A 144,179-nucleotide genomic window follows, 5' to 3' on the forward strand; every position below is an offset into this window, starting at 1 on the left:
ACATTGAAATTACCAGGACACACAGAAAGCAGGAGAACCATGGACAGAGTTTAGATGCAGATTTGAGAGTGTATTTAGGGTCCACAGTGGCATATTGCCAGGAACACCTGTGTATGAAAACAAATTGAAAAACGTTTCACCTGTGAAGCTGACAATGACCGATTTGATTCATGATGGCAACTCAACAGCTGTCATAACAGTGACAGGTGCCACTGAAGATGTTTTAAAATTGAGATTCACAGGTATGCCATTACATGTGTCACTTTGTAAGCCATATTTGACAGAATGGCAAGAATTGGGACTGACAGTCATAACAGCTTTGTCAGCCACTGATTGGAGCAGAGTTGGACCACGAACGGAGTTCAGTCCATCAACTAAATTGTATAAAGTGCCAGTTAATGTCTCATTGGTGCTGACAGCTGGAACACATATTGATGTGTCCACTTCACAATCCTGAGTGTTTCAGTTGAGTCCTGACGAAGATGATCTTCTCTCTTCGGTACCATCAGGATTGTGGACAACAGGTCCTTCAGACGTAGGACTGATAAAAAATGCACAACCTGTAGTTATACGACCAAAAACAGAATACAGACCATGTGTAAGACAGTATCCATTGAAACCTGATGCAATTGAAGGAATCAGGCCAGTAATAGAGGATTTATTAGCAGCAGGAGTAATAGTGCCATGTCCAGATTCACCATGTAACACACCCATATTTCCTGTGAAAAAGGCTCCGCCCTCAGTGGGATGGAGAATGATTCAAGATCTGCAGGCAGTAAATGCTGCTGTGATTAAAAGAGCACCATGTGTCCCAGATCCACACACCTTGTTAAATTCGCTGAGACCAAATTCTAATAGTTTCTCAGTAATTGACATAAGTAATGCATTTTTCTCTGTGCCAGTACATCCAGATAGTCAATTCTGGTTTGGTTTTTACCTTTAAGGGACAACGATATACATTTACCAGATTACCGCAGGGTTACGCAGAGAGTCCAACTATTTATTCTCAAGTCATGTCAGCATGTTTAGCCAATTTCGTTCCACCGGCAGATAGCCAACTATTAGTGTATGTTGATGACATTTTGATTGCCTCTGACACCCGAGAAAACTGCATAACTGACACAGTAGCATTATTATGTTTCTTATTTGATAATGGCCACAAAGTGAGTAAAACAAAGTTCAGTTGTGTAGGGATAAAGTAAAATATTTAGGACATGAATTATCAGCCACAGGGCGTACTATCCTGTCTGACAGGGAAGGAAGCAATTTTGCACGCTCCAAAACCACAGACCAAAAAGCAGATGATGTCATTTCTTGGACTGACTAATTACTGCAGGGCATGGATTCCCTGTTATGCAGAACTGACTAGTCCACTTTCTGATTTGATGTACAAGGATGATATTTCAATGTCAACCGTGTTGGAATGGAACAAAGAAGCTGAGGAAGCTTTTGTAAAAGTCAAACAAACATTAGTGTCATCCACAGTTTTGGCACTACCAGATTATAGTAACCATTCATTCAAACAGTGATTGTAATAATAAGTTCATGACTAGTGTTTTGGTTCAAGTGTATGGCTCAAAATTGAGGCCAGTTGCCTACTACTCATCTAAATTGGATGCAGTGGCAAGTGCTCTACCACCATGCGTACAAGCTGTTATTGCAGCCTCTATGGCTGTTCAAAGTAGCAGTAATGTTGTTCTATTCCATCAGTTGACCTGAAAGTTCCACATGCAGTTTCTGCACTTCTGTTGCAGACGAACATGAGCCTCTTGTCCCAGCAAGACATCTTTCGTGCATGTCCTTGCTATTATCACAACCCACACCTTACGGTAGAGCGCTGTACAACATTGAATCCCTCCACATTGATACCTTTACCTGAGGATGGTGAGCCGCACAATTGTCTTGATGTAGCAACAGTCTGTACGAAAGCACGCCCGGACCTCCGGGACACACCCATCCCAAACAGTACAATTGTGTATGTGGATGGTTCTTCCACTAAAAATGCTTATGGACAAACACAATCTGGATATGCTGTTGTCACAAATTCAGAAGTATTGGACTCTGCTTCATTGCCATCGTCATTTTCAGCACAAGCAGCTGAATTAGTTGCTTTAATTGCAGCTTGCTATCTGTTTAAAGGTACGGCTGTATCAATTTATACAGACAGCCAGTACGCTTTCAGCACAGTGCATGTGTTTGCAAAACTGTGGGAAGAGCGTGGAATGGTGACTCATCTGGAAAGCCGGTGACTCATGCCACTCTCCTAACTGCACTACTGCAAGCTGTGAAATTGCCTCAACAAATTGCTATATGCAAATGTGCGGCTCCACCAAAGGCTCTGACAGTGTTTCAAAAGGAAATGATTTTGCTGACAGAGCAGCAAAGAGGCAGCAGCAGCTTCTTCTATTTTTGTTGCATACAGGAAACCACTCCAGATTTGCATTTAGGTCGTACACTGCTTGCTGACATGCAACCAGCAGGCAACTAACAGAGAAAAACAAATGTGGATAACTAAAGGAGCTACATATGCAAATGAGTTGTACGTGTGACCACAAAGGAAACCCATATTGCCAAAAAATATGTTTAAATGGGCGGCTATTATGAGCCATGGCGTGACGCATGTCTCATCAGGGGGTATGATTTCGCAATTGCAATCTATTTTTTGTCTTTATGGGTTCGATGCATATGCCAAAACAGCATTGTAGAGCATGCATGACATGTGCAAAACACAATTCACAAGGCAATTTGAGACCCCAAAGAGGCAAATTTCAACACCACAATATCCCTTTCAAGTGATTCATATGGATTATATACAGCTGAGTAAACATGAAGGGAAGGAATTTTGTTTTAGTCATAATTGATGCCTTCCTTCTCAAATGGGTAGAATTGTTCCCTACAAAACATGCAGATGCACTTACAGTGGCTAAGGCATTGTGCAAAGACATCATTCCACGAGTTGGAAATACCAGAAACAGTTTATTCAGATAATGGAGCGCATTTTGTTAATACAATAGTGCAATACGTAGGAGAAGCGCTACATGTCAATCTCAAAATCATTGTGCTTATCATCCACAAAGTGCCGGATTGGGTGGAAAGGATGAATGGAACAGTAAAAAAAACAGACTTAGAAAGACAATGGAGGAAACAGGCAGACCATGGACACATTGTGTAGATTTGGTAAAAATGTATATAAACATAACTAGTACCATGGGGTTGACACCGTATGAAACATTGTTTGGCAGAAAATATCGATTGCCATATATGGGCAAATTTGGGATGTACCTGAGGAAGCCAATTTGGCGGATTACATGAGAAAAATGTTAGGAAGGACAACGAGGGAGAGTTCCAAACACTGATGATCCCATTTCTCCACAGGAGGACCCTAAAGTGGTACCTGGAGACTGGGTGTTGATAAGAAGCATCAAGAGGAAAACACTGGCATTCACCTAAATGGGAAGGGGCCCCATCAAGTACTACTCACAACACCCACAGCCTTGAAAATTGGGGAAAGAAGTACATGGATTCATTTAACTCACTGTAAGAAAGTCATTTCTGCAGACACAGACAAACAGTAAGAACAGTAGGACAAGACTAGTAATAGTGTGTGAGCTTGGTGTTAAGATCCAGGTTAGACACGAAAGCTAGCAGAAGACATTAAGAAGCCACTGTTCTGAACATAGGTGTGCTGTAGTGTGCAGAAATGGCGAAAGAAAAAAAAAAAGAACGAGGGTTTCTGGACCCCATGGACAGTCCTTGTTATGCTACTTTTCTTTTTTGGATTGGGCTTATTATTAAAAGCCATAAGCACGGGACATGATAAGGATCACCTCCGCAGATTGCAGAGACCAAAAAGAAGTAACGAAGACCCCAGTCCGATAATAAATGCCACAGTACATAGCTGTGATAGGAACAATGCGTACCGATTTGGTATACAAGCCTGCATTCCTAGAAATGCTTCTGTGGTCATCTCTGTACCATATAGTGCTCTTACCCATGGAATATGGGATGGTGGTGGTGTGGTGATAACAGAATCTTTGACAGACTGCCACGAAATGTGTCAGGTTATTGTGCATTAATATCATTATTGTTACCAGTTAAAGCTATACCCATGACCCCTGAAGACGTTACGACATATGCAGCCTCTCTTATTCCTGAAGATTGGCAGAAAGGCATAGCCAGACATAGAGTAAAAAGAGATTGGAAAGGAGTGGGAAATCCAACATATATTGATGCAATAGGAGCCCCCGGAGGAGTGCCTGACGAGTATAAACTGGTTGATCAAATAGCAGCTGGATTCGAATCTTCCATCTGTTGGTGGTGTTCAATTAATAAAAACGTGGACAGAATAAACTACATCCACTACAATGTACAGAAATTAGGAAATTGGACTGAGGAAGGATTTAAGGCTGTCCATTCACAGTTAGAAGCCACGTCCCTTATGGCCTTCCAGAACCGTATTGCTCTGGATATGTTGTTGGCAGAGAAAGGAGGTGTTTGTGCCATGTTCGGAGAACAATGCTGCACATTCATTCCCACCAACACGGCTGCAGACGGCAGTCTCACTCAAGCCATCGACGGGCTGAGGACGTTGAACAGGAAGATGAAAGAGCACAGTGGAGTAAACACCGAAGGCTGGGATTGGTGGCTGGAAGGGATGGGAAGATGGAGGTCTTTGATTTCTTCACTATTAGTGTCTATAGCAGTATTTGCTGCAATTCTAACATTGTGTGGATGTTGTTGTATTCCATGTCTCCGAGGCCTTGTAAATAGAATGATAACCACAGCAATAAGTCCAGGACCAGGAGGGGGACCAGCATCATATCCATTCCTGGGGCAAGACGACACCGAGGAGGACGATGACTCCCATGACCTGTACCCAGACCAATGGAAGTATGATGACCCAGACACCGATGATGGTGACAATGATGACATCACCTCTGGGGTTAAGCCTATAGAACATACCATGATGAACCTCTTAGTGAAAATCTCAAAAAAGAAGTGCTAAGCTGGGTGATGCCTACTGTATGTTTAACAGGCGATAAACAGGAGGGGAATGTTAAAGATTTTGTATATATGTTATCACTGTTAAACATTTGTACCTTTGTCTTCTTTCTCATGAACGGTGTTGTGCTGTTTTGCACCTAACCCTGAGACTGTACGTGTTATTCAACCTTGTTTTAGCATGCTGGGGTCAATCTGAACTGGGAATGAAGAGCTGGATGTACTTATTATTATTATACAACTTGTTTTGTAGCCGCTAACGACTGGGAGTGAAGCATGATGGGTCAGGCTGAACTGGGAGTAAAAGAACTGAAGGTTGTTTTGACTGTTGTGATGTGATGCTTAGTGTTCCAGGCAGATGCAGAACAGCTGATAACTGCAACAGACGAACGAGATGTGCTGACCTTCGACGATAAGAGTAAAAGAAAGAAACTGTTTTTCCTTACAGCTGCACTTATTGACGTATGTGTTTATGTTACAGGAAGAAACTTGTCTCGCGTTGTCCCCCCCCCTTAGGACAAGTTTTATGATGTAATGAGGGCTTCTCTAATAAAAAGAGCGGGAGCACAGGCCAGACTTTAGTGTAGCCTTGGTGTACAGCCTGGCCGCACTCCGCGCGTGATTAATTTGACTTTCTGTCTCACTGGTGTTTCTTGACTCTGTTTGTCTTATCAAGGTTTTAAGAATGTTTGGAGGAGAAAATACCCAACAAGAAGAGTTGAACTTAATGCATGCCAAGTTTTATTGAAATGGCATTTCTCCTTCTTGGTGAGTCTTAGAACCTGTCAGCCTACCCTCGTATTATTATGTTCATTCATTCATGAATGAATGAATGAATTTATTTGGGACACACAGATTCAAATTAACAAAACATACAAAGAAAGAGAGAAAATAATCCATTTGTATCCAATTAGATTATTCAATCTAAATAATCTAGATTTATCCAATTATTCAGGGGAGTCCAGCGCAACCCTGGTCTCTGCTCTCCATGCCAGGAAGTGTTCAAAGTGAATCAAAGTGAACATTTGACATTTCCTGTTGCACTGTGGACTCAAAATTTAACACTTCCTGTTTCAGTCTCAACTTGCAACCAAATTCCTGTGAGATCCCATGTTATCTCGTCTCGTGGGATCCAGGAAGTGTTCAACATTTGACGTTTCCTGTTTCACTGTGGACTTAAAATTTGGCACTTCCTGTTTCAGTCTCAACTTGCCACTGAATATTGTTGCTAAAATCCTTCACTGAGAATCACAGACTGACGCATGCCACAGCACACAGAGGCAGTGATGTGAGTGACAGATTGATCATCTCAAGGCAGGATTGATACTACTACTAAGAAGTTGTAGTTTCAGCAAGTGGTGGAATGAAGCCTCTGTGACATTTTCTTACTGATTTAATAGTGAGGAGTTGCTCTGGAAAAAGTCAGCCCCTTTGCACACTCAGATTTTATACCCTGTAAACAGCAATGGTGAGTTGGACACACCCCAAACATATTTGCACTATATGCTTTGTGTGTCCTCACCTGTCAACATAAGGCCCATTATCTCTGCTTTCAGACAAAGAAAAGTGCAATGACATAATAATGACAGGAAGTAATAACTTTATTTAGCACTCCAAAAGGTAATATTGCACTGTTTTAATACTACAAAGTCATTTTCTGTACAATACTCAAATATTGTGGAAATCATCAATCCCCACCCCCCACCCTGACCAATAGTACCTGCCTGAGCCTAAGGATTCTGCTTTTTTTAAGAAATACTTTAAATAAATTTTTAAATGTAATGTAATGTTTTTGCTCTTGTTTGTTTTGTTTGTTTGTGAACAGCCTGGAACACACAATTTTTGACATTTCATGATGATTTTTTGACTGAAGTGTTGGGAAAGTGTAGTGACACGGACCCACAACAGGAGGCGTAAATGAACGGACAATAGAGGGAGTTAAATTAGAACACTTTACTGTTGTGAATGTCACAACCACACACAGCAGATTACAGAATGAATACAAGTCAATTAATGAAGGTGTCGTGTGGGCAGGCTCGACGATAGGACGCCTGTCTGGAGATGAACCGGAACCACACGATTTCCACCGCCACCGAACCAGAGGGATACTGGAGCCGCCAAGTCCCGAAGTCCCCAGGTGGCCACCGTCTCAGCGTGTCGGATCTGGTACTGCTGGCGGAGAACAAAAACAGTCAAGTGTGGGTGTGTACACCCAGTAACAATAATGGTGGGAATTCCACCTCCGAAAATATGAACACAGTCTTTTACAGAACCTGAACAGTCACTTGTCTCACTGATCGTGAAGGGTGCGATCCGTCACCCTCTCGTTACCGACCAGCTCAGCTTCCCGCTGACACAAATGACTGAAACCTCCTGTACAAAGATCAGAAACACACAGTGCAGTATGGCACAGATTAAGGCTGAGAATATTACCTCTCGCAGAAGTCGATATCTCGGCGATGTGGTGGAGGTGTCATCCTGCTTTTATCCCAGGTGAGATGCAGATGATCGGTGACAGCTGTCATGGTTGATGAGTGACAGCTGTCACCTCGGCTGTTCCTGTAGGCGGCAGCGCCCTCTCGTGCCTGAAGCCAGCACTTCAGGCAGGGCGCCCTCTGGTGGTGGGCCAGCAGTACCTCCTCTTCTGGCGGCCCACACAACATGAAGATTCATATCCTCATAGGCAAGAACTGATTGAATTTTCAAGGTCACTGGCCAAGGGTAAAAGTCAGGAAAAATCTTGGAAAATTGGAAAAATCTCTATCTTTAACATTAAACTGTCACAAAAGATCAAACGTCTTTCATATTTGACAGCATTATGTAGGGTGGTATCCTTTATCGACTGACAAAGTTTGATCTGGATCTGATCCAGGTTACAGATTTTGTGGCCGTTGAAATTTAACATTGAAAACCCAATTTAATGTATATTTCATATTATATCTTAATCAAATATGCTCCAATCTCTCTCATATGTGAAAGTGATGTGCAGACAGACACTCACTATCATCTGACAAAGTTTGATCTTGATCTGGATTGTGGATTTTATGGACTTTTGAATTTAATATTGAAAAGCCCATTTGATGTACATTTTGCATTATATCTCAATCAAAAGTGCTTCAATCACTCTCACTTGTGACACTGACTACGTTTACATGCAGCCAATAACCCTTTCATAACCGGAATATTAGCAATAACTCGGTTGTGCATGGCCATGTAAACACCTGCAAAAACCTGAATATGCTCATATTACGGTTTTTAAAAACCCGAATAAGACCCCTTGGTTATTTCTTTTCTAACCCGAATATCAGGTCATATAAACGCGCATCAGGATATCCCCATAGAAAGGAACATTATTTTGTGTTCTGCGCATGTCCTACCTGCAAGGAATCTTGGTCTTTTGAGTACGGCAACTACTTGTATGCGGCGCACGCGACCCACCGGACACCACAGAAGTAGAGATAAACAGCGCAAGCGCATTGTGTTCTGCAGCCTCATCATGCAGGCCAGGCGCGGCACCGGTCGGCATATCACCGCGATTGCTCTGCCTCCGACGTGCTTACCGTGTCTGCGGGCTTGGTAAACGCCGCAGCGGACCACTCACACTGCCCCCCTCTCTTCTGTGCGTAGCCGCGCCAAATCTGGCAACAGGTCCAGAGACTACGCTCGCTGTTTTGATGCGGAGGCAGCCCACAGGAGAGAAAAATGAGAAAATGCTAATGCCTGTTTGAGAAAAGTGTGAAGTGAGGGGTTTTACACGAAGCAGGATTTGCACAAACGCCAGACCAAATCAAGCACCGGTGGAAGACGTGCATCGCTGTTTAGATGGGGATATTCTAAATGATACCAATGACCATGTATACACAAGTAACTCTGTCTGCTTAAGCATGTAAATGGGTTATTCCTAATGATTCAGAAACCGGAATATTGACCTTAATAATAATATAATAATAAATAACGGCATGTAAACGTAGTCACTGAGGTTCAAACTGGCACTGTCAATGAATAGACTAAGTTTGATCCGCACCTGATCTATATTGCAGATTTAGCGGACACAAACATTTGAGTTTAACATTGAAAAGCCCTTTTGATCTATATTTTTATTATATTTTAGAGTATGAAAAGTCACTTCTAACAGGGCTTTAAACCTTGAAAATTTTTCCAAGGTAAAAATTTGTGGAATTGAAAACTAGTGTTGGCGGAGGTTTGCACTCTACGAACACGGCGGTCTAGTTCAAACAGTCATTGCTGTCAATGTAGGCGTCATTCCTTAAGTTCCAAATACAGGATCTGTTTTGTAATTATACCTTCCTATGCACTTTCTTCAAACACCATGTTAAGTTTGCGTGCACTGTGATTATTACCCACTGTGCAATTAGTTTGCATCCTGCTTTGTATCTAATGAACAATGTAAACTTTGCTGCCGGCTGCTCTGTGTTTCCTGCACCAAACACGTGGCAATCCTTCCACACAGATCATAAAGGGAACCAGCGGTTAGCGGAAAACAAAATGAGCTCCGGCCCCCGGCAGTGAGCTAATTACGTGCAGAGGACAGCTTAACCAATGCTTCTGCATAAGTGATTTTTTTTTCTTCTACAGATAGATACAATAACATACACACACACACACACTTAAAATGTGACAACATCAAACAGCCCAAAGGATGAGTTGAAGCCTAATTTTAATCTTGACATCAAAGCAAAGAGGAGGGCAGATTTATGAAATGCAAAATTTACTTTTATCAGAAAAGGGGACTTTGGAGCTGTCAGCTGTCATTATTCATTCATTCACCCAATTTCGTTTGTTTATGTCTTTCCAGGTCATGGTGGCAGTAGCCCAAGCATCTAATCCCATACTTCCCTAGCGCCACCCATACTTCCGTATCCTCGACTAAGTCCTCTAACTTTTCTGGAGGAGAGGATCCCAAGCCGGCTGGGAAACATAATCCCTGCAGCATGTCCTGGGTCTTCCCTGAGACCTTCTCCCAGTTGGACCTGCCTGAAAGACCTCCCTAGGGAGAGGACCAGGGGCATCCTCCCCAGATGCCTGAACCAACTCAGATGGCTCTTTTTGATGTGAATCAGCAGCAGCTCTACTCTGAGTCCCTCTCGCATATTGGAGCATCTCATCCTGTCCCTGAGTGTAAGCCTCGATACATCATTTCTGCCACTTGTATTGTACCTGCATCCTTGCTTTTTGGTCTTTAGACACTGGTGAGGAGAGGAGCGTGAATCACCTGATAAATTGAAAGTCTGGCCTTTCAGCTTAACCACAATGGCCCAGTATTCAGTTTGTGAAGCTTATTGTGGTCTGGGTCACAGGGGCAGTAGGCCAATCAGCTCATCCCATACTTCCCCACACTAGGCCAAGTAAATGGTAAATGGACTGCATTTATATGCATCAGACGCTCAAAGCGCTTTACAGTTATGCCTCACATTCACCCCGATGTCAGGGTGCTGCCATACAAGGCGCTCACTACACACCAGGAGCAATAGGGGATTAAAGACCTTGCCCAAGGGCCCTTAGTGATTTTCCAGTCAGGCAGGGATTTGAACCCAGGATCTTCTGGTCTCAAGCCCAACACCTTAACCACTAGACCATCACCTCCAAGTCCTCTATTTCTTCCTGGGGTATCCTGAGGCATTCTCAAACCAGTTGGGAAATGTAATCCCTCCAGCGTGCGTTTTTTTTTTTTTTTCCAGGGCCTCCTCCCACTTTAATTATCCAAATTAAAATGAAAAAAAAAATGTTCAAAAGATTTTAGTTTATATGTCATGAGTCATGAATATATAAAATTTTCACTTTCTGCAAGAACTGAAAAAAATATTTTCCCCCTACAATTGTAATTTTTGATATGCATTTGTATATTTCAAAGTGCTGAACATTACTTATAAAAGTCATAAATATCTTCATAGAACCAAATCCTGAAGTTAATTTAAATCTTGGAACAATACAGGAACGTGCTCCATGAGCTAAAACACGAGTGCAACAAAATAATAACATCACCAAGATTAAAAAAAATACATAAATGTGAGCAAAATATACTTACAGACATGTTAATGTACATGAACACACACACACACACACACACACACACACACAGAAAACCTGAAGACAATTGTGTGTGATGCGTTAACAGATGTCTTTCCAAGAAAAGGGCGAGTAATTAGCAGTGGTTAGCATTCAGCTGCCGCCGTTCGCTTATCGCACCGAAACACTGATTCATCACAACAGCAGAAGCAGCGAGGACGCACACATGCCTGATCACACCGAAACAAAAGTGGAACAGCTTCACTGAAATCCTGGAACATCACAGTGAGACACACTTCCACGCCACAACTGCTGACGCTGCCGCGTGACACCAGACGCAGTGAGACAAACGTGCAGCCACTGTATTTCTGTAAGGAGTTCCTGCTCATAATGTTTCTCTTCTGTTTCCATTTGCACATTTCTACTGCAGTCAAGCTGCAGGTAAATTGTTTGAACAACACTCTGTCATTTTTCTGGAAGGTTTCATTAAACATACGTCCAAGGTCCATTTTTCAGAAGGCCCTGGGTCAAGGCTAGGTTCAGGTTTAGGGTCAGGATCAGGGTTAGCTTTAGCATTCGGGCTAGGGTTTTGTTCTGGTACAGGTTTATGGTTAGAGTCAGTATTAGTTTTTATTATTATTATTATTATTATTATTATCTTAGCTTTAGAATCACATTTAGAGGAAACGATAGGTTTATGGTCAGGTGTAAGGACGCTCGGCGCGCCGCGCTCCGTGCCGCCATCGAGAGCCACAAACCACCGGATCATTTCTAAACAGATGGCTCTGTGGATCCGAGACCGTCGTGGGCACGTCGTGGGCATGTCGTGTGCACGAGCGTCCTTAAAGCCGTCCTTAAAGCTGTAGTAACAGTCCTTATTCTCTGTGAAGCCAGTAAAATTTTCACCGAAAGCCAGATAAATTTTTCTAATGGTTTCCAGCTGCCAGTCTCTAACAGTTTCTGAAAAGATTCTGATGGAAAAAAAAGCCCAAATCATTCCACCATTTCCTGACAATGAAAATCTGCCGAGGGGGTGGACCACTCCTCACTCAAAGCCTGCTCACAGGCGAATGACGCAACCGACAGGCATGGAAAAACTCACGCATGCGCACGAGGGTTCAAGCTTGTCTGACGCAATCACACGTGATTCAAATCCATATGGTTTTTGAAAAAAATAACAAGGTCGGTTTCTTTTCTAATAGACCTCGTACTTATCAGTTCAAGAAAATAAGGAACGCATGTGGATGCTGTGACAGTAGCAATGTTTTCTAGTTGCAGTTTCCCTGTTCTTCCACTAGATACTATGTGTACCATGGTCACAGCTATGTGTATATTTACACACATTTCTAAGTACAAGTACAAATTTCGTATGCATGGTATGAGCACGAATCTGTGGTGGGTCACTTTGACCAAAGTCAAAGTCATCACCAAACACCTCTGTCCAATGATGTCATGACTCCATGAGGTCTTCCCTGACATCTCTTGATCTGAAAGGACCCAGAGGCATGAATGTCACTGCCGAGATAAGCAGTGTTGCCACAGTTACTTTGAAAAAGTAATCCAATTACTGATTACTGATTACTCCTTGAAAAAGTAACTTATTTACTTTACTGATTACTCAATTGTAAAAGTAACTAAGTTAGATTACTAGTTACTTTTTTAGTTACTTTCCCCAGCTGCCGACAACAACCCATGTCAACATGACAATGATACCTGTTTTGCCAAAACTCACTTTATAGTCACCCTTTCTTGACTTCAATGAAAACAAATACTTGTTTTATAAAAAGTAAAATAAAGACCTCTTTCTTGACCTCATATTTAACTGTTGACAGCACTGTAACAGTAAAACTTGCAATTTCAAACCTACATTGTTTATAAATGTAACTATTAAATTCTAACATTTTTCTAACATTTAAATTCTCTAAACATTTTACTTGTCGAAATTATTATTATTTTAGCAGTATTAGTAGTTGTAGTACAAAACGGCTTCAAAACTGGACCTTTAATCTAGGGGTGTTGTGGGGGAGGGGGGGGCACATCCCTGCCCCACGCCCCCATTCCATCTGGATTCGCCCCTGCTTTGGCGTTTGAGCTCAAAGAATGGATAACATTTATTTATGCAGAAAACAGGACCAGATTTACAGGTAAGAAAGTTTTATTGCGTTTTCACATCATGTGGTCCTCAGAAAGAGAGTTTAGGTGCATTTGAGTGGAAAACAGTGTTAGTTGTTGACACGTCGCGGAGGATCAGCTGTTTTTAACGAGACGATACGGAGCAGCTCAGCTCAGAATTCTAAATAAAGGAGGGGAAAAAGTATAAAATGTCTTTGTAAAGCTCAGTGCAGGTGTGCTGATCACCGCGCTTTAAGAGGTGAGGACGAGTCGAGCAGCTGCAAAAAAACGCGGATGAAAAGCTCACAGCTCGCTTAAAGTGGGCAGTTCAGTCGAACCCCGACCTCCTGCCCACAGACCAAGTTTAATGCTGCTGTCGACCCACAATGAAAAATAATAATAACGCACAGTGACATGGAGAAGTAACTTTAATCTGATTACTGATTTGGAAAGATTAACGCGTTAGATTACTCGTTACTAAAAAAAGTGATCAGATTAGAGTAACGCGTTACCGGCATCACTGGAGATAAGTGATTGTCTCTACAGGTTTGCTACCACTGCATACAGATGACTGAGTCCAGGAAGTCACTGAAAGCCTGCTGCCTGTATTGATTCTGGACAATTACAAATCAAGACACTGATTCCTCATGTAGGTCCTACTGTGATCACAGCATCGCCTATGAAGACAAGGTCAGTAAACCTTCCTTTGCCAACAAAGGCACCCAAGCTGCTGGTTTCCACAACCTCGCCCAATACTCAGTCCATGCAAGCATGTGTGAATATCCAGAACAATATTCAGTGGGAAGAATTTACGGATTCAGTACTCAGCCCACACTGTACTCACAGGACCAGTGTATAGGTTCACTATGATGTCCACAGTCTTGTAGGGAATGGCACAAATTTTTGGATGTCCCAGAGATAAAAAAAAAAAAAAAAACTAACAGAGGCTACAAAGAGGCATTGCACACACTTGTGCTCAGTGATCACTTGCTGTGTAAGAACACGGTCAATGGTTGAATTCTTGGGTGTGAAACTAGAGTACTGTGGTTGCTCAGAGACAAGTGACTGGAACTGGACCCATCCATCCATCCATCCATCCATTTTCTACACCCGCTTACTCCAGTCAAGGGTCACCGGGGGCTGGAGCCTATCCCAGCAGTCACAGGGAGTAAGGCGGGGTACACCCTGGACAAGACGCCACATGTAGACAAACACATTCACACCCGCATGCCCACCTACGGTCAATTTAAAATTTCCAATACACCTAACATGCATGTCTTTGGACCTGGCCCCATTATGAAAAATCCTTTTATACACAGTGAATGAGAACAAAGACACAAACTTTGCAAGGTGGAACAAGCCAAAGTTCATCACTCGTTTTTGTTTTCTACTGTGGACCAGGTGACCCTCTGGATGCAGTAAGCCAGACAGGTTAAGGTGAAACAGACTGCATTTAAGGAACCTTTTCTAGCTCCCTCACTGTTCAGGGTGAGCAGAGTGGACCATGAATCAGGCTGTACAGTCAAGGACCCAGCTGATGAAAAACACTTTTGCTTCTTTCAATGGTCTGACGACTGAATTATACATCTGCTAGTTCCATGCTGGGTCAGAACAAAAGGCTTCCAGATTCACAATCCTGCACCTGTCAGCCTTTGCTGATTGCCAAACAATCTACATCCAGGGTAGATCAAGAGATGCCTGTGCTTAGGTTTGTTTAACATGGGAATGTCGCTGCACATACACAAATACACGGTCCTTGACAGGTCCTTTAGCCTGGTTTGATGCGTGGGAAATCCCACACGATTTGGGTCGAGGGAAACAGAGAGAGGATTATCAAACTTTAAAAGAGAGTAAATGGTTGTTCACAGCAGCTGTGTCTAAACTCAGGACCAAATACAAAAAACATGGGAAGGTTGTTAAAGGCAAACATACTGGTAGACCAAGGAAGACATCAAAGCGTCAAGACAGAAAACTTAAAGCAATATGTCTCAAAAATCCAAAAATGCACAACAAAACAAATGAGAAATGAATGGGAGGAAACTGGAGTCAACGTCTATGACTGAACTGTAAGAAACCGCCTAAAGGAAATGGGATTTACATACAGAAAAGGTAAACGAAAGCCATCATTAACACCTAAACAGAATAAACAAGGATACAATGGGCTAAGGAAAAGCAATTGTGGACTGTGGATGACTGGATGAAAGTCATATTCAGTGATGAATCTCAAATCTGCATTGGGCAAGGTGATGATGCTGGAACTTTTGTTTGGTGCCGTTCCAATGAGATTTATAAAGATGATTGCCTGAAGAGAACATCTAAATTTCCACAGTCATTGATGATATGGGGCTGCATGTCAGGTAAAGGCACTGGGGAGATGGCTGTCATTACATCATCATAAATGCACAAGTTTACGTTGATATTTTGGACAATTGAAAGGATGTTTGGGGATGATGAAATAATTTTTCAAGATGATAATGCATCTTGCCATAGAGCAAAAACTGTGAAAACGTTCCTTGCAAAAAGACACATAGGATCAATGTCATGGCATAGGGTCAATGTCAACGAGTAGATCTGATTTGATGCAGGTTTTAGTTTGGGGGATGGAAATTTACAGGGTGATTCCATAATTTATTCCTCAGAATTGAGTGATTCCGTATTTTTTTCCTCTGCTTGGTCTAAAAAAGTAACTGTTACTGACTGTCACAATCTTTTTTCTTGATTTCTTATAGTGTTTCTTAAAGCCAGAAAGTTGCCATTTGAAATGACTTTAGTTTTGTGTCATGTCTGTGATCTGCTTTTTTCCACAAAATTAAACAACTGAATGAACATCCTCCGAGGCCGGTGATTCCATAATTTTTGCCAGGGGTTGTAGAATACCAAATAAATGTTTTGTTTTTGTGACCGAGCCCCGTTGTGGTTCTGTGACGTGGTGGACCAGCCTGCGCTTGGCAGTAGTGCAGACTTGACTGACTGAACAACAAATGTTGGGTTGAGTTTACTGATCTATAAAATTCTATAAAAAATAAATACACTACTCTTGCTAGGGCTGCAAAGAAGAAATACTTCAGTGACAATTTAAAAAAAAACAATAAACAACATTAAAGGGACCTGGAAAATAATCAGTGAACTACTTAAAAAGAAAACATGTTTATCAAAATATCTGTCAACTTTTTCAGATGGATCTCGAAGTTTCTCTGATCCTTTTGATATTGCTTGCAAGTTTAATAATTTCTTTTCAAATGTTGGTGCTTCTCTTGCAAAGAAAATTGACTCCACAAATATAATCCTGTTGATTACATTAAAGGTTCATTTCCTTCTATGGTTGAATTTGAATGCACAAATTCCAATGAGGTTTGTGAAATCATTGCTGGTCTGCATCCATCTGCAGCTGGCCATGATGGAATAAGTACATCAGTTGTTAAATCTGTTATACGTGAAATTTCTGAACCACTTACACACATTTTTCTTTGTCTTTGAAAACGGGCATAGTACCTTTTGATTTAAAGATCGCTAAAATCATACCTCTGTTTAAAAAAAGGTGATTCTGCATCTTTTTCAAATTACCATCCTATCTCAGTCTTGCCATGTTTTTCAAAGATCTTGGAGAAACGTGTTTATAAAAGATTAAATAATCATGTGTTTAAGAACTCAATTTTACGTTTCTCTAAACCTGGACTCAGATATCAATTGTATAGAGTGTGGAGTACCTCAAGGTTCAATTCTGGGACCGTTATTGTTTATAATCTATATTAATGATTTTGCATCTGTTTCCACAACTACATTCCCTTTGTTGTTTGCTGATGATACTACTCTTTTTTATTTCCAGCAAAGATATTGATAGTTTTGTCAGTACTTTAAATGATGATCTTTGTAATTATTCAACTTGGTTCAAAGCCAATATATTATCATTAAATATAAAAAGTCTAATTTTATGTTATTTGCTGGCAATAAAAAATGTAATCATGGTGTAATGAAAATTTGCATTGATAATGAAATAATATAAAGGGTCTCATCTATATGTTTTTTGCGTGTGTGGATAGATGTGAAACAGTCTTGGAGAGGACATACTGATCATCTCATTCACATATTGGCTCATTGGCGCCAGAAAGTCAGTGTCAGACCTGGTCTCTCTATTTCTCAATAGAATCTTTCTGTCTGCATTCCGTCGCAGTTATATCTGGACTCTGTTTGGCTATCTGCTGGTTTTTGATACCTGTGCTATTTGGGACTGAGCAATTGTAAACTGCCACCCTCATACAGTTTCTCCTCCTCTGTAGTGACACCGCTCTCCATCAGCTCCACTGGGGGCTACCTGGACCACGGACCATGCAGAACTCCACACCTTGGAACTCCACCTGCACACCGGATCCATGTGGGCTGCGACCACCGGTTGACACCACAACACGGGCCGGGTCTCCACTCTGCAAACCTCCAAAGCAGTATTCACCATTCACATAGCATTTGTTCTTGTACCATCCTTGTACAATAAATCTGGTTTTCTTTATCCATTCAGCCTCCCTGCATTGGAGTCTAACCCAGGTGTTTGGGTATCAAATGCATAACAGAAGTTTCTGGCCAACATCATGGACTCCGCAGGGTCAGACAAACTACAACAGGCACTTTCCACCCAGGGCGCCTTCCTGGGTCAGCAACAACAACAACTCGCTGCACTGTCAGATCATATTCGGGATCTCTCCCAACAGGTTACACACACACACACACACACACACACACCATACTGTCCTCATTTGCCGCTACCATTGAGAAGCTTACCTCGGTTCTGCCTCCTGCTCCGGTTTCCGCTTCAGTTCAACTCTTACAGGCCTCCGCATCCCCCAGTTTAGTCCCCGAACTGTTTATCTGTCATCCAGAACCATATTCCGGTGCGGTGATGTTGATACATGCTCTTCCTTTCTCATGCAGTGTTCCTTTGTTTTCTCCCAGCGTCCATCTCAGTATTCCACCAACCTCAGTAAAATTATTACGTCATCAACTTGCTCCAGGGGGAGGCCCTCAAGTGGGCTACCGCCCTCTGGAGCACAGAATCCCCTCTGCTGCACTCCTTTTCACTTTTTTCCAGGGTTTCGGTTCATTTTCGATCACCCCCAACGTAGTCACTCAGTTTCCCAGCAGTTATTGTCCCTGAGGCAGGAACAGCGGAGTGCTGCGGAGTATGCAGTTGACTTCCGGGTTCTCACTGCGGAAGCCGGCTGGGACTCCGCTGTGCTGCAAAGCGTATTTGTTAACGGTCTATCGGAGGCATTAAAGGACGAACTGGCAGTCCGTGATTCGCCAGAATCACTGGACCAATTAATCTCATTAGCCATCCATATAGATAACTGGCTGAGGGAGCGTCGGCGAGAGAAAAGCCGGAAGGCTGACCGGAGTGCTGCCGCTTGGATCCCTCCGCGGTCTGGACCGGGCCCTTCTTTCCCGAGCTCCACTGCTGTGTCTATTCCCAGACCTCCAGCTCCTCCTGCAGCTCGGCAGGGCCAAATTATCACCACAGGAGTGCCAGCGGAGACTGGAGGCTGGAGAATGTTTATATTGTGCTGCCACTGGCCACATCCGCAGTTCTTGTCCCGTGTAGCCAAAAACCAACGCTCATCCTTAGACTCCGGGCTAAGGATGAGCCAGATAACATTTACGGGTGTTCAATCCGGACGCACCCAAATCCCAGGTACTCTTTTGTTTAATGACGGTTCTTTATCTATTCCTGCACTAAATGACACTGGGGTAGAAGGGAATTTTTGGATCGCAAGGGTTGTAATCAATTCTTGCATCCCAGTGGTGGCACTGGACCGCCCCTTTCAGTGCATGCTTTAGACGGCACTCCCCTTCCTGCCATAACACATCAAACTGAACAGGTCACTCTACTGGTATCTGGGAACCACTGGGAGACAATCCAGTTCTTTGTATTTTCTTCCACATCCCCCTGGTTTTAGGTCATCCCTGGGTTATCAAACACAATCCCCGGATTGATTGGCCGACCAGGTTTGTCACACAGTGGAGCGAGGCCTGCCACTGTGAGTGTCTTCAGTCATCCATTCCGTCCAGTGTTGAGGTCAGAGAGGAGGTCACTTCACCTCCTGATTTGTCTGTAGTCCCCATAGAGTATCACGATCTTGCTGAGGTGTTCAGCAAGGATTGTGCTCTGTCACTCCCCCCCCGCACCGTCCTTATGACTGTGCCATTGACTTACTTCCGGGCGCCAAGTATCCGGTCAGTCGGCAATGGAGACCTATATCCGGGACTCCTTGTCTGCTGGGCTGATACATCACTCGTCGTCCCCACTGGGAGCAGGCTTCTTCTTTGTCGGGAAGAAGGAATGCCATAACGGTCCGCAATCGGTACCCACTCCCCCTATTAGATTCTGCGTTCAGTCCCCTGCAAGGGGCCTTAATTTTTTCCAAATTAGACCTCAGAAAACACCTATCACCTGGTCCGGGTCAGGGAGGGTGATGAGTGGAAGACTGCCTTCAACACTCCTCTTGGACATTTTGAATATCTGGTCATGCCTTTCGGTCTCTCAAATGCTCCCGCCACCTTCCAAGCTCTAGTCAACGATGTCTTTCGGGACTTCCTCAACCAGTTTGTTTTTGTCTATCTTGACGAATCCTCATTTTTTCTCCTACTCTCTGTGAACACATCAAGCACATGCACTTAGTACTCCAGCGGTTGTTGGAGAACTGGTTGTTTGTGAAGGCCCAGAAATGTGAATTCCATCAGTCTACTATTCCTTCCTTGGCTTCATTATTTCTCACAACTCAGTCAAGCCAGATCCCGGTAAAGTCACAGCTCTAAAGTCTCAGACAGAACAGAGAGAAAGAGTCTACACAAATACCGGCATCACTGAAAGCAGCCAAGAGAATGATATGTCTTTGGGATGGTTATGAGTAATTTTTTTCTCTAATAGTTTAAAATTTTATTAGCAAAGAAAGTCATGAAGTCATTACTAGTTAAAGTTAAAGGAATACTCGGCTCAATAGAGCTCTGACTCTTTGTCAGCCTTGCTACAGTGCTGAAAAGAAACCTGGGGTTGTTCTTATTTTTCTTCAATTAGTGATGAGTAGTAAGATGTCCTAGCTTTACGGAGGGCTTTTTATAGAGCAACAGACTCTTTTTCCAGGCTAAGTGAAGATCTTCTAAATTAGTGAGACGCCATTTCCTCTCCAACTTACGGGTTATCTGTTTTAAGCTGCGAGTTTGTGAGTTATACCACGGAGTCAGGCACTTCTGATTTAAGGCTCTCTTTTTCAGAGGAGCTACAGCATCCAAAGTTGTCCTCAATGAGGATATAAACTACTGACGAGATAATCTATCTCACTCACAGAGTTTAGGTAGCTACTCTGCCCTGTGTTGGTATATGGCATTAGAGAACATAAAGAAGGAATCATATCCTTAAACCTAGTTACAGTGCTTTCTGAAAGACTTCTACTGTAATGAAACTTATTCCCCACTTGTGGGTATCCATCAGAGTAAATGTAAATGTTATTAAGAAATGATCAGCCAGAAGGGGGTTTTCAGGGAATACTGTTAAGTCTTCAATTTCCATACCATAAGTCAGAACAAGATCTAAGATATGATTAAAGTGGTGGGTGGACTCATTTACATTTGAGCAAAGTCAATTGAGTCTAACAATAGATTAAATGCAGTGTTGAGGCTGTCATTCTCAGCATCTGTGTGGATGTTAAAATCGCCCACTATAATTATCTTATCTGAGCTAAGCACTAAGTCAGACAAAAGGTCCGAAAATTCACAGAGAAACTCACAGTAACGACCAGGTGGACGATAGATAACAAAAAATAAAACTGGTTTTTGGGACTTCCAATTTGGATGGACAAGACTAAGAGACAAGCTTTCAAATGAATTAAAGCTCTGTCTGGGTTTTTGATTAATTAATAAGCTGGAGTGGAAGATTGCTGCTAATGCTCCACCTCGGCCCATGCTACGAGCGTTCTGGCAGCTAGTGTGACTCGGGGGTGTTGACTCATTTAAACTAACATATTCATCCTGCTGTAACCAGGTTTCTGTAAGGCAGAATAAATCAATATGTTGATCAATTATTATATCATTTACTAACAGGGACTTAGAAGAGAGAAATCTAATGTTTAATAGACCACATTTAACTGTTTTAGTCTGTGGTGCAGTTGAAGGTGCTATATTATTTTTTCTTTTTGAATTTTTATGCTTAAATAGATTTTTGCTGGTTATTGGTGGTCTGGGAGCAGGCACCGTCTCTACGGGGATGGGGTAATGAGGGGATAGCAGGGGGAGAGAAGCTGCAGAGAGGTGTGTAAGACTACAACTCTGCTTCCTGGTCCCAACCCTGGATAGTCACGGTTTGGAAGATTTAAGAAAATTGGCCAGATTTCTAGAAATGAGAGCTGCTCCATCCAAAGTGGGATGGATGCTGTCTCTCCTAACAAGACCAGGTTTTCCCCAGAAGCTTTGCCAATTATCTTTGAAGCCCACCTCATTTTTTGGACACCACTCAGCCAGCAATTCAGGGAGAACATGCGGCTAAACATGTCACTCCCGGTCCGATTGGGGAGGGGCCCAGAGAAAACTACAGAGTCCGACATTGTTTTTGCAAAGTTACACACCGATTCAATGTTAATTTTAGTGACCTCCGACTGGCGTAACCGGGTGTCATTACTGCCGACGTGAATTACAAGCCAGCAGTTTCAAATTTCCTTCAGTGTCACCTGCTCTGGCCCCCGGAAGACAATTGACTATGGTTGCTGGTGTCGCTAACTTCACATTTCTCAAAACAGAGTCGCCAATAACCAGAGTTTGTTCCTCGGCGGGTGTGTTGCCGAGTGGGGAAAAATGGTTAGAGATGTGAACGGGTTGGCGGTGTACACGGGGCTTCTGTTTAGGACTACACTTCCTCCTCACAGTCACCCAGTCGGCCTGCTTTCCTGGCTGCTCGGGATCTGCCGGAGGGGAACTAACGGCGGCTAAGCTACCTTGGTCCGCACCGACTACAGGGGCCTGGCTAGCTGTAGGATTTTCCAAGGTGCGGAGCCGAGTCTCCAATTCGCCCAGCCTGGCCTCCAAAGCTACAAATAAGCTACACTTATTACAAGTACCATTACTGCTAAAGGAGGCCGAGGAATAACTAAACATTCACACCCAGAGCAGAAAAGTGTGGGAGAGACAGGAGAAGCCGCCTTGCTAAACCGGCTAAGAGCTAGTAGCTGCGCTAAGCTAGCAGATTCCTAAAAACACACAAAGTGAATAATGTGTTAATAATTTAGAGGTGATTCAGCAGAGGGAGTGCTTTAGTTAAGGCACGTGAAGATTACACTGTGAAACAAATCGTTATCTAATTAACTAGATCAATCTAACTGCGCAGATTAAACAGCTAACAGATACAGCAAAACACCGCTGTGCTCCGGAACAGGAAGTGATACAATACCGCAGTGAGAGCCAACCACCAGTAGAGGCAGAAAAGATAATTCTTCTTCTGCAGCTTTGAACTCTAGTGGTGTTGCTGAAGAGGAGAGATGTTTTCTTTCGACTGGACTTCGTGGTGTTCAGCTCATCAATGGACGTTTGGTTGCCTGCACAGCAAATGTTCTTGATTAGGACAAATAAAATATTTATTTAAATATAAGAAACACTAAACAGTTTATATATATAAGAAAAAAAAAAAGATTAAAAAATGCCCCCCCCCCCACCCCAAAAAAAAAATATATGTTTAAAGTTGAGCTTTTGTGGTCTCTGAAAAAAGCTGTAGCTTTTATTTGGTAAAAATAAAAAAGACTGAACCATTTACAAATTAAAGCGTTCACTCAGCTCAACTGTGCTAAAAGGCTAAGCTAATGTTAGCCGATCATTAACCCCCAATCTCAATTCTATTTTGTACCCCTTCCCCTTCCCCTTGGCCCTACCCCTACCCCTACGCCTACCCCTTTAAAACAAGGGGTAAGGCGAAGGGGTATGCCTCTACCCTATGAATTGAGACACCGTTCCGCCTTAGGAGAAAAAAAAAACCCGTGTCAATCTGCCGTCTTCACTGTTTGTTAACATGGCAATTGAAATGCAACTTGTTGCAGTAGCCTGTTTGCTCTTTTTATTTTCTCCCTTTCTGCATAAATGCAAAGAAATAGAAGTAGTTGCAGATTTCTTTGATGCATCGCAATCATGTCATGTTAATTATTTAATTAATTTGTAATTTATAATAATAATAATTAATAGTATTAATAATCAATTAGTAATTTATTAATGTTAATAATACTAATATAATCAATCAATAGTAATTAATATTTGATTAATCATTAATGATTGATTAGTAATTAATTAGTAATTAAAATACTTTGTATTAATTTATTAATTTATATAGCACCAAACCACAACTAATCGCCTCAAGGTGCTTCACAAACATCATTTAAAAGCAGAATAAAATGAAATAAGATTAAAACACAATAAAAAAGTTTAAAACATAAATAAGTAAAATAAGTAAAATAATAAAAAGAATAAAAAGACACAATCATATAAAATACTAATGATAAAACAGGAAAACAGTTGATTTATTTAAAATAAACATGAAATATATCAGTCTGTGTGCAGTGAATGTATACATTATACAAGTTTCACATTTGAATGGAATTACTGAAATAAATCAACTTTTTCTTGACATTCTAATTATATGATCAGCACCTGTATGTACGTATGCTTTGGGCTGCATTTAGTTCTGTTAACCTTATATTTGCCTGCTCCCAGACCACCAATAACCAGCAAAAATCTATTTAAGCATAAAAATTCAAAAAGAAAAATAATATAGCAGCTTCAACTGCACCACAGACTAAACCAGTTAAATGTGGTCTATTAAACATTAGGTCTCTCTCTTCTAAGTCCCTGTTAGTAAATGATATAATAATTGATCAACATATTGATTTATTCTGCCTTACAGAAACCTGGTTACAGCAGGATGAATATGTTAGTTTAAATGAGTCAACACCCCCGAGTCACACTAACTGCCAGAACGCTCGTAGCACGGGCCGAGGCGGAGGATTAGCAGCAATCTTCCATTCCAGCTTATTAATTAATCAAAAACCCAGACAGAGCTTTAATTCATTTGAAAGCTTGACTCTTAGTCTTGTCCATCCAAATTGGAAGTCCCAAAAAACAGTTTTATTTGTTGTTATCTATCATCCTCCTGGTCGTTACTGTGAGTTTCCCTGTGAATTTTCAGAACTTTTGTCTGACTTAGTGCTTAGCTCAGATAAGATAATTATAGTGGGCGATATTAACATCCACACAGATGCTGAGAATGACAGCCTCAACACTGCATTTAATCTATTGTTAGACTCAATTGGCTTTGCTCAAAATGTAAATGAGTCCACCCACCACTTTAATCATATCTTAGATCTTGTTCTGACTTATGGTATGGAAATTGAAGACTTAACAGTATTCCCTGAAAACTCCCTTCTGTCTGATCATTTCTTAATAACATTTACATTTACTCTGATGGACTACCCAGCAGTGGGGAATAAGTTTCATTACACTAGAAGTCTTTCAGAAAGCGCTGTAACTAGGTTTAAGGATATGTTTCCTTCTTTATGTTCCCTAATGCCATATACCAACACAGTGCAGAGTAGCTACCTAAACTCTGTAAGTGAGATAGAGTATCTCGTCAATAGTTTTACATCCTCATTGAAGACAACTTTGGATGCTGTAGCTCCTCTGAAAAGAGAGCTTTAAATCAGAAGTGCCTGACTCCGTGGTATAACTCACAAACTCGCAGCTTAAAGCAGATAACCCATAAGTTGGAGAGGAAATGGCGTCTCACTAATTTAGAAGATCTTCACTTAGCCTGGAAAAAGAGTCTGTTGCTCTATAAAAAAGCCCTCCGTAAAGCTAGGACATCTTACTACTCCTCACTAATTGAAGAAAATAAGAACAACCCCAGGTTTCTTTTCAGCACTGTAGCCAGGCTGACAAAGAGTCAGAGCTCTATTGAGCCGAGTATTCCTTTAACTAGTAATGACTTCATGACTTTCTTTGCTAATAAAATTTTAACTATTAGAGAAAAAATTACTCATAACCATCCCAAAGACGTATCGTTATCTTTGGCTGCTTTCAGTGATGCCGGTATTTGGTTAGACTCTTTCTCTCAGATTGTTCTGTCTGAGTTATTTTCATTAGTTACTTCATCCAAACCATCAACATGTCTATTGGACCCCATTCCTACCAGGCTGCTCAAGGAAGCCCTACCATTATTTAATGCTTCGATCTTAAATATGATCAATCTATCTTTATTAGTTGGCTATGTACCACAGGCTTTTAAGGTGGCAGTAATTAAACCATTAATTAAAAAGCCATCACTTGACCCAGCTATCTTAGCTAATTATAGGCCAATCTCCAACCTTCCTTTTCTCTCAAAAATTCTTGAAAGGGTAGTTGTAAAACAGCTAACTGATCATCTGCAGAGGAATGGTCTATTTGAAGAGTTTCAGTCAGGTTTTAGAATTCATCATAGTACAGAAACAGTATTAGTGAAGGTTACAAATGATCTTCTTATGGCCTCAGACAGTGGACTCATCTCTGTGCTTGTTCTGTTAGACCTCAGTGCTGCTTTTGATACTGTTGACCATAAACTTTTATTACAGAGATTAGAGCATGCCATAGGTATTAAAGGCACTGCGCTGCGGTGGTTTGAATCATATTTATCTAATAGATTACAATTTGTTCATGTAAATGGGGAATCTTCTTCACAGACTAAAGTTAATTATGGAGTTCCACAAGGTTCTGTGCTAGGACCAATTTTATTCACTTTATACATGCTTCCCTTAGGCAGTATTATTAGACGGCATTGCTTAAATTTTCATTGTTACGCAGATGATACCCAGCTTTATCTATCCATGAAGCCAGAGGACACACACCAATTAGCTAAACTGCGTGATTGTCTTACAGACATAAGGACATGGATGACCTCTAATTTCCTGCTTTTAAACTCAGATAAAACTGAAGTTATTGTACTTGGCCCCACAAATCTTAGAAACATGGTGTCTAACCAGATCCTTACTCTGGATGGCATTACCCTGACCTCTAGTAATACTGTGAGAAATCTTGGAGTCATTTTGATCAGGATATGTCATTCAAAGCGCATATTAAACAAATATGTAAGACTGCTTTTTTGCATTTACGCAATATCTCTAAAATTAGAAAGGTCTTGTCTCAGAGTGATGCTGAAAAACTAATTCATGCATTTATTTCCTCTAGGCTGGACTATTGTAATTCATTATTATCAGGTTGTCCTAAAAGTTCCCTGAAAAGCCTTCAGTTAATTCAAAATGCTGCAGCTAGAGTACTGACGGGGACTAGAAGGAGAGAGCATATCTCACCCATATTGGCCTCTATTCATTGGCTTCCTGTTAATTCTAGAATAGAATTTAAAATTCTTCTTCTTACTTAAGGTTTTGAATAATCAGGTCCCTTCTTATCTTTAGGACCTCATAGTACCATATCACCCAAATAGAGCGCTTCGCTCTCAGACTGCAGGCTTACTTGTAGTTCCTAGGGTTGTAAGAGTAGGGGAGGCAGAGCCTTCAGCTTTCAGGCTCTCTCCTGTGGAACCAGTTCCCAATTCGGATCAGGGAGACAGACACCCTCTCTACTTTTAAGATTAGGCTTAAAACTCTTTCCTTTTTGTAAAGCTTATAGTTAGGGCTGGATCAGGTGACCCTGAACCATCCCTTAGTTATGCTGCTATAGACTTAGACTGCTGGGGGGTTCCCATAATGCACTGAGTGTTTCTTTCTCTTTTTGCTCTGTATGCACCACTCTGCATTTAATCATTAGTGATTGATCTCTGCTCCCCTCCACAGCATGTCTTTTTCCTGGTTCTCTCCTTCAGCCCCAACCAGTCCCAGCAGAAGACTGCCCCTCCCTGAGCCTGGTTCTGCTGGAGGTTTCTTCCTGTTATAAGGGAGTTTTTCCTTCCCACTGTCGCCAAGTGCTTGCTCACAGGGGGTCGTTTTGACCTTTGGGGTTTTTACGTAATTATTGTATGGCCTTGCCTTACAATATAAAGCGCCTTGGGGCAACTGTTTGTTGTGATTTGGCGCTATATAAATAAAATTGAATTGAAATTGAGTTGAATAATTTATTTTTCACATTCCCCCATTTTTTGCATCCAGCTCTATTTTCTTTAGAAAGTCCTTGACAAATAATATCAGTCTATTAGGAAGTCAGGTTATGTGTTACACTATACATGTGTGTGTAGATATTTTCCAACATTGATGAAACTTCTCATTTTCTGCCTCATTTTCTTATTAGGAGTCGAGGTGTTCAGGTGCTCCCTGTTTGTTTACTAAATACACACATGTTACAGACCTTGAAATCCAACAGCAGGGATTGATATTATCCAAATATTTATGAACATACAAATTAAGGTGCTTATCCTTTATCATGAGTTTCTCACATTGTGAGATATAAAAGTGTCTTATCGTATCGTTCATGTGTATGCGGCATTATAACGCCTCAGCGCACGAGCGACGACGTTCTGATATTCTTCAGAACGACAATATACACAACATGCATCCAGCAGCAGACACGTTACGGTCATAGACAACTGCCTGTAAAGTTTTAACTTGCTAAACAGCGTAATTTGTAATGAAAGCCACTCATTTGTGCAGCTCTTTTGGCGCCATGTTTATTTTTTTGGAGACAGCAGTAAGCTCCTCCTACCCCTCCAAACGGAGTGTGCATCCAGATTCACTCCCTTGGAGGGGTTTGTAGACCTTCGCAGACCTTCGCCTTCCCCTCCGCCTCGCTCCAAAAAAGAGAATGGACACCCATCCGTGTCTCGTGCCTGCGCAAACGGAGGGGAAGGGGTAAGGGGAAGGGCCAAGGGTAGAATTGAGATTCAGCCTAACCTTCACAGCAGTTCAGTAAATGTCACGGTTATTTTTTACATTATTCTCACCTCGATAAAGCTGCAGAACTAACTCCGTTGGGCAAACTGGGACGTTCGCATATATCCTAAAAGAGGAGATTTCGGACTGAGTGGATTTGCTTCATCACCCTGGCTGACTGCCTCGGTCTGCCCAGTGATGATCCTGAAGGCCGGCTTCTTCCTGCAGGTCGGCCCGCTATCGCGGTTCGATCGATATCCCACCAAGTCGTCAGTCCTCCCTCGGTCGGCGTCACCTCCGAAAAGTAGCTGAAAAAAAGCTTCTCCCAGCAGGGTGATGGGAGAATCGTTCTACTGCTGTTTTTTAAGCTTTTTTGTGGTTCAGGCGACCCAAATTCAAGATGGCAAATCACTGAACTTTTTTCAGGTTGTGGAAACAGCCAGAGTGTGACGTATCAATCTCCGCCCCCTTGCCACTTCGAAGCGAAGTGTCTGACATCACGATGCGTTGGAAACGCATGTATCACATTGGAAAGCATTGACACATCGGCCTGACGTGTTCAATGTGAAAGCCCTTTAGACGTTTATAATGGCAATTTAATAAAAGCAACGTCTATGAACCCAGAGAATATATTCACGAGAGTTGTAGGCACTAGAGTTTAATGCTGTTATCAGTGGAGCATGATCAGAGTGTCTGAAATGCATTTCTCCTGTCATGAACTTACTGAGATTACCCTATCCTACCCATAATGCACTGCTGGGCACAGCATGCCCACACTAAACCTTAACAATTAGCGCATTACTTTAAAACTAAAACATATATCTGATATTTTCACTTTATAAAAACTTCAGAAGTGACGTTAATTAAATAACTTGTGCGAAATAAATCTAGTTAAAATTTGAACCATAAATAAGTTAAAAATGTATGTCTCTGGATGACTTGGGTGATATTGCCCATGTATCAGTATGGAGTTAAAAGAAATGAGGGTTTTTTGTGACCAGTTCTCCTTTGCCTGCAGAGGATAGAGTGGTTTGTTCTAGAGGCAGCGTAGAACTACGCATCTGTTCACCTTTGTTTACCACGTTACTGGTCTAAAAATTATTTGACAAAAATTTATCAGAAGATAATTAGTCCGATAATAGTTTTCAAAGTTATCTGAAAAGATAATCCGATAAAGAAAACTTTATCTTTGATAATTATCGGTAATCGGATTATCGGAAGTGTGCCCACTCTGGCAGCACTGCATTAAAAAACAACATCATTGTGTAAAGGATCTTACCGCGTGGGCTCAGGAACACTTCAGAAAACCATTGTCAGTTAACACAGTTTGTCGTTACATCTACAAGTGCAAATTAAAGCTCTACCATGAAAAGAGAAAGCCATACATCAACATCTGGAAATGCTGCCACCTTCTCTGGGCCTGAGTTCATTTAAAATGGACAGACGCAAAGTGGAAAAGTGTGCAGTGGTCTGATGAGTCCACATTTCAAATTTTTTGAAAATCACGGACATCGTGTCCTCCGGACAAAAGAGGAAAAAGACCATCCAGATTGTTACCAGCACAAAGTTCAAAAGCCAGCATCTGTGATGGATTGGGGGTGTGTAGTGCCCATGGCATGGACAACTTACACATCTGTGATGGCACCATCAATGCTGAAATGTACATCCAGGTTTTTGAGCAACACATGCTGCCATCCAAGCAACATCTTTTTCCTGGACGCCCCTGCTTATTTCAGCAAGACAATGCCAAGCCACATTCTGCACGTGTTACAGCAGCGTGGCTTCGTAGTAAAAGAGTGCAGGTACTAGACTGGCCTGCCTGCAGTCCAGACCTGTTGCCCATTGAAAATGTGTGGCACATTATGAGGCGCAAAATATGACAACGGAGACCCCGGACTATTGAACAATTGAAGTCATACATCACGCAAGAATGGGAAAGAATTCCACCTACAAGGCTTCAACAATTAGTGTCCTCAGTTCCCAAACACTTATTGAGTGTTGTTAGAACGAAAGGTGATGTAACACAGTGGTAAACATACCACTGTCCCGGCTTTTTTGAAATGTGTTGCAGGCATCCATTTCAAAATGAGCAAATATTTGCACAAAAACAATAAAGTTTATCAGTTTGAACATTAAATATCTTGTCTTTGTGGTGTATTCAATTGAATATAGGTTGAAGAGTATTTGAAAATTACTGTATTCCGTTTTTATTTACATTTTACACAACGTCCCAACTTCACTGCAATTGGCGTTGTAGCTGTGTTTCTTTCAGCCTGAATTTCTTCATGTTATATTACGAGGGTAGGCTGAAAAGTTCTAAAGCTGACTATGATGCAGTTGTCGAATTGAACAAATTCAGGGTTATTTTTCTACATAGTCTCCCTGTAACTCCACACACTTCTTCCAGCGGTGCTTGAGTGCTTCGATTCCCTTGGCATAGAAGCTTTCATCTTGAGTCAAAATAGTCCTCAACAGCAGCCATCACCTCATCATTGCTCTGATAGTGCTTCCCAGCCAAGTTTTTTTTTCAGGTTTGGGAACAGATGAAAGTCTGAGGGTGCCAAGTCAGGGGAGTATGGTGGGTGATCTACCAATTCGAATCCACACTCGTGGATAGTGGCCATGGCCACTGTTGACGTGTGAGCTGGGGCATTGTCTTGATGGAACAGCACCCCTTTTGTCAGCTTTCCTGGTTGCTTCTTTTTGATAGCCTCACGTAACTGTCTCAGTAGGTTAGAATAGTACTGTCCATTTATGGTTTGTCCCTTTTCAAGATAGTCCACGAACACAATGCCCTTGGCATCCCAGAAAACTGAAACCATGACCTTCCCCGCAGACGAAACAACCTTGGCCTTCTTTGGAGGTGGTGACCTTGGGTGTTTCCACTGCATTGATTGTTTTTTTGTCTCTGGTTCAAAGTGGTGAACCCAACACTCATCCTGGGTAAGAAAATGTTCCATGTAATTGGCTGGATCCTCTTCAAATTGCGCCAAGTTTGCCTTCGACATGACTAGCCTGGTGCGTTTCTGATTGGGCGTCAGAAGACGTGGCACCCACTGACACCTTTGACATTCCAAGTTCTTCATGCAGAATGTGTTCAATTCTCTCACGGGATATTGCCACAGCATCTGCTAGCTGATTAATCATTGATCGTCTGTCGTCCATCACCATTTCATGAACAATGTTTTTCTGGGTTGTGGCTGTTGCAGGCCGTCCAGACCTTGGGTCGTCTTCAAGGCTCTCTGTGCCCCTCTTAAATTCAGCTGCCCACTTCTGCACTGTAGATATGGAGGGAGCTTCATCCCCTAATGTAGCAACCATATCCGCATGAATGTCCTTGGGCTTTAACCCCTTCTTATGCAGGTACTTAATCACACCGCGATGCCAGATTTTGTCCTCACAACCTGGAAGAAAATAACACAGTTAGTCATCAGAAGTGTTAAAGATTTTGTATATATGTTATCACTGTTAAACATTTGTACCTTTGTCTTCTTTCTCATGAGAACGGTGTTGTGCTGTTTTGCACCTAACCCTGAGACTGTACGTGTTATTCAACCTTGTTTTAGCATGCTGGGGTCAATCTGAACTGGGAATGAAGAGCTGGATGTACTTATTATTATTATACAACTTGTTTTTGTAGCCGCTAACGACTGGGAGTGAAGCATGACGGGGTCAGGCTGAACTGGGAGTAAAAGAACTGAAGGTTGTTTTGACTGTTGTGATGTGATGCTTAGTGTTCCAGGCAGATGCAGAACAGCTGATAACTGCAACAGACGAACGAGATGTGCTGACCTTCGACGATAAGAGTAAAAGAAAGAAACTGTTTTTCCTTACAGCTGCACTTATTGACGTATGTGTTTATGTTACGGGAAGAAACTTGTCTCGCGTTGTCCCCCCCCCCCCCCTTAGGACAAGTTTTATGATGTAATGAGGGCTTCTCTAATAAAAAGAGCGGGAGCACAGGCCAGACTTTAGTGTAGCCTTGGTGTACAGCCTGGCCGCACTCCGCGCGTGATTAATTTGACTTTCTGTCTCACTGGTGTTTCTTGACTCTGTTTGTCTTATCAAGGTTTTAAGAATGTTTGGAGGAGAAAATACCCAACATTGACTGGGGGCTCGTCCGGGATCTCAACAACACCGGAGGTGTCCGGCGGAGGTCGTCAAGTCCAGACGTAAATCCTTGGCCAAGGTCCGATCGATTGATCGTGTCTGCAATTGTCGACCACCGTTGGCATCGTCTGGTTGACGAGATTTTCCCGAAGGAGACAGACAGGAGGTCGAGTCAGTGAGTAGAATTTCTTTGTAACAGTACTGAGTGAGTGGTGATCAGATCACATAAAACAGTTAAACTCCGTAAGCGATGATACAGAATCGTCTGTTAATGAAACACAGTTAAACTCTGTAAGGAGGGCGGACTCCTCTACGGTTGCGAGGGACGCACGTAGTTAAATTCCGGAAGGAGGGTACGGACTCCTCTGTTTTAATATGTAAAGGAAATCCCGGGTAGAAATACGTGCACTGTAAAAAGGCAGTTAAATCTAGCAGGGACGGCGGAGTCCCCTAATGCAGGACATTAGTTAAATTTCACGGGAGGGCGAGCTCCCCTGGCCTAAGAATACGCGTACGGTTATTAAAGGTGTTTCTATGTGTAAATAGTGTTTTGTGTAAGTGTAAATAGAATAACTGTGTGAAAGTGTAATACTTTGGACAACGTTAGTGACAACCGTGTGGATGCGGAGGCAAGTGATTCCGCTTCCTACGGGGAGGTGAAAGGAATCAACCACACGACGGCAAATTAATTGTCACGTCCAAAGAAAGTGTGAAAACTTCAGATTTAGAACACCCTAGGTGTGCCCCCGTCTGAAGTCCAAATTATAACAAGGGATAATAAAAATGGGGGGTAAGACGTCTAAAAATAAGGAAAATTTATCAACTGACGACTGGAAATTTATGGAAGCAAAAAATCCAAAAGCAACAAAGAAATTGGAGACCTGGATAAATAAACATGACTTTGACGGACGACTGAACCTGATCAGCATACAGAAGCTAAAGAAGGAGTTAGAACAGGAACATAAAGGTGATGAGAAAAAGATGCAGAAAGTAGGGGCAGATTTAGTGGCATTTTGGGAGGAGGAAGCAGAGAACAGACGGAAGGGAGCAGAGAAGCGACGATTAGAGAAAGCAAGGAAAAAGAAAGCTGTAGGTAAGGCAGAAGAAGATGTGATAATTCAGCACAGAGAATCAGAACAGCCTCAACAACCACCGCCGGCTGGATCGTCGGTGACAACAACACCTTTATCTCCTCTACCAGAGGATGACGATGTACCGCCACCACAGTATGATTTGGCAGTAAAACCTAAGGTAAAAAGTGAAAAACCAGAAAAAACAGAAAAACCACAAACACGCAGTCAAGCGAGAGTGCCTACAGCCCCTCCCATGGTGGAACACAGTGACCAGGGAGGTGCCTATCCTATGATAGAAGTACCAAATCCACGTGCAGGAACAGCAGGACATCGATCAACCATGCTCGTATATCGAACATGGAATGCTGATGATATCAAAGCAGCAGTCGACATGATACCATCGCCACATGTCGATATTGAGGGATTTATGCAGGATATAGAAAACATTAGAAGTTCTTACCACCTTAGTGGACCTGAAGTCCAACAGGTGTGGATGAAAGCATGTGGCCCTAAATGGAGTCAGGTACGCGGAGACTGGAATCCTGCAGACCAGGATGGCGTACCGTTGCCACATGATGATCCAGTCTTGCAAATACGAGTGAAGGCTATGATTACACGAGCAAAAGGTGTGTTAGGACCAAAAATAAATTACATTGAAATTACCAGGACAACACAGAAAGCAGGAGAACCATGGACAGAGTTTAGATGCAGATTTGAGAGTGTATTTAGGGTCCACAGTGGCATATTGCCAGGAACACCTGTGTATGAAAACAAATTGAAAAACGTTTCACCTGTGAAGCTGACAATGACCGATTTGATTCATGATGGCAACTCAACAGCTGTCATAACAGTGACAGGTGCCACTGAAGATGTTTTAAAATTGAGATTCACAGGTATGCCATTACATGTGTCACTTTGTAAGCCATATTTGACAGAATGGCAAGAATTGGGACTGACAGTCATAACAGCTTTGTCAGCCACTGATTGGAGCAGAGTTGGACCACGAACGGAGTTCAGTCCATCAACTAAATTGTATAAAGTGCCAGTTAATGTCTCATTGGTGCTGACAGCTGGAACACATATTGATGTGTCCACTTCACAATCCTGAGTGTTTCAGTTGAGTCCTGACGAAGATGATCTTCTCTCTTCGGTACCATCAGGATTGTGGACAACAGGTCCTTCAGACGTAGGACTGATAAAAAATGCACAACCTGTAGTTATACGACCAAAAACAGAATACAGACCATGTGTAAGACAGTATCCATTGAAACCTGATGCAATTGAAGGAATCAGGCCAGTAATAGAGGATTTATTAGCAGCAGGAGTAATAGTGCCATGTCCAGATTCACCATGTAACACACCCATATTTCCTGTGAAAAAGGCTCCGCCCTCAGTGGGATGGAGAATGATTCAAGATCTGCAGGCAGTAAATGCTGCTGTGATTAAAAGAGCACCATGTGTCCCAGATCCACACACCTTGTTAAATTCGCTGAGACCAAATTCTAATAGTTTCTCAGTAATTGACATAAGTAATGCATTTTTCTCTGTGCCAGTACATCCAGATAGTCAATTCTGGTTTGGTTTTACCTTTAAGGGACAACGATATACATTTACCAGATTACCGCAGGGTTACGCAGAGAGTCCAACTATTTATTCTCAAGTCATGTCAGCATGTTTAGCCAATTTCGTTCCACCGGCAGATAGCCAACTATTAGTGTATGTTGATGACATTTTGATTGCCTCTGACACACGAGAAAACTGCATAACTGACACAGTAGCATTATTATGTTTCTTATTTGATAATGGCCACAAAGTGAGTAAAAACAAAGTTCAGTTGTGTAGGGATAAAGTAAAATATTTAGGACATGAATTATCAGCCACAGGGCGTACTATCCTGTCTGACAGGAAGGAAGCAATTTTGCACGCTCCAAAACCACAGACCAAAAAGCAGATGATGTCATTTCTTGGACTGACTAATTACTGCAGGGCATGGATTCCCTGTTATGCAGAACTGACTAGTCCACTTTCTGATTTGATGTACAAGGATGATATTTCAATGTCAACCGTGTTGGAATGGAACAAAGAAGCTGAGGAAGCTTTTGTAAAAGTCAAACAAACATTAGTGTCATCCACAGTTTTGGCACTACCAGATTATAGTAAACCATTCATTCAAACAGTTGATTGTAATAATAAGTTCATGACTAGTGTTTTGGTTCAAGTGTATGGCTCAAAATTGAGGCCAGTTGCCTACTACTCATCTAAATTGGATGCAGTGGCAAGTGCTCTACCACCATGCGTACAAGCTGTTATTGCAGCCTCTATGGCTGTTCAAAGTAGCAGTAATGTTGTTCTATTCCATCAGTTGACACTGAAAGTTCCACATGCAGTTTCTGCACTTCTGTTGCAGACGAACATGAGCCTCTTGTCCCCAGCAAGACATCTTTCGTGCATGTCCTTGCTATTATCACAACCACACCTTACGGTAGAGCGCTGTACAACATTGAATCCCTCCACATTGATACCTTTACCTGAGGATGGTGAGCCGCACAATTGTCTTGATGTAGCAACAGTCTGTACGAAAGCACGCCCGGACCTCCGGGACACACCCATCCCAAACAGTACAATTGTGTATGTGGATGGTTCTTCCACTAAAAATGCTTATGGACAAACACAATCTGGATATGCTGTTGTCACAAATTCAGAAGTATTGGACTCTGCTTCATTGCCATCGTCATTTTCAGCACAAGCAGCTGAATTAGTTGCTTTAATTGCAGCTTGCTATCTGTTTAAAGGTACGGCTGTATCAATTTATACAGACAGCCAGTACGCTTTCAGCACAGTGCATGTGTTTGCAAAACTGTGGGAAGAGCGTGGAATGGTGACATCATCTGGAAAGCCGGTGACTCATGCCACTCTCCTAACTGCACTACTGCAAGCTGTGAAATTGCCTCAACAAATTGCTATATGCAAATGTGCGGCTCACACCAAAGGCTCTGACAGTGTTTCAAAAGGAAATGATTTTGCTGACAGAGCAGCAAAAGAGGCAGCAGCAGCTTCTTCTATTTTTGTTGTACAGGAAACCACTCCAGATTTGCATTTAGGTCGTACACTGCTTGCTGACATGCAACAGCAGGCAACTAACAGAGAAAAACAAATGTGGATAACTAAAGGAGCTACATATGCAAATGATTTGTACGTGTGACCACAAAGGAAACCCATATTGCCAAAAAATATGTTTAAATGGGCGGCTATTATGAGCCATGGCGTGACGCATGTCTCATCAGGGGGTATGATATCGCAATTGCAATCTATTTTTTGTCTTTATGGGTTCGATGCATATGCAAAACAGCATTGTAGAGCATGCATGACATGTGCAAAACACAATTCACAAGGCAATTTGAGACCCCAAAGAGGCAAATTTCCAACACCACAATATCCCTTTCAAGTGATTCATATGGATTATATACAGCTGAGTAAACATGAAGGGAAGGAATTTTGTTTAGTCATAATTGATGCCTTCCTTCTCAAAATGGGTAGAATTGTTCCCTACAAAACATGCAGATGCACTTACAGTGGCTAAGGCATTGTGCAAAGACATCATTCCACGATTTGGAATACCAGAAACAGTTTATTCAGATAATGGAGCGCATTTTGTTAATACAATAGTGCAATACGTAGGAGAAGCGCTACATGTCAATCTCAAAATCATTGTGCTTATCATCCACAAAGTGCCGGATTGGTGGAAAGGATGAATGGAACAGTAAAAAACAGACTTAGAAAGACAATGGAGGAAACAGGCAGACCATGGACACATTGTGTAGATTTGGTAAAAATGTATATAAACATAACTAGTACCATGGGGTTGACACCGTATGAAACATTGTTTGGCAGAAAATATCGATTGCCATATTATGGGCAAATTTGGGATGTACCTGAGGAAGCCAATTTGGCGGATTACATGAGAAAAATGTTAGAAGGACAACGAGGGAGAGTTCCAAACACTGATGATCCCATTTCTCCACAGGAGGACCCTAAAGTGGTACCTGGAGACTGGGTGTTGATAAGAAGCATCAAGAGAAAACACTGGCATTCACCTAAATGGGAAGGGCCCCATCAAGTACTACTCACAACACCCACAGCCTTGAAAATTGGGGAAAGAAGTACATGGATTCATTTAACTCACTGTAAGAAAGTCATTTCTGCAGACACAGACAAACAGTAAGAACAGTAGGACAAGACTAGTAATAGTGTGTGAGCTTGGTGTTAAGATCCAGGTTAGACACGAAAGCTAGCAGAAGACATTAAGAAGCCACTGTTCTGAACATAGGTGTGCTGTAGTGTGCAGAAATGGCGAAAGAAAAAAACAAAAAGAACGAGGGTTTCTGGACCCCATGGACAGTCCTTGTTATGCTACTTTTCTTTTTTGGATTGGGCTTATTATTAAAAGCCATAAGCACGGGACATGATAATAAGGATCACCTCCGCAGATTGCAGAGACCAAAAAGAAGTAACGAAGACCCCAGTCCGATAATAAATGCCACAGTACATAGCTGTGATAGGAACAATGCGTACCGATTTGGTATACAAGCCTGCATTCCTAGAAATGCTTCTGTGGTCATCTCTGTACCATATAGTGCTCTTACCCATGGAATATGGGATGGTGGTGGTGTGGTGATAACAGAATCTTTGACAGACTGCCACGAAATGTGTCAGGTTATTGTGCATTAATATCATTATTGTTACCAGTTAAAGCTATACCCATGACCCCTGAAGACGTTACGACATATGCAGCCTCTCTTATTCCTGAAGATTGGCAGAAAGGCATAGCCAGACATAGAGTAAAAAGAGATTGGAAAGGAGTGGGAAATCCAACATATATTGATGCAATAGGAGCCCCCGGAGGAGTGCCTGACGAGTATAAACTGGTTGATCAAATAGCAGCTGGATTCGAATCTTCCATCTGTTGGTGGTGTTCAATTAATAAAAACGTGGACAGAATAAACTACATCCACTACAATGTACAGAAATTAGGAAATTGGACTGAGGAAGGATTTAAGGCTGTCCATTCACAGTTAGAAGCCACGTCCCTTATGGCCTTCCAGAACCGTATTGCTCTGGATATGTTGTTGGCAGAGAAAGGAGGTGTTTGTGCCATGTTCGGAGAACAATGCTGCACATTCATTCCCAACAACACGGCTGCAGACGGCAGTCTCACTCAAGCCATCGACGGGCTGAGGACGTTGAACAGGAAGATGAAAGAGCACAGTGGAGTAAACACCGAAGGCTGGGATTGGTGGCTGGAAGGGATGGGAAGATGGAGGTCTTTGATTTCTTCACTATTAGTGTCTATAGCAGTATTTGCTGCAATTCTAACATTGTGTGGATGTTGTTGTATTCCATGTCTCCGAGGCCTTGTAAATAGAATGATAACCACAGCAATAAGTCCAGGACCAGGAGGGGGACCAGCATCATATCCATTCCTGGGGCAAGACGACACCGAGGAGGACGATGACTCCCATGACCTGTACCCAGACCAATGGAAGTATGATGACCCAGACACCGATGATGGTGACAATGATGACATCACCTCTGGGGTGTAAGCCTATAGAACATACCATGATGAACCTCTTAGTGAAAATCTCAAAAAAGAAGTGCTAAGCTGGGTGATGCCTACTGTATGTTTAACAGGCGATAAACAGGAGGGGAATGTTAAAGATTTTGTATATATGTTATCACTGTTAAACATTTGTACCTTTGTCTTCTTTCTCATGAGAACGGTGTTGTGCTGTTTTGCACCTAACCCTGAGACTGTACGTGTTATTCAACCTTGTTTTAGCATGCTGGGGTCAATCTGAACTGGGAATGAAGAGCTGGATGTACTTATTATTATTATACAACTTGTTTTTGTAGCCGCTAACGACTGGGAGTGAAGCATGATGGGGTCAGGCTGAACTGGGAGTAAAAGAACTGAAGGTTGTTTTGACTGTTGTGATGTGATGCTTAGTGTTCCAGGCAGATGCAGAACAGCTGATAACTGCAACAGACGAACGAGATGTGCTGACCTTCGACGATAAGAGTAAAAGAAAGAAACTGTTTTTCCTTACAGCTGCACTTATTGACGTATGTGTTTATGTTACAGGAAGAAACTTGTCTCGCGTTGTCCCCCCCCCCTTAGGACAAGTTTTATGATGTAATGAGGGCTTCTCTAATAAAAAGAGCGGGAGCACAGGCCAGACTTTAGTGTAGCCTTGGTGTACAGCCTGGCCGCACTCCGCGCGTGATTAATTTGACTTTCTGTCTCACTGGTGTTTCTTGACTCTGTTTGTCTTATCAAGGTTTTAAGAATGTTTGGAGGAGAAAATACCCAACAAGAAGAGTTGAACTTAATGCATGCCAAGTTTTATTGAAATGGCATTTCTCCTTCTTGGTGAGTCTTAGAACCTGTCAGCCTACCCTCGTATTATTATGTTCATTCATTCATGAATGAATGAATGAATTTATTTGGGACACACAGATTCAAATTAACAAAACATACAAAGAAAGAGAGAAAATAATCCATTTGTATCCAATTAGATTATTCAATCTAAATAATCTAGATTTATCCAATTATTCAGGGGAGTCCAGCGCAACCCTGGTCTCTGCTCTCCATGCCAGGAAGTGTTCAAAGTGAATCAAAGTGAACATTTGACATTTCCTGTTGCACTGTGGACTCAAAATTTAACACTTCCTGTTTCAGTCTCAACTTGCAACCAAATTCCTGTGAGATCCCATGTTATCTCGTCTCGTGGGATCCAGGAAGTGTTCAACATTTGACGTTTCCTGTTTCACTGTGGACTTAAAATTTGGCACTTCCTGTTTCAGTCTCAACTTGCCACTGAATATATGTTGCTAAAATCCTTCACTGAGAATCACAGACTGACGCATGCCACAGCACACAGAGGCAGTGATGTGAGTGACAGATTGATCATCTCAAGGCAGGATTGATACTACTACTAAGAAGTTGTAGTTTCAGCAAGTGGTGGAATGAAGCCTCTGTGACATTTTCTTACTGATTTAATAGTGAGGAGTTGCTCTGGAAAAAGTCAGCCCCTTTGCACACTCAGATTTTATACCCTGTAAACAGCAATGGTGAGTTGGACACACCCCAAACATATTTGCACTATATGCTTTGTGTGTCCTCACCTGTCAACATAAGGCCCATTATCTCTGCTTTCAGACAAAGAAAAGTGCAATGACATAATAATGACAGGAAGTAATAACTTTATTTAGCACTCCAAAAGGTAATATTGCACTGTTTTAATACTACAAAGTCATTTTCTGTACAATACTCAAATATTGTGGAAATCATCAATCCCCACCCCCCACCCTGACCAATAGTACCTGCCTGAGCCTAAGGATTCTGCTTTTTTTTAAGAAATACTTTAAATAAATTTTTAAATGTAATGTAATGTTTTTGCTCTTGTTTGTTTTGTTTGTTTGTGAACAGCCTGGAACACACAATTTTTGACATTTCATGATGATTTTTTGACTGAAGTGTTGGGAAAGTGTAGTGACACGGACCCACAACAGGAGGCGTAAATGAACGGACAATAGAGGGAGTTAAATTAGAACACTTTACTGTTGTGAATGTCACAACCACACACAGCAGATTACAGAATGAATACAAGTCAATTAATGAAGGTGTCGTGTGGGCAGGCTCGACGATAGGAGACGCCTGTCTGGAGATGAACCGGAACCACACGATTTCCACCGCCACCGAACCAGAGGGATACTGGAGCCGCCAAGTCCCGAAGTCCCCAGGTGGCCACCGTCTCAGCGTGTCGGATCTGGTACTGCTGGCGGAGAACAAAAACAGTCAAGTGTGGGTGTGTGTACACCCAGTAACAATAATGGTGGGAATTCCACCTCCGAAAATATGAACACAGTCTTTTACAGAACCTGAACAGTCACTTGTCTCACTGATCGTGAAGGGTGCGATCCGTCACCCTCTCGTTACCGACCAGCTCAGCTTCCCGCTGACACAAATGACTGAAACCTCCTGTACAAAGATCAGAAACACACAGTGCAGTATGGCACAGATTAAGGCTGAGAATATTACCTCTCGCAGAAGTCGATATCTCGGCGATGTGGTGGAGGTGTCATCCTGCTTTTATCCCAGGTGAGATGCAGATGATCGGTGACAGCTGTCATGGTTGATGAGTGACAGCTGTCACCTCGGCTGTTCCTGTAGGCGGCAGCGCCCTCTCGTGCCTGAAGCCAGCACTTCAGGCAGGGCGCCCTCTGGTGGTGGGCCAGCAGTACCTCCTCTTCTGGCGGCCCACACAACATGAAGATTCATATCCTCATAGGCAAGAACTGATTGAATTTTCAAGGTCACTGGCCAAGGGTAAAAGTCAGGAAAAATCTTGGAAAATTGGAAAAATCTCTATCTTTAACATTAAACTGTCACAAAAGATCAAACGTCTTTCATATTTGACAGCATTATGTAGGGTGGTATCCTTTATCGACTGACAAAGTTTGATCTGGATCTGATCCAGGTTACAGATTTTGTGGCCGTTGAAATTTAACATTGAAAACCCAATTTAATGTATATTTCATATTATATCTTAATCAAATATGCTCCAATCTCTCTCATATGTGAAAGTGATGTGCAGACAGACACTCACTATCATCTGACAAAGTTTGATCTTGATCTGGATTGTGGATTTTATGGACTTTTGAATTTAATATTGAAAAGCCCATTTGATGTACATTTTGCATTATATCTCAATCAAAAGTGCTTCAATCACTCTCACTTGTGACACTGACTACGTTTACATGCAGCCAATAACCCTTTCATAACCGGAATATTAGCAATAACTCGGTTGTGCATGGCCATGTAAACACCTGCAAAAACCTGAATATGCTCATATTACGGTTTTTAAAAACCCGAATAAGACCCCTTGGTTATTTCTTTTCTAACCCGAATATCAGGTCATATAAACGCGCATCAGGATATCCCCATAGAAAGGAACATTATTTTGTGTTCTGCGCATGTCCTACCTGCAAGGAATCTTGGTCTTTTGAGTACGGCAACTACTTGTATGCGGCGCACGCGACCCACCGGACACCACAGAAGTAGAGATAAACAGCGCAAGCGCATTGTGTTCTGCAGCCTCATCATGCAGGCCAGGCGCGGCACCGGTCGGCATATCACCGCGATTGCTCTGCCTCCGACGTGCTTACCGTGTCTGCGGGCTTGGTAAACGCCGCAGCGGACCACTCACACTGCCCCCCTCTCTTCTGTGCGTAGCCGCGCCAAATCTGGCAACAGGTCCAGAGACTACGCTCGCTGTTTTGATGCGGAGGCAGCCCACAGGAGAGAAAAATGAGAAAATGCTAATGCCTGTTTGAGAAAAGTGTGAAGTGAGGGGTTTTACACGAAGCAGGATTTGCACAAACGCCAGACCAAATCAAGCACCGGTGGAAGACGTGCATCGCTGTTTAGATGGGGATATTCTAAATGATACCAATGACCATGTATACACAAGTAACTCTGTCTGCTTAAGCATGTAAATGGGTTATTCCTAATGATTCAGAAACCGGAATATTGACCTTAATAATAATATAATAATAATAATATTAACGGCATGTAAACGTAGTCACTGAGGTTCAAACTGGCACTGTCAATGAATAGACTAAGTTTGATCCGCACCTGATCTATATTGCAGATTTAGCGGACACAAACATTTGAGTTTAACATTGAAAAGCCCTTTTGATCTATATTTTTATTATATTTTAGAGTATGAAAAGTCACTTCTAACAGGGCTTTAAACCTTGAAAATTTTTCCAAGGTAAAAATTTGTGGAATTGAAAACTAGTGTTGGCGGAGGTTTGCACTCTACGAACACGGCGGTCTAGTTCAAACAGTCATTGCTGTCAATGTAGGCGTCATTCCTTAAGTTCCAAATACAGGATCTGTTTTTGTAATTATACCTTCCTATGCACTTTCTTCAAACACCATGTTAAGTTTGCGTGCACTGTGATTATTACCCACTGTGCAATTAGTTTGCATCCTGCTTTGTATCTAATGAACAATGTAAACTTTGCTGCCGGCTGCTCTGTGTTTCCTGCACCAAACACGTGGCAATCCTTCCACACAGATCATAAAGGGAACCAGCGGTTAGCGGAAAACAAAATGAGCTCCGGCCCCCGGCAGTGAGCTAATTACGTGCAGAGGACAGCTTAACCAATGCTTCTGCATAAGTGATTTTTTTTTCTTCTACAGATAGATACAATAACATATACACACACACACACACTTAAAATGTGACAACATCAAACAGCCCAAAGGATGAGTTGAAGCCTAATTTTAATCTTGACATCAAAGCAAAGAGGAGGGCAGATTTATGAAATGCAAAATTTACTTTTATCAGAAAAGGGGACTTTGGAGCTGTCAGCTGTCATTATTCATTCATTCACCCAATTTCGTTTGTTTATGTCTTTCCAGGTCATGGTGGCAGTAGCCCAAGCATCTAATCCCATACTTCCCTAGCGCCACCCATACTTCCGTATCCTCGACTAAGTCCTCTAACTTTTCTGGAGGAGAGGATCCCAAGCCGGCTGGGAAACATAATCCCTGCAGCATGTCCTGGGTCTTCCCTGAGACCTTCTCCCAGTTGGACCTGCCTGAAAGACCTCCCTAGGGAGAGGACCAGGGGCATCCTCCCCAGATGCCTGAACCAACTCAGATGGCTCTTTTTGATGTGAATCAGCAGCAGCTCTACTCTGAGTCCCTCTCGCATATTGGAGCATCTCATCCTGTCCCTGAGTGTAAGCCTCGATACATCATTTCTGCCACTTGTATTGTACCTGCATCCTTGCTTTTTGGTCTTTAGACACTGGTGAGGAGAGGAGCGTGAATCACCTGATAAATTGAAAGTCTGGCCTTTCAGCTTAACCACAATGGCCCAGTATTCAGTTTGTGAAGCTTATTGTGGTCTGGGTCACAGGGGCAGTAGGCCAATCAGCTCATCCCATACTTCCCCACACTAGGCCAAGTAAATGGTAAATGGACTGCATTTATATGCATCAGACGCTCAAAGCGCTTTACAGTTATGCCTCACATTCACCCCGATGTCAGGGTGCTGCCATACAAGGCGCTCACTACACACCAGGAGCAATAGGGGATTAAAGACCTTGCCCAAGGGCCCTTAGTGATTTTCCAGTCAGGCAGGGATTTGAACCCAGGATCTTCTGGTCTCAAGCCCAACACCTTAACCACTAGACCATCACCTCCAAGTCCTCTATTTCTTCCTGGGGTATCCTGAGGCATTCTCAAACCAGTTGGGAAATGTAATCCCTCCAGCGTGCGTTTTTTTTTTTTTTTTCCAGGGCCTCCTCCCACTTTAATTATCCAAATTAAAATGAAAAAAAAAAATGTTCAAAAGATTTTAGTTTATATGTCATGAGTCATGAATATATAAAATTTTCACTTTCTGCAAGAACTGAAAAAAATATTTTTCCCCCTACAATATTGTAATTTTTGATATGCATTTGTATATTTCAAAGTGCTGAACATTACTTATAAAAGTCATAAATATCTTCATAGAACCAAATCCTGAAGTTAATTTAAATCTTGGAACAATACAGGAACGTGCTCCATGAGCTAAAACACGAGTGCAACAAAATAATAACATCACCAAGATTAAAAAAAATACATAAATGTGAGCAAAATATACTTACAGACATGTTAATGTACATGAACACACACACACACACACACACACACACACAGAAAACCTGAAGACAATTGTGTGTGATGCGTTAACAGATGTCTTTCCAAGAAAAGGGCGAGTAATTAGCAGTGGTTAGCATTCAGCTGCCGCCGTTCGCTTATCGCACCGAAACACTGATTCATCACAACAGCAGAAGCAGCGAGGACGCACACATGCCTGATCACACCGAAACAAAAGTGGAACAGCTTCACTGAAATCCTGGAACATCACAGTGAGACACACTTCCACGCCACAACTGCTGACGCTGCCGCGTGACACCAGACGCAGTGAGACAAACGTGCAGCCACTGTATTTCTGTAAGGAGTTCCTGCTCATAATGTTTCTCTTCTGTTTCCATTTGCACATTTCTACTGCAGTCAAGCTGCAGGTAAATTGTTTGAACAACACTCTGTCATTTTTCTGGAAGGTTTCATTAAACATACGTCCAAGGTCCATTTTTCAGAAGGCCCTGGGTCAAGGCTAGGTTCAGGTTTAGGGTCAGGATCAGGGTTAGCTTTAGCATTCGGGCTAGGGTTTTGTTCTGGTACAGGTTTATGGTTAGAGTCAGTATTAGTTTTTATTATTATTATTATTATTATTATCTTAGCTTTAGAATCACATTTAGAGGAAACGATAGGTTTATGGTCAGGTGTAAGGACGCTCGGCGCGCCGCGCTCCGTGCCGCCATCGAGAGCCACAAACCACCGGATCATTTCTAAACAGATGGCTCTGTGGATCCGAGACCGTCGTGGGCACGTCGTGGGCATGTCGTGTGCACGAGCGTCCTTAAAGCCGTCCTTAAAGCTGTAGTAACAGTCCTTATTCTCTGTGAAGCCAGTAAAATTTTCACCGAAAGCCAGATAAATTTTTCTAATGGTTTCCAGCTGCCAGTCTCTAACAGTTTCTGAAAAGATTCTGATGGAAAAAAAAGCCCAAATCATTCCACCATTTCCTGACAATGAAAATCTGCCGAGGGGGTGGACCACTCCTCACTCAAAGCCTGCTCACAGGCCAATGACGCAACCGACAGGCATGGAAAAACTCACGCATGCGCACGAGGGTTCAAGCTTGTCTGACGCAATCACACGTGATTCAAATCCATATGGTTTTTGAAAAAAATAACAAGGTCGGTTTCTTTTCTAATAGACCTCGTACTTATCAGTTCAAGAAAATAAGGAACGCATGTGGATGCTGTGACAGTAGCAATGTTTTCTAGTTGCAGTTTCCCTGTTCTTCCACTAGATACTATGTGTACCATGGTCACAGCTATGTGTATATTTACACACATTTCTAAGTACAAGTACAAATTTCGTATGCATGGTATGAGCACGAATCTGTGGTGGGTCACTTTGACCAAAGTCAAAGTCATCACCAAACACCTCTGTCCAATGATGTCATGACTCCATGAGGTCTTCCCTGACATCTCTTGATCTGAAAGGACCCAGAGGCATGAATGTCACTGCCGAGATAAGCAGTGTTGCCACAGTTACTTTGAAAAAGTAATCCAATTACTGATTACTGATTACTCCTTGAAAAAGTAACTTATTTACTTTACTGATTACTCAATTGTAAAAGTAACTAAGTTAGATTACTAGTTACTTTTTTAGTTACTTTCCCCAGCTGCCGACAACAACCCATGTCAACATGACAATGATACCTGTTTTGCCAAAACTCACTTTATAGTCACCCTTTCTTGACTTCAATGAAAACAAATACTTGTTTTATAAAAAGTAAAATAAAGACCTCTTTCTTGACCTCATATTTAACTGTTGACAGCACTGTAACAGTAAAACTTGCAATTTCAAACCTACATTGTTTATAAATGTAACTATTAAATTCTAACATTTTTCTAACATTTAAATTCTCTAAACATTTTACTTGTCGAAATTATTATTATTTTAGCAGTATTAGTAGTTGTAGTACAAAACGGCTTCAAAACTGGACCTTTAATCTAGGGGTGTTGTGGGGGAGGGGGGGCACATCCCTGCCCCACGCCCCCATTCCATCTGGATTCGCCCCTGCTTTGGCGTTTGAGCTCAAAGAATGGATAACATTTATTTATGCAGAAAACAGGACCAGATTTACAGGTAAGAAAGTTTTATTGCGTTTTCACATCATGTGGTCCTCAGAAAGAGAGTTTAGGTGCATTTGAGTGGAAAACAGTGTTAGTTGTTGACACGTCGCGGAGGATCAGCTGTTTTTAACGAGACGATACGGAGCAGCTCAGCTCAGAATTCTAAATAAAGGAGGGGAAAAAGTATAAAAATGTCTTTGTAAAGCTCAGTGCAGGTGTGCTGATCACCGCGCTTTAAGAGGTGAGGACGAGTCGAGCAGCTGCAAAAAAACGCGGATGAAAAGCTCACAGCTCGCTGAAAGTGGGACGTTCAGTCGAACCCCGACCTCCTGCCCACAGACCAAGTTTAATGCTGCTATCGACCCACAATGAAAAATAATAGTAACGCACAGTGACATGGAGAAGTAACTTTAATCTGATTACTGATTTGGAAAGATTAACGCGTTAGATTACTCGTTACTAAAAAAAGTGATCAGATTAGAGTAACGCGTTACCGGCATCACTGGAGATAAGTGATTGTCTCTACAGGTTTGCTACCACTGCATACAGATGACTGAGTCCAGGAAGTCACTGAAAGCCTGCTGCCTGTATTGATTCTGGACAATTACAAATCAAGACACTGATTCCTCATGTAGGTCCTACTGTGATCACAGCATCGCCTATGAAGACAAGGTCAGTAAACCTTCCTTTGCCAACAAAGGCACCCAAGCTGCTGGTTTCCACAACCTCGCCCAATACTCAGTCCATGCAAGCATGTGTGAATATCCAGAACAATATTCAGTGGGAAGAATTTACGGATTCAGTACTCAGCCCACACTGTACTCACAGGACCAGTGTATAGGTTCACTATGATGTCCACAGTCTTGTAGGGAATGGCACAAATTTTTGGATGTCCCAGAGATAAAAAAAAAAAAAAAAAACTAACAGAGGCTACAAAGAGGCATTGCACACACTTGTGCTCAGTGATCACTTGCTGTGTAAGAACACGGTCAATGGTTGAATTCTTGGGTGTGAAACTAGAGTACTGTGGTTGCTCAGAGACAAGTGACTGGAACTGGACCCATCCATCCATCCATCCATCCATTTTCTACACCCGCTTACTCCAGTCAAGGGTCACCGGGGGCTGGAGCCTATCCCAGCAGTCACAGGGAGTAAGGCGGGGTACACCCTGGACAAGACGCCACATGTAGACAAACACATTCACACCCGCATGCCCACCTACGGTCAATTTAAAATTTCCAATACACCTAACATGCATGTCTTTGGACCTGGCCCCATTATGAAAAATCCTTTTATACACAGTGAATGAGAACAAAGACACAAACTTTGCAAGGTGGAACAAGCCAAAGTTCATCACTCGTTTTTGTTTTTCTACTGTGGACCAGGTGACCCTCTGGATGCAGTAAGCCAGACAGGTTAAGGTGAAACAGACTGCATTTAAGGAACCTTTTCTAGCTCCCTCACTGTTCAGGGTGAGCAGAGTGGACCATGAATCAGGCTGTACAGTCAAGGACCCAGCTGATGAAAAACACTTTTGCTTCTTTCAATGGTCTGACGACTGAATTATACATCTGCTAGTTCCATGCTGGGTCAGAACAAAAGGCTTCCAGATTCACAATCCTGCACCTGTCAGCCTTTGCTGATTGCCAAACAATCTACATCCAGGGTAGATCAAGAGATGCCTGTGCTTAGGTTTGTTTAACATGGGAATGTCGCTGCACATACACAAATACACGGTCCTTGACAGGTCCTTTAGCCTGGTTTGATGCGTGGGAAATCCCACACGATTTGGGTCGAGGACCTGCCTTCATCCAACTTCACAGCCGTTGGGTTACAAGCCATCACTTCCTCTGCCTGATGTACCGTTGAGGACTTCTTGTTTCACCAGATTGCCGCTAGCTGTTCGTATTCATGGTTCCTGTTGGGCCTTTATGGCTACCGTAGCAACCACGTGGCACAAAGGTCCCCACCATATTTCACAGCCAACAGTCAGTCCCCGACTTGAACTGTGACCCAGGTGTCACAAAGTGGACAAAGGGTTGGATTTTGACACCCTACCTTCTGGATACCAAGTGCAATAACAACTCACAAACATCATTCATTTACACAGTAAATTTCTTCCTTAAGAATTAAAGTCATGCAATATTTCCAGGAAAACCCAAACTCTCTACAAGTCTCACCTACATGTACACACTTGTACGTCTTTTCGCTGCTAATTTCTAACCATTTGTTTGCCAGTATAAAGCCCCGGCTGCTTCATTATTGAAATAAGTGGTGATAAAGATCAGCAATTGTTGTTTTTCTACGCCCAGGAGCCTCGTGCTAATCAGCCCGTCACAGACTAATGAGGTTAAGATGTTCGGGATACAACATTGTCAGTGGAAGTTGTGAAAAAGAGAGATAATAGTTTGATAATTGGCTTCTAAAGATGAACTTACCACCTGGTTGGTGATGACAGATTTTAACTCTACTTCATGTGCATCATTACGACTCGTGTCTGTATTTTGTCCTGCAGATGTTGAAATGAAACTTTTTATAATATGAATTATCCTTCAACCGATGTATCCATTGATCCCACAAAGATTCTGTATTGATTCTGCAACATTAAAAAAAAAAATCATACGTCAACATCACTTCTGTAATTTTCTAAACTTATTTATTTAGTTACGGAGTAAAAAAAGTCACATTTACACAGTAACACTGGGGTGGGAATTTTGTAGCACACTCTAAGTCAGAAGTAATGTTTCATTCAGAGATGTCAGAATTAAAAATGTACATTTTTCCCTCTCAAAAAATAATCCACTGTGACATCTTTTTCTGACATAATTTATTGTAATTATTTTCAATACACATACTGCAGAAACGCGTTAAAATGACTCTTGCAGTGATTTGTTACATATCAGGAGCTGGTTTCAACAACCACCATCTGTGGTGGACTTATTTTATACAAGTTTAAGAGAATTTATTACAAATATATCTGCAACTTTTTCTAGAAAAACTGAAGCAAATTCATTCACTAATCTTTAGCTGTAAAATTAAAGTTCTTCCTGATTATAAATTTCAGGTAGAAGTTGAATTTACTGTTGGAAAAAAGTAATGAAATGAAACATTAACGGAGGCTGCTGATGAATTCATCTTTGTACTCATGCAAGTGTACGTGACACACAGGTCTGTGTGTGTGTGTGTGTGTGTGTGTGTGTGTGTGTGTGTGTGTGTGTGTGTGTGTGTGTGTGTGTGTGTGTGTGTGTGTGTGTGTGTGTGTGTGTGTGTGTGAGAGAGAGAGAGAGAGAGAGAGCGGGAGAGACATAGGGGTGTGTGTATTGTGACGTGTGTTTAAGTATCTGTATTGTGATACAAGTATGTGTGTGCCTGTGTGTCTGTGTTCTAACACACGTGTGTGTAGGTCTCTCTGTGTTGTGACACAGGTGTGTGTAGGTGTCTGTGTGTTGTAGAGATGTACCGAATCCTGATTTTTAAGGTTCTGCTGAATACGAATAAGATTATCATCATCACGATTGTCGGGGCGTCCTTAAGATTGTCAGAAGGGGAAGATTGGGTCCGATATCGGCCTAATTATCCTGCTGTGTGAACCTGGCCTTAAACATTAACGACGTAATCACGTGCTTACGCGCGGTAGGATTCAGTTCGGTTGGCGCTGTAGGGTTCGGCCGAAACCGAACCCCGTCAACAAGGCAAATGTTCGGCCGAATCCGAAACTGAATCTTGGATTTGGTACATCTCTAGTGTGTTGTGACACAGGTGTGTGTGTGATGTGACACACGTGTGTGTAGGTGTGTGTGTTGTGACACAGATGTGCGTAGGTGTGTGTGTGTTGGGACACAGGTGTGTGTAGGTGTGTGTGTGTTGGGACACAGGTGTGTGTGTGTAAGGACACAGGTGTGTGAAGATGTATGTTGAGAGAGAAGTGTGTGTGGGTGGAGATGTGTGCCTGTGTCACAACACAAAACTTGTGGGTGTGTGTGTGTTTAAAGGCACTATCTGGTCCCTGCAGCTGGATGGAGCACAGATTGGACTGCAGCTATAAATACTGTGTGTGAGACACAAACACACACTAACCATAAATACACCTCCATGCTGAGCTCCGTCCGTGCTGCCAAACCCGATTAAAGGGGAAATAAATCACGACACACACTCTGCTGTGCAGCGTGGACACACTAACACACGTGGTTGCTTTCCAGCGTTACTGTTTGAACTCAGCAGTAACAGAAAACCACGTCTGATGTAAGGGTGATTCTTAGACTATGGGCACTTATGTCCTTTGATCATATTGTATGAAAAACAGAAAAAAGGGGAAATTTCACACTTTTATAGTTATCCTTAAAATGAAAGTGTGTTAAGAAATTTGTTCTAGTAGTCTATGATGACTTTTTCACCTTTTTTCAGCATCATTATATGTAAATATTGCCATTTTGCGCTTGTCCCACACCCAGACTTTTGATCTTCAATGATAAAAATGAATGGTAAAGAAACATTTTTTCTAATGTTTTAAAATATATCTGAATAAAATATCAGTAAAATAATCAAAACATAATTGGGGTATTCAATGTCATACAACTGTTGTGATTTTTTTTAAACAAAATGTAGTTGTCCCACACTTTTGCCGTAATTTCCACCACAACACTGTAATGTCCCTAAACAGTTTGTATGAAAGATTGTTTGGGTAGTTTCTATGGAGATAAACAGTCACATCAGAGCACATGTATATAGCGCCAAATCACAACAAACAGTTGCCCCAAGGCGCTTTATATTGTAAGGCAATGGTGTTGTGGAAATTACATTTACAAGGCCAGTAGTGCCCGTAGTTAAAGAATCACCCGTAAATGTCTGTGTTCCTTTAAAAACTCAACCATCAGGGAGCCTGAATGTTCATGTCTGTCCATGTCAGCGTGAGAATCTAAAATCTATTCTACTTTGACATTTTCATGTTAAATTCTATTGATGCTGAAGTCTTTACAGTGTTATTACAGTGTTTCTCAAAAGTATTCACAGCCCTTAATGTTTTCCACATTTTGTTACATTTCAGCCTTATTCCAAAATGGATGAAATTCATTTTTTTTCTCAAAATTCTACACACAATACCCCCCTTTTTTCTTTGCAAATTTATTAAAAATTATATATATACAAAACCCTCACGTTCATAAGTATTCACATCTTTTGGCGTAGCCTACGTGCCCAGCAGTCCAGCGGCCCCCAACACCAGCGGAGCTAACAGGAGAGTTAGCACCACTAGCAACCAACACCGGAGAGGCGGCCCTCGACGAGGATGCACCTAAGGCTATGTGCCCACTAGTCTACCAGTCTTTTCAATTACTACAGTGGCCCGGAGCTTACAGCGACGGATGACGGGTTGCACTCGGACTAACCTCTTCTCACCCGGCAGTATCCCTTTCTGCACTCACTATTCTATTCCAGCAGTGGGTGACTGACTTTAAACATAGTAAGTCATATAAATCTAAGCATATCTCATAGTCGCTGGTAAGCAATACAACTGCTTCTAGACTACTGTTATTTATCTTGTTATTTATTGGAAATGTTGAAATTAACCCAGGTCCTGACTCAAATGCATTTATCCCACGTTTTATGTACTTTTTAAGTTATGTCAACTTTTTTACACTCACTAGTTCTGGAATGTACACATCTGTTACAGAATGTTCACCCCAAAATTTATCATTCTCTACTCTCACTCTGTTGCACCATTGTGCCCCCCTTATAAAAATGGACTCTACTCCTGTACTTCCCCTTTCTCGTAGTACAGAACCAGGTCCCAAACCAAAAAAGGGTAAACAAGCCTGTCCAAAAACTTTATATCAGCTTAGCAGAAGCAAAGGTCTTAAAATCTGTCATCTAAATATATGCAGCCTTGCACCAAAAATAGATGAACTGAAAATCATACTAGCACAAACCAAAGCCCATGTAATGGCAATCAGTGAATCCTGGTTAACACCAGAAATTCCTGATTCTTTTCTCTCCATTGAAAATTATAGTTTATATAGGAAAGACCGTATTGGTAAATGTGGAGGTGGAGTAACACTTTATGTGACAAGGTTGGATAAATTCACTGAGAAACATCATATTTTAAATAATGCTCAGTATGGATTCAGAACAAAACAAACTATGGCAATTATGTAATTAACAGAGAAAATATTAACAGCAATAGATAATAAGGATTATTTTGTAAGTGTTTTTATTGACCTGAAAAAAGCTTTTGATGTTATCGATCATTCAAGATTGCTTCACAAGTTACAACAATATGGAATAAGAGGGATTGCACCAATAAGAGGGATTTGACCAAGAAACTGCAACAAAAACTGTATGTCTACAATAAAATCAGACCATATTTGACAACCACTGTTTCTCACACGTACCTCCATGCTGTAGTCCTCTCCTCTCTCTCCTACTGTCTGCCTATATGGTCTCTCACCACAAATGATGTTCTTGATCCTGTGGCTCGACTGTACAACAGAGCTTTCAAAATACACTGTCAACTTCCAGGCTGGACCCACCATTGTATAGCTCTGTCCAGATCAAATGCTCTGACTTTCAACAACTATATAAGCAGTACTGCTATTAGATTTTATTTTCAGTTAAAAAACTTCAACCTCCCACCAGCTCTGTTGGCTCTAGTAACGACTACAAACTCTCAAAGGAGCACCAGATCAACATCGGCGGAACAGCTCCAAGTCCCTTCTTTTAAAAACACTTATGGACAAAGATCATTCTTCTACATCTACACTAAGGTGTGGAATGATATCCCTCTGGGCACTAGATCTATCAGCTCAGAGATACTATTTAAAAAACTTAGAGACGATTTAATGAATAGTTACTCGTGTAACCACTGACCTACCTCTCTTACTTGACTGATCACTTTATGATTGTGTGCTATACATGTTAGGTCTATTTTCCAAATGATTGAATGAAATGTTTGTGTGTAGGTTTGTATGTTAAACAGGAACCTGCTGTAAAACAGTGTTATTGAGTCAGGCTTGGGGTAATGTGCAATTGTGCTTTTTAAGCTTTTCCTGTATAAATAAATGAAATGAAATCTTTTGCCATGAAGCTCAAACTGATCCCAGGTGCCTCCTGTTTCCACTGATCATCTTTGAGATGTTTCTACAAATTAACTGGAGTCCACCTAGGGCAGAGGTGTCAAACTGATTGTAGAAAAGTCAAAGTGGGTGCAGGTTTTCTTTGCAACCTCCCACTGCACCAGATGATTTCAAGTGATTAACATGACTTTGAGCAGATGAAATCAGTTAATCAGTGGATTGTTCACCAACAGAGGATGTTCGGGCATCTGGCAAGAATGCCTCCTGGGTGCCTCCCTCGGGAGGTGTTCCAGAGATTATATCTCCACACTGACCTGGGAACATCTCAGGATGTGGTCAATTTGGCCTGGTTAATCGAAGTCTGGGGTCCCCTGCTGGAGCTGTTGCCTCCAAGACGCGATCTCGGATAAGTGGTTGAAGATAAATGCGTGAGTGATGAGTGAATCATGAACAAAGTGAGTCAGTCAGGCGTTCCCTTTTTTCTTTTCTTAATATTTTAAGAAGTAGCCTTATGACATCACAGGGGTTGGTGATGCTTAGAATCCAGCTGTGATGTCACAAAGACCAATAGATCTTTATATCAAACCCTTTCCATGTGGCCTGATGTAGGGTGCAGTGCATCTTTAAATAAGATTTATAGAACAATACGAGGTCTGTCAATAAAGTATAGGTCCTTTTTATTTTTTTCAAAAACTATATGGATTTCGTATGTTTTTACGTCAGACATGCTTGAACCCTCGTGCGCATGCGTGAGTTTTTCCACGCTTGTCGGTGACGTCATTCGCCTGTGAGCACTCCTTGTGGGAGGAGTCGTCCAGCCCCTCGTCGGAATTCCTTTGTCTGAGAAGTTGCTGAGAGACTGGCGCTTTGTTTGATCAAAATTTTTTCTAAACCTGTGAGACACATCGAAGTGGACACGGTTCGAAAAATTAAGCTGGTTTTCAGTGAAAATTTTAACAGCTGATGAGAGATTTTGAGGTGATACTGTCGCTTTAAGGACTTCCCACGGTGCGAGACGTCGCGCAGTGCTCTCAGGCGCCGTCGTCAGCCTGTTTCAAGCTGAAAACCTCCACATTTCAGGCTCTATTGATCCAGGACATCGTGAGAGAACAGAGAAGTTTCAGAAGAAGTCGGTTTCAGCATTTTATCTGGATATTCCACTGTTAAAGGAGATTTTTTTAATGAAAGACGTGCGGGCAGATTGCAGCGTCGGCTCGCAGCCGCCGCGACGCTCCGCCACAGGAAAAACACCTCTGTTGGAAGCCTTAAGGACAAGTTGGAACATGTCCAGCTGTTAAACAATTTCTCATATACTCACTCCACTGAAAGCTATCAAAAGCCGCCTGGATTTTACAAATGGTTATCAACATGGAGGTGTTTTTCCTGTGCCGCCGCACCGCGCCGGCTGCGTCCCGACGCGCGGACCCGTCCGCACGTCTTTCATTAAAAAAATCTCCTTTAACAGTGGAATATCCGGATAAAATGCTGAAACCGACTTCTTCTGAAACTTCTCTGTTCTCTCACGATGTCCTGGATCAATAGAGCCTGAAATGTGGAGGTTTTCAGCTTGAAACAGGCTGACGACGGCGCCTGAGAGCACTGCGCGACGTCTCGCACCGTGGGAAGTCCTTAAAGTGACAGTATCACCTCAAAATCTCTCATCAGCCGTTAAAATTTTCACTGAAAACCAGCTTAATTTTTCGAACCATGTCCACTTCGATGTGTCTCAAAGGTTTAGAAAAAAGTTTGATCAAACAAAGCGCCAGTCTCTCAGCAACTTCTCAGACAAAGGAATTCCGACGAGGGGTTGGACGACTCCTCCCACAAGGAGTGTTCACAGGCCAATGACTTCACCGACAGGCGTGGAAAAACTCACGCATGCGCACGAGGGTTCAAGCATGTCTGACGTAAAAACATATGAATGAAATCCATATAGTTTTTGAAAAAAATAAAAAGGACCTATACTTTACGGACAGACCTCGTATCTTGTAAAATTCACTAATATTAGCATGTGCTGTATTTACAGACACACACACATACAGAAAAACACACAGTTTGCTTTCTCAAACATGCCATATTCAAAAAACAAAAAACCTGCTAATAACTGCCCCTGTTCATCATTGTCGTAAGATATTTCAAAGTAAATTGCACATGATACACATCCACATCAGTGGCTCAGGCAGCGTCTCCTGTCCATCTGCAGCCGGTGTTTGGGCTCCGCCCCATTCACTCTGTTAATCTGACACATTCTTCCATCACTTCCATTCAAACACAGCCATGCCCACTGTGCCACCCTCACTGACGACAACCAACCCAACCAAAAAAAACAAAACAATAATCACAGCAAACCTGACATGATGCACATGCGTGCACAATCCAGGTCACCGTACAAGTGCGTATGCAATGTTCATTCCTGATGAGCAGATGTCGTTACACTACAAGGCGTTTCCCTCATTCGCTGGCACCACATTGGGGTTCGTGTGTGCTCCTTTAATTTATACGTGCTGTATGTACATTAGTTAACTAGCTAATTTGATGTGAAGCCTGCAAGGCCTGTGGAATCTGCACATTCATTACAAGAGTCCTCGTGGATTTGAAAATGAAGGGTGGGGGGGGATCAGAGTGGGTGGAAGTAAAAAGTCAGATACAGTAGCAGGGGAGGAGTAAAGGAGAAGATGACAGAAAGAGCAGAAAGGAAAATAAGGAAGACAAAGATGACAAAGATATTAACAGGATGCGATCCACATTTGACAAACGATAATGTTGTGCAGCCGCACTGACACAAATCCAAAAATATATGCATCTGTGCTAAGATGTATGAAATTCTTCTTCACCATCTATAGCACAGATTAAGCTAAAACAATGTTGATCGGTGCCATCGTGTGGCAACAGGTATGGACACATCCTCACAGACAGTCTACAACAATCCCATGCTGTATTATGTTCAACTTGACATTGGTCTCGAAAACATCAACCAGACAAACCTGTCAATGGTCTTGAAATCTGTTACCAGAAATATTCCAGACCTGGAAACAGACACTAAGCTAAGAGGGACTGTTTGTATGTCAATAACCGACTGTTTTTGTTGTTCTGTTTTTTTTTGTTTTTTTTTATCTGTTTCTGTTTTCTGTTTCTTCTGCCTCCCATGTTTTGTTTCTTCCTCAAAAACACCAGAGGGAGTTTTTCTTTGCCACTGTTTCCTGTGTGATTGCTCGGGGGGGGGGGGGGGGGGGGGGTGTTAAGGTTAAATTATTGATTTGGTGCTGTATAAATAAGACAAATTGAAATTGACGACGCTCACTGAGACCCTCCCCAAGAATGGCCATTGCTGAAAAGGCTGGCTGCTCACAGAGTGCAGCATCAAAGTATATTCATGGAAAGCTGACTGGGAGTTAAAATTATGGTCGGAAAATATGCAAAAGCAACAGGGATGACTACAGCCTTGAGAAGATTGTCAAGGAAAGCTGATTCAATCAATTAATCACTTGGGGCAGCTTCACAAGGAGTGGACTGACATGATCCACCATGCCTAGACACATCCAGTAAATGGGCTGCAAGTGTCGCACTCCTACTGTCAAACAACTCCGGAACCAGAGACAATGTCAGAAGCATCTTACCTGGGCTAAGGAGAAAAAGAACTGGACCTTTGCTTTGTGGTCGAGTGTAGAGGCACAGAATCCAAGCTGCTTGAAGTTCAGTGTGAGGTTTACACAGTCAGTGATTATTTAGGGAGTCATGTCATCTCCTGGTGTTGGTCCACTGTGTTTTATCAAGTCCAAAATCCATGCAGCCATCTACCAGGAGATTTTAGAGCACTTCATGTTTTCATCCACTGGCAAGCTTCATGGAAATGCTGATTTCCTTTTTTCGGGGTGGGATCCGGGGTGGTGGGTGGGATGGGAGGTGGGGGGAGTTGGGGGGCCCTGCTGGCTGCGCTAGGGGGGCCTGGCTGTCGGGGGGCCTGGCTGTCGGGGGGCCTTGTGCTCTTCCTGGCCCGGGGTTGGGCCTCGCCTCTTGTCTGGGGGCCGGACCCCGCCCTCGTATGGCTCGGTGGTCCCTACCTTGTGCTTTGGATCTGCTTGCAGTGGCTCCTTTGCCCCCCGTCCTTGCCGCCGCTTGCGCCCGCCCTCTGGGTCCATGGCCCTGTGGTGTGGTTCTGGGACTGTCCCTATTGGTGGGTCCATGCCGGCGCCCTGTGCACTTCCGTTGTGTATGGGGCTGCTCCCTGTGCCTCCGTGGGGAGGGGTGGTGTTGGGGGTGCGTTCCGGCGTCGTCGGGCCGCTACCCTGTTGGTTCGCTGTGCTGCCCGGTGGCTCTGGGGGCTGCCTTTCCTGGCCCCTGTGCCCTTCCATTGCCCCTTTTCTCCTGGTTCCCCCGGGATGTTGTAGGTTGATCGGGTAGGGCGGATGGGGGTCACACACACACCACATTCACTCATGCACTACATACCTTTTGTCTTGCAAGAATAATTTGCATATATGGGTATTAATGTTCATAAATGGTTCTGCCAGTGTGGCATTTACCGTTACTATATATGCAGACGGGAAAAAAAAGAGATAAAAATTGTGAGTTATTATACACAAATGGTGTGTGCTGCTGTGTGTGATGCACGTGTCCTATGTGACCGTTTGCACTGTGTTCCAGCCATAAAGGAGAAGGAGGTGGATGAGGAAATATAGAAGCTGAGGGAGGATTTTTGCACAGGCAGAAACACATGAAAGGAGAGAAGGAAGGCAACTGTGAGGGGTAATGAGTGGCGTACGAGGGCGAGGAAGACAGTGATGAGGGAGATTTGCTCTGTGACTCCTTTCTCTCGTCTCCATTTGTTGTTACCTTTAATATCAGAGTTTACACTTCTTAAAAAATCTTGGATTTAATGATGAAACTTGAGGACTCATGTTCATTTAGATTCATCAGCCTCTCATGGCAAACAGCAGGATGGGAAAAGTAAATCTCAAATTTTCCCCAATGCCCCCTCCCCCCCACTCCCCACACACACTCATCCTCTGATCAGTTCTCCTTTTCTCTTAATATTCTCAATTTCCTCTCCTTGTATGCTGAGCGTCATTACTGCCTTTCATAGCGACTTCTTCCTGCAGGAGACATGCTGTCATTATTATTGGGAATGTTTCACCATCACAGCAGCCAAATGACTTTATTTCTGCAAGACACCAAAAGCAGGAGGTACTCAAAGATTCTTTCATTTGCCAATTCTCAAACCAGCTTTTTTGTTGTTTTTTTTTTTAACAGTCCTTTCACGTTTTCTGTATGCACCAATAGGCAGGAAACTGGTCCATCTCCACCTCTCAAAAGTAACATCTAACTGCTACTGTCAGGTGAAGTGTGGGTATGTCCTTGACCTTCCCCAGCTTCTGGGGTCCTCCACACCAAGCCACCTATGTGCTGGATAATGACCTAAAATGTGGTACCTGATGTTTGATACAAAGTCATTCCAGCAGTACCCAAGTATCCAATTGTCATCTCAGATTACTGGCTAGTGTTCAAGTGTCACAACTGTAAATTCAAATAGGAAGCAGGAGGATCCTGAAAACTTGGACCATCATTCTCCTGTAAAGATATCGGCATGGCCAAATTTCTGTCCAGCTACCTCATCAATTCAATTCATTTTATTTATATAGTACCAAATCGCAACATAAGTCATCCCAAGGCACTTCCCAATGGTAAGGGCTAACCTTACCAACACCTTGAGTAAGGACATCGGCATTAGTAGTAACAGACTGGTGCCAAAATTGGAAATGTTGACACCTACAGGCAAATGTGAGAAAAAGTTGGCAAATGGTCTTACTTTGTCAGTTTGGTTGTGCTGATTCCAAATCTGCCATTTGCCAAACTGTATCTGTCCTCTGGCGATGTTGGGAGGTCATCAAACTTTGTACTGGTTGACGCCACTAGAAAAACCACTTTGAGCATGAATTATCAATCTGAGTTCAAAATCCACAAAATGCCTACAAAATTGTCCAGTTTTCTAGAGTTGAAAATTTGAATTGTAATTACCAACTTTCCAGGATGTACTTGACCTATGGTGACCTTGCGAGGTCATTGACCTTTCAGATTGCTGCATTAAAGTTTAATATGTGGTTGCAACAGTATTTTTTTTTTTTTAGCAAAATGTTTAAATGTTACACAATTTTAGTGTCATGTATTTCAAACACACAATCTAAATATCATTTCATCATTTTGGAACCCTATTTGACCCATGGTGACCTAAGAGGTCATCCAACTGAAGCTCATGTACTAGTTGACTATGTTACATTTACTCCGCCTTGTTTGTACACACAGATACATGGCAACTACATGCAGCGGTGCATTGAAGCTTATTTTTCTTGCATGTACAATTACCAAATGAGTTGTACATTGACATGTAACCAAACTGACAAGCCTTTGTAGTACAGAAGGTATTGAGGTCAGTACTGGCACCAGTGCACCACTCTCAATTTTCCATCCCATGGTCTGTAGCAGAGGCAGCACAGGTTGCACTCCTTGAATGTTTTAAAGCAGGATTTCTTGCTGTGACCAGCTAGAAATGATGTGGTGTCACAACCTGTGATAGCATGAAATGCTGGAAGTACACTGAGTACATCATCTCCAAGACTTGCTGCTAGTGTGTGAATAGGGATGTACGAGGTCTATTAGAAAAGTATCCGACCTTATTATTTTTTTTCAAAAACCATATGGATTTGAATCACGTGTGATTGCGTCAGACAAGCTTGAACCCTCGTGCGCATGCGTGAGTTTTTCCACGCCTGTCAGTTGCGTCATTCGCCTGTGAGCAGGCTTTGAGTGATGAGTGGAGTGAATTCCTCCGCACGTCTGTCTCAATGTGCCGAAAAAGTGCTGATGTCCACGTCTTTTCACAATTCCTGTGCTAGTCAGACAACGTCCCGGATAAAACACAGCATCCAGTTTGGAAATGAACGGCACATTCCACTGTTACAGGAGTTTCTGTCATGGAAAGAGGAGCGGAGGCTTCGCGCGTCACGGCGGTGCTGCATGGCACAAAGCAACGTCGTGATGAAGCCTCACGGGACATGTTCTGGCATGTCCAGGCACATCCACAATTTCTCGGATAATCACTCTATGGAAAAACCACCGACAGCTGTCTGAACGCCATCTCAAAGCCGTCCTGTGAGACCAAAACGGAGGTGGTTTTGTCACGCTCCAGTAGCGAATCCATCGTGACGCACGAAGCCTCCGCTCGGCTTTCCATGACAAAATCTCTTGTTAAAAGTGAAATCTGCCGGAAAATGGTTGATGTCCAGCTCTTGTGATAACCAGAGAAATGGCACACGATGGTCACGGATCCAGACAGCCATCCGTTTAGAATGAAATGGTCGTTTAGCTTGTCGATGGCGGCTTCGGAGCGCGGCGCGCCACACAGCCGCTGGGGGCCGTCCTTAAAGCGACAGTAACACTCCTTATTCTCTACCAAGTCCGTAACATTTTCACCAAAAGCCAGATAAATTGTTCTAATGGTTTCCAGCTGCCTGTCTCTAACAGTATCTGAAAAGATTCTGATGGTAAAAAAGCCCAAAACATTTCCTGGCAATGAAACAACGACGAGAGGGGTGGACCACTCCTCACTCAAAGCCTGCTCACAGGCGAATGACGCAACCGACAGGCGTGGAAAAACTCACGCATGCGCACGAGGGTTCAAGCTTGTCTGACGCAGTCACACGTGATTCAAATCCATATGGTTTTTGAAAAAAATAATAAGGTCGGATACTTTTCTAATAGACCTCGTACTTCAGTTTCTTCGCAGTTCCCGTTTTCATCCAACCCTTCTTGCAGGACATCTTGTTGAAGTGAGTGAGCAAGTGAGTGAGTGATGCCACAACAATTTGAATATGAAATATACAATAATATATATTATAACCACCAGCTATTCACTGTATGAAGTACATATAAACAAAACCTAACTATCAGTATATGTATTTACATATGTACAGTACTGGACAGAATACCCACACTACTACAGCAGAATGAAAATCACAGACTCATTTTGATCTGGCCATTTCTCATTTCTACTACTGTGAAAGACTTATGTATATATACATACAATGACATACATCACACACACCAGCTATTTACTGCACAAACTAATACGCAGCAAAGTTTTAATACTAGTATACTTATTTACATATGAAGAGTACTGGAGGGAAATATCCACAGTACTATAGCAGAATGAAAGTCATAGACCCATATTGACTAGGCCAGTTCTCTTTCGACTACTGTGAAAGATGTTAGTGTAACTATGAAGTGATAATCAAAAGCCCTTCTGAACTAGGCTATTTCTTAGCTACTCAGTGAAAGCAGTTACCACACATTACCATGTACATTTTGGAAAATGTTCAGAGCAGTTGATCCCTCATGGTGTGTCTATAATAGCAGCAGAGTCCATGGGGATTTTCCAGAAGTGAAATTGGGTCACAAATGGGAAGGTCACTATGGTGCACAATGTGTGTGATTATTTTGCAGCTTACTACAAAGTCCCTGCATTGACAAACAGACAAATATTACAATTTAGGACAGGACAAAACATTTTTAATGTTCCGTTTATGAGTTTATTGTTCCAAAGCAGTGCAGTCACGAAAGGTGATTGACCTCTTCCTAAAAGATCATGTGCAGAATGACTTTTCAGTGATTGGTTTGCAAAATAACTAAGTATGTAAATAAGATAAAGTTCTAGAAAAGTCCATTGCACAAGGATTCACATTGAAACACATTGAAAAAATATGGTCAAGGCTGGATTAACAGTCATACATGCAAAATTAATTTCGTAATCATTCAAGGTCACAAAAGGTCAGGTATTTTTCAAAGTCACGATATTTAAAACAAGATATTATCTAAACTTGAGACACATTTTGAAAAATGATTAGGAACTCAAAGCAATCTGAAAGGTAAATGACCTCTCAAGGTCAATAGAGGTCAAGCACATTGGGAATGTTGGTGATTAGAATTCAAAATATTCAAATCTAGAAAACTAGACAATTATGTAAGAATTTTATGGATTTTGAATGAGCTCAGATTGATAATTCATGCTCAAAGTGTGATTTTTAGTCAGGTCAACAGGTACAAAATTCAATGACCTCTCAAGGTCACCAGAGGACAGATACAGTTTGGCAAATGGCCAATTTGGAATCAGCACACCCAAACTGACAAGGTAAGATCATTTGCCAACTTTTTCTCACATTTGCCTGTATTTCTTTAAATAAAGCCCTTTCCTCATTTTGACGCCAGTCTATAAGGAAAATCACCCTTCAGAGTGCTTTGAGGAAGAAACCTCAAGCAGGCCAGATTCTGAGTTGTGACTCATTGCTTTGGCAATACTAACAGTAACAGAGATTAAATAAACAAAGGACAAGAAATAATTATCAAACACGCAAAAGAGGGAAGAAAGAAAGTCCAATTTTAGATCATTGCTATTGCCCATGTCTTCATCCAGGATAAAGCAGTTTCGGGTGTAGCTCATCCAATCCAATCCAATCCAGTTTATTTGTAGAGCACATTTAAAAACAACAAGGTTGACCAAAGTGCTGTACAACAAAGACATAAATAAATAAATAAATGAATAAATAAATACATGGTAAATAACAGTGACAACAACATAAGTCTTTAAAACAGTAAAATCATCAACCCTCTAGTCAAAAGCCAAAGAAAACAAATATGTTTTTAATGCGATATTTAAAAACTAGAGGTGAATCCACCTGCCTGATACAGAGAGGCAGGTCATTCCACAATCTGGGACCAACAACAGAAAAAGCTCTATCACCTCTAAGTTTGAGCTTGGTCTGAGGAACTACAAGCAGAGCTTGATCTCTTGACCTAAGAGAATGTGATGGGGAATAAGACACGAGCAGGTCAGACAGATACCGTGGGGCAAGATCATTGAGACATTTAAAAACAAACAATACAATTTTAAACTCATTTCAATAACAAACTGGCAGCCAGTGAAGGGAAGAAAGAACAGGTGAAATAGAGGCCTGGCTCATACTACAATAGTCCAGTCGAGTCATGACAAAAGCATGGATAAAAATCTCCAAGTGATGCCTTGAAAGTGAGGGCTTTATCTTAGCTAGCTGCCTCAAGTGAAAGAAACTTGCCTTCACAACAGCACTGATTTGTTTATCAAGTTTAAAATCTTCATCCATTCTTATACAAAGGTTACAAATAGTAGATTTAATACACTGTGTCAATGGTCCAAGGTTTATTGAACCACAACTGCCTGATTTACTTGGCCTGACCAGAAGAACTTAAGTTTACTTTTCATTAAAGAGTAGAAAGTTTGCAGATATCCAGTCTTTAATGTTCTCAGTGCACTCTAAAAGTTAACTGGCACCGAAAGCATTCGCATGCTTTAGGGGCACATAGATTTGACTGTCATCAGCATAGAGGTAAAATGACATCTGCATCATCAAATGGGATCAGTGTACAGGATCCTGTTTTGTGGCGCCTCAAACAAAGAAAGAGAGACCCTGTGACTCCATATGCTTCCAAGTTCAAAGGGAGAGAACCAAGACATATCATGATCACTTACAAGATAAATGAAGGTTTCAACAAGTGTGACTCTTTCAGCACACACAGATACACTTCAGATGGCTGTCTAGGAAGTCAATGAAAGCCTGATTTCTAGTCTTGATCCAGGCTAATCACATTCCTTCTCAGCTGGTGCAATCAGTGTATCTATTGATTCTGCAAAGATCACAGCACTGTCCATGAAGTCAGGGTCCGTAAACATTTCCTCACCAATCAAGGCAAATAACCACTAGTTTCTAAAGACCAACCCAACATTCAGTCCATGGAACCATTGGACAGGAAGCGTTTTTCAAGTATACCTGGCTGTAAAATGGGTACTGGGTTTGGCTGCGGAAGTAACATGCAGTGGACTGGTGTCTACACCAGGAGGACTCGTAGATGCTCATTGCTTCATACTACAGTATCATACTACACCACCAGCACCAATGGCCATCATGGTCTGTATAGGATTGCATATGTGTTACAGCCCAACAGCAGTCAACCACAGTCTGTCAACATAACAATGTTTGGCATTTCTCATGCAAAGAAATCTGGTCATTCCAGGCAAACTTTCATCACTGAATTATATTTATTTTGTAGTCTTATACACACAGCTTGGCAGATGGATTATGGCTGCATTTGATATTCTGAAGATGCTGTACCGAAGCATCATGGTGAAGAAAGAGCTGAGCCAGAAGGTGAAGCTCTGGATTTAACACTCAGTTCTGAGTAATGACCAAAAGAACAAGATCATGGATACACGTGGTGGAAATGAGATTCTTCTGTAGAGTATGTGGGAGTACACTCCGAATAACTGGGAGGGACACAGAATAGAGCAGATACTTCTTGGCATTGAGAGGAACCAGCTGAGATGCTCTGGGCATCTGGTCATCTCTCTAGGGACATTTTCTAAGCAAGTCCAGCTGGGAGTAGGCCCAGGATCCCTGGAGGGAGGATATTTCCAAGATGGCTTGGGAGTGCTCCCCAGGAAGAGTTAGAAGACTTAGCCAAGGATAGGGAAGTGTGGGAGGAGCTGCTTACTCTGCTACCTACAAGATTGGGACCTGGAGAAGCGACAGAAAATGGATGAATGCAAGTTGTGTTTTACTTAGGGTCCCTGCAACAGATCCGAGGTAGACTAGCACGTTGATTTGGCACGTTTTATGCCGGATGCCTTTCCTGATGCAACTCCACATGACATGGAAAACAGGCAGGGGTGGAATTGAACTGATAATCTTCTGTAATGGAAATGTGCGCTAACTGCTTGGCCACCAAGATGCCCCCTCATCTTGATCTAATCCATAACATTAATGTAGCCCAGATACATAATCTGTGTATCAAAAGGAGGTTCATAAAGATATAAATATGTTAAAAAGAGTGAGTTCATTTATTTTTGTTAAATGTTCATCTTTAAAATGCAGTTCAAGACTTGTCTTAAAATAGTTATTCTATATTTAGATTGTTTAATTTGTGGTACCTGAAGAATGTGTTATTTCCGACACTCAGACTGTCTTTGAACGTGACGTGAAAAAAAAAGGAGAGAGAGAGAGAGAGAGAGAGAGAGAGAGAGAGAGAGAGAGAGATTCAGCCCGGACGGCCAAGGAGGTCGGCAGCTGCGGAATGAGTTTGTTTGTCTTGTGAAAGTAACAGCTATCATCGCTGTGAGATCGTCCCTAAGACAATCTGCTTTAAGTATTTATGCTAGAGTTGTGGTGGAGGACTTTTGAGCTCCTACTCGAAGCTCTTTGAACTTTCTGCCGCTAGCTTCTAGCATAGCCGGTGGGCGATGCTAATTAGCACGCTAAAGAGCTGCTAAGCTGCCTTTTTGCTAAATCAGCAGGACCGGGGAGCTGGTAGTGCATCGTTACCGAACTGGTCAACGAGGAACTGGATCCAGAGAGTACTCTGCAACACCTGCAACTATCCGAGTGTCTCTGTGAACGGTGAGAGACAAGCAGGAGGCGTTCGTGACTGGGTGTGGGCCACGCACCCTTCTACCACGGAAGCTGCTACTGGTAATGCCGAGCTGGGGTTTCGCTTGGACCGAGAACGACACAACAGGTTGGGTCAGATGGGACTAACACCGACACCAGGTACCATAAGTTTATTTTGTTTGCTCTTTGAGTGAAGTGATCAATATGTTTGGGGTCTCCACGAATGCCAGCATCAATACAGGCCTGCAACGTAGTATTATTGTATGGTGTGCCGGCCTTATTATGGGTTAAGAGACTGGTTAAAATAGGTTGACTATTAACTTGGAGTACCATACTGTGTTGGGGTTTTTCTGTGTTGAGAGGGAGGCGCTTGTTATTTTATTTATTTTATATTTTATTTTCCACACAAGAACACTTTTAATTTACTCTTAACTGTTTAATAAAAGGTTAGGTTGTTCATACGTTATCCCTTGAGTCAGGAGTGCTTATTATGTTCAGTTATGGTGTGTAGTCCTTAATTTGGTACCGTGCAGAGATCCAAGATATTACTTAATCTTTAAGTATATATAGAGTAGGACAAATAGAACCCAGAGCCCACTTGTTCAATTGGCGAGTATTAAAAGGGCTACATTAACCATAATTTATTCTTGAATCTGTGTTGTGAAATGGAGAGAAGAGGGTGGTGGAAGAAAAAAGTTAAAATCCAACATGAACATGTAAATGTAAACGCTTGGTCACCACCCAAACTATTCTCTGAAAAAGGTATCATAAGGAAACAGAATCAAACATGTATCCACATCTGCTTTGAAGGCCAAATTTGCATCATAATCTATGTCAACCCTGAAGTCCAGCATGTGTCTACTTTTGGGAAGATGATTGTGATCCTTTAGGACTACTTCACATTTTGACTTCTACACTGAACAAAAAGTAATAAATCGGTTTCACAAGCAGAAGCTTCCACTGGAAAAGCAAACAGAACCAGCCGTGTTACCCAAAGACTCAGCGTAGCGACTAAGGCGATGTTTAGCACTCTGTGTTTATCATTATATACTTCCAACACAAATGCTTGTTACAGTAAATCAGACATACAAACACAACTGTTCGGTTCATAAACTGATTTTCTGAGGTTAAATAAGACAGCCGACAAGTGTCTTTAAGCGGCGGGGTTTTGTCTTCCCTGAGGGGGTCACTTTGAACACAGCTCACATGAAATGAGCGAGCTTATGGTCTCATTAAAATAACTGGAAGAAGAGTCGACTCACTTGTTCGCTCGCTGCTCGACAAGTGATTTTATCTTCAGGCTGTCGCCCCAACTGAGGAGGAGGAGAGTCTGCAGGGACTGGAGCGTCTGTGTGTGGTTTTCTGCACACGGCTCTACGTGGTTGTGTAGGTGTTGTTTTCTGCAGATACTGTGCAGTTTGCATGTGCTTTGTGAGCACATCATTACTGCTGTTTAAATCAGCAATTGTTTGGCTTATCTGGTTTGTTTTTCCCTTTCTTCTGTCATTTCTTTGGCTGTTCTGACAAGACCAGCTGCTGCACTCAAATTTGTGCTTCTACGATGCAGTTTAATAGAGAAATCGTTTTGTCGGTGCGTCTGCTCGATGACATCGATCAGGAGATATGACAAGAAACAGGTCAGCTATGATGATGATGACAAGGTTGTGAAGTGGAAAATACAGTTTGAAATCACAGAAAGGTTCACTTAGTGTGTTTGAGAGTGAATGTGTTGGAGATGAATTTTCCACCATAAATAAATAAATTAAAAAAATACTTCAGTTTGTCCAAAAAGTCTCAATCTCCTGATGGCATCAAGTAACACAAATTTAAGCAAACTCCATGAATTCTATGCAAGGTAAAACTTCTTTTTCTCCAAACATGCCAAGACTTGGACGAGATCAAACTCTCCTTGAATTTCATGTCGGAGGAACTCAGGGGAGTGGTGAAAAAACACACTGAGCTGTTTGGTTTATTGAAGGAGGTTTGGGATCTTGAAAGACTTTTACAGGAGAAAGACATTAAAATTAGATCACTGGAAAAACCGTGTTGCCGAATTGGAGCAACACATGAGGATGGAGGAGGTGATTGTGTCTGGACTAAACATTAAGCATTGGACATATGCCAGGGCAGCGGCTGTGGGCAGCGGTGCCGGTGACATAGAGGACATGCAGGAAGAAACTCACTCCCTGGAGCAACAGGTTATTCTTTTTTTTTTTCCTCCAAGGACATCCTCATTAACAGTACTGACATTGCAGACTGCCATTCAGTCTCAAGAAAAGACAAAAAGTCAAAATCTTATCTGGTTTGCGAACAGGAGGTTTAAGAATGATTTGTGACGAAAACAAAAAAGCTGAGAGGAACCGAGGTGTACGTAAATGAACATCTGACAAAGAAAAATGCAGAAATTGCAGGACAAGCCAGAGTTCTTCAAAAACAGAAAAAAATACAAGCGACCTGGACCAGAAATTGTAAAGTGTGGATTAAACTAAATGGCACGCCGGAGGAAGCAAAAGTCCTAATGATACGAGAGCTTTCAGATTTGGACAATTTTAAGTGACTGCTCCTCAAGGATGAAAATGTCTTTACTGGTTCTTTATTTCTTATTTGGAGTTTTTCATTTTGATTTTTGTTTTGTTCTCCCTTTGTTATGAGTCAACTTTTGAGAAAACATATATCAGGTATATAAAAACATACTAATTAACATTATGCGATCATGTAAAAGGCAGTACTATAGTGAATTGTTGGAAAAAAATAAAACAAATATAAAGAGTACTTGGAAGTTTTTAAATGAAATTCTAAAACATCATACAATGTGATTTACTGGATTTTTTTTTTTTAGATTCTTTCTCTCACAGTTGAAGTGTACCTACGATGAAAATTACACACCTCTCCATTCTTTGTAGGTGGGAAAACCTGCAAAACTGACAGGGGGTCAAAGTGAAATCCTGAACCAGAACCTGAATCTGGATCACCTTCAGTGGAGTCTTCCATGGCCTAATATCAATCTGTGGTGCAAATTTGGTGAGAATCCATGCAGTAGTTCTGACGTAATCCTGCTAACAGACAGACACACAGATTCATATGAGCGCAGCGGCACGAAGCTCGCTCATGGTACGGGGAGTCCCATACAGGAAGTGCCAAAACAGGAAATATCAAATGTCAAACACGTCCTGCATCAACACTTCCTGGATTGACAAACAAGATCTCATGGAATCTCACGGGAGTACAATGGCAAGTTCACATTGAAACAGGTTTGTGTGTGTCACCTGGAATTTGGCCGACACCTGCCGCAAGAGGGATCGATGGGCTCGCACAGCGCACACTGTCTTTCAGCCGCTGGTGTGCGCAAATAGTTGTAGCAACAGGTGTACGAGGCAGCTACGAGTTTATACATTTTGCACACAATTCCTGCTTCATGCGCACTTTATGCATAAATCGACCAAATTCACACTATGTGGCCCTTATATTGGTGATTAAGCAAACATACTTTATGCCCGAAATGAGGTCCAGGTTGTTAAAAGCGGCATTTCTCCTTTCATTTGAGTTGCCTACGTGTTTCTGCAGTGATTTTATAAACAAGCAGGTAGCTGTTGAATCATGAGATAAGATGCTCAGGCTGAAAGATATACAAGTAATTTCCTCCTCCTCTGTTCTGTATAAAACCTGTGTAACCTCTTAATTTTGCTCTCTGAAGGACTTATTTTTAAATAACCTCAATTTTGGTGTCTGAGTGACACACCAGTGACACAACTTTAGATGAATAAATCTAAAGTTGTCTTCCTTCAACTCAAACTGAAAGCAAATCTCTACAACTTGATATAAATTAATTCAAAATATAACATTCAGCTTCCTGATGAAGTGGTGTAGAGGAGGATTTTCTTAAAAAGACCTGATAGTTCAGCTACAATTTGCCAGAAAGTACATTTCAGATGAAAGCCTAGATTAGATATTTTGGTGAAAGAAACTTTTGTATTTCTTCATAACTGATGTAAATAAAGTCCAAGACATATTCATTGACTTGGAAATGTTTATGTTTCCATCCCCTGACTTGTCTGAAGCATGGGCGCAATTTGGTGGGGGATAGGGGGGACATGTACCCCCACCTTTTCAACCAGGGGGGACAGAATATGGTATGTCCCCCCCACCTTCTGACATATATGTGTGTACTTGAAACATGCTATGTCAGTCTTATGTGCAAATCTATGTCAGAATAGTATCTTTGTTTCTGCAAGTTTGTATTTTTAGCAGCATTGACTTGTTTACAACACCTGTTTCTTGTTTGTCACATTCGCAATTTTTCTGAGACTGCATTTGCCCAGATTTGTAACCAAAAATAGTTGCCTCTAGGGACTAGTGTCTACAAATAAGTATCAATGGACCATATGCTAATTTACTCAATTCTGAAAGTTAGAAAAGAAAATCAGAAAAGCTATCTGGGACCTCAGAAAGCCCATCTGCAATTACTGCTTGATCTCCAAAATCAGTCTATGCAAGCGAAATTATGTTCAGTATGAGTGTTATTAGTGCCACTTATGATCTGTTGTTTTTTCAAACTTATGCAAAAACAAATCTTGAGAAAAAAATACAGTATGCAATAGTTAATAATTATTAAGAGCCTGTTCTTTCATATTTATGAATACATTTTTACCACATTGCAGTTGTTTTTTAATGAAAACTCAACCTATCCTTCTTTTTGAGTTCTACACATGTGGTGATACCTTATTTACACCAGGATGTTAATAAAATCAACGCTGGCTATTCTCAGAATGAAGTATTATATCCACAGTTTCAAATTGCATAAGTCAAATGGTGTCCACTTTATGGTCTTCTCAAAACATTAAAATTACTGTTCTGGATGCTCAGAATGCATCTGAGCTTATCTAGAAACTGGTGGCTTCTGGGGGCCTAAAGCGGCCCCCGGACCCCTGGCCTATGGGTTTCCACCCTGCGGGCCTCACACTTTGTCCCCCACAATTTCTAGTTCTAAATTGCACCCTTGGTCTGAAGAAAACTGGCAATAAAACTGATTATTATTTACAAGTATTAACAAGATTTATAGATTTTCTTTCAGTTTGAGGAAGATCATTTTAGAAATTTTTATTCTTTATATTTTATTTTGTATTTCTTATATTTAAAATGGCATAAACAAATTAAAATGTGTGAAAAACCAAAGGTCCCAATACTTTTGGAGGGCACAGTATCCTAACCTTACGATGAGTGCAAAATGAGTGTGGTATTATTACTGTTTTGTTTAAGAATGTTTCATTTTCACTGTTGCTGCACTTTGTGTCAAATCATAGTCATATTGTATATCATACTGATATGACAGTATTGACATATGATAATTTGGCCATATTGTACAGCCCAACTGTCAACTAGTTGAACATTTTGAATATTAATTTAAATCTACTTAAAAAAAAAATGCTTAAAGTGGCAGGGGGTTAAGAGGGCTGTAATTAGGGGGGTCTGCGGGATGGAGCCCCTCCAGAAGTTGAAAGGCAAAAAATAGAAAAATGAAAAAGAGACAAATGCTTAAAATGGCAGGGGGTCTGGGGAGGGGGGTCCCCCAGAAGCTGAAAGGTTTTAGCCATGCTAATGCTCCCCTGAAGCATTTGCTCCAAAAAAAAGTCTGAAGGACCTAAATGACATGGTGAGATGCTGAAGAGCTTCGCTCGGTCATGTCTCAATCAATCAATCAATCAATTTTATTTATATAGCGCCAAATCACAACAAACAGTTGCCCCAAGGCGCTTTATATTGTAAGGCAAGGCCATACAATAATTACGTAAAAACCCCAACGGTCAAAACGACCCCCTGTGAGCAAGCACTTGGCGACAGTGGGAAGGAAAAACTCCCTTTTAACAGGAAGAAACCTCCAGCAGAACCAGGCTCAGGGAAGGGCAGTCTTCTGCTGGGACTGGTTGGGGCTGAGGGAGAGAACCAGGAAAAAGACATGCTGTGGACGGAAGCAGAGATCAATCACTAATGATTAAATGCAGAGTGGTGCATAGAGAGCAAAAAGAGAAAGAAACACTCAGTGCATCATGGGAACCCCCCAGCAGTCTACGTCTATAGCAGCATAACTAAGGGATGGTTCAGGGTCACCTGATCCAGCCCTAACTATAAGCTTTAGCAAAAAGGAAAGTTTTAAGCCTAATCTTAAAAGTAGAGAGGGTGTCTGTCTCCCTGATCTGAATTGGGAGCTGGTTCCACAGGAGAGGAGCCTGAAAGCTGAAGGCTCTGCCTCCCATTCTACTCTTACAAACCCTAGGAACTACAAGTAAGCCTGCAGTCTGAGAGCGAAGCGCTCTATTGGGGTGATATGGTACTATGAGGTCCCTAAGATAAGATGGGACCTGATTATTCAAAACCTTATAAGTAAGAAGAAGAATTTTAAATTCTATTCTAGAATTAACAGGAAGCCAATGAAGAGAGGCCAATATGGGTGAAATATGCTCTCCCCTTCTAGTCCCCGTTAGTACTCTAGCTGCAGCATTTTGAATTAACTGAAGGCTTTTCAGGGAACTTTTAGGACAACCTGATAATAATGAATTACAATAGTCCAGCCTAGAGGAAATAAATGCATGAATTAGTTTTTCAGCATCACTCTGAGACAAGACCTTTCTAATTTTAGAGATATTGCGTAAATGCAAAAAAGCAGTCCTACATATTTGTTTAATATGCGCTTTGAATGACATATCCTGATCAAAAATGACTCCAAGATTTCTCACAGTATTACTAGAGGTCAGGGTAATGCCATCCAGAGTAAGGATCTGGTTAGACACCATGTTTCTAAGATTTGTGGGACCAAGTACAATAACTTCAGTTTTATCTGAGTTGTCTATGTCTTTATGTCTGTAAGACAATCCTGCAGTTTAGCTAATTGGTGTGTGTCCTCTGGCTTCATGGATAGATAAAGCTGGGTATCATCTGCATAACAATGAAAATTTAAGCAATGCCGTCTAATAATACTGCCTAAGGGAAGCATGTATAAAGTGAATAAAATTGGTCCTAGCACAGAACCTTGTGGAACTCCATAATTAACCTTAGTCTGTGAAGAAGATTCCCCATTTACATGAACAAATTGTAATCTATTAGATAAATATGATTCAAACCACCGCAGCGCAGTGCCTTTAATACCTATGGCATGCTCTAATCTCTGTAATAAAATTTTATGGTCAACAGTATCAAAAGCAGCACTGAGGTCTAACAGAACAAGCACAGAGATGAGTCCACTGTCTGAGGCCATAAGAAGATCATTTGTAACCTTCACTAATGCTGTTTCTGTACTGTGATGAATTCTAAAACCTGACTGAAACTCTTCAGATAGACCATTCCTCTGCAGATGATCAGTTAGCTGTTTTACAACTACCCTTTCAAGAATTTTTGAGCGAAAAAGAAGCTTGGAGATTGGCCTATAATTAGCTAAGATAGCTGGGTCAAGTGATGGCTTTTTAAGTAATGGTTTAATTACTGCCACCTTAAAAGCCTGTGGTACATAGCCAACTAATAAAGATAAACTGATCATATTTCAGATTGAAGCATTAATTAATGGTAGGGCTTCCTTGAGCAGCCTGGTAGGAATGGGGTCTAATAGACATGTTGATGGTTTGGATGAAGTAACTAATGAAAATAACTCAGACAGAACAATCTGAGAGAAAGAGTCTAACCAAATACCGGCATCACTGAAAGCAGCCAAAGATAACGATACATCTTTGGGATGGTTATGAGTAATTTTTTCTCTAATAGTTAAAATTTTATTAGCAAAGAAAGTCATGAAGTCATTACTAGTTAAAGTTAAAGGAATACTCGGCTCAATAGAGCTCTGAATCTTTGTCAGCCTGGCTACAGTGCTGAAAAGAAACCTGCGACATATACATATTAAGTAAACTGATGATTTTATTACATCCTTGGCGGACATAATTAGTGAATGCAGGAAGTTGTAAGTAACACATCCTTTAGTATGAATGGTTCTTGTATGAGGCTCAAAGTTCAGGATGTATATACTGTATATACGTATATACTGTAGGTCTGTTGGTGCCAGTGCTCATCTCTGGATTCCCTAGAATCAAGTTGATGAGAGTCTACCACTCAGCCTGAACGGGACACCAGTACAACCCAGGTTAATTCCCCAGCTGAGACCAGTACCTACACTGAAAAAAAATGCTCCTTTGGATCAACTTAAAAAAATTGATGGAATTTGTTACAGCTATTTTTTTTTAGCTTCTCACAATGTATATTTATGATTTTGTAAAGTGATTCCAGCAGATTTAAACTGGAAACCACAATTTTCCATTAGACCAATGTAAATAAGTACTTTGAATGAAGTGCACTGTGTTTCACTTTTTTCAGTGTATTTACAGCTCAGATGGACTGAGACAATGTATATTAAGTGTCTTTTCCAAGAACACAGACAGGTAGCATGAGCAGGATTCAAATCCAGGTCTACAAATTGACAGACCAGTTCCTTGTCCACGCCACTACTGTTCTTTGTGGTAAAAGTAAATTATGATGAATTCATAGTATATGACCTATAAATTGTATGTGGACTATATTTATATTGTGCTTTCATGGTCCAAGTGCTTTACACTTTACACTCAAATTCACCCACACACCCACACACACACACACACACACACACCCTTACTGTACTCACCAATGTCAGGGTGCCACCACACAAGGCACTCACTCCGCACTGGGAGCAAATGTGGGGATTATGGACCTTTAACGTCTTGACCGTCACCTCCCCTGTGCATGACTACATACGTTGCTATCTCATGAAGCATCAAGATCTCATGGATAAATTACACATTAGATAAAGTGTTAACTAAAGTGAGAACACCGCCTTGAGTTTCAATTTATTAACCTTCACAAAATGCTGTCTTTACTATCAATGTGGGTAAATCCATGGTTGTTGCACATGAAATGAATGCATGATGTAATGCACAGGTCATGCATGAATTCACAGTAATTCATGTAAAGTGTTACTGATATTATTCCATCTTTTTAATATTGTGTAAGTCTTCTGTTGTGTACCTGTATGAGGAACTCTGACAGTAACGCAACTGTCAGGTTTTGCCCCGGCCGGGTTGGCTTTATGACTTCGCCTCCTGGTTTTATCTGTCTCCCCGCGCTCCTCTTTAGGCTCACTGGGTTTGATGGTTGGTGTTATGTTATTCTCTGGTTTTGTTTATCTTGAATTATTATCTGGTTACGTTCCTGTTGTGTGAGTATGGCCTTTTATTTATTTAATTTATAATTAATATTGCATGTTGATGGTTTGTTTAGTTTGCTGTGCTTTATACTTTTTTGTATGTATTTTATTTTTGCTGTGTTTTGGGAGTGTTGAGTTGTGTCTAGGCCACGCCCACTCTTCCACGGACTGAGAAGCAAGTACACCTGCTGCTAATCAGGAAATAAGTGGCAAGAGTGTAAAAGACAATGAGCAGGAGACGAGGAGAGGGGAAGGAAGAGGATGGAAAGGAAAAGCGGAGGAAGGACGGTGAGCAGAGGGGACGTGTGTGGTAGTGATGGCAATTTCGAGGCCTCATGAACCAATGAACCACTTCAACACAACTGGCTGAAAATCGACACACTGCTTCGAGGCGTTTGATAGAGTTTGAAGGGTGACATCTGCTCAATTGTTTTGAGAATTACCCTGAGTGAGTGCTGTGACAAATGTTTGCAGTAATTCATGACTGATGTGGTTTGTCCTTGAAAAATACTAATAAAAAATGTCATCTTCATTATTGTGTCTTTCTTAATGTAATAAATAGTCCCTACAGATGCACACATACTGGTTATGAAAGCCTTTATTGTAGACTATATGTAGATTTATCAGTCCTCAAACAATATTTGGATGGAATGTGACGGGAAAAGTGAGAAAGGCATGTGCTTCTGCAACTTGTGCTTATGATACTGTAATTTGTAAATTAGAATAGAGGGGATAGGAGACGGTGATTGTGCAACTATCAACAATTTTTATTCAAAAAAAGAATCATTTCAACAGTGCTGGGCTTTAATCGGCTCCTCTTCTGCCTCACCACCTCTCCAGCTTTGGAGAAGACCCGCTCGCCAAAATCACAGCTCTTCAGTCACTCAGCTCAGTCTCTGATCTACCTATAATATATAGTCTAACCTATAACCTGTGTTGATGTACTGTGTGAATAAATGTATATGAATGGATGCCTGTTGTGTGTGGTGTGTGTCTGTCTATGTTAGATCCTATGTGTATGTAGCTAACTATACTAAATTAACTCTAAACTAGACCTAAATATAAACTAATGCTGTCCCTGTCACGTAGTAATTGGCAATAACACTGTCGCTAGCAGTCTCCTCCTCTCGCAAACCCACAGTTTGTGCCGCGATTCAGATCTCATTTAAATACTTGGCGGGTTGTATTGACACGCCCAGATTATTCGACTTTCCCGCGAAGCTCGACACGTGGGGTGACATAACGAGGCCTCGCTCGCAGTGGTCACGTGATGGGGGCGAGCTCGAAACGCTGCTCACCGACACTTCTGGTTCACAAAGCTTGATGCTGTGTCGAGCAGCCTGACTCGAACTTAACGTCACTAGTGTGTGGCTGCAGACATCCACGGGCAGCTTTGAGCGAGGGTTAAACCTGGGGCGAACGCGTGGAGCCAGAGGCCGAGTCAGAGAACGAGCCTGAGTGAGAGGAGTTGCTGAGCTCGGCGAGTGGGAGACAAGACGGCGCGCGTGAGGAGTGCAGCTGAGAGGACGGGTCCGGAGAGATCAGACCCAAGGCTGGTTGTGTGTATACTGGGCGGCTGATTGAGAGCTGCCCAGACCCGGTAAGTGCCGTCGACAAGGGGAAGGCTGTTTTATTGAAGGTTACCTCAATACACCCCACTCGACAGGCCCACGGAAGTGGTAGAGGCGCAGCAGAAGGAAGTACGGAGCCACGCTGCCCACGGACCCAGATGGACGTGGGATTTCGCCCTGGTTTATTTTTAGATATTTATTTGGTTTTATCCTAGCCTTCGCTATTTTTATTAGACATTTTAGAAGTATTCAGTTTGATGGTAGACTGTAGACACCGGTTCTTGTATTTTATTTTTCTTCATTGTAATTAAATATATTTAAACTTTTTAATCTCTCGGTTTTAATTCACTGCTCACCCCTGTTTAATGGAACCTGTGTTTTAAATTGGGTCCTAGGCCCTCGCTAGGTGGCGTTGTCTGCCACATTTTTATTATAATTTAAGTTTTAGAGCACATTTTTATCCCTACTCGGCTACACTGTTATCATTTGTGTTGTTCTTGGTTATCATTTATCTTGTGTTTTGGTATTCACTGCATTATCTATTTCACTGCTGGCTCTGGTTTTGTTTCTGTTCATGATTTTCTGGTCACTCCATAGTTTGTTTTGCTATCTTATTTTCTGTGTTTTTACATTTATACTTCAGCCATGTTTTGGTTATAGTCTTTTCTATTTTGTTTTCTGTGTTTATTAAAGCGTTTATACTTTTGCCATGCTCAGTTCGGTTCTAGCTTTGAATATAGTCTTTTACTGTTCTTGCTCTCTTTTTAGGTCTGTCTCTCTAGTTCCTAGTTTACCCCTTTATTTTGTTCACATTTCCTTTTGGTGGTCTCTGGGCATGTTATGTTGTCACCATTGTTTTTTTTTTTTTCTTTCAGTCACTGATTCTTCTTGCTTTTGATCTGCTTTGTTTTTCACTTACTCATGCTCTTGCCTCTCTTCCTGTTTCTTTGCTTCACCAGACCACACTTCATTCCAGAACCTTCGCTTGCACTCCATCTTGTTACAGAACCTGTTATTTAAGTCCTTCACTTTCCTCACTGCGGTGCCAACTCGATCTTTTGTATCTTCGTTCCAGCCTTGCTCTTGTCTTGTTTAGCCTCAGTGTTTTTGACCTAATTTTGTACCTGGATTTAGCCTTTTGCCTCAGTCTTTAATATTGTGTGTCTCTCTGCGCCTTTTGACCCCAGCCTGTTTCTGACCACGTATTCTTGCCTTGCCCTTATCTGTTCCTTTGCCACACTGCCTCCCTTTCTGTATACCGGACCCTGGATTGTTTATGAGATAAAACTTATTTTTGCTACGCTTTGTCTGAGAGTTTGCACTTTGTGTCCACCCACCTTCTGTGCCACATGACCACGTAGCATGACAGTAACATCTTTTCAGTTATACAGAGAAAAAGAGTGATACCAATAATACTGTGATTGGAGATGCACAGTTATCCCCCAAGTCTAAAGCGGAAGCTAATGAAATAACATTGTTTTCCACAAATCTCCATGAGCATCACATTTTTCCTTTCTTTCATTTTAGGTATAGTTAATTTTTTTCATATCAACACCAATTCATTCCACGTTAATTACATTACACATTTTCTTCAGTTTATTTTGTTCGGTTGATCATTTTTGGATGTTTGGTATAAATAAATACAGTATATTGTTTGTCTGCATGAAACTGTGTGAAGCAGGGTTTGATACACAATGGCTGTTGCCAAATATGAGCTTCATGGCAAAGGCTGTGAATACTTATGTACACATAATTTCTTTGTTGTTTTTTTTGTTTTTTTTCTATTTGGAAAAAAAGAATTGCAAAAATCTCCAAAAAAAAAAACTTTTTTCACATTGTCATTATAGGGTATTGTGTGTAGAATTTTGCGTTAAAAAAAAAAAATTATTTCATCCATTTTTGAAGAAGATTGTAACATAACAAAATGTGTAAAAAGTGAAGCGCTGTGAATATATCCTGTGTTTTGTTTTTTTTGTCATGTCACAAACTTTTGAATAATTAAAACAAGACCACAGTTTTGTTTTTTGTTTTGTCCTTGCTGAGACGTTTTGTTTGATCAAAAATTTTCTGCTTTCAGGTACTGATCATTTCTTTTTTAAACAAGAACCAACCTTTGGTTTTCCTAACTATTATTATTTCATTTTTATTTATTTATTCATTTTTTTTATTTAAAATGCTCCAAACAGTTTTATATTCAGTTTGTAGGACAGGAGTCGCTCCATTTTGGTGGAAATGTGTGTCAGCAGAGATAGGTGAGATTTGTGAAACTAAAGCTCCAAATCTACGGAATGATCATATGTACTGGAGCGGGAGAAAGTAATTGAATGGCTGTCGTCTTGTCAGAGTCGACATCTGCTCGCCGACTCGTGACCAAGTGGCAAAGATAGAGGGGATGAAAAGAAAGCGAGACAAGAGAAACAGACAAATAGAATGAAGTCTGAAGAACAATTTAAGACAAGTGCTAAGAAAAGGGATCTGCCAAAAAATAAATAAATAAAACAGAGAACAGAGGTTTTAATAAACAAAACCAGTGAGAACTTCGAAATGGGCTTAGCGGAATTTTATTTCACCATTAAAGGCTAACGTTTTACAGTAATCACACAATGACAGCTAGTTAATGATTACTTGTTCATTAACAATTAACCTTAACTAATGTGTTTAGGAATTGTTTATAAATAGTGTTCCACATATTTACTACATTTAAATTACAGTATTTTCTGTAGTGGAAGCAGTAGATTTTTTTACTACTTTGGGAAGTCCTGCGATGTATAATCAAATACCATTTACATACATAATAATCATATGTTTGTTAAAAATAATAGAAAGTTTAATAGTAACTGTTTATATAGGGCATTCCCAAATATCAACACAATAAACAAAAGAAAATAAATCTATATACATAAAGGGCTGCATCTGTCTGTCTGTCTGTCTGTCTGGGATAAACTCTCAAACTATATATAGCTAAAAGCTATATATATTCTGAATCATGACATTGGGAATAAAACTGATACCATTTTTTTTAAAGTTGAACTGAAAATTACCCCCAACATAGCTGGCTGTGGGTATCACCAGACAGATTCAAATTTCCAGCCCTGTATATGTGTTGGCCATCTCTGTTTATTTAATCCCTTCCTTCAGCTACTTTATGTTCTCAACTGTTAAGCACCTGACTGTCCTGTACAACCGTTTGCCTTCCTGTCTGAATACATGCATTTTGTGTTTGTAAAATTGCAATGTAAAAACAGTGAAATACACCACTACCTCAATTTGATTCATTGATATTTACATTTACTTTTACCTACTTTTTGTCTGTAATTTTGTTAAAAATTTGATTGCAATTGTCTGCATGAAGGACTGCCCCTCCCTGCCTTTCAGGGAGGGGCAGTCTTCTGCTGGGACTGGTTGGGGCTGAGGGAGAGAACCAGGAAAAAGACATGCTGTGGAGGGGAGCAGAGATCGATCACTAATGATTAAATGCAGAGTGGTGCATACAGAGCAAAAAGAGAAAGAAACAGTGCATCATGGGAACCCCCCAGCAGTCTAAGTCTATAGCAGCATAACTAAGGGATGGTTCAGGGTCACCTGATCCAGCCCTAACTATAAGCTTTAGCAAAAAGGAAAGTTTTAAGCCTAATCTTAAAAGTAGAGATGGTGTCTGTCTCCCTGATCTGAATTGGGAGCTGGTTCCACAGGAGAGGAGCCTGAAAGCTGAAGGCTCTGCCTCCCATTCTACTCTTACAAACCCTAGGAACTACAAGTAAGCCTGCAGTCTGAGAGCGAAGCGCTCTATTGGGGTGATATGGTACTACGAGGTCCCTAAGATAAGATTGGACCTGATTATTCAAAACCTTATAAGTAAGAAGAAGAATTTTAAATTCTATTCTAGAATTAACAGGAAGCCAATGAAGAGAGGGCAATATGGGTGAGATATGCTCTCTCCTTCTAGTCCCCGTTAGTACTCTAGCTGCAGCATTTTGAATTAACTGAAGGCTTTTTAGGGAACTTTTAGGACAACCTGATAATAATGAATTACAATAGTCCAGCCTAGAGGAAATAAATGCATGAATTAGTTTTTCAGCATCACTCTGAGACAAGACCTTTCTAATTTTAGAGATATTGCGTAAATGCAAAAAAGCAGTCCTACATATTTGTTTAATATGCACTTTGAATGACATATCCTGATCAAAAATGACTCCAAGATTTCTCACAGTATTACTAGAGGTCAGGGTAATGCCATCCAGAGTAAGGATCTGGTTAGACACCATGTTTCTAAGATTTGTGGGGCCAAGTACAATAACTTCAGTTTTATCTGAGTTTAAAAGCAGGAAATTAGAGGTCATCCATGTCTTTATGTCTGTAAGACAATCCTGCAGTTTAGCTAATTGGTGTGTGTCCTCTGGCTTCATGGATAGATAAAGCTGGGTATCATCTGCGTAACAATGAAAATTTAAGCAATACCGTCTAATAATACTGCCTAAGGGAAGCATGTATAAAGTGAATAAAATTGGTCCTAGCACAGAACCTTGTGGAACACCATAATTAACTTTAGTCTGTGAAGAAGATTCCCCATTTACATGAACAAATTGTAATCTATTAGATAAATATGATTCAAACCACCGCAGCGCAGTGCCTTTAATACCTATGGCATGCTCTAATCTCTGTAATAAAATTTTATGGTCAACAGTATCAAAAGCAGCACTGAGGTCTAACAGAGCAAGCACAGAGATGAGTCCACTGTCCGAGGCCATAAGAAGATCATTTGCAACCTTCACTAATGCTGTTTCTGTACTATGATGAATTCTAAAACCTGACTGAAACTCTTCAAATAGACCATTCCTCTGCAGATGATCAGTTAGCTGTTTTACAACTACCCTTTCAAGAATTTTTGAGAGAAAAGGAAGGTTGGAGATTGGCCTATAATTAGCTAAGATAGCTGGGTCAAGTGATGGCTTTTTAAGTAATGGTTTAATTACTGCCACCTTAAAAGCCTGTGGTACATAGCCAACTAACAAAGATAGATTGATCATATTTAAGATCGAAGCATTAAATAATGGTAGGGCTTCCTTGAGCAGCCTGGTAGGAATGGGGTCTAATAAACATGTTGATGGTTTGGATGAAGTAACTAATGAAAATAACAGACAGGACAATCGGAGAGAAAGAGTCTAACCAAATACCGGCATCACTGAAAGCAGCCAAAGATAACGATACGTCTTTGGGATGGTTATGAGTAATTTTTTCTCTAATAGTTAAAATTTTGTTAGCAAAGAAAGTCATGAAGTCATTACTAGTTAAAGTTAATGGAATACTCAGCTCAATAGAGCTCTGACTCTTTGTCAGCCTGGCTACAGTGCTGAAAAGAAACCTGGGGTTGTTCTTATTTTATTCAATTAGTGATGAGTAGAAAGATGTCCTAGCTTTACGGAGGGCTTTTTTATAGAGCAACAGACTCTTTTTCCAGGCTAAGTGAAGATCTTCTAAATTAGTGAGACGCCATTTCCTCTCCAACTTACGGGTTATCTGCTTTAAGCTACAAGTTTGTGAGTTATACCACGGAGTCAGGCACTTCTGATTTAAAGCTCTCTTTTTCAGAGGAGCTACAGCATCCAAAGTTGTCTTCAATGAGGATGTAAAACTATTGACGAGATACTCTATCTCACTTACAGAGTTTAGGTAGCTACTCTGCACTGTGTTGGTATATGGTATTAGAGAACATAAAGAAGGAATCATATCCTTAAACCTAGTTACAGCGCTTTCTGAAAGACCTAAATAAACCGACCCTTTTATTTTTTTTTAACTATATGGATTTGAATGACGTGCGATTACACCAATCATGCTTGAACCCTCGTGCGCATGCGTGAGTTTTTTCATGCGTGTCGGTGATGTCATTTCCTTGTGGGCAGGCCTTGAGTGAGATGTGGTCCCGCCCTCTCGGCTGCATTCTTTTGTTTCACACTCTGCTCGAGACGGCGTGCGTTGCTTTATCAACATTTTTTCTGGACCTATGAGGAATATCCGAGTGGACACTATTCGAGAAATTAAGCTGGTTTTCGGTGAAAAGTTTAACGGCTGATGAGAGATTATGGGGTGTTTCTGTCGCTGTAAGGACTTCCCACAGAGCAGGACGTCGTGCAGCGCTTCCAGGCGCCGTCGTCGGCCTGTTTCAACCTGAAAACATCCTAATTTAAGGCTTAATTCACCCAGGACGTCGTGAGAGAACAGAGAAGATTCAGAAGAGGCCGGCATGAGGACTTTATGCGGACATTCCACTGTTTAAGGACATTTTTTAATGAAAGACGTGCGCGCAAATTCGCCGAGTCGTTTCCGTGACGACTCGACAAATCTGTGTGCGCCGCGACAGGAAAACACCTCCGTGTTGAAAACCATTTGTAAAATTCAAGCAGCTGTTGATGGCTTTCAACAACTGAGTAACTGAGAAATTGTTTAACAGCTTGGGCATGTTCCAACTTGCCCGTTAAGGTTTCCAACGGAGGTGTTTTTCCTGTCGCGACCCCCTGCGGTCGGGTCCGGCCCGACATGCGACTCTGCCCGCACGTTCTTTCATTACAAAATGTCCGTTAACAATGGAATGTCCAAATAAACTCCTCATGCCAACTTCTTCTGAAAGTTCTCTGACAACTTCCTGGGTCAACAGAGCCTAAAATGTGGAAGTTTTCAACTTGAAACGGTGAGACGCTGCCGCCTCGAAGAGCAGATCGCCGTCAGGTGCCGTGGGCCGTCCTTACAGCGACACTACCAGACCAAAATCTCTCATCAGCCGTTAAAATTTTTACTGAAAACCAGCTGAGTTTATCGAATGGTGTCCACTCAGTTGTGCCTTACAGTTTTGAAAAAATTTTGATCAAACAAAGCAGCAGTCTCTGAGTCATTCCTAAACAATGAAAAAACGACGAGAGGGTGGGCGACTCCTCACTCAAAGACTGCCCACAGGCGAATGACGTAACCGACAGGCATGAAAAAAACTCTTGCATGCCCACGAGGGTTCAAGCATGTCTGATGTCGTTTTGACCGTTGGGGTTTTACATAATTATTGTATGGCCTTGCCTTACAATATAAAGCGCCTTGGGGCAACTGTTTGTTGTGATTTGGCGCTATATAAAAAAATTGATTGCTTGATTGATGTAATCACACGTGATTCAAATCCATATGGTTTTTGAAAAAAATAATAAGGTCAGATACTTTTCTAATAGACCTCGTAGTTCTGCTGGACAAACTTTAGCCCATTAACTGTCATATTTATAAGTCATCAGCATTACAAAAACAAATGTCGGGCAATTGTTTTGATTAAATGATTGGCATTTGGCTTATGTCTAAAACAGGTTAACCCGGGCAGCAGCAGGTACCCCAGCTAGTGCAATATAAATGCATATTACAAAAATGCACTAAAATCTCAAATATAATATTTCCAACTCTGTAGGTCAGCAAACCATGTTCATCTGTGTCATATAACACCCAATATGTTGTCCATCACATGTTTGTCTGCCTTGTTATTATTGGAATATTTTAGTCCTTATGGTACACACTGCTTGCTGTGTGTTTTCAGCATAAATCCACTGTTCACTTCTTCATTTGTGTCCAACTCACTTTTTTCTGTGGTCCAAACTGCATCAAAGAAAACACAATAAGTTGTCCAACTCACATTTATTTGTCCATCTTGTTTATCTTTGGAATTTAAAAGGCCTTATGTTAAGAAACAGATCACTCTGTGGTGTGCATATGTGCGACACTAAGCTCCTGTCTGTTGTTAAACTCCAGGGAAACACTGTCTTTCAAGTGAGTTCTACATACAGAAAAAGTTTAATGTACACTCTCATGTGAGTTATATGGTTTTGTTTGTTTGTTTTTTCTTTCTAGAGGCAGTTTTTTGACAACTGGGGGAAAAACATTCAAAGAATAAGGTAATACCTGAACACCAATAATAAATGATTTAACATGGTTAAAATCTTCCATGAACAAAGGGTACATTTTGTATCAATCTGTCCTCTGAGAATTTCCTTGGACAAAGATTGAGGGATGTGATAAAATCAACTCTGCCCTGCTGGTTAACAGCAGTAACAAATGTCTCTAGACCAATGGTTTCATTTTAACATCATTGTTCTTCTGACATTTTGTTTTCTCTCCTGATCCGCATCCATCTTTCCAACCCATCCAACATCCCTCCATCTGTGTGCTTGTCTGGATTTTTTTCTCTCCATCACAGCCATTTGAAGAAATGATCTTCAATTCACAGGTGGCACCATGTCACAAACAAAGAGACCAGGAGTGTGTGTGTGAGTGTACGTGTGACAGAGAGATGCTACCGTCACGCTGAGCAGGCAAACAAGGCAAGTTGCTTGTTATGCATATGTATTCATTATCAGAAAGCAATCATCTGTGCCATGAGAGAAGTAATGGTGCAGAGCCACACTGACAGAAATATTAACTAGAGAGAGGACTTGGTGTTCCCACTGAGGTAAATACCGGGTTCACACTCATAGCATGAAAAGTCTTCATCAACATGTTGTTCCACCTGTCAGTCAAAGCAAGAAATGCAATGAGACAAAAGCAAAAGTCAGGAAGAAAACAACTAACTGCAGCTCATAATGTTTTAAATTTTAAAATCAGCCATGATCTAAAAAAACAAAAAGTTCACAAAAGTGAAAATACAGGTTCTGCACACACGTTCTGCACACTTTAGATCCAGCGGAATAATGCAAAGCCAAAAATACGTATTATTATTATTAATATAATACACTTTGATTCAACCTAAAGGTCACAAACAAATCTTTCATGTGAAATATCTGACATAAAAAGCTGTTCAATTAACTCTGGAAAAGCAGGAGTTGTGGGGCCCAGAAGAGCAATTTAAAGAACAATTAATTCAGAATTAAGTACTTTATGTATATACAGCTAATAAGCTGATCCAAGCATCCTTAAAGACTTTTTTAGATTACTATAGAGAATAAAGTGTTATTGACTTAATCCCCACCTGCCATGTATCAGCCAGAGGACACAGTTATGCTTTAAGCTGTATTCTAACTTTCATGAATCTGTATCCTGTTACGACAAGGTCTGTGACCCTGACAAACTATTCATGTATACCAGTGTGAGGATCACAGTGGATAGCCTGTTTAACTACAACTGTAGCATAACCCCAGTGTAAATTAAGCACAGCTTTGATGTTTCTGGAAAACCTTCTCAGTGATGTCACAGCATGAACTTTATGGACTTCACAGAGAATGTCAGATCCCGCTTTTTAGATACACGACACACGCTCACCCTCCGATGAGTGTGTTTGTGTAAAAACCAGCTCTCCGTCTCTGGGGTCCGACCTTCGTGTCTCCACGGGTATTACCCGACAGGGCTGCACAAAGGCTGTTCAAGCTGGTGGCGAGGAGATTCGTCTAGATGCTCACTGCCTCCATCCAGGCGTCCACCCCGCTGAAGCTGATCTCGCACCCCGGTCGAATAGCCTTCTCAGGAACCAGGATACGAACCGGCCACGCCCGTTAACAGCAGCTCTCCTCTTATGGATCAGGGCTCTTGGAATGTTGCTAGATTTTGAATTTAGTGACTCGTACAGCGAGTCCCCAGGATGTGTTATTTTCATTAAAAAACCAGACTAACCTTTTAGAGCCTTTTTGATGTTGTACACCCAATAAACTTTCACTTTTACACCTTAAGAAGCATCAATAATCCAATGTCCGAGCCTTAACACTTTAACTGCATGCTTGGAAATTTATTGCAGGTTTTGCAAGTGCCAATAAAATAATCAACATAGATTATATGGTGATAATTTCACAATAGTAATTCAAATATAATTAGAATAATGATTGGCAGAGATTTTTGTTTTTAATTCAATAATTCTGACTGATCTTACTTTGACTGGGACTGGATTGACTTCTTAACAATTTTTTCTAGGAGTGAGGGAAGGAGGTTTTTGAGGTTAGGGTCCCCAGCTCGATGAACTTGATTTCCTCTTCATCAGCTATTAATCGTTAGCTGACCACGATCCTTGTGTGATGTTGTAATCCTTCAGGAAGTTAATCCACATAAGAATTTATTCCGTCTTCAATCAACCAAAAGTTGATCTAATCCATTCTGGTATGCGGTGATGTTCCTTGAGAGAGAAATCGTTGAACATTCCCCACTCAGACTTAAGGCCAGTGGTTATTCTCCATTGTTCTGCTACTCCGTGACTGGACGGCCTGAGTGGGAGTTGAAATCTCTCTCAAATGATCTTTTATGGCTCCAGTCCTCTCACTCCATGATTCCAATTGCTGCTCACAAGATGGTCAAGTCTTGTGATCTCCTCGTAGCAGCAGAGTAGTGGCAACAGCACCTCTCCCTGGAAGAATAACCCTGTTTTCTGGTGTTTCACAGGTTATATATGTGTTTGACTCTTGTCGTCCTCAAATGATCTTGTTACCATGGGGACGCTGGTGACTCAAAACCTCCTCCCTTCTCCTTCTACTTTACTGGAAATCCCCGCAGCCCCTACCAGTAACTTATTTCTCAAGTTCCTCTTTTCTGTTAACACTTCAGCTTTTCTGAGAATTCATTCTTTTAAATCATTTCTTTAGAATCACATCAATCATATTCAATCATTTCATTACAACTCTCTTTCACATAAAAACAATTCATATGATCATATACAACATTTCATTCCTTATTATTCATTTAATTTTTACCAACATCTTAATCATTTGATCAGTTGTTTAACATCAGCTTTTCTTGCCCTGCTTGCGACATCTTCTTCACTTCCTCTTTTTCTCTGACTCTGCACTCTTTATGAAAAACAACTCATATAATCATTCATTTCACTTATTTGTAACATACTTTTTCTAATCAACTCTTAATTTTAACACATTAATACTTCATTTGATCATACTTGTCATGTTAGAATCATTCTTAGACATATTCCATCGTCTTCACCACCGAGTTCATTCCATGGGCCTCCCCATTTGCAATGGAAAAGTCCGGTATGACCTCACTTACTCCTGGAAGGTACCAAAAACTGTGCAGTTTAATCCAACAGCATGTATATTAATTCCATGGCTCGTATTATATTCCAAGATGAAAACAAGCTGAAAGCAAGCTTAAAGTCATCTTTCCTGACAAGAATAAAGGGATTCCGAAAGTATGTCACAACAGAAAAAAAAAGAAATGCTTTGGTATGACAGCCAGATGTAGAACACTGCCCGTTTCATACCCAGCAGCTATCGTTTATTTTTATGTTCCTTCTTTGATACTAATCCGGTCAACATTTGTATTATACTATGTTACTGTTTAAAGTCCGCTATCTTGTCAGTTCAGCATACGCAACACCACTGCTATGTGTGCTAGAGTATAGTTTTATTGCTTCCAGGAGCAGAAAGCCACAGCAGAAGTAATGTATAAATAACTGACAAGCAAATGTCAACATGAATAAGAAATGGGAAAAACGAAAAATGTATAAAGATTGAATAAGCCCTCCTATGTCTGCAAAGTTTTGAGCGTGCATAAAAGTTACTGACAGACTTTATTCTGCAGGAAGGAAAAGGACCTTTGCAGGACAAAAATGAACACAAACAGATATCCAAACTTTGTACCATCTCTTGGTATGTTTCTTGGTCCATCATGGTGTGACCGGTGTTTAAACCAACTTCAAAATCCAGCCAAGGGCAAAAAAACACCGAGGCACAATGAATGACAAAATATTCCATTTAAGTACTGGAACACTTGATACTTCACATTTTAATTTGTTTATGCCATATCAAAGAAATAAGAAATACAAAAAATATAAAGAATTAAAAAAATTCTAAAATTATCTTCCTCAAGCTCAAACTGAAAGCAAATCTCTAAAACTTGATAATACCTGTAAACAATAATCAGTTTTATTGCCAGTTTTCTTTAGACAAGTCAGGGGATGGAAACATAAACATTTCCAAGTCACTGAATATGTCTTGGACTTTATTTACATCAATTATGAAGAAATACAAAAGTTTCTTTCACCAAAATATCCAATCTAGGCTTTCATCTCAAATGTACTTTCTGGCAAACTGTAGCTGAACTATCAGGTCTTCTTTTTAAGAAAGTCCTCCTCTACAGCACTTCATCAGGAAGCTGGATTTTATATTTTTAATTCATTTATATCAAGGTGTAGAGATTTGCTTTCAATTTGAGTTGAAGGAAGATAAATTTCGATTTATTTATCTAAACTTGTGTCACTGGTGTGTCACTCAGACAAAAAAATTCATTCATTCATTCATTCATTCATCTTCTACCGCTTAGTCCGATTAAGGGTCGCAGGGGGCCGGAGCCTATCCCAGCAGTCATAGAGCGCGAGGCGGGGTACACCCAGGACAGGACGCCAGTCTGTCGCAGGGCCACAAATAGACAAACAAACACAGACACACCCACACACACACCTATGGACAATTTTAAAGATTCCAATCCACCTAACCCGCATGTCTTTGGATGTGGGAGGAAACTGGAGGACCCGGAGGAAACCCATGCAAACATGGGGAGAACATGCAAACTCCACACAGAAAGGCCACGGGAAATTAACCCACGACCTTCTCGCTGTGAGGCAACAGTGCTAACCACTAAGCCACCATGCTGCCCGACAACAAAATTAAGAGGTTATTTAAAAATAAGTCCTTCAGAGAGCAAAATTAAGAGGTTACACAGGTTTTATACAGAACAGAGGAGGAGTAATTTACCTGTATATCTTTCAGCCTGAGCGTCTTCAGGTTATGTCTCATGAATCAACAGCTGCCTGCTCATTTAAAAATCACTGAAAAACACGTATATATAAGCAACCCAAATTAAAAGAGAAATGCCGCTTCGCCAGTCAAACATTTTTCTTCTTCTACTAAGGTGGATTAGAACTTTTTGTGGTACACAGCACCAGCTACTGTACTGGAGGGGCCTAGCAGTCAGTATGTGTCACTGATTTCAAAATGCAGCTCTTTTCAATCAGATGTGCAGTGCTGTGGCATGTCAATCATCTGTGTCTAATCAGATTTCAAGGGAGTCCAGTGCAACACTGGCCTTTGCTCTAGCTCCACTCATGCCAGAAAAGGTTCAACATTTGACATTTCCTGTTTCACTGTGGACTCAAAATTTGGCACTTCCTATTTCAGTGTTAACTTGACACTGTATTCCCACGACATTCCATGAGATCTCATCTGTCTATCCAGGAAGTGTTTGACATTTGATATGTCCTGTTTCACTGTGGACTCAAAATTTGGCACTTCCTGTTTGGGACCCCCTGTACCATGAGCGAGCTTCACTCCGCTGTGCGACGCTTCACTCGTACAAATAAATCAGACTTCATTCAACCACGTTCTTAAACTACAGAGTCACTTCTTGTTTCAGTCACCATTATAGATGATGTTTGCCTCACAGCCAATCATAGAGTGCAGAGGAGAGCACATGAGTCTCTCTCATGTTGCCTGCTGCTTCAACAGGCTGTTTCAGAGCACACTGTTAAAGAGTCAAATTATTGACACTGCCACTAAACCCTCAAGGATACAAAAAAATGGTCATGTCAGCCTGAAAAAATGTTAACACCCTCCTAATGACAGGGCAGCTGTCCCTCTCCTGATGGCTCCCTTGACGACGCTGCTGATGACATGAATGACTCATTACCATGAACAAAAGACTGAAACTGCTTTGACCTGAGTACCCCATTGTAAACAGGGGATAAAGCGTGTCTCAGACCCCCTCCCCGGTTAAGGCTGGGTTTTCAAACGTTTCACAACGTTTCACTACATAGGTGAGCCTAAGCAACCTTTACACAAAAGGCTATACCAGCACCACAGAAAGGGCCCCAGTGGACCTCAGTCTGCAGTTCATCTCCACCTTAAAGACACTAACCACACGTTTGAGGACAAGGAAGTTAAAATATTAGCTAGAAAGAAGAAATGGTTTGAGAGAGGGGTCAAGGAGGCATTCTTTGTGAAACGTTTGAAACCCAGCCTTAACCGGGGAGGGGGTCTGAGACACGCTTTATCCCCTGTTTACAATGGGATACTCAGGTCCAAGCAGTTTCAGTCTTTTGTTCATGGTAATGAGTCATTCACATCATCAGCAGCGTCGTCAAGGGAGCCATCAGGAGAGGGACAGCAGCCCTGTCATTAGGAGGGTGTTAACTAGAGCACAATAGGTGCTAATTAGAGCTATTGTTTAGTCACCAGCCTATAGCAGTCTGCCTCTTGGTAGGAGGGGTCTGGTTAGGTTTAAAACTCCAGCTTTTGTGACTTCTTGATTATTCTTCTCTACAAGAGTCAAGACGGAAGTCAGACCACCAGAGCAAGAATTTTAGCTGAGGAAGCTTCTACGATTTGCAGCGAAACGTCCTCGCGTCAAGCAACCCAGTCCAGTCGAAGATTCAAGCTTCTCTACCATATTCTGAAAGGTGAGATTGTTGTGAATATTTTGATATGCAACACAGGGGCATTATACTTAAATTTACCTTAAATGGGAAATTTAGAAAGAGGGTTAAAAAAAAAGTGAAACTTATTAGGTTTGACCTGAAATCCAGATTACAAGACAGAACCAGTGCTTACTGAAAGACTAAAAAAAATAAAAAAAAAAGATAAATTATTGACTGCCAGTACAGTTTGGTGTTTCCGGGTCCACATGTGGGTCCGTAAAACACACACCATCCTCATAATAATTTACGGTAAACAGAAGTAAGCAACAAAGAATAAACCAAATAATGTGACATTTTACCTTTAACACAGAATTCATTGGGATGAACTATGTCACAGTTTGACAACATCACTTTGAGGCATTCATTTCTTTATCATTGTGTTTTGTGTGTTGTCTTTGTGGAATCATGCATATTTGCATTTGATTATAAATTGAACCGGATTGTAATTTCACACTCACTCACTCATCTTCAAGCACTGACTCCAATTAAGGGTCGTGGAGGGATGGAGTCATAGGGCATGAGGCGGGGTACAACATGAACAGGACGCCGGTCTGTCTCAGGGCCACATATAGACAAACAAACACATTCACACCCACACGCACACCTACGGACAACTTAAAGTTTCAAATCCCTCTAACCTGCATGTCTTTGGATGTGGGAGGAAGCCTGAGCACCCGGAGAGAACCCACACAAACAAGCGGAGAACATGCAAACTCCACACAAAAAGGCCACAGGTGGGAATCGAATCCATGATCTTCTTGCTGTGAGGCAAAAGTGCTAACCACTAACCCACCATGCTGCCATTGTAATTATTTTTTTATTTTTATCTGAAAAAGTCTCATCTTACAGAGTGTACCATGTTAACTGTACTTATGCCTTCTGGAAGAACACTGATCTTTCTTGAAGTAATTTAAATTGCTTTTAGATCTTAGTGCTGCGTTTGATACTGTGTTTTACTTGATAGGCTGGAAAATTACTTTGGGATTACTGGAAATGTCCTTGCTTGGATAACATCATACTTGTCCAGTCATTCTCATTGTGTTGCGTATAAAAATACTATGTCTGGCCTTGGTGAAATGAAATTTGGGGTTCCACAGGGGTCTGTGTTAGGCCCCTTGGGCATATTTTGCAACATTACAGGCTTGCCTTTCATTGCTATGCTGATGATACTCAATTGTACATGCCAATAACTGCTGGTAATCTTACCCATATAAAATCCTTAGAAGACTGCCTTGTATCTGTGAGAAGATGGTTGTCTAGTAACTTCCTACTCTTAAATTCTAAGACTGAAATGATGGTTCTTGGTTCAGCCAGACATCGGCATCAATTTGACCTGTTGGCACTTAATTTGGGTTCGTGTGTTATACATCATATGGACAAAGTGAGAAATCTTGGGGTACTTTTTGATCCTACGTTATCCTTTGGCCCCCACATTAGAGATATTACGAGGACTGAATTCTTCCATCTGCGAAACATAGTGAGGATTCGTCCCATCCTGTCTATGGCTGATGCTGAGTCTTTGATACATGCATTTATTTCTTCCAGATTGGATTATTGTAATGCTTTATTTTCTGGTCTGCTGCAGTCTATTACTCAGCGTCTTCAATTAGTGCAGAATGCTGCTGCCAGACACCCCTTTGTATTTTGGCTCTTGCTTTAAAGCAGAAAAGAATCTCCTTCCCCTTCTGATTGTGACAATTAAAAACAGAAACTACTCTAAACAAGAAATTGAATGTACACATCCACTGGGAAGCCCTCTTCACTGCGCTGCTCCTTTTCTTCCACATTCTTCGTATTTTAATTTCAGTTGGAAATGATTGTCTATGGCACCATCCCAATAGCTTTGTATAGTTAAAAGAAAATAAGTCTATTGTTACTTACAGATGAGTGCTGTAAACACTCAGGAACAATAAAACCCATAATCAGTGTTTTCCACAAGAATGCCATTTAACCACACAAAGTCAACAAGAAGTCCCGTGTCACCAACACATAGCAGAATTAATCTTTTGTGTGAATACAATGAATTATTTTACCAAAAATTAAATGAAAACCACGCTCCTGCCCCAAGCAACTGCTGAATTTGAAACAACATAAAAGTCATGTAATTTCCACCGGCAGCAATTGGGTCCTGTGTGCATTTGTTTTTTATTAAATATAAAAATATGAGTGTAGGAAGGAAAATGCAGCCCTTCTGTAGTACATGTGGCAACATGTAGATGATTCAGATGATTAAATAAGAGCTGTTCTGGAAGGCAGAATTCATGTTGTGGATCAGCTGCAGCTGGTGGAAATAACGGCACATGGGGAGTCAATGTGCAGCATTCACACGGACCGATCAATTTACTGCTCTGATATATTCAATCAGCTTTACACTTATTTTTATTCCCCTTTTGACAGTTTTCTGTTATAAATCAATATATATGGCTTAGTAACATAACACGGTGATATAGCAGCCACCACAGCACACCAGCGTTTTTTTAAAGGTCCCCTGCGCACTCCTGCAATATTTTCAGCTCCTGCGCCCCCTGCGCATTTCAGGCCAGCTGGGAGAGAGTTGCTGCACAAAAAGTCTGTCCGGTGTCCTGTCAGTAGCTGCAGAATTCTGTCCATGAACTCTGAAGGGCTTGCTGTCCTCCAGCCCGTGCAGAGAGAAGAGCCTGCTGGCCCTTCAAGTCTGACAGTTCAAAAGTTTTGAGGAGGTGATCCTTGCGCATTTGTTCACAGCAGGGGAGCTTTGAAAGCATAATCAGCCTTGTTGTCATAAAGCTGAGGGCCGACACGATGTAATAATATTTTGTGTCATCTGCGATGATCTCTCAGAGCGAACTGCACCTCGGTTTGTGCAAACCAGGCAGCAGTTTACAGAAGTGTGACTTTGAGCATCAAGTGTGAAAAAGGTTTCAGCAGCAGCAGACGTTCGCGTGTGAACAGGTTTGATCGGTGATCAGAAACACCAGGGTTTTGAAAAAAAAGGCAGACAGAGACAGCGCTATCTCTCTCTCTCTTTCTCTCTCTCCCCCTCATCTCCCCTCTCTCTCTCTCTCTCGCGCTCTCTCTGTCTCTCTCTCTCTCTCTCTCTCTCCCCCCCTCTGTCTCACTCTCAATGCTGAAACAAGAGACGGGAAGTTTTAAGTTTGTTTGTGACTTTAAATGGCAATATATTCTACTTTTTTGGGGGGGACACAGAAGGAGTCTCAACTCTGTGATCTGATGTTCCCAGCCCTGACAAGGAATCAATGCGTCCCGCTGTACATCTGGAAACCTGAGAGCTGTTTGCTTTACAGTTTTGAGAATGGAGCACATTTCTACAATGCAAAAAAAAAGAAAAAAAAGGCAGGAGTGCAGCAAGAGCTACACACGACAGAACACATACATTAAAAACAAACATACGCAGCTGCAAGCAAAGCTATGAACGACATGCGAAAAGTGCTGAGTACGTGCGCATTTCAGATGTACAGGCTGCGAATAGAGTTTTGGTATTTGAGAGATTTGAGGAATATTTGCCATGTTTGGAGTGTGTATGATTTTGGTGGAGTATTTTGCGTGTGTGGTCAGTGTGGTAGTGTTTTTCTGTTTTGTTTGGTTTTGTAAAATGAGGTGTCAATGTTGCGCATGTTCTTCAGTTTTTTTTTTAATTGGAGCAAGACGGAACACGCAGTGTGTTGTCAGTCTGAACCAGACAGTGAGGGTTCTGATGATGAAGGGGATGATCCCTTTGTTGTTCTGGATGAGCAACCACAGCAGGTGGATCCACCAACTTGCGCACAGATCTCCACAGTGGGTCAGATCGCTCACTTCCCTGTGCAGCTTCTCCAGGACTCAGGCACTACAAAGCTCCGTCCAAGCACTGAGTCCTGGAAAGAGGTGGGCGCAGATAATCAAAAAATTAACTTTGATAACAGATAATCAGATAACTGAAAAGTTATCTTTGATGAAGCTAAAATGATAAACCACCCAAAAATATATCAGAAGTTACAGATAACCGATAACCGAAAAATGCCAGTATTGTCTCCGGTACACTTGCAACTACTAACAAGCTGATTTAGAGTTTTAACATCATGATTGCTTCTGGAAGCATCAAAGGCGACGACAGACCCAAACAATGAGTCAGCACTTCTGTCTTTGAGCGTCCTGCCCCCTGCTGGAAGCTCCAGTTTACTACATGGCTTCCAGTACAAACGCAGCTGAGAGGAGCCACAAAGCTCAAATAACAAACTCTGCTGACCCCACTTGATCTATGCAGTCTTCTATCTGAGGAAACAGATGAAGATCTGCCTTAGTAATACTGTTAACATTACTGTGAGAGGTCCCAGGTTTAACTCCCGGACAAGCCCCCATTTGTCATAGGCTGGCTTATAACCCATGACACAAAAGAGGGGAGACAAGGTTTAGGCCACTCAAAAAGGATTGTATTGAAAATAAAAATTAACTTTAAACAAAAAATAAGAACAATGAGTTGTGAAGTGTCAGCGTGTATGATGTATACAATGCATGGATGCAGAACCAAACTGAATGTAAAACCAAAACCTAACAAAACTGAAGAAAAAGTGGTACCTGTGGGAGCCAGCAGACAGAGAGAATGTTACTGGAGCCCTGGTTTATCATTTGCCCCAGGTGACTGCCTACAGGAGGAACTGCCCCTGCAGGGCAGAGGAGAGGCCATGACAGATACCTACAGCTGTTTTTATTAAAACAAGACTGTCCTAGTGCTACCTATTAGGCACACAGGTACCTAAGATGGTACCTACCTTAAGAAGGCTTCAAGAATTTGACTTTTTTTTACCATAGTATCTAAGAACCTTTTTCATGATCCTACAGAATTCACACGAATTACACACCAGTTCCAAAACTGAGGTAACTATCTATAACTAGTAACTATAACTATCTATATCTTTGATGAAACCTATGGTATGTCAGGTTGGCTGCTAATGCCACCATTTATGTACACACTGTGTAGCTCAAGAGAAAATACATGATTTGGCCACATTAGCTAAGCTTTAAAATATAGTGCTAGCCCAAAGTAAGGCAACTAAACAACAACAAGATCTTTCTGGTCAATAAAAAGCTCATCTATCCAAAACCTGATGGCAATGGTGACATGAGCTAAACAGATAAATATCAAGTCATTCATTTATTTTCTTCTGCTTATGCTATAAAGTCATGGTAGAAGGAGAAATTAGTCCGAAATTGGACCTGATGCACAATGGGGCCAGTATTGATCTTCGGACTTTGTAGTCTGAAGTGTAGGTCTGAAACGATTAGTCGAGTAACTCAAATAATTCGATTACAAAAAATGTTCGAGGGAAATTCTGTGTCTCAAAGCTTCATTTAATGTTGTAGCACATATGCCAGGCTGGTGTGTGGCACTGTAAGGTCCTCAGAAAAAAGAAGACGACTAGAGCATAACAGCTAATCAAATTACCAACGATAGCTACACCTTTCCAACACGACAGACAGAGTAAAAATAGTTTTTTAACAGAAAGATGGTCCACATTGATCATTTAAAACAGACCTACTGCGTATTTAAAGCGAAGCATTGTGTTTGTCTATTTTTTAAAAGCACACGGTCCGTTCTACGTGGGGAGTGACTATTCGCCCGGCGGCCGGCTGCTGTCTCTCTGCCCGGTGTGAGGGGAGCCCCTCACACATCTACAGCTCTGTTCCCGGCCACACTGACAAACAGTTTCTGAAAGAAGATCCTGTCAGCAAAGGTCCAGTCTTTCAACTGTGTTTCCCTCAGACTGTCATTGAATGTTTCGATTTTTAATTTTCGCTTTTTTGGGCAACACACAACGCTTCACACACACTGTAACTTAAATAAAATAAAATGAAATAAACTGATGTTGAGGCTTGCATGTTCAGCCTCCAGCTGAAATGCGCTGAATTGTCGAGAAAGAGGGATTAAAAAAAAACATGCAGGGACCCTGTCCAGCAACATTAAAAAAAAAAAAAAAAAACAACTTAAAAATGGTTAATAAAACAACACAGAAAGACACATCCCATCACCATTTCAGTAAAATGTCAAGACTTTGGCGCAACATTGTGCTATTGCTTAGTAGGGAGAGCCCTGGACTTTTGATGCTGTTTAAAACGTAAAAGTACTTTTATCTGATTACTTGATTAATCGCCAATACTTGATTACTAAAATAATCGATAGCTGCAGCCCCACTCAAGTTTACGACAGACTATAACTGCCCTTAAACAGGATGTTAGTCAATCAGCTGTTATGTGCCCAGCTAATGTTGATACTCTTTTATAGCTAAGTGGACTAGAAGGATCTAGAAGAAGTGTCTTGTTCAAGGACATAGAAAGGTGTGAAGAGGAATTGAGCCCAGGTCTATTGGTAGCCCAATTTCTTTTTACACTGAGCTACCCGCTGTACAAATACTGAACTGGATCAGGGTATATCATCATTGGGTATACATGTTCCACAAAGTATACAAATCAGATATTTCCAGAATTTCCCATGGACAATACTGGAATTTTACTGTACCACAAGACTTTGGGAAGTGCAGGAAGCCGTGGTCTGGAAGTGAAAGTTTTGTTCAACTTTCTGAATTTCCTATGCATTTCAGAAAAAAATAAACCTGAAACCTTATCATAACCCTAACCCTAACCATTTAGGATAAAGTACTTTACAAGGTTGTTAATCAACTGAGACGCTGAATTTACAACCTTGTTGTAAGTGTGCAGTGCCCGTGCAGAAATGGCAGTCTGTTGCAGGAGAATGAAAAGGTCTGTCCAGATTAAATCAAAAGGCCATGAAGAGAATTCAAAACATTTTATAAACAAAGTTTTCTGAGTTATATTCATTTTCAAGTGGTCCTAGTTCCCATCTGCACAGAAAACAGCAAATAATCAATCTGACTTCATTAGAGAGGCTGAAAGGGACTGAAAGTCACACGAGCATGAACAATTCCTTCTTTATCCTAATTCATACTTTAGCATCAACATGTATCCAAAACAACGTATACACATTTAGATCATGACCTTTGTGTCTGTTGAATGGTCATTATAACACAAATTCTGGAGCAATTTTTAAGGGTTAATATCTTAAATGAAAGTGAGAGTGTGAAGAAATGTCTGATATCAATTATTCAATAAGTTGGAAACAAATACTACAACTGTTGATTCTACCAAGGCAACATGGAATTAGAAAAGGTGAATGGGCTCTTTTAGACCTCAAGGTTAGTAATCATTATTTCACTTTTAATTAAGGACATTTCAGCTTCATTTCTTTGATGTTGCTAAACAAATGATGCTGCAATTTACTGGAAAATAATTTTTCAGTCATGTTGCTGCTTTAGTTTGCTTTTAACATGCACCGGTTGAAAATGTTTCCATCATTTATAATGTCCATGTTTGGTGCAAGATGGACCTCCAGCATATGTATGGACAAGATGAGGATGACTTTGATTTGGGATCACCCCCAAATCCCAACAGTCAAAATGTCCACCCTAGTGAGGTCCTGAGTTTAGGTTTCATAAATATAAGTTCACTGTTTTCAACATCACTGCTAATAACTGATCACCACCTAGATATGGTTGCTTTATGTGGAACCTGGTTGACACCTACAGTCATCCCTTAAATGAAGCCTGCCCACCTGCATTCACATTTAGTCATGATCCTTGCAATACTAAGTAAGGCAGAGGTGTCGCTTTAATTCATAAATCTGAGCTTTGCTTAATGGATCTTTTAGGTCTTAACACAACTCATTTGAACATTCTGATTGTTCAATTTTACTCTCATCAGTCCACAAAATATTCCTCCATTTCTCTTTAGGCCAGTTGATGTGTTCTTTGGCAAATTGTAACCTCTTCTGCACGTCTTTTATTTAACAGAGGGACTTTGCGGGGGATTCTTGTAAATAAATTAGCTTTGCACAGGTGTCTTCTAACTGTCACAGCACTTACAGGTAACTCCAGACTGTCTTTGATCATCCTGGAGCTGACCAATGGGTGATCCTTTGCCATTCTGGTTATTCTTCTATCCATTTAGATGGTTGTTTTACGTTTTCTTCCACACATCTCTGTTTTTTTTGTCCATTTTAAAGCATTGGAGATCATTGTAGATGAACAGCCTATAATTTTTTGCACCTGCATATACGTTTTCCCCTCTCCAATCAACTTTTTAATCAAACTACGCTGTTCTTCTGAACAATGTCTTGAACGTCCTATTTTCCTCAGGCTTTCAAAGAGAAAAGCATGTTCAACAGGTGCTGGCTTCATCCTTAAATAGGGGACACCTGATTCACACCTGTTTGTTCCACAAAATTGACAAACTCACTGACTGAATGCCACACTACTATTATTGTGAACACCCCCTTTTCTACTTTTTTTTTTACTAATAGCCCAATTTCATAGCCTTAAGAGTGTGCATATCATGAATGCTTGGTCTTGGCCCAAGCTGTTAAACAATTTCTCAGTTACTCACTTGTTGAAAGCCATCAAAAGCCGCCTGAATTTTACAAATGGTTTTCAACACGGAGGTGTTTTTCCTGTCGCGGCGCACACAGATTTGCCGAGTCGTCACGGAAACGACTCGGCGAATTTGCGCGCACGTCTTTCATTAAAAAATGTCCTTAAACAGTGGAATGTCCGCATAAAGTCCTCATGCCAGCCTCTTCTGAATCTTCTCTGTTCTCTCACGACGTCCTGGGTGAATTAAGCCTTAAATTAGGATGTTTTCAGCTCGAAACAGGCCGACGACGGCGCCTGGAAGCACTGCGCGACGTCCCGCTCCGTGGGAAGTCCTTACACCGACAGAAACACCCCATAATCTCTCATCAGCCGTTAAACTTTTCACCGAAAACCAGCTTAATTTCTCGAATAGTGTCCACTCGGATATTCCTCACAGGTCCAGAAAAAATTTTGATAAAGCAACGCGCGCCGTCTCGAGCAGCGTGTGAAACAAAGGAATTCAGCCGAGAGGGCGGGACCACATCTCACTCAAGGCCTGCCCACAGGGAAATGACGTCACCGACACACGTGAAAAAACTCACGCATGCACACGAGGGTTCAACCATGATTGGTGTAATCGCATGTCATTCAAATCCATATAGTTATAAAAAAAATAAAAGATAAATAAACAGAAAATACACTCTAATCTCTCAGGTAATAAGCCAGGTGACTAGCTGTCACCTGGCTTAGTAATGGGGTCATCATCCAGTATTATCCATCCATCCATCCATTTTCTTCCGCTTTATCCGGAGTCGGGTCGCGGGGGCAGCAGCTCAAGCAAAGCCGCCCAGACCTCCCGATCCACACACACCTCCCCCAGCTCCTCTGGGGGAACCCCAAGGTGTTCCCAAGCCAGCCGAGAGATGTAGTCCCTCCAGCGTGTCCTGGGTCTTCCCCGGGGCCTCCTCCCAGTGGGACGTGCCCGGAACACCTCTCCAGCGAGGCGTCCAGCGGGCATCCGGAAAAGATGCCCGAGCCACCTCAACTGACTCCTTTCGATGTGGAGGAGCAGCGGCTCGACTCCGAGCTCCTCTCGAGTGACCGAGCTCCAAACCCTATCTTTAAGGGAGCGCCCAGCCACCCTGCGGAGGAAACTCATCTCGGCCGCTTGTACTCGCGATCTCGTTCTTTCGGTCATGAGCCAAATTTCATGACCATAGGTGAGGATCGGAACGTAGATCGATCGGTAAATCGAGAGCTTTGCCCCCCTACTCAGCTCTCTCTTCACCACGATGGTCCGATACAGCGACCGCATCACTGCAGATGCTGCACTGATCCGTCTATCAATCTCACGCTCCATCCATCCCTCACTCGTGAACAAGACCCCGAGATACTTAAACTCCTCCACTTGAGGCAAGGACACTCCACCTACCTGAAGAGGGCAAAGCACCTTTTTCCGGTCGAGAACCATGGCCTCGGATTTGGAGGTGCTGATCCAGTATTATTACAATTACAATAACATTAAGCCATGGATAAGTTCTCAGTATAAAATGAACTAGAAGGGTTAATGTTAAACAAAAACTGAAGACGTCTCCACCCCCCTTTAAAGCAGCAACTTGTCAACTTGTGTACACGCCATTGGTCATAACTTCAGTACTACCCAAAGGGTACAAGAGCTATATGATAAATGTATTGTGCACGCCGACGCTGAGAGAAGCGAAACCAACATGTCTCCCCCGTACCTTATGGAGGGGAAGACATAATAAGTTCTCAGTATAAAATGGATCACTTCTCATCTGACCCGTGACTAATCGTGTCATCATCACCATAATCCATGGCATCATCACTCATGGCACCGCCGTCCATGGCGTCATGGCATCCACATCGTCGCCCATGGTGTCGGCACCCACATCGTCGCCTATGGCTTCATCCACCCCAGCATCTAAGTCAGTATCAACAGTGGTACCAACTCTTTCATCCTCCTTCTTTGCCTAAAAAGCAAAGAAAATCGTTCACAGTGTGAGCTGCTGTTCCTGCTCCCATTGTGTTCCATGGGACGAGCTGCACCACATTGCGCTGCTGATGTGGAGGAAAATGAAATAAAAAAACAGCTGTATAATTAGTGAATATCACTGGGTTGATATAAATAATACATAAAGCGGGACGCAATACAAAACCCCATAGTTAAATAACCCTGGTAAAAAAAAAAAAAAAAAACTCACAGGATTTGAATCCACATACTCTAATTACCAGACAGACACTCTACCCCTGCACCACAATCACTGTCTTGTAATAGGAGCATGAAATGGTTCAAATCAACAAGCAGACAAATGTAATTACTAAAAAAAGAAAAAAGCTCTGTGATAACTGACTAAACGGCGTTTCGTTTGGTGTATTTCTGCTGATATGTGACTGACGGTGGCGTATTTGTTGTACTGTTACCCTGTCATATGGTCCTGCGGTGCACCGCTCACTGTCCTGTCAGACAGACGTGCCGTTCAGATCTCCTGCTCTCCAGCCCATTGCAGTAGCGATATATGTTTTATGTTTTTGATGTGAGGACCGCAAGCACACACACACGCGTGTCCGTCAAAACACGGTGCGTGATCTGCAGCTATGATGTCCAGATCAGAGTTGTCAACAGCTGCCACATCCCCATCTGTTCAGCGCACAGACCAAAGTGTCACTCTCTGATCAGATGAGAGGCAGCTCACCTGCAGAGGGGCGCGTAAACCACACACATGCACATGTTGGGGGGACTGGGGGTGAGCATGTGATACATGGACACATGTGTTGTGGGGGGAGCCGACACTCTGTGGCACGCCACATCTCAGCAACTCCACAGTCATGGGGCACTTAAACAGATTTCACTGCAACACAACAGTGATGGTCTGCAGTCTGTTGTCGTGCTAAAGAGTGCGACTGGCCACAAATTTTTTAAGTGCCATGTGAGCGATGTTTGTGCGTGTCACCTGGAATTTGGTCAACACCTGCCACGAGAGGATGCGATGGGTTCGCACAGCACACACTTTGTCTTTCAGCCACTGGTGTGCACAAATAGTTGTAGCAACACGTGTACAAGGTGTGAGAGGCAGGGACGATTTCACACGTTTTGCATACAATTCCTGCTTTGTGCACAGTTCGGCCAAACTTTGCACTATGTGTGAAGAGTCCCTAAATAACGACTCATTTGATACAAAGTCGTTCTAGCAGTACCCAAGGATGCACCGAAGAGATCGAGCACCAAAGATATCCAGTCATTTAATCGGCAGGCACAGTGCAAAATTTTTTAAAATATGATGGGAGAGGAAGGAGTGAAAACGTAAAAGTGACAAATCACAGCCTTTGCAGTCTCAGTCATTTACACTCACGTCGGGCTCCAGAGATAGTTTGCACCCCTGCAGAGGGCTGTGATCTAAAGCGGTTTGGGTCGTCACACCCAGGGATTTGTATAAAACTTAACCCCTTAACGCCTGAATTTATATAGCTGTATATAAAAAAATGTTTTGTGTGTGTTTTTGCATTTAAGTAGATGGTAAATAATGTTGAGATTATTAATTTCACTTTTGCACAAAAAATAAATAGTAATTTTGGTATTTTGGTAATGAATTTATGTTATAATGTTATAATAATAATAATGGTATGTTGCAAATTTGCGACAACAGGCATACTGGTCAATTTGGTATGTTGCATATTTGAGTCAAATATTGTAGCATATATGCGACAGTAGGCGTTAAGGGGTTAAGACCATATTACAGTGCAGGGCAGCAAGCAGCATATTGTTAATAATCACCTTGAATAAAGGCCTCGTTTTGCTGCCGTGTCTGAGCACGGTTTGAAAAAAAAAATGCTGGTCTATAAATCACAGAAATACGGAGCCCGCTTTCCTTGAATCGGCAAGTGTCAAGCCTCATTTCATACCTCTCTTACTGGGCACGTCCAGACTGTTCTGTCCGGTACATCTGAGGAGTTTGTAATGGAACTGAATTGAGATCAGACGGGACATTTCATCGGTGTCCGATGTGGGCAAAAATCCATTATACACGTGTGACAAATGACAAAGTTTATTCGGCACACAAAATATTCAAATAGAAAAAAATGAACAATTCCACAAACTCACAGACAAAACTAGTGAGTCCGAAAGGGTGTGGGCTGAAGCAAAGCTTATTAGCGCCCACCCCTGCTAGTACAAGTCCATCAATTCTAAACAGTCATATTTACATAAGAACAAATTCACTACTACATGTCGACACACAGACATACACATCAATATACTATTCACTTATAATTATATTTATATAGTACCAGATCACAAGAAAGTCAAATCAAGGCACTTTACGCAAGTAAGGACTAACCTTACCAACCCCCAGAGCAAGCACTAGGCAACTGTGGTGAGGAAAAACTCCCTATAAGGAAGAAAGCTCAAGCAGACCAGGCTCTTGGGGGTGACCCTCTGCTTGGGCTGTGCCATATATACCTATATACGTACGTATATACTTTACATACATAAATATATACATATATATACATACATATACACGGTCACTTATATACATATATACATACACACCTACCCATATCTATATATCTACATACGCATACACACACCCACACATTCAAATATACAATAAGTCCCACTTATAAATTGAACATTCCCTATAAATCAAATTATATTTGCTTCTTTATGATACTTAGACATGATGTTCTTTTTGAGTAGTTTCTTAAATCTTACTAAGGTACCACTCATTCTAACCTCTGTTGAACATTCGTTCCATTTCTTCACTCCAACCACAGACACACAAAAACCCTTTACATTTGTTCTTACTGGTGGTTTCATAAAAATTGCGCAACCTCTTAAACTATAACTGGATTCCCTCAATCTGAATAGACTCTGGACATGTCTCGGTAAGGCTTGGTTTTTCGCTCGAAACAAAGTTTGAATTGTAATGTAATTGACCAAATCTATGAATTTTAATAAATTTAAAGACACAAATAGAGAATGAGTTGGTTCACGATAATGTTTATTGCAGATGATTCGTATGGCTCGTTTTTGCAAAAGGAATATTGGATTAGTATTTGATTTGTAAGTGTTTCCCCATGACTCAACACAATATGTCATATATGGTACCATCAGAGAATGATATAAAGTAAGTAACCCTTCTTGTGGCAGTATGTCTTTGGCTTTATAGAAAATGGCTATAGTTTTTGACAATTTTGATTTCACATAATTTATATGTGGTTTCCAGCTAAGTTTATTATCAATTATAACACCTAAAAATGTATTCTCTGTTACTAACTCAATTTCCTTATTGTTTATAGTTAAATTTTTACATTTGGGCACCTGTTGATTTCCAAATATAATACATTTAGTTTTCTCAAGGTTGAGCGACAACTTATTAGCGTCAAACCAAACCTTAAATTTTTCCAGTTCTTTCTCCACTATGTCCAGAAGCTGTTCAAGATTTTCACCGCTACAGAACACAGTTGTATCATCCGCAAAAAGGACACATCTCATTGAACTCGACACCCAACTTATATCATTTATATAGATTATAAACAACAAAGGACCCAGCACTGAGCCCTGCGGCACCCCACATGTGACTTCCCTGAGTTCAGAATTTGTATTATTTAATTGAACGTACTGAAATATTGTTTATTGTCAATTGCAGTTGCTATACTTTCCACAAAGTCCATCAAAGCATGTGATGTAGTTCGAGACCTTCTGAATCCATATTGTTCTTCACAAATGATGTTATGCTTCAGTAAATAATTATTTAATCTTTTAGCAAATATTTTTTCCAAAATTTTGGAAAATTGTGGCAGGAGTGATATAGGTCTATAATTAGAAAATGTGTTTGTCACCAGTTTTAAACAGAGGAATTACTTTGGCAATTTTCATTTGAGAAGGAAATTTACCAGTATTTAGTGACATATTGCAAATGTAATTGAACGGTTTTACTATACAATCAATAACTTTTTTAATAAAGCCATATCCAAATTATTAAAATCAGTCGATTTCTTACTTTTTGAACCATGAACAAGTATTTCCCTTTCATGAGTACCACCAATGAACATTGAAACAGATTTGTTAAACATTGACTTATTTACCCAGAAGTTATGAGTTGATGAGTCAATTTTACTGGCAAGAGTTTTACCCACATTAACGAAGTATTCATTAAAGTGTTCAGCAATAGACTCGTCGTTATCAATCATGATGTAGTTGTTACTCTGAAAAAATAAAGGATAATCTCTAGTTACTCTATTCTTTTTTACTATTTCATTTAATATGTTCCCTGTGTTTTTGATGTTGTTTCTATTTTTGACAAGTAACTCATTATAATAGCTTTTTTTTACTGATTCTCATGATATTGATTAACTTATTCTTATATGTTTTATACTTACTTTCAGCTTCCTTAGTTCGTAGTTTTGTGAATTGTTTATATAGTAAGTTTTTCTTTTCACATGCCCTCTGAAGCCCCTTAGTTATCCATGGTTTGTTGCTATATTGATTTCTATATATTTTGTCAACAAATGGACAGTGTTTATTATACAAACTGGAAAAAATGGAAATGAAAGCATCATATGACCTGTCAACATCATCAACAAAAACATCTGACTAATTCTGACTTGATAAAGCCTCCCTTAAATTATCAATTGTTTCAGGTGTTACTTTTCTACTCATGAATTTGATATTGCTTCGATACTTACAACAACCCTCCAATGCAAAGACTGAGAAAACTGGCAAGTGATCACTGATATCACTGACCAGTAGTCCCCCACTAAGATTACCGGATATAGCGTTAGTTAAAATATTGTCAATGAGAGTTGTTGAGTCCATAGTTATTCTGCTAGGATGAATGATGGTTGGAAACAGTCCTAAACAGTACAAGGTGTTTATAAATGAGGTAATTTGTGGATGATTGTGAGGGTTTAAAAAATCTATATTGAAATCTCCACAGACAAATAAATGCTTATTTCTGTTGATTTTGTTGTACATTCCTAAGATAATGTCTTCAAAGGTGTCAATATTTGTCCCAGGAGCTCTGTAAATACAACTAACAACTATGTTTTGGAGTTTATAGATGTAATTTCTATGGTAACACATTCCATGATGTTGTCCACTGTAAATGACATGTTGTTAATGAGTTTACAGTTATAATCTGACCTTACATATAATGCAACGCCTCCGCCCCTTCTCGTCTGCCTATTAACCAGGAACAATTCATAACCATCAAGATATACCAGATCTTTATTATCCTCATTTAACCATGTTTCTGAAATTGCAATAACTGAAAAACTTTTTTTGGATGTTTTCAAACAAACATGTAAAACCATACAAAAGCATTGGGACTTTTGCTTTTGTCCAGTGAGTGTGAATATCTGATTTATACAATCACAGTTTAGATTAATTTTACTGTATATATATTTGTCCTCACTGCAATAAGATCCATAATGTTGTCTCTTGTACAAATGTTACATCCAAGGTGTTTTAAAAAGCTGTTACACAACATAATCTCCAAGACGAGTTTTCTTGTTTACTTGCTTGTGGTACTGTGAGAAAAGAAAAGAATTGCTTTGAGTCAATGTGAATGACGTAGAATTTCCCAAACAGGAAACAATGTATCTCATTTGTTTACTCAAGTGGATTTCAATTAATCTGCACCCTAACAAGATGCACAGAAGGGAACAACATGGCCGCCTTTGTCTCTTTCCCCACGTGATAAATGTTTGAGTAAACACCATGACTTATCACTTTCATCCTCTTCATCCACATTTCATCTTCCAGCCTCGTCAGCACACAGGGGTTGTGAAACAATTGCGGCAGTTGTGTTTTGTGCATCATTTGAAGAAGAAGAAGGGGAAAAAACACAAAGCAGGAGCCCCGTGAGGGGATGTTGTGACATTTACATTCACAGTCTCCTCAGTCGTTTTAGCTTAAGCTCGTTGCTCCAAATCTCTCTTAAAAACCCAAACACAAGCTGGTGCATTTAGAGAGAAACAAAGCAGGGCTAAGTTGATAATTGCACAAAGAAAAGCAGGCGAGAGATGCACAGAGAGAATAAAAATCCTTCACTTAGCTTTGTTTGCCATGCACCCAAAAACTTAGCAGCGTTTAATCTGTTAAACTCGTGGCTATTGTCCGCCAGTCATCTGGATGCTTTTTTTTTACCCTGTACCGTTAGATTTCAGCGCCACAAAGGAGCTTAGGCTAAGCGGTTAAAAAGGCCGCGCTAAGCCATAAAGTGTGCTTAAAGTGTCCATTATACAGTGTTGTTAAAGTGATACTGTGTCCTCGCTGTGGGACAGCTGACCCAAAAACACTGTGACTGTGTTACGATGTGCCGTGGCCTGAATGTGCCCATATGTGTGTGTATACGTGTGTGTGTGTGTGTGTATACGTGTGTGTGCGTGTAAAGGTACAAACACACTTCAAGATTTTATGTCGATCTATGTTTGCATAGTTATTAAACATGTTGGCTTAAGATGTTTACCCACCAGGGGGCAGATTAGTGCCACATCATGACTGACAACAGAAAATCTTTTTCATCGAGTTATCAAATGCTCTGCTGGATTTTGTCTTCTTGCAAGAACTGCCATTCTATTCAGGATTTTGCTAGAATTGTAATTCCAATTGTAGTGGTGACAGAATATTAAGTCCTGTTAAATATTATTATTTGTGATGTTATTTTTTAACCAATATTGTTGTAATGTCATCTCTTGTAATACTGAAGAAGCTATCTGTCTCATACTTTGTCCACACCTACCATGGTGGGTATTTTAAAATGTCATGTGAGCTGTAGTATCAAAAATGTGTTTGCATTCCAGTTTTTCAAAATAAGGCTTTTTTTTTTTTGCAAAATTATAATTTAAAAAGTGTTTTAATTAAGCATATTTTCAATTCACTACTTTGCATAATTTGGAGGGTAATGGAAACCCACCTAGTTAAGTGATCAGAGTTGTCTCTCTCTGCAGTTACATTCATTTATTTGGTTCTTCAGCCTGTGACATTGAGAAACGTGGGAAGAGCTTATAGAGGCATAAGATCACTGTAGGTGTGCCATGATGCCGATACCATTGCAGGAGAACAACAGTCTCTTCCACGTACTGGTGCTTCCTGTCTTACAGTATGGTTGTGAGACGTGGCCTAAGGTGTCAGATAGGTGCTTTTGGTACGAGGTACCTTTGGAAGATCCTTCAGTTTCACTGGAATGACTTAATGTGAAACAAAAGGTAACTTAAGGAGCCACAGATGAGGCCTATCACTTGGGTGAAAGTCAGCTACAACATTATGACCATGTGGCGTTCTTCACAGAAAATGATCCAGCATGAAAGCACTGAGAACTTGAAAGAAATGCAAACTGTTCACCTGACTGCTGAAGGTAGATGTTTACTTTTGAGAGGTGGGATTGGACCGGTTATCTCTCTAAGGCCCTGGTCCCATCAAATAATGAACAGTGAATACTGAGCCACACAGTATGTTTTTTTGTTGTTTTTTTTTGGTACGAGAGGAGGTATTCAACAATCGTGGGAGAATAGCGGCTCTGAGAGGCTCTTAGAAGCAGAATATTCAGCTAACGAGGCTCATCTCTGAGCATGCCGCTAATTTCAAGAAGTTCAAAATTTAGCTTGGACAGTTTGTTTACAAGGTACTACAAGGACTAACGAGAATTTTAGAGGCATGTTTGTGGTGAGGACGAGGCTGTTAAAAGCCCATTATCTGAGCACCTGGAAGCTACAATGCTATTTTGGACAGCCTATTTTGGCTCAGTCCTCTTGCACACACAATTCCACCTCCTTTGTGCGCTGGACGCTGTATATAAAATAATTATTTTGTAGCAGATTAATCATTTTCTGTCAGATCATGGCAGTTGACAAAGCACCTCTAATCGCTTATGGAATCACAGAGGACTGTTTCATCTGGACCTTTTGTTTCCCTCTTTTATGGAGAACATATTTGGAACAGCTTCAAAGGTAAGTATTTGTAATGTTTTTATTGTAATAGCTTGGTAAAACAGTTGCATGTTCATTCCTTCTTGCAGCTGTAAAAGTATGTTTATGATAGATTAAACATCTTGTTATGGATCAGATGAGCTGGCACTCAAGACAAGCATTTACGCAAAATGCCAGCTCGCAAAATAGTACTTTTGCAGTTAATAACGGATGAACACAAAGTTAAAAGTTGGATCACGGTGTGAAAATAACTGTTTAACCCTCTGGGGGCGATGCCGTCATATACGACGGCTGAGACCAAGCTTTACTAAATTACAAATAACTTTTTAATGATATGAGATAGAAACTTACTCTTTTTTTGCAGAAAAGTTAAGTCTGCGGACTTATGAGCCAGCCGTCGGCCATCTTTGTACTCCTCATAAAAGCTGTGTGATGACGTGCGCAATGTGAGTGTCCAATCAGAATTGGTTCACCATCACATGGTTTTCCAAAATCCAATCGTAGGGCAGACTTACCTCACGTGATAAACCAAAGATCGTTTTGTAGCAGTGATGTGTTACTAGTTGGCCCGTTTGAATAGCCACCTGGCTGCTTGCGCCAATGTACCCTGTGCCATTATGCACAGTGATCAGTGAAAGTGAACAGAGGGAGCAGACGGGGGGCCTCTGATGCCAATCTCACATGCTCAAACACAGTGTGTGAGTTTTAAGCCCCTTTCACACGAGGCAGGATTAAGTGGTTTCAGCGCAAGTCAGAGCAACAGGACGGTACTCAGCGTGACTAGAAGCCACACACTCACAAGACAACGTTACCCGATGCCAATTTATGATTCCTGCTGTGTTCCATTGTTACCGAAGCTGCAGCTCCTCTTTGTGGAGCTGTCTGGTGAAGAGAGGCACTGGGAAGCAGCTGCAGCTTCTTCTCTCACAAATGTGTTTAAATAAAATCCATAAAAGTCCTGCTCACAGACTGATTGCCAGAGACATCCAGTAAAAAGTACAGACATCTCCAGTCCACTCACAGATGATTCATCACACACACACACACACACACACACACACACACACACACACACACACACACACACACACACACACACACACACACACACGTGAACAATTAAAAGAAAGAAAAAAACTGTCTGGCTGCAGGCAGTTAGTTCTTTGTTCTCCCCTCAACTCTCATCATCGTGCATCTCAGGGTCAAAGGAGGAAAGATAAACTATAACAGAACTCAGAGCGCAGACCTGCAGCTCAGCATAAGAACAAATATAAACTAGAAAAGAAGTCAGAGTGCACAGTTTGGCTGCATCCAAGCTGTGCACTCTGATTTCTCTGTGCAGAGAACCTGCAGACTGCGTCCTCACCTCCTCTCTGCCCCCTGCTGCGCGCACCTGATGCAGATATTCCTGCATCGTCATAACGCAACAGGAAGCAACTGGGAGCAGTGTGAAAGGGGCTTTAGAAATGCTCCACTCCTCATTACCTGTGAATGTTATAGAATAAGCCTGTGGCAAGCTCTCTCACTTCGGTGTAAAGCACTGTTCACCATATCAATGGAGCGGGGGGCTCCTCAGAGTGTAAATGTTAGTTTCCCATTGGCAGAACCCGAGCAGCCAGGAAAGCAGGCCGACTGGGTGACTGTGAGGAGGAAGCGTAGTTCTAAACAGAAGCCCCGTGTACACCGCCAACCCGTTCACATTTCTAACAGTTTTTCCCCACTCGACGACACACCCGCCGAGGATCAAACTCTGGTTATTGGCGACTCTGTTTTGAGAAATGTGAAGTTAGCGACACCAGCAACCATAATCAATTGTCTTCCGGGGGCCAGAGCAGGCGACATTGAAGGAAATTTGAAACTGCTGGCTAAGGCTAAGCGTAAATTTGGTAAGATTGTAATTCACTCGGCAGTAATGACACCCGGTTACGCCAATCGGAGGTCACTAAAATTAACATTGAATCAGTGTGTAACTTTGCAAAAACAATGTCGGACTATGTAGTTTTCTCTGGGCCTCTCCCCAATCGGACCGGGAGTGACATGTTTAGCCGCATGTTCTCCTTGAATTGCTGGCTGTCTGAGTGGTGTCCAAAAAATGAGGTGGGCTTCATAGATAATTGGCAAAGCTTCTGGGGAAAACCTGGTCTTGTTAGGAGAGACGGCATCCATCCCACTTTGGATGGAGCAGCTCTCATTTCTAGAAATCTGGCCAATTTTCTTAAATCCTCCAAACCGTGACTATCCAGGGTTGGGACCAGGAAGCAGAGTTGTAGTCTTACACGCCTCTCTGCAGCTTCTCTCCCCCTGCCATCCCCTCATTACCCCATCCCCGTAGAGACGGTGCCTGCTCCCAGACCACCAATAACCAGCAAAAATCTATTTAAGCATAAAAATTCAAAAAGAAAAAATAATATAGCACCTTCAACTGCACCACAGACTAAAACAGTTAAATGTGGTCTATTAAACATTAGGTCCCTGTTAGTAAATGATATAATAATTGATCAACATATTGATTTATTCTGCCTTACAGAAAACTGGTTACAGCAGGATGAATATGTTAGTTTAAATGAGTCAACACCCCCGAGTCACACTAACTGCCAGAATGCTCGTAGCACGGGCCGAGGCGGAGGATTAGCAGCAATCTTCCATTCCAGCTTATTAATTAATCAAAAACCCAGACAGAGCTTTAATTCATTTGAAAGCTTGACTCTTAGTCTTGTCCATCCAAATTGGAAGTCCCAAAAAACAGTTTTATTTGTTATTATCTATCGTCCACCTGGTCGTTACTGTGAGTTTCTCTGTGAATTTTCAGACCTTTTGTCTGACTTAGTGCTTAGCTCAGATAAGATAATTATAGTGGGCGATTTGAACATCCACACAGATGCTGAGAATGACAGCCTCAACACTGCATTTAATCTATTATTAGACTCAATTGGCTTTGCTCAAAATGTAAATGAGTCCACCCACCACTTTAATCATATCTTAGATCTTGTTCTGACTTATAGTATGGAAATTGAAGACTTAACAGTATTCCCTGAAAACTCCCTTCTGTCTGATCATTTCTTAATAACATTTACATTTACTCTGATGGACTACCCAGCAGTGGGGAATAAGTTTCATTACACTAGAAGTCTTTCAGAAAGCGCTGTAACTAGGTTTAAGGATATGATTCCTTCTTTATGTTCTCTAATGCCATATACCAACACAGTGCAGAGTAGCTACCTAAACTCTGTAAGTGAGATAGAGTATCTCGTCAATAGTTTTACATCCTCATTGAAGACAACTTTGGATGCTGTAGCTCCTCTGAAAAAGAGAGCTTTAAATCAGAAGTGCCTGACTCCGTGGTATAACTCACAAACTCGCAGCTTAAAGCAGATAACCCGTAAGTTGGAGAGGAAATGGCGTCTCACTAATTTAGAAGATCTTCACTTAGCCTGGAAAAAGAGTCTGTTGCTCTATAAAAAAGCCCTCCATAAAGCTAGGACATCTTACTACTCATCACTTTCTTCCTGTTAAAAGGGAGTTTTTCCTTCCCACTGTAGCCAAGTGCTTGCTCACAGGGGGTCGTTTTGACCGTTGGGGTTTTACATAATTATTGTATGGCCTTGCCTTACAATATAAAGCGCCTTGGGGCAACTGTTTGTTGTGATTTGGTGCTATATAAAAAAATTGATTGATTGAATTGATTGAGTGATCACTAATTGAAGAAAATAAGAACAACCCCAGGTCTCTTTTCAGCACTGTAGCCAGGCTGACAAAGAGTCAGAGCTCTATTGAGCCGAGTATTCCTTTAACTTTAACTAGTAATGACTTCATGACTTTCTTTGCTAATAAAATTTTAACTATTAGAGAAAAAATTACTCATAACCATCCCAAAGATGTATCGTTATCTTTGGCTGCTTTCAGTGATGCCGGTATTTGGTTAGACTCTTTCTCTCAGATTGTTCTGTCTGAGTTATTTTCATTAGTTACTTCATCCAAACCACCAACATGTCTATTAGACCCCATTCCTACCAGGCTGCTCAAGGAAGCCCTACCATTATTTAATGCTTCGATCTTAAATATGATCAATCTATCTTTATTAGTTGGCTATGTACCACAGGCTTTTAAGGTGGCAGTAATTAAACCATTACTTAAAAAGCCATCACTTGACCCAGCTATCTTAGCTAATTATAGGCCAATCTCCAACCTTCCTTTTCTCTCAAAAATTCTTGAAAGGGTAGTTGTAAAACAGCTAACTGATCATCTGCAGAGGAATGGTCTATTTGATGAGTTTCAGTCAGGTTTTAGAATTCATCATAGTACAGAAACAGCATTAGTGAAGGTTACAAATGATCTTCTTATGGCCTCAGACAGTGGACTCATCTCTGTGCTTGTTCTGTTAGACCTCAGTGCTGCTTTTGATACTGTTGACCATAAAATTTTATTACAGAGATTAGAGCATGCCATAGGTATTAAAGGCACTGCGCTGCGGTGGTTTGAATCATATTTATCTAATAGATTACAATTTGTTCATGTAAATGGGGAATCTTCTTCACAGACTAAGGTTAATTATGGAGTTCCACAAGGTTCTGTGCTAGGACCAATTTTATTCACTTTATACATGCTTCCCTTAGGCAGTATTATTAGCGGCATTGCTTAAATTTTCATTGTTACGCAGATGATACCCAGCTTTATCTATCCATGAAGCCAGAGGACACACACCAATTAGCTAAACTGCAGGATTGTCTTACAGACATAAAGACATGGATGACCTCTAATTTCCTGCTTTTAAACTCAGATAAAACTGAAGTTATTGTACTTGGCCCCACAAATCTTAGAAACATGGTGTCTAACCAGATCCTTACTCTGGATGGCATTACCCTGACCTCTAGTAATACTGTGAGAAATCTTGGAGTCATTTTGATCAGGATATGTCATTCAAAGCACATATTAAACAAATATGTAGGACTGCTTTTTTGCATTTACGCAATATCTCTAAAATTAGAAAGGTCTTGTCTCAGAGTGCATTTATTTCCTCTAGGCTGGACTATTGTAATTCATTATTATCAGGTTGTCCTAAAAGTTCCCTGAAAAGCCTTCAGTTAATTCAAAATGCTGCAGCTAGAGTACTAATGGGGACTAGAAGGAGAGAGCATATCTCACCCATATTGGCCTCTCTTCATTGGCTTCCTGTTAATTCTAGAATAGAATTTAAAATTCTTCTTCTTACTTATAAGGTTTTGAATAATCAGGTCCCATCTTATCTTAGGGACCTCATAGTACCATATCACCCCAATAGAGTGCTTCGCTGTCAGACTGCAGGCTTACTTGTAGTTCCTAGGGTTTGTAAGAGTAGAATGGGAGGCAGAGCCTTCAGCTTTCAGGCTCCTCTCCTGTGGAACCAGCTCCCAATTCAGATCAGGGAGACAGACACCCTCTCTACTTTTAAGATTAGGCTTAAAACTTTCCTTTTTGCTAAAGCTTATAGTTAGGGCTGGATCAGGTGACCCTGAACCATCCCTTAGTTATGCTGCTATAGACGTAGCCTGCTGTGGGGTTCTCATGATGCACTGAGTGTTTCTTTCTCTTTTTGCTCTGTATGCACCACTCTGCATTTAATCATTAGTGACTGATCTCTGCTCCCCTCCACAGCATGTCTTTTTCCTGGTTCTCTCCCTCAGCCCCAACCAGTCCCAGCAGAAGACTGCCCCTCCCTGAGCCTGGTTCTGCTGGAGGTTTCTTCCTGTTAAAAGGGAGTTTTTCCTTCCCACTGTCGCCAAGTGCTTGCTCACAGGGGGTCGTCTTGACCGTTGGGGTTTTTACGTAATTATTGTATGGCCTTGCCTTACAATATAAAGCGCCTTGGGGCAACTGTTTGTTGTGATTTGGCGCTATATAAATAAAATTGATCGATTGATTGATTGATCTTGATGATGTTAACCTGTCTATAATGATATGTGCTGCTGCCTTTCTTGGCCAAGTCACCCGTGTAAAGGAGGTTTCAATCTCAATAGGTGTTTTAAATGGTTAAATAAAGGTTAAATACTCAATCAACTCAATCAGTGTTACATCAGCTATGTTTGAATGTTAATCAGATTAACCTGAATTGCGAAAATAATTTAAAAAAATGGATGGATTGATGGATGGATGCCCTTAATTAATTTTGTTATGACAATCAAGGCCTGCAGGGGGTGCATATTTCATCTTGATAACTTGTGACTCTGGGACCATTAGAACACACCGAACCAGCATCATTGGATGGCAGGAATCTCATGATGCATTCATATGTTGAAGTTAGGAAACCAGTCATACTGGTTGGTATAGCAAACTTAATTAGACAATAACAGCACTGCATCGAAAGATGCAATAGTGTTAGCATTCGTCAAATATATTAAAACAGGAAGGCATTGCACTTATTATTTCTTAAATAATCAACTTTATGTGAAGCCACAGCTTCATTTCTCTCTATAATGTTCCAAAATGTATTGTTGTTCATCTGATACAAAACTAGTATGTTGTAAATATAAATTACAATATTTGTAAAATTGCATTTCTGAAGTATCATATGTATTGACTCTGGAGTTAATATATATTTTTAAAAAGCCAACAAGAAACTGAAGAAATTCAGGTGTAAAAATTTTATCATTACAATCCCAACATTTTTTTTGACTTTTATTAGGGCCCATTAACACGATGTCATGAAGTGGCAAATGCTGGGGCATAGCAGCTTCCCAAAATCTCTTTGAAATGCTGGCGAAGGCTCACTGCAAGGGTCCAAATTTCCTGTCTTCAGTGCAGTTCAACGTAGCCCAGCATAGGATGACATTGTACTGAAGGATCTTGCATTTAGTGATGATCCAGTGATTTGCTATAGGATGTAGTTTAGCTATTGCCATTAGGCGTCTAGGGCATTGGTAGTGCACTCAGCAATGCCAATTGTTGACAGTGTTTGAGTCTATAGCCGTGGTCACAACACGCCGTACTTGCACGTGCGTGCAGTCTACTTGCAAAAACGTGGGCTAAATTTGGAGATCCGTACTTCGTAAGTACTGCCTCAGTACGAATTTAGGAGCATGCAGACACACGCAGACACGCTGTAGAGGTTTTAGTGCATGCAGAACTTTCTCTGCGGTCAGGCTGCGGATTCACCAGCAGTGCAGATAACGCACGTTGTGAGTACTGCCTCAGTACGGATTCAAAGCAGCACATTTTCATTCAATTACTATTGAATTAACCAAATCCGTACGTAGGCAGTACAGATTTGGAGGCCGACAGACTTGCATGCACAACGCAGCTTCTCACTTGAACTTGGACTTTATTTCCAAACGTCAGCAACACACACTCCACAGCTTCAGTCTGATAACTAGCTTTAACTTTTCGAGGCAAGTAAACACTCGTACAACTGACCGCTGCAGGCTGGACATGCTCATGCATCGCCGACGTCGAAAAACACCTGCCACTCCGGTCCCGCTCATAAAAAAACAAAAGCGACACCGCCCCCAACACACACACACACACACACACACACACACACACACTGCATTATTGTCATCTCTCTTTATCGTTACGCTCCTAGAGATGTGCGATGAACGTACTCCCTCCCTCCTCTTGCTACTGCCTCCGTACGTTTTCACAAAAACGTAGTGGCCGTGGCATCTGCAGAAAACGTACGGCGAAAAAAAAAACGCACGGTGGGTTGTGACCGGGGCTTAAATAAACTCATCACTTGCTACTGGTGTGTTGTCCACACAGGTTCTACCTATTCCTTGACATCTATATATTAAAAGTCAAGTGGCCTTTGTGTATGATTATGCATGCGTGCGTGCATGTGTATGGCTTTGATCATGGACAACCTGGGGAAAGCTGACATTTGCCTTTTGGTATGCTTATTTCTTTTGGGTCAAGGATGAATGCTGGGTAAATGGAAAGTTGATAGGAGAAATTAGGGTTAAAAGCAAGGTGGCGTCTGTGAAAGTAAATGCGTGCGTGCATGCGTGTGTATAACTTCAATCATGGACAAACTGTGGAATGCTGACGTTTGCCATTTGGTATTTTGGTTCAAGGATGAATGCAGGATGAACTTCAACCTTGCCCGACTGATGTCACCATAACACCTCCTGAGTCTGGTGGACCTTGGCGGTCGTAGTCAATCAAATTTTCACTCTCTGCTGGCAAACATCGGGCTAATCGGCAGAGTGTGAATGGACCTTTGTAACTCAGCTGGTCTGTAAGAGTTTTTGTTCCATGAGAATCAGGAGATAAAAAAGAGTCACGACCATAAATATGCACAAGGCAATTTTATTTCCTACATCTACACAAGGCCTGTTCAGGCACAAAGGCAGTGCACGATGCATCACAAATACTGAGGAAGACAATAGATGGTATTACAGATTATTACAAGCTTATGTTTACCGTAGAGGGGAACAATAAAAACTACACCACAGCAAAAGACGTGCAGAGCATCATCATCAGCTCACCATTTGTGTAAAATAAAAATGATTTTCATTGTGTTTTCCTTTCCATCAGACATTTAGTCATTATTTTGATGCAAGACCTGAGTATGAGACTGTTTTTTAAAACACTTCCATTATGATGTAATTCACATGCAATGCAGCAGCGGAGTAACGCTCACTGATCTCGGAGAGTGCATTCTCCAAATGACGCACAGGACCAATGACAGATGATTGAAAATCAGTCCACAGCGTGTTGTCTTTTCTCAAACTGATGTAAGGTACTTGTAAATATTGTGAAAGCAGATAATTTAACAGTGCTAACAGAGGAGGTATTACACAGTGATAGTCACACCTCACTTCATCCAAAGACATGAAAAGACCACAGATCAGGTATTGTTTGTGAAAACTGACAGGGCATCTTTGCAGCCAACCTCATTTTGATTTGTACAAATGATTTTATTTGGTTCACTGGGTTGTTCTGTGACACTGCCAGAATCACAAGTCGCCGGACATCTAACCATTCTATGCATAGGTGCTCTGAGTGCTGTGTGGAGTGGGGGCATGGACTGGGTGTTAGGTAAGAACCTGCAGTCCAGCGATTGGGGGGCCGTTGTCATTGAGGAACCTTGCAGCACGTGAGGGGTGATGTAATGGGTGAACAGTATGGGTCTGTTCTACGGCTCATCTGGTTCATTTTGGAGTTGCACATCTCACCTCGAGACTCTGATGTGCCTTTTGGCAAACTGTGGCTCAAATTTAACATCTTTTTAAGAAAGTCTTAGTTGAAAGGTGAACGTCGTCACTACAAACATATCTCAGTTGTTTCATTTAAACTGTATTTTGGTGGTCTGCAGAGGCAAGATTACAGAAATTGTCATTTTCCAAACACTTAGACCCAAAAGTGTACACATGTGCATTCATAGGAAAATCATTACACATACCTGACTGGTACGTGGGGTGATTGAGACATCTTCAGCCTGATCCAAAAAAAGTAGGGTGTGGGTCTCCATCTTTTCCATTCTGAGAAGCCAATATTTCCCAACATTGCACCCAGTGAGTAAAAATTTCACACATTCTTGCAAAATGTTGGTTTCTCACAATGCAAAAGATGGAGAACCACACCCTTCTTTTTCTGGGTCAGGCTCAAAACCTCTCAATCACTTCTCATACATGGACTTTGTATATATATACTTATATATATATATATATATATGATGAGCTGAAGTGAGCTCCCTCAACACAATCAGGTGCCACGCACCTCCACATCCATCACACCAATGGAAATGCTGTGGTTTCTGGAAGGCAAACCTCTTCAACCTCAGTCCCACCGAATAATAAGCTATGAATAATGAGCCACGCATAGGTGTGTCAGCAATTATTTGAAGAATGATCCACGTTTTAAGCTGTCATGTATCCACTACTAAGGCACCTCTATGTGCCTATCTGTACCTCACATGTGCCAGCCTGTCATTTGAGCCCCGTCCAGCCTCAAGTGGCTCATGTCGCCACATATGATCCATGTCAAGCCACATATGATCCATGTAGCACCATGTAACGTGACATTGGTGTACGTTTAGGCATGGGATTGGTCCCAAGCTCCAGCCCTCTCACACTTGGTCCCTTTAAAGTGTGGGTTTTCAATTCACAGCATCCATTCAAGATGTTGTCACATTTTTTAAATGCTGTCCAAAAATAGACCTCCAGTACAGTCCGGCCGGTGTGCACCATGCGTCAGGCTGCTGTTCACCTGTGTTCCAAAGTCATTAAATGCACTAGACCAGCTAGAACGAAACCACAGGTTCCTGGACAGTTGCCTCTGTGCTTCCTCTCACTGGCTTTATTTCTTTTGACACCGTGATCCAACTTTGAACTTTGTGTTCATCCATTACTGTCTGCAAAATTGCTCTTTTGCACGCACTGCTGTTCTGCGTTCCTGGACAGTCGCCTCTGTGCTCCTTCTCGCTGGCTTCCTTTCCATCTGTGTCTCACTGCCTTTATTTCTTCCATGTCTTTAACCCTCTGGGGTCCAAGAGCAATTTTTGGACAGTTCACTCACCTGGCATAAATGTTTTATTTTTGCTGTTACCAGCTCTCCCTGCATCCCACAATCAAGTTTTATGTCTCTTTTTTTTCAGAACAACCTGTACTTTCAGAATATATATGCTATAGCTGTGTTTTATAAGTGTAATAAAGGTTTACAATCAGAAATAAGAAAGGAAAAAGTAAAGCGGAAATAATTTTCCACACACATTTATTCAAAACACACAGTAAACTATAATAAACAACTGTTTTGACACTTTATAAAGGTAATTTGGGCTCTTGTGTGAAAGACTGTACAACAAAAAGTTTGAACACTAAACACAAATGCACATTTTAAAAAATATATACAAAATGGTCTAAGGGATGTTGTCGGGCGGTGGAAGGAGTACTTTGAGGATCTCCTCAATCCCATCGTCACATCTTCCGAAGAGGAAGCAGAGACTGGGGACTCAGAGGCGGACTCATCCATTACCCAGGCCGAAGTCACTGAGGTGGTTAGAAAGCTCCTCGGTGGCAAGGCTCCCGGGGTGGATGAAATCCGTCCTGAGTACCTTAAGTCTCTGGATGTTGTGGGACTGTCTTGGCTGACACGCCTCTGCAGCATCGCGTGGCGATCGGGGACAGTGCCTCTGGATTGGCAGACCGGGATAGTGGTCCCTCTGTTTAAGAAGGGGGACCAGAGGGTGTGTTCCAACTATAGGGGGATCACAATCCTCAGCCTCCCCCGGTAAGGTCTATTCCAGAGTACTGGAGAGGAGAATTTGACCGATGGTCGAACCTCGGATTCAGGAGGAGCAGTGTGGTTTTCGTCGTGGTCGTGGCACACTGGACGAGCTCTACACGCTCCATCGGGTGCTCGAGGGTTCATGGGAGTTCGCCCAACCAGTCCACATGTGTTTTGTGGATCTGGAGAAGGCATCGACCGTGTCCCTCGGGGCACCCTGTGGGGAGTGCTCCGGGAGTACGGGGTCCAGGGTCCTTTGCTAAGGGCTATCCGGTCCCTGTACGACCACAGCAGGAGCTTGGTTCGCATTACCGGTAGTAAGTCAAACCTGTTTCCAGTGCACGTTGGCCTCCGCCAAGGCTGCCCTTTGTCACCGGTTCTGTTCATTATTTTTATGGACAGAATTTCTAGGTGCACCCAGGGTGTAGAGGGGGTCTGGTTTGGGAACCACAGAATCTCGTCTCTGCTGTTTGCGGACGATGTGATTCTGTTGGCTTCGTCAAATCAGGACCTTCAGCGTGCACTGGGGCGGTTTGCAGCCGAGTGTGAAGCGTCGGGGATGAAAATCAGCACCTCCAAATCCGAGGCCATGGTTCTCGACCGGGAAAAGGTGCTTTGCCCTCTTCAGGTTGGTGGAGTGTCCTTGCCTCAAGTGGAGGAGTTTAAGTATCTTGGGGTATTGTTCACGAGTGAGGGACGGATGGAGCGTGAGATCGATAGACGGATCAGTGCAGCATCTGCAGTGATGTGGTCGCTGTATTGGACCGTCGTGGTGAAGAGAGAGCTGAGTAGGGGGGCAAAGCTCTCGATTTACCGATCGATCTACCTTCCGATCATCACCTATGGTCATGAGATTTGGCTCATGACCGAAAGAACAAGATCGCGAGTAAAAGCGGCCGAGATGAGTTTCCTCCGCAGGGTGGCTGGGCGCTCCCTTAGAGATAGGGTGAGGAGCTCGGTCACTCGGGAGGAGCTCGGAGTCGAGCTGCTGCGCCTCCACGTCGAAAGGAGTCAGTTGAGGTGGCTCGGGCATCTTTTCCTGATGCCCCCTGGACGCCTCGCTGGACAGGTGTTCCGGGCACGTCCCATTGGGAGGAGGCCCCGGGGAAGACCCAGGACACGCTGGAGGGACTCCATCTCTCGGCTGGCTTGGGAACGCCTTGGGGTTCCCCCGGAGGAGCTGGGGGAGGTGTGTATGTATCGGGAGGTCTGGGCAGCTTTGCTTGAGCTGCTGCCCCCGCGACCCGACTCCGGATAAAGTGGAAGAAAATGGATGGATGGATGGTCTAAGGGTTTTGTTTGTCTTCATCTCAAAGCAATTTCTGTCTGCTATTACACAAAGGTCACATCACAAACTTCTACTACTGTGTTTTGGAGTGTTCTGTCCTGCTCTGAAAGCAGTTTTGACACTATGGCCCATTTAATCAATCAGTTTTATTTATATAGCGCCAAATCACAACAAACAGTTGCCCCAAGGCGCTTTATATTGTAAGGCAAGGCCATACAATAATTACGTAAAAACCCCAACGGTCAAAACGACCCCCTGTGAGCAAGCACTTGGCGACAGTGGGAAGGAAAAACTCCCATTTAACAGGAAGAAAACTCCAGCAGAACCAGGCTCAGGGAGGGGCAGTCTTCTGCTGGGACTGGTTGGGACTGAGGGAGAGAACCAGGAAAAAGACATGCTGTGGAGGGGAGCAGAGAACAATCACTAATGATTAAATGCAGCTTTAGCAAAAAGGAAAGTTTTAAGCCTAATCTTAAAAGTAGAGAGGGTGTCTGCCTCCCTGATCTGAATTGGGAGCTGGTTCCACAGGAGAGGAGCCTGAAAGCTGAAGGCTCTGCCTCCCATTCTACTCTTACAAACCCTAGGAACTACAAGTAAGCCTGCAGTCTGAGAGCAAAGCGCTCTATTGGGGTGATATGGTACTATGAGGTCCGTAAGATAAGATGGGACCTGATTATTCAATACCTTATGAAGAGAGGCCAATATGGGTGAGATATGCTCTCTCCTTCTAGTCCCCATTAGTACTCTAGCTGCAGCATTTTGAATTAACTGAAGGCTTTTCAGGGAACTTTTAGGACAACCTGATAATAATGAATTACAATAGTCCAGCCTAGAGGAAATAAATGAATGAATTAGTTTTTCAGCATCACTCTGAGACAAGACCTTTCTAATTTTAGAGATATTGCATAAATGCAAAAAAGCAGTCCTACATATTTGTTTAATATGCGCTTTGAATGACATATCCTGATCAAAAATGACTCCAAGATTTCTCACAGTATTACTAGAGGTCAGGGTAATGCCATCCAGAGTAAGGATCTGGTTAGACACCATGTTTCTAAGATTTGTGGGGCCAAGTACAATAACTTCAGTTTTATCTGAGTTTAAAAGCAGGAAATTAGAGGTCATCCATGTCCTTATGTCTGTAAGACAATCCTGCAGTTTAGCTAATTGGTGTGTGTCCTCTGGCTTCATGGATAGATAAAGCTGGGTATCATCTGCGTAACAATGAAAATTTAAGCAATGCCGTCTAATAATACTGCCTAAGGGAAGCATGTATAAAGTGAATAAAATTGGTCCTAGCACAGAACCTTGTGGAACTCCATAATTAACCTTAGTCTGTGATAAATATGATTCAAACCACCGCAGCGCAGTGCCTTTAATACCTATGGCATGCTCTAATCTCTGTAATAAAATTTTATGGTCAACAGTATCAAAAGCAGCACTGAGGTCTAACAGAACAAGCACAGAGATGAGTCCACTGTCTGAGGCCATAAGAAGATCATTTGTAACCTTCACTAATGCTGTTTCTGTACTATGATGAATTCTAAAACCTGACTGAAACTCATCAAATAGACCATTCCTCTGCAGATGATCAGTTAGCTGTTTTACAACTACCCTTTCAAGAATTTTTGAGAGAAAAGGAAGGTTGGAGATTGGCCTATAATTAGCTAAGATAGCTGGGTCAAGTGATGGCTTTTTAAGTAATGGTTTAATTACTGCCATCAAGAGAACGTTAAAAACAAATACGAGCAATATACAGTGAAAACAATCAGCTTGGTCATTGTAGCAACATATAAAATAAAACAAAATTTTGAAACACAGGCACTGTGCAAAAGAATTCCATTCACGGTGTCTGAAAATAGAATGGAAGTTGTTCAAAGAAATCAACCCAGACTCATTTCAGATTGGAGGACATTCCAATCCGAGGGAATAGAAAAACTAAAAGCTTTCTTTCCCATTGCAGTGCGAACATGAGGTATACAAAAGCACAAGTCATTCAAGCGCAAAACAGAACGGCTTTCAGATCTCTGCAGTAAACTGGACAAATACATTAGAACCAGCCCAATAAGAGTGTTGTGTGGGCCGCCAGAAGAGGAGGTACTGCTGGCCCACCACCAAAGGGCGCCCTGCCTGAAGTGCGGGCTTCAGGCACGAGAGGGTGCTGCTGCCACGGACACAGCCGGGAGTGACAGCTGTCACTCATTAACTCCTGACAGCTGTCACTCATTCTTCATCATCGCACTCCATAAAACCCAGACGTCATCTCCACCTCATCGCCGAGATATCGTACTTCATCGGAGGTAATATCCTCAGCCATTTGTGTTTATCTATATCTGTATATTGTGAGTGTTTGCAGGAGTACCGGTCCCTCTTTCTGTGGAGGCTGAGTGAGTGCAGGACGGCACTCTTTTCCCCTGAGGAATCACTGCGGTACTCTGCAACATATTGAGTGAGAGGTGGAGGTGGCATTCCCACCGTTGTTGTTACTGGGTGTACACACACCCACACTTGACTGTCTTTGTTCTCGCCAGCAGTACCAGATCCGACAGTCGGAGACGGTGATCACCTGGGAATTCGGGACTTGGCGGCTCCAGTATTCACCAGGTTCTGTGGCGGCAGAAATCGTGTGGTTCCGGCTCTTCTCAGGACAGACGTCTTCTATCCTCGAGCCTGCCCACACGTCATCTTTGTGGATTGACTGTAATTATATTCTGAGATTGTCTGTATTTTGTTGTGCACATTTCACAACATTAAATTGTTACTTTTTGGCTCATCTATTGGCCGTTCATTTGCGCCCCCTGTTGTGGGTCCGTGTCACTACACTTTCACAACAAAGAGCCTTGCAAACCAGAGTCATCCAATGTGTATATCACCTTACATTCAATGAGGGCATGCTAGCATTGGCATACAACTCACAGTGGTGGATAAGGCAGCTACAACCAGTGATAAATCTCAGTGCACGATGGTACACCGGAGTCAAGGACTGTGGACAATTGGTTGAAGCACACATATACACGACATCACCATATTCCAGTACAGGCAATAAGGCAGCAGTTATCAGGAGCTTCCAAGCTCTTAAGGAAAAACATGACTTATTTCTGTAAAGGAAGCCTAGTTTCACCCTTAATATGGAGATAAAGTGTTTATGATGAACTTTAAAAGAAAGCGCCATGTCAAGAGTTAATCCCAAATACTTGTAACTGCTCACTAGCTCAAGAGTTTTACCTTGAGCAGTTTTAATTCTTGGTATATTCTCCAAGGAAAGAAGTGAGTTTGAAAAAAAACATTATGAAAATATTTGCCATGTCAGAATGGTTCCTCCACATTCTTGCTATGTGTGACGGGGGCCTTAGGAAGTTTGTTCATGCTTCAGCTCAAATTAAAAATACAAGTAAGTGGCTCAGAAATCAGATCTGCAGCCAACTTTAAAAAAAATGGATTCAAATCATCAGGACCAGCTGATTTAATTTCCTGCTTTTAAACTCAGATAAAACTGAAGTTATTGTACTTGGCCCCACAAATCTTAGAAGCATGGTGTCTAACCAGATCGTTACTCTGGATGGCATTTCCCTGATCTCTAGTAATACTGTGAGAAATCTTGGAGTTATTTTTGATCAGGATATGTCATTCAAAGCGCATATTAAACAAATATGTAGGACTGCCTTTTTGCATTTACGCAATATCTCTAAAATCAGAAAGGTCTTGTCTCAGAGTGATGCTGAAAAACTAATTCATGCATTTGTTTCCTCTAGGCTGGACTATTGTAATTCATTATTATCAGGTTGTCCTAAAAGTTCCCTAAAAGCCTTCAGTTGGTTCAGAATGCTGCAGCTAGAGTACTGACGGGGACTAGCAGGAGAGAGCATATCTCACCCGTGTTGGCCTCCCTTCATTGGCTTCCTGTTAATGCTAGAATAGAATTTAAAATTCTTCTTCTTACTTATAAGGTTTTGAATAATCAGGTCCCATCTTATCTTAGGGACCTCATAGTACCATATTACCCCATTAGAGCGCTTCGCTCTCAGACTGCGGGCTTACTTGTAGTTCCTAGGGTTTGTAAGAGTAGAATGGGAGGCAGAGCCTTCAGCTTTCAGGCTCCTCTCCTGTGGAACCAGCTCCCAATTCAGATCAGGGAGACAGATACCCTCTCTACTTTTAAGATTAGGCTTAAAACTTTCCTTTTCGCTAAGGCTTATAGTTAGGGCTGGATCGGGTGACCCTGGACCATCCCTTGGTTATGTTGCTTTAGACGTAGACTGTGTTTCATAATTATTGTATGGCCTTGCCTTGCAATGTGGAGCGCCTTGGGGCAACTGTTTGTTGTGATTTGGCGCTATACAAGAAAAAAGTTGATTGATTGATTGATTTAAAAAAAAAAAAAAATCCAACATCTTCATCGCTCTAAAGACCTCAGAAATGCACACAGGTTTAAACTGAAAAGAGCAATCAACAGGAAGACAAAACCAGCAGGTTCACTATATAAAGCAGTTCTGAGTAGGTCCATATGCACTCAAGGTTCAAGGTTAATTTTATTGTCTCAAGGGAAATTTGTCTTGGGCTTGCAATGCTGTGGTTAGAATAATAAAAACACATACAATCATACAACAACAACAACATAATATTCAATTACGGGAACACAGGAAACAGTCAGTTAAAATTAGTCTTCAGTGAGACCCCTCAATGTCCAGTAATGCGTCTATAGGTACTATCCAGATTTATTCAAAAGAGTAATAGACAAAGGAAAAAAAAGAATTTTTAAATCTGTTACTCTTATACCTGACAGCCTGATACCGTTTCCCTGATGGCAAGAGCTCATATTCGCTGAAAAGCGTGTGAAAAGGCTCCTTAAGAATGTTTTTAGCTTGCACCAGGACAGAGGTTTCGAAAATAGTTTTTAAAGAGGGATATTCTCTTTTGCCAATAATTTTCATGGCGTATCGAACTAGTTTCTCAATTTTGGATTTGCTCTGGACAATAAGAGACCCAAACCAGGCTACCATCCCATATCTTATTAGGCTCTCCAGCACAACATTATAAAAAGAAGCCAGTATTGTTGAGCTCACACCAAACAGTCTGAGTTTTCTTCAAAAATGAAGTCTCTGGGACAATTTGCGGCACTCATTCCACTTGAGAAGACAGTCCACATAGACCCCAAGGTATTTGACAGACTTGACCTGTTCTATCTCACTGCGTCCAATGATGACCGGGTCATAGTGGGACAGCAGCCCTTTGGGGTCAAAGACCATCTCTTTAGTTTTTACAACATTAAGAGTAAAGTGGTGCCTCACACACCATGAATGAAAATAATCTATTTCATCCAAGTATATGGATGGATTCTCACCTGATGTCAGTAAACTCAAAATGATTGTATCATCAGATAATTTCAGAATTTTCTTGTGATCTGGCAGTTCACTCCTGCACTCAGTTGTGTACAAGGAAAAAAGAATAGGAGAACTTACAGCTCCTTGAGGCACTCCGGTGCTGCATGTTTTGGCTTCAGATAAGGAATTGTTTATCCTCACCTGTGGTGACCTATTTGTTAAAAAAAAAGAATAAAACCACTTTACAAGGAAAGGGCTAACATTTAGGTCAATTCATTTCTGCATAAGTAAGTGAGGGCGACCTGGATCAAACACTGATGTAAAGTCAGCAAATAGGACACGTGCATAAACATTTGACTTTTCTAGATGTTTACAGATCATATGAGACATGCTAACAATGGTATCAGTTGTGCCAATACCCTTTTGTATGCAAATTGCACCACTCACTGTGGTGTTCATTTAACACTGCATCATTTACTGTTGTCTTGTTTACTTGTTGGCCAGGTGAGTAGTGGGCTGGATGTTTGTATGTTCTTTTTTTTTTCTTTTATTCCGTGGATGTACCAGAGAGGATAATGCTGAAAACATGCACAAAAAACAGCAGGAGGTCTGACAAAATGTCTGGGCTGATCTGTCCCACCCCCGTATGATCTGATGAAAGAACTTTACTTCGTTGGATTTTTCTGACTTCGTTCCAGAGCATCCAAACGAGCGAGCTTGGATGAAGTGTCGTGCCACATTAAACCCTCTGTTCGCTCCCTCTCATCCTTTCCAAACTCCTCCTTCCCCTCCTCTGCAGCCCCTCCCTCTCTGCTGCCCCCCTCGGTGTGGCTTTATCTCACCTCAGCCCCTATTCGCTCATTCTCCCCTCCCTGTTGTCCCCTCTGTCTGAGCCGGATAAAATGAGTGGGACAGAGGTGAAGTGAAAGCTCTCTGGTGTAATAAAATCAAAGCAGACTCATTACTGAAGGTCTCCTGAAGGGGTGAGATAGGTGTGTTTTCCTCAACGAGCCATCCATTCCACTCCGAGTGTGATAAATTGAGCTCAATTACAACAATCAGCGCTCTTTGCTCATGCCGCTCTTTACCTCACAAATTAGGCCATGTTTGTTTTGCTGATTTCTTATAGCGGTTTTTGGCCTTTCACAGGTTAAACATTATTAACAATCATTACAATAAAATGCAATTTGACATCATTGCTGAACATAATACTAGGACCTACCTATGTTTAGCTGCATGTTCTCCTTGAATTGCTGGCTGTCTGAGTGGTGTCCAAAAAATGAGGTGGGCTTCATAGATAATTGGCAAAGCTTCTGGGGAAAACCTGGTCTTGTTAGGAGAGACGGCATCCATCCCACTTTGGATGGAGCAGCTCTCATTTCTAGAAATCTGGCCAATTTTCTTAAATCCTCCAAACCGTGACTATCCAGGGTTGGGACCAGGAAGCAGAGTTGTAGTCTTACACACCTCTCTGCAGCTTCTCTCCCCCTGCCATCCCCTCATTACCCCATCCCCGTAGAGACGGTGCCTGCTCCCAGACTACCAATAACCAGCAAAAATCTATTTAAGCATAAAAATTCAAAAAGAAAAATAATATAGCACCTTCAACTGCACCACAGACTAAAACAGTTAAATGTGGTCTATTAAACATTAGGTCTCTCTCTTCTAAGTCCCTGTTGGTAAATGATATAATAATTGATCAACATATTGATTTATTTTGCCTTACAGAAACCTGGTTACAGCAGGATGAATATGTTAGTTTAAATGAGTCAACACCCCTGAGTCACACTAACTGTCAGAATGCTCGTAGCACGGGCCGAGGCGGAGGATTAGCAGCAATCTTCCATTCCAGCTTATTAATTAATCAAAAACCCAGACAGAGCTTTAATTCATTTGAAAGCTTGACTCTTAGTCTTGTCCATCCAAATTGGAAGTCCCAAAAACCAGTTTTATTTGTTATTATCTATCGTCCACCTGGTCGTTACTGTGAGTTTCTCTGTGAATTTTCAGACCTTTTGTCTGACTTAGTGCTTAGCTCAGATAAGATAATTATAGTGGGCGATTTTAACATCCACACAGATGCTGAGAATGACAGCTTCAACACTGCATTTAATCTATTATTAGACTCTATTGGCTTTGCTCAAAAAGTAAATGAGTCCACCCACCACTTTAATCATATCTTAGATCTTGTTCTGACTTATGGTATGGAAATAGAAGACTTAACAGTATTCCCTGAAAACTCCCTTCTGTCTGATCATTTCTTAATAACATTTACATTTACTCTGATGGACTACCCAGCAGTGGGGAATAAGTTTCATTACACTAGAAGTCTTTCAGAAAGCACTGTAACTAGGTTTAAGGATATGATTCCTTCTTTATGTTCTCTAATGCCATATACCAACACAGTGCAGAGTAGCTACCTAAACTCTGTAAGTGAGATAGAGTATCTCGTCAATAGTTTTACATCCTCATTGAAGACAACTTTGGATGCTGTAGCTCCTCTAAAAAAGAGCGCTTTAAATCAGAAGTGCCTGACTCCGTGGTATAATTCACAAACTCGTAGCTTAAAGCAGATAACCCGTAAGTTGGAGAGGAAATGGCGTCTCACTAATTTAGAAGATCTTCACTTAGCCTGGAAAAAGAGTCTGTTGCTCTATAAAAAAAGCCCTCCGTAAAGCTAGGACATCTTTCTACTCATCACTAATTGAAGAAAATAAGAACAACCCCAGGTTTCTTTTCAGCACTGTAGCCAGGCTGACAAAGAGTCAGAGCTCTATTGAGCTGAGTATTCCATTAACTTTAACTAGTAATGACTTCATGACTTTCTTTGCTAACAAAATTTTAACTATTAGAGAAAAAATGACTCATAACCATCCCAAAGACGTATCGTTATCTTTGGCTGCTTTCAGTGATGCCGGTATTTGGTTAGACTCTTTCTCTCCGATTGAGTTATTTTCATTAGTTACTTCATCGAAACCATCAACATGTTTATTAGACCCCATTCCTACCAGGCTGCTCAAGGAAGCCCTACCATTATTTAATGCTTTGATCTTAAATATGATCAATCTATCTTTGTTAGTTGGCTATGTACCACAGGCTTTTAAGGTGGCAGTAATTAAACCATTACTTAAAAAGCCATCACTTGACCCAGCTATCTTAGCTAATTATAGGCCAATCTCCAACCTTCCTTTTCTCTCAAAAATTCTTGAAAGGGTAGTTGTAAAACAGCTAACCGATCATCTGCAGAGGAATGGTCTATTTGAAGAGTTTCAGTCAGGTTTTAGAATTCATCATAGTACAGAAACAGCATTAGTGAAGGTTACAAATGATCTTCTTATGGCCTCGGACAGTGGACTCATCTCTGTGCTTGTTCTGTTAGACCTCAGTGCTGCTTTTGATACTGTTGACCATAAAATTTTATTAGAGATTAGAGCATGCCATAGGTATTAAAGGCACTGCGCTGCGGTGGTTTGAATCATATTTGTCTAATAGATTACAATTTGTTCATGTAAATGGGGAATCTTCTTCACAGACTAAAGTTAATTATGGAGTTCCACAAGGTTCTGTGCTAGGACCAATTTTATTCACTTTATACATGCTTCCCTTAGGCAGTATTATTAGACGGTATTGCTTAAATTTTCATTGTTACGCAGATGATACCCAGCTTTATCTATCCATGAAGCCAGAGGACACCACACCAATTAGCTAAACTGCAGGATTGTCTTACAGACATAAAGACATGGATGACCTCTAATTTCCTGCTTTTAAACTCAGATAAAACTGAAGTTATTGTACTTGGCCCCACAAATCTTAGAAACATGGTGTCTAACCAGATCCTTACTCTGGATGGCATTACCCTGACCTCTAGTAATACTGTGAGAAATCTTGGAGTCATTTTTGATCAGGATATGTCATTCAAAGCGCATATTAAACAAATATGTAGGACTGCTTTTTTGCATTTACGCAATATCTCTAAAATCAGAAAGGTCTTGTCTCAGAGTGATGCTGAAAAACTAATTCATGCATTTATTTCCTCTAGGCTGGACTATTGTAATTCATTATTATCAGGTTGTCCTAAAAGTTCCCTGAAAAGCCTTCAGTTAATTCAAAATGCTGCAGCTAGAGTACTGACGGGGACTAGAAGGAGAGAGCATATCTCACCCATATTGGCCTCTCTTCATTGGCTTCCTGTTAATTCTAGAATAGAATTTAAAATTCTTCTTCTTACTTATAAGGTTTTGAATAATCAGGTCCCATCTATCTTAGGGACCTCGTAGTACCATATCACCCCAATAGAGCGCTTCGCTCTCAGACTGCAGGCTTACTTGTAGTTCCTAGGGTTTGTAAGAGTAGAATGGGAGGCAGAGCCTTCAGCTTTCAGGCTCCTCTCCTGTGGAACCAGCTCCCAGTTCAGATCAGGGAGACAGACACCCTCTCTACTTTTAAGATTAGGCTTAAAACTTTCCTTTTTGCTAAAGCTTATAGTTAGGGCTGGATCAGGTGACCCTGAACCATCCCTTAGTTATGCTGCTATAGACGTAGACTGCTGGGGGGTTCCCATGATGCACTGTTTCTTTCTTTTTTTGCTCTGTATGCACCACTCTGCATTTAATCATTAGTGATCGATCTCTGCTCCCCTCCACAGCTTGTCTTTTTCCTGGTTCTCTCCCTCAGCCCCAACCAGTCCCAGCAGAAGACTGCCCCTCCCTGAGCCTGGTTCTGCTGGAGGTTTCTTCCTGTTAAAAGGGAGTTTTTCCTTCCCACTGTAGCCAAGTGCTTGCTCACAGGGGGTCGTTTTGACCGTTGGGGTTTTACATAATTATTGTATGGCCTTGCCTTACAATATAAAGCGCCTTGGGGCAACTGTTTGTTGTGATTTGGCGCTATATAAAAAAAAAATTGATTGATTGATTGATTGACCTACGCTGTCAGCAGGGGCTGGCAAATCAGAGCTACGGAACAAGGCTTCACACACCTTTGGCATTTGATGTGCTTCAAATTCATATTCCTGGAAAAATGTAAATGTTGCTCAGCGTGTTAAGTCTGTCTCCCAATGCTAACATTTGATATCCCAGTTGTCAACAATTTTGGCAAGAAAAAAAAAAAAATTAAATATTAAAAAATTCAAATACCTATTCAGGTCCTAAAATCAGGTGTAATTTGTGGTCAAAATATCACTGTATAACCTTTTAAGCTTTTTCAAAAATTTGTGACATCGGGATGAATTGTGATGTAAAAAGAAAAGAAAAAAGTGAATAATTAGATTTAATTGGTGTAGTTCAGGGATAATGTTGTGTAAAAGTAGGTGAAAGTGGACAAATGGAAACAATATGCAGTATAATAGGAACCTACTGGGCTCTGAGGAGAAGCTACCTGATTCTTCTCCACATCATGAAATCCATGAAAACCATGTCAAGCACTTCAACAGAAGACAGTTTTGAGATTTTAGGTTTTTGAAAAGGAATATGAATATGTGGCAACATCATTTTGCACATGCACACAAACAATCGTGCAAAGGCAACTGTAAGTGCTCGGGTGTATTCTGCAATAATCAGATACAGTGGTATGCATGATGCATCCCGAAAGTATTCACTGCGCTTCACTTTTTCCACATTTTGTTATGTTACAACCTTATTTCAAAATGGAGTCAATTCATGTTTTTCCTTCACAATTCTACTCAGTACACCCTATAATGACAACATTATTAATGTTTTTTTTATTTTTTTTATTAAAAATAAAAAAAAGAAATGACGTACATAAAGATTCGGCAACCGGTCTGCTCTGTGTCAGCCTGATCCCGTCAGCTCTCAGAAGCTAAGCAGTGCGAGGCCTGGTTAGTCCTTGGATGGGAGACCTGTTTGGAACACCAATGGCTGTGTGTTTCTCCAGGTTACACTGGAGTTGCGTCAGGATGGACATCCAGCGTGAAACTTGTGCCAAATGCCAGTGCGGCTCTAACTGCATCCACTGTGGCAACCCCGAACAAAAATGGAAGCAGCTGAATGGACAACATCATGTACATAAGGATTCACATACTTTGCTCAGTACTTTGCTGATTCACCTTTGTCAGCAATTACAGCCTCAAGTCTTCTTGAATATGATGCCACAAGCTCGGTGCACCTATCTTTGGGCAGTTTTGCCCATTCCTCTTTGCAGCACCTCCCAAGCTCCATCATGGTGCACAGCCATTTTCAGAACAGCTGTCATCTCTCAAAGCACAGTGAGGGCAGCACACATGCACTGAGATTTACAAAGACATTTTTATTCTTTTTTTTCTTTAAAACTGTGCCGCTCTAAGTGTCCTCGCTATAAACAACTGAAGACCTGCGTCGTGTTAACAACAAACGCTAACGTGCTTTTCCCACCCCAATATGCCTAAAGTCTCTTTCTGATGACAACGTGATGTAAAAAACACAGACAAAATTTTCTTTCCTGTCAATCTCGTTGTGCTTTTTGCATAAATACGAGGTCTATTAGACAATAAACCGACCCTTTTTTTTTTAACTATATGGATTTGAATGACGTGCGATTCCACCAATCATGCTTGAACCCTCGTGCGCATGCGTGAGTTTTTTCACTCGTGTCAATGACGTCATTTCCCTGTGGGCAGGCCTTGAGTGAGATGTGGTCCAGCCCTCTCGGCTGAATTCCTTTGTTTCACACTCTGCTCGAGACGGCGCGCGTTGCTTTATCAAAATTTTTTCTGGACCTGTGAGGAATATCCGAGTGGATACTACTCGAGAAATTAAGCTGGTTTTCGGTGAAAGGTTTAATGGCTGATGAGAGATTATGGGGTGTTTCTGTCGCTGTAAGGACTTCCCACAGAGTGGGACGTCATGCAGCGCTTCCAGGCGTCGTCGTCGGCCTGTTTCGACCTGAAAACATCCTAATTTAAGGCTTAATTCACCCAGGACGTCGTGAGAGAACAGAGAAGATTCAGAAGAGGCCGGCATGAGGACTTTATGCGGACATTCCACTGTTTAAGGACATTTTTTTAATGAAAGACGTGTGCGCAAATTCAGAGACACAGATTCGCCGAGTTGTCACGGAAACGACTCGGCGAATCTGTGTGCGCCGCGACAGGAAAAACACCTCCGTGTTGAAAACCATTTGTAAAATTCAGGCGGCTTTTGATGGCTTTCAACAAGTGAGTAACTGAGAAATTGTTTAACAGCTTGGGCATGTTCCAACTTGCCCGTTAAGGTTTCCAACGGAGGTGTTTTTCCTGTCGTGACCCCCCGCGGTCGGGTCCGGCCCGACATGCGACTCTGCCCGCACGTTCTTTCATTACAAAATGTCCGTTAACAATGGAATGTCCGAATAAACTCCTCATGCCGACTTCTTGTGAAAGTTCTCTGTTGTCTGACAACTTACTGGGTCAACAGAGCCTGAAATGTGGAAGTTTTCAACTTGAAATGGTGAGACGCTGCCGCCTCGAAGCGCAGATCGCCGTCAGGTGCCGTGGGCCATCCTTACGGCAACACTACCAGACCAAAATCTCTCATCAGCCATTAAAATTTTTACCGAAAACCAGCTGAATTTATCGAATGGTGTCCACTCAGTTGTGCCTTACAGCTTTGAAAAATTTTTTTATCAAACAAAGCAGCAGTCTCTGAGCCATTCCTAAACAATGAAAAAATTGACAAGAGGGTGGGCGACTCCTCACTCAAAGACTGCCCACAGGCGAATGACGTAACCGACAGGCGTGAAAAAACTCTTGCATGCCCACAAGGGTTCAAGCATGTCTGATGTAATCACACATGATTCAAATCCATATGGTTTTTGAAAAAAATAATAAGGTCGGATACTTTTCTAATAGACCTTGTACATGTTAGCCATTCTTCCTGCTCAGACAGTAAACCAGAGGTGAATCCAATCTAGTACTCCTCCCAGGGACTCCAGGAAGGTCGGGTACTCTGCACTGCTGCTCGGCCCGTAGGCCGAGACAACGGTGAGAGACCTGTCCCCGACCCGAAGGCGTAGGGACGCAACCCTCTCGTTCACCGGAGTGAACTCCAACACATGGCGACTGAGCTGGGGAGCAATAAGCAATGTGACCCCAGCTCTCCACCTCTCCCCGTGGGCAACGCCAGAAAAATGAAGCGTCCAGCCCCTCTCCAGGAGCTGGGTACCAGAGCCCAAGCATGGGGAGCATTAGCATGGCTAAAGCCCTTCAGCTTCACCCCCCCCACCAGGGCCCTCTTGACCCACCAAAATTTTAGGCATTCTTCTTTATTTGCCTCTCACGTGCCTGGAAGCTCCTCACCATCTCACCATGTCATTTTGGTACTTCAGACCTTTGAACTAAAACCCTTTACCTTCTGTAGTTGAATGGGCAGGGACACCAGCAATTCCAACATGATTGCAACAAAAGTCAAATAAATTTGATTCAGAGAAATAAATTGGCTGGAAACATGGCATAGAATAATATATTCATAATTATGTCTGTTATTTTCACACTTATGTGAATATTCTGCCTTTGCTTTAAAGAATATTGCAGATTCTCAATCAGTTTTGGTATTGTCGAGATGACAGACGACAGAAATCTGAGTGGAGAGGTAAGTGGCCAATTTCAATCAATCAACCAACATTTATTCATACAGCACTTTACAGCAGCCAGACTATCTTCAAAGTGCTTTACAGTAAAACCAAAGGTCCACAAAAATAAAACACACATACAATAAAGCTAAAACAGCACATAAAACACCAAAACTGTTCTCAGGCTAGAATGTACATGTATTGTATTGTACATGGTGGTAAAAATACACTACTGTAACTACATACATATACACACACCAGAAAAGAGCCATGTTTAAAAAAAGGTAAAGGATTAGTCTGGCTTCAGAAGTTTAATCACATTTCTCTTTCATGGACATAATCGTAAACTTGTTTGAAGTAGCTTGAAATAAGTTTGACGTTCAAATATCCTCCAACTCAGCATGAAGTTGTTTATAGACGTCTCGCTGGGGATGTAATCAAAGCTTTCTCAGATTTTTCACCGAGAGGTCACATTTCTGTCTCAGGTATCCGGACCAAGTGTGTGAGGTCAGCCTCCGAAAGTCAAAGTCACCCGGTGAACATGGCAACGGGATCATGGCACTGAGAGCCACCGATAAGAACAAGAAATGTTACCATGGAAACAAAATGCTTTCATCCATGGGACCCAAGTGAACGTTACACTGATGCTGGATGTTAGATTGGTCCAATTAAACTCTTTGTGGGTTGTCATTACAGATAATGCACTTATCTTTTAATAATTTGCACCCGCTCAGTGGGATAAAGTTGGGCTGTGAATATTGTCAATCTGTAGAGTTGTTACACATTTAATGTGCATCGTCCCAGTCCCCCCGGCTGTATATGGGGACCGGCCTTGGCTGGGGAAGTAACGGGTGATGGGCTGGTGTCCTTTTTGCCACTTTCATTGGCAAAAAGATGGCATTTACAAAGCAAAGTTTGGTGAAAGATTCAATCAGTTCTTCTGTTAAAATACATACATGAGCATTCTGTGTGGTGTTTGTCAATCTGTTTTTTGCCCTCCAAAAGTACTGGAACACTTGGAAGTCACACATTTTAATTTGTTTATGCCATTTCAAATGCAAAAATAGAAAAAAATTAAAAATAAAACTTCTAAAATGATCTTCCTTCAACTCAAACTGAAAGCAAATCTTTACAACTTGATATAAATTAATTAAAAATATAAAAGCAAAGATGATGGGTTGCATAAATAATGGAATACTTTGATATAATTCATGTAAATAATCAGGTTTATTGCCAGTTTTTTTCAGGATGCAGGGGTGGTGGCCAAGTGGTTAGTGCACTTTCACTGCGGAAAGTTCCTGGTTCAAACCCCACCCCTGCCACATTTCTCCATGTAATGTAGAATTGTGTCAGGAAGGGAACCTGTGCCAGTTCAGCATGCAGATCCAACTTGGATTTGCTGTGGCGAGCCTGTGTGCAAAATAAGGGAGCAGCTGAAAGGACTTACTATCAGGCTCCTGGGTTGTGGAGTGTTTTTTGTGTGTCCTGTCTGTCTCTTGTTCTATCTTTCTGCTTGGGTTTACTCTGTCCTGTTGTTTCTTGCTTTCTTCTCTTGGTTCTTGGTGGTGGGTGTCTTCTTCTGTCTGGCCACGCCCTGGTTCTGGGAGTTCCTCAACACACCTGTTCTGAGTTGCAGTTAATCACTTGGGTGCTTTATAAGCTTCACGGTTTGACTCTGTCCTTCGGCAGTTCGATGCGCCTTGTGCCTTCTTACCAGCTTAGTATTTGTATTACTGCCATGCATGTTTGCCTCATCGGTTTTTGACAACAACCTGCTTGTATTTTGACCACGCTCTCTGTCTGATGTTTTTGATCCTGTTGCTTTGTTTGGACTGCCTATCTGTGTACCGACCCCAGCCTGTTCTTCCAGTAAACGTTGTTTCACCACTGAGCTGTACTTCTGCATTTTGCATTTGCGTCCAACCCCTCAAGCCTGTTGCTTACTATGGAGTATTTACTTTTTGAAATATCACACATATAATTCATGTTTCATGTCCATTTTTACTCCGTGTTAAAAATAAAACAATCAATGACGCATATATAGTTACACTTTCTACTGCATTCACAACCCCACCGCTTCTGATTGAAGTAGATGTATGTATGTATCAGTGACGTGTGGTGAGGTTGATGGCTGGTGAGGAACTGATTTCATCGCAATCAGAATTACAAACATATGAACCTTACAGAATAGTTTATTCACCATTTGATTGGCAGCAGTTAACGGGTTATGTTTAAAATCTCATATCAGCATTCTTACAAACTGTAGCACACAAAAAAAGCACATTTAATAAAAAAAACATTATTATTGTCTTATCTTTACTTATAAATGAAGTCCATGTGGCGCTCCTTCTGAATAAAGCATCAAGTCGTCCTTATCTTCCATCAGCTTTAAAGTCTCTCTGTCTCAGTGGAGATCACTGCCAGAGAGGAAAGTCGTCCTTCATCAGTCCTGTTCCAACTTTGAGCCTTTGAGCCTTTTCTGGCGTTGACTGTAAGCGGTTGACCACTCGTGTCTGATGAGAAAATTCTTCAGGTCACAATATCCCATCTGAATTCAGACATTGTCACCAGTTGAAAAAAGAAGGCAGGAAAAGCAGAATAAGGGGGTTTCTTGCGGGACGTTCACACAGTCAACCTTTTACTGTGTCCCACTCCATTTGAAAAGAGCAGGTCTTATGTCATCTAGTCTGAAGCAAACCTTTTAGCTCCCACATTGGTCTTCCTTTAATTACTGTAATGAAATGACACGCACATCCGAGGCTGTATTGGCGTGCAGGGTCAAGCAGACGAATAGCACAAAAAATGAAGTAAAGATCCGCACAGCCGGTTAGCTCCCAAACAAATCTTTAATAACACCGAGGGTGATGTTTCAGGCCTAGTCCTTCATCAGACATAATAATAGTGCCTGGACGCACCTGTATATATACTGACATTGATTGATAACATGTGACATGTGATCGGTGTTATTAAAGATTTGTTTGGGAGCTAACCGGCTGTGCGGCTCTTTACTTCATTTTTTGTGCTATTATTCGTCTGCTTGACCCTGCACACCAATACAGACTTGGATGTGCATGTCATTTCATTACAATTTGTTCTACCTCGTCGACACTGCACTCCGCCTTTGACTCCTATTTTGAGATTTTTACAATCGACATGGATGCTTTAGCTACGCTTGACTTGACGAAAGAGGACTACTCTCAAATTATTTTATCAGATTCATTCTTTAGCGACATGGGTGGGATCACAGCTATTTCCTCATCTGATCTGATTCACTTTTAATCACTTTATACATGTTTCCCTTAGGCAGTATTATTAGACGGCATTGCTTAAATTTTCATTGTTACGCAGATGATACCCAGCTTTATCTATCCATGAAGCCAGAGGACACACACCAATTAGCTAAACTGCAGGATTGTTTTACAGACATAAAGACATGGATGACCTCTAATTTCCTGCTTTTAAACTCAGATAAAACTGAAGTTATTGTACTTGGCCCCACAAATCATAGAAACATGGTGTCTAACCAGATCCTTACTCTGGATGGCATTACCCTGACCTCTAGTAATACTGTGAGAAATCTTGGAGTCATTTTTGATCAGGATATGTCATTCAATGCGCATATTAAACAAATATGTAGGACTGCTTTTTTGCATTTGCGCAATATCTCTAAAATTAGAAAGGTCTTGTCTGAGAGTGATGCTGAAAAACTAATTCATGCATTTATTTCCTCTAGGCTGGACTATTGTAATTCATTATTATCAGGTTGTCCTAAAAGTTCCCTGAAAAGCCTTCAGTTAATTCAAAATGCTGCAGCTAGAGTACTAACAGGGACTAGAAGGAGAGAGCATATCTCACCCATATTGGCCTCTCTTCATTGGCTCCCTGTTAATTCTAGAATAGAATTTAAAATTCTTCTTCTTACTTATAAGGTTTTGAATAATCAGGTCCCATCTTATCTTAGGGACCTCATAGTACCATATCACCCCAATAGAGCGCTTCGTGCTCAGACTGCAGGCTTGCTTGTAGTTCCTAGGGTTTGTAAGAGTAGAATGGGAGGCAGAGCCTTCAGCTTTTAGGCTCCTCTCCAGCTCCTAATTCGGATCAGGGAGACAGACACCCTCTCTACTTTTAAGATTAGGCTTAAAACTTTCCTTTTTGCTAAAGCTTATAGTTAGGGCTGGATCAGGTGACCCTGAACCATCCCTTAGTTATGCTGCTATAGACTTAGACTGCTGGGGGTCCCATGATGCACTGAGTGTTTCTTTCTCTTTTTGCTCTGTATGCACCACTCTGCATTTAATCATTAGTGATTGATCTCTGCTCTCTTCCACAGCATGTCTTTTTCTTGATTCTCTCCCCTCAGCCCCAACCAGTCACAGCAGAAGACTGCCCCTCCCTGAGCCTGGTTCTGCTGGAGGTTTCTTCCTGTTTTCCTTCCCACTGTCGCCAAGTGCTTGCTCACAGGGGATCGTTTTGACCATTGGGGTTTTTCCGTAATTATTGTATGGCTTTGCCTTACAATATAAAGCGCCTTGGGGCAACTGTTTGTTGTGATTTGGCGCTATAGAAATAAAATTGATTTGATTTGATTTGATCTCCACCTCACATTGGAACGCCTACAAGCTAAGGAAACATGTCTTTATCGCCACAATGTCACTTTAAGTGATTATATGCGCGTGAAAACAATTCCACGTGGTTTAGGAATAAATAAAGGACCCATTATTGGCAAAGACAATGCCACTTTTTGTGATCGATGGAGCGAAGCATTGAATAAATGCTCCTTTGATTTGATAGCGCTTACAATACAGGAAGTCTCACAAAATCTCACACGAGTTCGTAGTGAAATCACAGAAGTCAAACTACAAATAACTAGCGAACCTGCAGACCATACGGCTCAACAACTTCTCACCGAATGGTAACGACTTCAAAAAGCGCTACAGGAAGAGATTACAGCATCTAAGAAAAAGAAGATCGAAAAGAGACGCCTCGGACTAAATAAGTGGCAATATCTACCAGTGGAGAAATTTTAATTCACGGAGCAGACGCGGGGCTGGAGCTACACGAGCTAATCGTGGAGGCAATACAGCAACACTGAGTCAGAACGACAACAACGATATTACTACAGACTTTGATTCTGAATCCAGCTCGGGCTCACTAAGTGTCGGTCCTTTTTTGGACAGACGACGAGGAGAAGAAAACCAAAGACAATGAGCACGAGGAAGAGGAAATGCAGGACGGGGAAGAGAACGCGCCATAAGGGACCCATATCCCAGGAGACAGACATCACGCAGGTACATAATGTCATAAACCTGTCGAGTAAAATGTTGTCTGAGACCTGTGTATTAGCACTAAGTAAAGGCCTCTCATTTGTACCTACTACACATTGTAAAGACTTTGACGCCATAGTTGACTTTCAGAAGTTCGTTCGTAATTTATGTTTAAAAGAATTTTATGCCGTCACTAACTCCATCAACCCATTCGTCTCTGTCACTCAAGGCTCTGAGACCAGAGAACAGAGACACACACAAGAGCAACAGGAGGGGAATAACATCGATCAGCCATCTATTACTGGGCAAAAAACACCGTTCAGAGGTAAAAGTACGTTCATACCACCACAGAAGAGAAATGCCTCCATAGACACATATTGCAGACTAGTTGAATATGACATGTCTCAACTTCTTTCCACAAAAAGACAATACAAAGTAGCAGACAAACTTACGAGAGAACAAAGGACTGAATTGGAGTCCCTCAAAAAGGATAACTCGATCATCATAAAGAGTGCTGATAAAGGAGGAGCGATTGTAATATTGGACGGAATTAAGTATATTGAAGAAGTACAAAGACAACTAAGCAATGCATCTTTTTATAGAAAATTGGACTGTAATCCAACTACAGAGTTCAAACGGAGGATCCATAAAAAACTTGATCTTTTGCAAGACAATGAAATTACGATACCAGAGCATACATTCATGAAGGTGGACAGCCCAGTGACTCCAGTTTTGTATATCCTCCCCATGATTCACAAAAAGTACACGGACACACCTCCGGGCAGACCTACTGTTTCAGCTATTGGCTGTTTAACAGAAAATATTTCAGCTTTTGTGGATTATTTTTTACAGCCACTAGTCATATCACTCCCCTCTTATGTCAAAGACTCTGGAATTTTTAAAAATGTTACAATCTGTTACAGTCCCGGACTGGTGTTTATTGGTCACTATGGACATTGAGTGCTTATATACAAATGTTCCGATTGAGAGTGGACTCAGAGCTGTAGAATTCTTTTTAAACCAAAGGACAGAATATATACAGAGCACTAAAAGCATTGTAGATCTGTTGGAAAATGGGTTGGCATCCAATTTTTTTATGTTTGATTATTATTTTCAGATTTCTGGGACGAGCATGGGGTCCAAGATGGCCCCTAGTTTTGCCTCTTTGTTTTGTGGCTTTTTTTGAAGAAGTTGTTCTCTTTGGAACCCGTTGTTTGGAGCGATACTGAATCATCACTCAGGGAATTTCACAAGTTTATTAATGATAATGACTATAATCTGAAATTTACCATCAAGTGGCATGAACACCAAATGAACTTTCTGGACATTTTAATCCACCAGAAAGATAATAGACTACATACTAGTTTGTTCAGAAAGCCGACTGACTGCAACTGGATATTGAATGGCACATCTTATCATCCCATTCACTTGAAGAAAAGCTTGCCTTGCTCACAGTTCAACTGGATACGTCGGATCTGTAGCTCAAACTCTGATTATAATTTACAAGTTGAGGATTTGCAAAAACGTTTTGAGCAGAGACAATATAATCCAGCATGGATTACAGAAGCCAGGAAAAAATTTGACACTATCTCCCAAAACGACTGTCTTTACAGAAAAAAACAAACAAAAGAAAACATTAAAACAGAGCCCTCCAGATTGAACTGTATTGCTCAATATTCACCACTAGGGAGGGAATTCAAGAAAATTATTAAGAAACACTGGCACATCATAAAAACTGATCCCAAACTAAAAGATATTAAAGACTTTTCATTGCCACCCCACATTGTTTTTAAGAGGGCACCTAATTTGAACTCCATGCTTGTCCGTGCAAACCTGCCTCCACGTTGTCAACCATATTTTTTACAAGCAACACCATATGGTAATTACAGATGTGGCCACTGTGCCCAATGTAATTTTACTCATGAAACTCAAACATTTCTATATCCTAGGACTGGCAAAACCTTTAGAATTCATGGCATTATTACATGTAACACTGCTAATGTTATTTACATGTTAAAATGCCCTTGTGACTTAGCTTATATTGGGAAAACAACAAGACCTCTTAAAATCAGAATATCAGAGCACAGATCTAACATTCATAACAAAGACAATAAAAGTTCAGTAGCCATTCACTTTACACAGGCTCAACATAATGTGAGCACACTGAGATATATTGGGATAGAACAAGTAAAGCTTACGAACCGTGGTGGTGATATTAATCAAAATTTGCTCAAAAGAGAAAGTTATTGGATCTACACTCTGGACACACTCAGTCCTAAAGGACTCAATGAGGATTTTGATATCAGACCCTTTTTGTGATTCTCCTATGCAGCTTTGTCATCATTACTAGTGCCAATGTTGTTGTCTTATGCGAACATGCCCCCGGTTATGTTGTTCAATGCTTCTACACAGATTTAATGTTCTATTCGAGCACCTTGTGTCGATTGTATTTGCACCAGAT

The sequence above is a fragment of the Thalassophryne amazonica genome, chromosome 3 (genome assembly GCF_902500255.1).
Source record: "Thalassophryne amazonica chromosome 3, fThaAma1.1, whole genome shotgun sequence".
Taxonomy (NCBI): Eukaryota; Metazoa; Chordata; class Actinopteri; order Batrachoidiformes; family Batrachoididae; genus Thalassophryne; species Thalassophryne amazonica.